Consider the following 143,842-nt stretch of genomic DNA (forward strand, 5'->3'; position numbering starts at 1 on the left):
ACTTACCCACTGGCTTGTTCTATGTAAGGTAAATTACAGTTTGTGGCAGAAAGATCCACCATACTAATGGATGCACACGGAGTCGTAATGTAACTCTAACGAAACACAAGTACGACAAACCACGGGCGACAGATTCAGAACAACCGCGCGCAGCGAGTGGAGCACTCAAGACAAGCGGCTGGCCCAGCCAGTGAGGATACTTCCACGCAAGATATTACACTTGCCAGTGACTTATCAAGCGAACTTCAGAAAGTTTGTACCTCAAACCATAATGAAAGAGAACGTGTGTCGCAGCCATGGGGTCTATATATAGGGGCGGACCCCAGCCGTGACAGAGGTGTAAACGAGAGTAAATCTGTAAATCCTCACCTCGGGTGTATCCCTCCGCCGCGGAGTGATACCAATATATTGGAGTGATGCAATATAGTGAAACATAACTGCACATTTTAGAGTGGCCTTTTATTGTCCCAAGCACATCGTGCACCTGTGTAATGATCATGCTGTTTAATAAGCTTATTGATATGCCACATGTCAGGTGGATGGATTATCTTGGCAAAGGAGACATGTTCACTAACAGGGATGTGACCAACGTTGTGCAAAAAATTTAGAGAAATAAGGTTTTTGTGCATTTGGAAAAATTCTGGGATCTTTTATTTCAACTCATGAAACATGGGACGAACACTTTACATTTTGCGTTTATATTTTTGTTCAGTATAGATACGTTCTATTATGGTTTTCGTGGTTGTAAATGAACTGTACGTATTGGAAACATGTTTATGGTAGGCTGGCATTGCTTAATTGATTACGTGGGTCCGAATTTGATCCGTGTTGCTGTACTCATGGTACGCATGGTTTTTCATGTTTGAAGCAGGCCTATGGGCCTATTTGTTTGACAAGACGGCTGTGCACTATAGAAGCCTGTTTTGGTTATTTTTATATTTTTACTGCGTTTGTTTACTGTTATTGTAACGGGCTTAAATACAGATTGTATTTAAAAGCTGGCTGCTTTGTTCTGTTCACATTCATTCGTTTCTTATTCACAGTCGTGTCAGTATTCTAAACCAAACTGCTATTCAGTATTTTTGTTTGCATGCATTAATTAATTACTAGGCTACTACTTTCAGCATTTAGTTTGCATTGTTTTGGTAAGACAGCTGTATTCACATAGGTTGTTTGTAATAGGTGAATAACACTATCTTGTGGCCTATATTCATTACCAACACAGCCTTGCTTTAAAGTGTAGGGCGCTGTTCATTGTGCTGATACAGCAGAGCGCAGATAGCCTACTGATTTCGCACCAACCTGTCACTTCAAAAGCACTTATGGTATAGCGTGAAATAAGCAGAATTCAATATAACTCCAATGCGAGAACCCACCAAAAAAGGTGCCGGCTCACCAATTTCAACCTCCCCCTTAGTCACTTTATCCTGGTGCCGGGTCTGCAACCGTTTGGCATTGGAAAGTATCCCATACCTACTGTAGAATATGGTGGTGGATCTTTGATGTTATGGGGCTATTTTGCTTCCACTGGTCCTATGGCCTTTGTTAAGGTCAACAGCATCATGAACTTTACCAAGTTCCCAGGACGTTTTCTGTCAGAAACCTAGATGCCTCTGCCAGGAGGCTGAAACTTGACCGCAAATGGATCTTCCAGCAAGACAATAACCCCAAGCACACAAGAAAATCCACACCAAAAAAAAAAGTGAATTGAAAACAAAACTCTGAGTCTCCGGACTTTAACCCTATGGAAAATCTGTCGTTGAATTGAAGAGAGCAGTCCATTAGCGCAGATGTAGCATATCAAGGATCTGGAACGATTCTTTATGGAGGAAAGGTTAAAGATCCCTCCCAATGTGTTCTCCAATCTCATAAAACATTTGAGGAAAAGGCTCAGTGCCGTTGTCCTCGCAAGGTGAGTACTGACAAAATCTCTTTCTCTGACCAATTGTAAAGTATAAAATGATTGCCCCCCCCCTTTTTTATGCATACAATATAGCACAGTATTTGTATTATATATTTTAGTCTTTTTTGCTCACCTTTATCAAGGGTGCCAATAAATTTGGACCTGACTATGTGATAACACCAAATGTCAATATCCTATAACCAAACATCACATCCAATTGAGAGGATAAGTATCTGATTCTTTAGTAAACAGAACAGTATAAGCACCTTTATACATTTGGAAAGAAATTCAAATGATTCAAATTCGTAATTTGTTTATTTCTTTCCCAAATAAAACGTCTTTGTTATGCAAATCATTTGAAACTCACAGAGAAACCAAAATATTCAAGCACCTAACACACATAACTTTCACAAAATTCACGCAGATTACTATCGATGGTTTGAAGTGATATCCATAAATGATCTTCCACAAAGCTGTAGCTATGTGTAGGCCTAATTTGCACAATATGCCACATTTGAGACTACTAGGTTTCTCACATGCTGCACAGTGCAACACAGAATCGATAGGTCAGTTGCAAGAGCTGAATAATAAGCTAAAGCTTATTGGCTAATAAGCTAATACGTTAGCTTCTTTTATGGGAGTCTTCTGAGCGCATCTTTGACCAATATTACTTCTAGAGATGCAGTCATTTTTGGAAGTCATTTTGTCGCCACACTTCGTGTGGTGTCTTCAAAGTACCAGTAATCCAAGAAGTTTCCCTTCAGTGCATCATCAAGTAAACTTCTGTTTTGCAGTCTTCCAATTCCTTGACTGAAGGTGGTTAACACTCACTGACATGTAAACCCCAGTGTTGGGTGCAGCTGTCCCTGTACCCCACTGCTTCTGCTGGATGGGGTGGGAAGTGTGTATGGCTTATGGTGAGGGGCGGAGCTAAATGTCCAGGCCTGGTGGGATGGTGAATTGTGGACGTGAAGGGTTCAGGATGGCTTGGGGAGCTGGTAGGGCAGCGTTCTCTTTCTTTTGCTCGCCCCCTCCCTCTCTCTTTCTCTAAATGATTCAATAAAGTGCTTTCAGAAGTCTCTCTGGAGTGGTGGTTGGCAGGGGCATGGGAGGTAAGACTAGAGGTCCATGACAGTGTGTATCAGCGTACCCAGGCAATGCTGCTGCTGCTGCTACTACTACTACTACTACTACTACTACTTGGCTGCAGCGTCCCCCTCCGGCCTCATGCCGAAGGGCTCCAGGCGTTCGCTCTCCGGCAGCAGGTTGTTGAGCCTCTCCATCAGAGGGATGGTCTGGTCGATGCCCATCTGGATACGCCGCAAGATCATGGACATCTCGTTCACCTTCTGGATCTGCTCAGCGTACTTGGCGTAGCGCTTCTGGCGGTCCTGCATGATGCTGAACAAAGTCTCCACCGATAGGTCCATCTGGGAGGAAGAGTGAGGAAAGAATATGCCTTTCTGGCTGTGGCACACAAGTGACAGACGTTCTTGGTGATATGGCATGTATTTCAATAGCCTAAAGTGCCTTCCTCTCCTCCTTTCCTACATCTGTGAGTTCAGTGCAGATGAAGGAAAAGAGACAAGGAGAGGAGGCCACTTTCGTCTATCTATAGTGATGCAGACAGTTAATTACGGCATTAGTTACCTCTTTGATCCTCTTGACCAGGGCGTTCTGGTCGAAGGCCACGGCCTCAGAACACTGGCGTAGGTGGTCCTGATAGCGGATGCAGAGCTGCAGCACCTGGGCATAGTCCAGCCGCTCCAGACACACACTGCTGGGGGATGTCTGGCCACTCAGCACACCTAGAGACATGGACAGACTGACCCTCAAAACACTGTACATTAGCAGTGTTTCTGTAGACTTCATGGTCATAAAGGAATGTCTAGACCTATTCATACTTTTGCACATTCTCACAATGTGATTTTCCTGGACTATTATGTAGCGTATTCAAACTTGTGTCTGCTTTCTCCTCCGAATCTCTGCAATACTGTAGAGGCAGAGAAGAAGTCTAGATCCCGGTTAGAGGCCGTTGAGCTTACCTTTCAACAATGGCTGAAAAGTTGGGATTTCCTGAAGCTTGATGACATCAGGGTCATTGTGGATGTTGCGCAATGACTGTGTCCCCTGGGCCACCACCACAATGTCATCCATTTTAGCCTTCTGCTTTGCTGGTGAGGGCACCACTGCAACAACAAAGCAATAAATTAAAAAATGCCCAACTATAAGTAATACAAATCAAATAAAAAAGTATTTGTCACATGCTCCAAATACAACAAGTACCGTGAAATGCTTACTTACGAGCCCTTTCCCAACAATGCAGAGTTAAAAAGTAAGAATACTTTGCAAATAAAAAAACGGAAATAGTAACACAATAAAATAACAATAACGGAGTTAGAAAGTTGGCTGTCAGAAGTTTTACAATGTAACTTAACTTTTAATCTACATACTGTATTTCAAAACACGGCATATCAGGGTGCGGTGAGATACAATGGGTTGGACCATACTTATCTCAGTCATAAAAAAAATATATATATATACTTAAAAAATTGATTCAAATGATCCTCCATCATTTAGACAGTGGATGAATCAAATACATTATTATTTAAACATTGAAAAAATGTTGGCTACAGAGAGAAACAACATAGTGCAATTTGTGTTACAAGCACTGGAGATATCCAAAAGATGAGAAAAGGAAAGGGATGTTATTGTGAGACGGACACGATGGGTATGAATACGGTGTGAGCATGTGGGTCTAAGCAAGTGTGATGTCATTAATGATTGTTGAAATTTATGTACGTCTGAGTTGGTGTTTTTTGTATTTTTTCTTTATGTTAAAGGTTGCGCATTAAGTCCCAGTCAACGTCATGTCTATTTAGTGGATCTGTTTGTGGAATGTTAAATTGTCTATGTACACTGAGTGTACAAAACATTAGGAGCCCTTGCTCTTTCCTTGACAGACTGACCAGGTGAAAGCTATGATTCCTTATTGATTTCACCTGTTAAATCCACTTCAATCAGTGTAGATGAAGGGGAGGAGACAGGTTAAAGAATCATTTTTAAGCCATGAGACAATTGAGACATGGATATTGTGTGTGCCATTCAGAGGGTGAACGGGCAAGACAAAAGATTTATGTGCCTTTGAATGGGGTATGGTAGCAGGTGTTAGTTTCACGCTCAATAGTTTCCCGTGTGTATCAAGAATGGTCCACCACCCAAAGGACATCCAGCCAACTTGACACAACCGTAGGAAACATTGGAGTCAACATGTGCCAGCATCCCTGTGGAACGCTTTCGACACCTTGTAGAGTCCATGCCCAGATGAATTGAGGCTGTTCTGAGGGCAAAAGGTGGTGCAACTCAATATTAGGAAGGTGTTCCTAATGTTTTATACACAGTGTATATTTGTGTATTGTCTAAAATCCAAAATAAATTACAGAAAAAAAACATTTAAAAAAGAACGAGGCTATATACAAGGAGTACCGGTACCGAGTCAACGTGCAGGGGTATGAGGTAGAATGTACATGTAGCTAGGAGTAAAAGTGACTAGGCAATAAGGATTGTTTTATTATCTGAGTAGCAGAGTGTAAAATAGTGTGAAAGTGTGTATACAGTGTGAGTGTGTGTTTGTGTGGCGTCAATATGCATGTGTGTGTGTGTATGGTGTGTTTGAGTGTATTTGTGTTGGGAGTGTCAGTGTAGTATGTGTGAGTGTGTGGGTAGAGTCCAGTGAGTGAACACAGAGCCAGTGCAAGAGGGGGTCAATGCAAATAGTCTGGCTAGCCATGTGATTAACTAGAGGACCGAGTGGCGCAGCGGTCTAAGGCACTGCATCGCAGTGCTAAAGGTGTCACTACAGACCCGGGTTCGATACCGGGCTGTATCACAACCGGCCGTGATCGGGAGTACCATAGGGCGACGCACAATTGGCCCAGGATCGTCCGGTTTAGGGGAGGGTTTGGCCGGTAGTAGGCCATCATTGTAAATAAGAATTTGTTCTTAATGGACTTGCCTAGTTAATTAAATGTTTTACTGTTCAGCAGTCTTATGGCTTGGGGGTAGAAGCCTTTTGGTCCCAGACTTGGCACTCCGGTCCAAACACACCAACACAGGTGTGAAGAGAGCTCGACAATTCCCTCTTCCCCCTCAGGAGACTGAAAATATTTGGCATGGGCTCTCAGATTGGGCACTTCAGTACCACTTGCTGTGCAGTAGCAGAGAGAACAGTCTAGGACTTGGGTCGCTGGAGTCTTTGACCATTTTTAGGGCCTTCCTCTGACACTGCCTGGTATAGAGGTCCTGGATGCCAGGGAGCTCAGCTCCTGTGATGCATTGGGCCATATGCACTACCCTCTGTAGCGCCTTGAGGTCAGATGCTAAGCAGTTGCCATACGAAGCGGTGCTGCAGGCAGTCAAGATACACTCAATTGTGCAGCTGTAGAACTTTGAGGATCTGAGGTGACATGCCAAATCTTTTCAGCCTCCTGAAGGGGAAGAGGCATTGTCGTGCCCTCTTCATGACTGTGTTGGTGTGTTTGGACCACGATAGGTCCTTAATGATGTGGACACAAAGGAACTTAAACTTGAAGCTCTCGACCCTCTCCACTACTGCCCCGTCGATGTGAATTAAGGTGTGCTCGGTCTTTCGTTTCCTGTAGTCCACGATCAGCTCCCTTGTCTCCTTTGTAATTGTTTTATATGTTGAAAGATTGCTAACTAGAGCTCCTAAACAATGACCTATCACTATGGGCCCTGGTCAAACGTAATGGTCTATATAGCAAAATAGGGTCATTTGGGACACATCATAGGTCACCCTGCTAATATGAAACACTGTCGTTTTGTAGTTTACATCCTGCAACCACCACTTTTTTCAGTATCCTATGTGTAAAAGAGGGCAAGGAATAATGTAGGGTAGGCACTTTGCGCGTCACCTACTAGACTGACGGATGCGTGTTCTCCCTTACCCGAGGTGCTGTAGTCAGAGTGCTTGTGCTCAGAATCACCACTTTGCTCGCCCCCCATCGTGTCGGTTATCCTATGGCTTCAATTCACCACCTCAGGAGACCTAAATCCAAACAGTTAGTTATCAAGCTAACGTTAGCTGTACCACGCAAACAGACGGTTGAATGATAAACAAGCTCCGCTAGCTAATTTAGCTAGCACATCTCTTAGCTTAGTTTGGTTTTTCTTGCTCTAATAGACCGCGTCTGATTTCTATGAAATCTTTACCATCATGATGCTATCATGATTTAGCAAAACGATATTTAAGTAAATTATGCTAACAAACTTAAAGACAGCTAGCATTTCCGAGCTAGCTACTTCTGTAAACAAACGTTCTCTTCTTCACTAGTAGTCTGCCAGCAGCACAAACGATGTTTCTTCTATGGGTTTTATGGCAGACTACAACCCAAAAAGGTGTATTGCCGCCACCATCTGGACGGGTTGAAACCAAAACAAGGTAAAAAGAAAATCCATAGGTGATAGGGAAACTAAAATAATCCGACAAAATAAAACTCCCACTTTTTCCAAGTGTCCATATCTCCCTTCTCAAGAGGGTGATACGGCTTGTGACAATATTCCATGTAACTCCGTCGCGAAAAATCTTTCAGCCCCAGGAACCGCTTCCACAACGATTTCTATCTTCCTGGACCTTCTCTCCACCTTGGCAGTGCCATTTATCACCATAGCTATAAAGGCCACCAAGTCCACCTTCCTAACCTTTAAAGTGTCACGATCCTGCTGGTGAAAGGCAACCCCTGCAGCCTGCAGTGAAGGCCTATCCACCACCATGGACTAGTCAAGTGCACCATTCAAACCCCCAACCCTTTAACAGCTGCTGCATATGATATGCTCTGGCTAGCCCTGACTTTGGCCACCTCATTCTCTTTCACCCATGTTTGGGAATCAAAACACGTAGCTTCATGGTTCCCACCACAATTGCAAAATGTCACATTTTCCTCACTTTTAAAAACACATTACATGATATTTTCCACAACTTGGACATCTCCTTTCTACAAACACTTGAAACATGACCAACAACTTTACAATGATCACACTGCATTGGTCTTGGGATAAATGCTCTGACTGTAGTTTATATACCCCAACTGCACTTGAGTAGAGACTCCATATCAAAAAACAAAAGAACAGATAACGTTACTCTTCACTTTTTCACCATTCACCACACGATTCATCCGACGTGCATCAATCGCAGAAATATTTTTAATCTCTTCAAAATAGACTTCCCACGAGACACCAGATATAACCCCCTTGAGGGGTACCCTGTTCCAAGGAGACACACACGACTCATCAAATCGGGGGAGACGCAACGCACGATCCTTCTGGTCCAAAACAATCTAAACATGCCCGCCTGTCGTGATCCTCACAGCCTTCACTTTACCCAGCACGCTCTCCTTCTTCTTTGGTGGGATTTATCGGCGGTTGGCATCCAACGTTTTGGTGCATTACCGCCCCCTACTGTACTGGCGTGCGGGCCAGAGACAGGGAGAAACGAAATCCTACCTGCTCTTTAAAAATATAAAATATTTGAGACTATATCTAATGACGTTCTACTCAATATACTTTTAAAACAAATTACCTGTGTCCCCTTCTCCCTCATACTGTATCTCAGCCTCTCTCTTGCCCTCTGATACAGCTTACACTGTAGCAATACAGTACATGCTCCATGGTCTGTTTCCTGGCAATAATCACACTTTCCTGTTGGATGCTTTCCTATCACATTTAAGGTCTTAATCAACTGGCCGTGTCCCACCCTTTATCTTGTAAAAAATACCCTCCTCTCTTCTGTCCCTTCCTACTGTCCTCCCCTCCCCGACTTTCCTCTGGACTTTAAATAAATGCCTGCCCTTAATATCTCTATTCCACTGCCATCTCTGTCCATATCAGGCTTTTTGCCTCTGCCTTGCTCATTGAAACTACAACGTCGCCACTACTAAGTGCTTGTTTAGCCAGTACATCAACTGCCTCGTTCCCCTCCACCAGCACTCTCTCCACCAGTTTGGATATCTCAAATGGTTTCTTCGAGATTGGTAATCTGCTCAACTGCTCCTCATTAACAAACCGTACTCCTATTAGATACGGAGGGACATTCTCATCACTGTACACTACTTTGCTCCATGTTCCATTATTTTGGACAATACTCAAATTCTCCTTGATTCTACCGCCATTAGATTCAGAATCCACTTCCTCGTCCGCTTCCGCCATCTTTTTCCTTTCACCGGTAAACACAACTCAGTTTCCCACAAATGAAAGAATACCATGTTAAGACTGGTATGTTGAGAATATTGGGCCGTAGAGAGAACTTTTCTACCTGTCTAAACTAAACTGGGGTTGAAAATACTCAGTAGGTTCTCTGCTAACCAAATATGTGTATTTTTGGAGGGGGAGTGTGTCGTACATACCCAGCAACACTTTGTTCTCCACCATCTCCATAGTCCCCAATGCAATACACTGTAATAGACTGTACATAGGACACATATTGGCTTGTAGACAGAAAACGTTACAACCTTTCTCAGCTAAAGTAGGATGGGAAATACTCAGGATGGTCTCCCGAGTGGCGCAGCGGTCTAAGGCACTGCATCTCAGTGCTAGAGGCATCACTACAGACCCCGGTTTGATTCCAGGCTGTATCACAACCGGCAGTGATTGGGAGTCCCATAGGGCGGTGCACAATTGGCCCAGCGTCGTCCGGGTTAGGGTTTGGCCAGGGTAGGCCGTCATTGTAAATAAGAATTTGTTGCACTGACATTTTTAAAACAAATATATGTGTAGTTTTGGAGGGGGACTGTGGCGCACATATCCAGCAACAAAGCTTTAAATGACTGGGTACTATCCATGGTCCTGAAATAAATACACAGTCATAAAAAAAAGAAATACAAAAGCTAACCTTTTTTTATCAAAACAAAATCAAATTTGAAATTCACCAGGCTATTTGGACACGGTATAATCACACTTTCTGAACAGCAACAGAGAAAATTACTCACAAGTTGTAGGCCGATATATGCTTCTTATCTATCAAGGTTTGCAGTACACAGTAAAGGCATAGGCCTTGTAACCTAGTTTGAAAGAATAATAACAGAGACGAGATTATTTACAAGCTATATTGTCATGATTTATCCAATCAAGGTCAGCAAAACACTTTTGTAGAGTTAGAAATGGCTTACAATAGGCAACAAAGCTACAAGGCTAACAGTACACAGCGTAATCAAGCTTTCAGAACAATAATGGAGAACATTATTTACAAGTTATAGGCCTCCGTGTGTTGCTTTTCTAACAAGGTTAGCAGTATACTGTGAAGTCATACTAACCAAGTTTTCAAAACCAATAACAGAGACGAGATTGAAAGATAATAAACACGTCTCTGTGTTATGTATTATCTATCAAGGTCAGCAAAGGCATTTTCTGTAGCGTTTCAAATGTATTACATAGTATTTTTCTCTCTGATCACTCATATAAAACCTAATCTCGCATGCCATTGTGTAAAAGCGTATTCACATTGCCCTCTAATAAGATTGCTTTTGAGAATAAGCACACACACACCTCAACTACTACCATCTGACTGTTTTCTAAAAATGAGGGCACCAATGAGAAAATTCATAGTTTAGTGTCACATCCACCACAAATCCATGAATTGCCAGATTCTGTCATGCCAGGTATTTCTTAAGTGGAAGTAGTGTATCCTTTAATTCTCTTTCATACTGACTTAAGGAATCCATAATTGTTAGATTTCATCTATAACTGTCCAATGTGACTTTAAGTTCACAGGAACTTTCACACGCTCAAAACCCCATCAATTGTGCACCGTTCCAGGCACATCTGGCATAACCTCTTTGTTTTGTCACAGCAGACTCTGTAATTCCTGACTCGCAAAAGACGCAGGAGACATTAACACATATTGTTCATTAAGATGCGACTTCAAAAGTGCATTATACCCGTCAATTATTCGGTCATTGAACCACTTGTTGCCATTGCTTAATATGTTATCATCTTAAGTAAGTGAAGATGCAAGAGTTTTGGTTGTCTTTAGAATTTGAAGTTTTGACCCAGACGAGTCATTCTTTGTGCATTTGTCAGTGCACAGATGGCTTTTGTCTTTCTGAAGAAAATGTAGTACCTTTTCACAGTATTTATTTTCGTATGATACCATATAGAACACAGCTTGATTCAATAATTACTGGACCTTCTCTAAGGTAAAGCCCACACTTGATTTTGATACTTGAGTGCAGTCGATAGAACAGAGCTCGCTATGTAGTGTGTACAATTTCACAAATACAGTGGGGAGAACAAGTATTTGATACACTGCCGATTTTGCAGGTTTTCCTACTTACAAAGCATGTAGAGGTCTGTAATTTTTATCATAGGTAGTACACTTCAACTGTGAGAGACGGAATCTAAAACAAAAATCCAGAAAATCACATTGTATGATTTTTAAGTAATTCATTTGCATTTTATTGCACAACATAAGTATTTGATCACCTACCAACCAGTAAGAATTCCGGCTCTCACAGACCTGTTAGTTTTTCTTTAAGAAGCCCTCCTGTTCTCCACTCATTACCTGTATTAACTGCACCTGTTTGAACTCGTTACCTGTATAAAAGACACCTGTCCACACACTCAATCAAACAGACTAAAATCTCTCCACAATGGCCAAGACCAGAGAGCTGTGTAAGGACATCAGGAATAAAATTGTAGACCTGCACAAGGCTGGGATGGGCTACAGGACAAAAGGCAAGCAGCTTGGTGAGAAGGCAACAACTGTTGGCGCAATTATTAGAAAATGGAAGAAGTTCAAGATGACGGTCAATCACCCTCGGTCTGGGGCTCCATGCAAGATCTCACCTCCTGGGGCATCAATGATCATAAGGAAGGTGAGACGATCAGCCCAGAACTACACGGCAGGACCTGGTCAATGACCTGAAGAGAGCTGCGACCACAGTCTCAAAGAAAACCATTAGTAACACACTACGCTGTCATGGATTAAAATCCTGCAGCGCACGCAAGGTCCCCCTGCTCAAGCCAGCGCATGTCCAGGCCCGTCTGAAGTTTGCCAATGACCATCTGGATGATCCAGAGGAGGAATGGGAGAAGGTCATGTGGTCTGATGAGACAAAAATAGAGCTTTTTGGTCTAAACTCCACTCGCCGTGTTTGGAGGAAGAAGAAGGATGAGTACAACCTCAAGAACACCATCCCAACCGTGAAGCATGGAGGTGGAAACATCATTCTTTGGGGATGCTTTTCTGCAAAGGGGACAGGACGACTGCACCGTATTGAGGGGAGGATGGATGGGGCCATGTATCGCGAGATCTTAGCCAACAACCTCCTTCCAACAGTAAGAGCATTGAAGATGGGTCGTGGCTGGGTCTTCCAGCATGACAACGACCCGAAATACACAGCCAGGGCAACTAAGGAGTGGCTCCGTAAGAAGCATCTCAAGGTCCTAGAGTGGCCTAGCCAGTCTCCAGACCTGAACCCAATAGAAAATCTTTGGAGGCAGCTGAAAGTCCGTATTGCCCAGCGACAGCCCCGGAACCTGAAGGATCTGGAGAAGGTCTGTATGGAGGAGTGGGGCCAAAATCCCTGCTGCAGTGTGTGCAAACCTTGTCAAGAACTACAGGAAACGTATGATCTCTATAATTGCAAACAAAGGTTTTTGTACCAAATATTAAGTTCTGCTTTTCTGATGTATCAAATACTTATGTCATGCAATAAAATGCAAATTAATTACTTAAAAATCATACAATGTGATTTTCTGGATTTTTGTTTTAGATTCCGTCTCTCACAGTTGAAGTGTACCTATGATAAAAAATTACAGACCTCTACATGCTTTGTAAGTAGGAAAACCTGCAAAATCGGCAGTGTATCAAATACTTCTTCTCCCCACTGTATATATACATGCATTATAAGGTTTAATATTGTTCCACAGTTCTTTTCTATTCTCTGCTTCTTTATAAGAAATGGTCTGAGAGATGTGTGAGTTATTGCAGTCAAAACAGATTGTCTGTGAGAAAGCGCCTCAAGGCTGAAATAGATTCATAGACTCTAGAAGTCGACCGATCAATCGGAATGGCCGATTTAATTAGGGCCGATTTCAAGTGTTCATAACAATCGGTTATCGGCATTTTTGGACACCAATCATGGCCGATTGCATTGCACTCCACGAGGAGACTGCGTGGCAGGCTGACTACCTGTTATGCGCGTGCAGCAAGGAGCCAAGGTAAGGTGCTAGCAAGCATTAAACGTATCTTATAAAAAACAACCAATCTTAACATAATCATTAGTTAACTACACATGGTTGATGATATTACTAGTTTATCTAGCTTGTCCTAAGTTGCATATAATCGATGCGGTGCCTGTTCATTTATCATTGAATCACAGCCTACTTCGCCAAATGGGTGATTTAACAAGCGCATTCGCGAAAAAAGCACTGACGTTGCACCAAGGTGTAGCTAACCATAAACATCAACGCCTTTCTTAAAATCAATACACAAAAGTATATATTTTTTAACCTGCATATTTAGTTAATATTGCCTGCTAACCTGGGTTTCTTTTAACCAGGGAAATTGTGTCACTTCTCTTGCGTTCTGTGCAACAGAGTCAGGGTATATGCAGCAGTTTGGGCCGCTTGGCTCGTTGCAAACTGTGTGAAGACTATTTCCTCCTAACAAAGACAGCCAACTTCGCCAAACGGGGGATGATTTAACAAAAGTGCATTTGCGAAAAAAGCACAATCGTTGCACAAATGTACCTAACCATAAACATCAATGCCTTTCTTAAAATCAATACACAGAAGTATATTTTTTATCCTGCATATTTAGTTAAAAGAAATTAATGTTAGCAGGCAATATTAAACTAGGAAAATTAAGTCACTTCTCTTGCGTTCATTGCACGCAGAGTCAGGGTATATTAAACAGTTTGGGCCGCCTGGCTCGTTGCGAACTAATTTGCCAGAATTTTACATAATTATGACATAACATTGAAGGTTGTGTAATGTAACAGCAATATTTAGAATTATGGACGCCACCCGTTAGATAAAATACGGAACGGTTCCGTATTTCAATGAAAGAATAAACGTTTTGTTTTCGAAATGATAGTTTCCAGATTTGACCGTATTAATGACCAAAGGCTCGTATTTCTGTGTGTTATTATATTATAATTAAGTCTATGATTTGATAGAGCAGTCTGACTGAGCGGTGGTAGGCAGCAGCAGGCTCGTAAGCATTCATTCAAACAGCACTTTTCTGCGTTTGCCAGCAGCTCTTCGCAATGCTTCAGGCATTGCGCTGTTTATGACTTCAAGCCTATCAACTCCCGAGATTAGGCTGGCAATACTAAAGTACCTATTAGAACTTCCAATAGTCAAAGGTATATGAAGTACAAATGGTATAGAGAAAAATAGTCCTATAAACTACAACCTAAAACTTCTTACCTGGGAATATTGAAGACTCATGTTAAAAGGAACCACCAGCTTTCATATGTTCTCATGTTCTGAGCAAGGAACTTAAACGTTAGCTTTTTTACATGGCACATATTGCACTTTTACTTTCTTCTCCAACACTCTGATTTTGCATTATTTAAAACAAATTGAACATGTTTCATTATTTATTTGAGACTAAATTGATTTTATTGATGTACATTTAAGTCATTTAGCAGACGCTCTTATCCAGAGCGACTTACAAATTGGTGCATTCACCTTATGTATTATATTAAGTTAAAATAGAAGTGTTCATTGTTCATTCAATATTGTTGTAATTGTCATTTTAACAAATATATATAAAAATCGGCAGATTAATTGGTATCGGCTTTTTTTGGTCCTCCAATAATCGGTATCGGCGTTGAAAAATCATAATCGGTCGACTTCTAATAGACACAGAATCCTGCAGGGGAGTGAAAGAGATACGAGACTAGTCAGGCATACAACTATAAAGCAACTTGGGGAGTGGAAAATTACTGCTGAGCCCTTAGAAAACACTGGAACCATTGTCTCTCCTGCAAGTTTGTATAACTGTATATGCATGGGATTGGTCTCATGAGTAGAAGGTGTTGACATAGGCAGTTACATCACTAGGGGTTGACTGCAAGCATATTAAAGCAACTTGAACCCTTTCCTATTTTGCAGAACTTACTCGGAAACATGCATGCTATGTTCTCGTTGTCAACTTCTGTCTGCAATTGCATTAATAAAGGTTTTTGATTGATTTACTTAAAGATATTGTCTGATAAGCAAATGATTGACAAGGAACAAGGAACCTACCCCAACATTTGCATGTTGGCTAATAGGATTGATGGTAGAGGGGGATTACTCACTCGCCGTCGGATCCTTACAAGGCACCCGAACTACGTCCCCAATATCTCCATCTCTTCTTCATGTGAATGACGGGGATTTGGGCCTTGTCGGGTGTCTGAAGTAAATCCTTTGCGTCCGACTCGTTAAATAAAAAATCTTCGTCCAGTACGAGGTGAGTAATCGCTGTCCTGATATCCAGAAGCTCTTTTCGGTCATAAGAGACTGTGGCAGAAACATTTCATACAAAGTAAGTTACAAATAACGTGAAAAAACCCACACAATGGCACAATTGGTTAGGAGCCCGTAAAACGGCACCCATCTCTTCCGGCGCCATCATCAGGACTCATCATGGATATAACCCATTTTTGCATGGACATTGCCATTGAGGGCTTCCACCATTTTAAAGTCGTCAACTGGGTGGGGATTCCTATAAGTTGGGAGCAATCAGCCAATGAAGAAGAAGAAAATAGCTGGAGAGGAATTTGTGGAATGGTATCAAATAATGGCTGGAACGGAGCTAATGGAATGGAACGCATGTGTTCAATGCCATTCCATTCAATCCGTTCCAGCCATTATAATGAGCCATCCTCCCCTCAGCGCCTCCACTGATCTCTATGTCCGTTGTGCACATGCATATCTGCCCTTTTATTGTCTAGAATGGTCCCACCTGATCTTGTTTCCTCCCGCCTGCCTTCTATTGTGAAGAACATGTATTTCCATTGTTAGAGCCGTCACTCGAACTTCTTGTCAATATAGTCTTTGAGAAAACACAGGCCGATAGAAAGTAAAACGGAAGCGCGTCACTGCTGAGCTTCTTCTTCTTCGGTGGGGTTCAACGACGGTTGGCATCCAATGTTAATGGTGCATTACTGCCACCAATTGGACGGGTTACTGCTGATCTGACCAATCGACAAGGAGTTATACATTTGGTAGCCAATCACACACGACAACACAGTGTCTTTAAAACATTGGCGGTCGAAGCAAACGACAGTGTAACGTTTGCTTTCAGAATTATCGTTATAACGTTTTGTTTTATGTCACATACATCAGTATGATGCAGGTAAGAGTTTAATTGTTAATTTATCAAGGTTCTTCCCACATTGCTTTTGTCTCTAGCTAATCGCTAGCTAAAGCGTTACTAGCTATCCAGCGTTGTTTGAAAATGGTTTTGGCTAGTTAAAATTAGCTCAATGGTGGAGCTAACTTGAAGTACTTGATAAACTATTCCATCTCTTTGCAGAATAAGGAGAATTGTGATCCTAAAGGGCTACATAGACCGGTAGGTTTTGCCACAAATATATTTTCTCTATTTTTGCTTCCATCATTTCCATCTGAAATTTGAACGCGTTGTGTCTAACGTTAACGTAACTAGCACATAACGTTGGCTAGTTAACGCTAGATGTCCGTTTTAGCTGTCTAGCTAGTTAGCTACCATTTGAATGAATTTATTACATTCAAATGACAATTCAGAACGTTGTACCAGTACTGGGGAGCTGGAGGCAATTGGGTTTAATCCAGGATATTGTTTTCTACACGACAGATGGCAACTCCAATGGATTCTTTGGGTCCTCAGCGAGTTCAGATGCCCTCTGCACCAGACGCTACAGACAAAAAGGCAATTACAGGTAACGTTACATTTCTGTAGGTACTATTTTTGCCTGCGGTGTTAATATAACTTTTCAGATGCCACATCACACCACCTCAATATAATACACTACCACTTCTGTTGCAAAATTCTGTATCCCTATCTCCTTAAGGTCCTGGGAGAGAGCTTGCCACATCTTCATCCAGTGCAGCTCTAGCAAAGTAAATATTCTATCACATAATACATCACCTGACACTAAATATGTTTAATCAAAAATACCAATTTTCGTATGTACAATATTTGTACATTCAAGTTGTGGCTTAGCAGCATCTGTGTCTTTTAAGCAGGAAATTCACCATCAATGACTTTGACATTGGGCGGCCACTCGGAAAAGGCAAGTTTGGGAACGTTTACCTGGCCCGGGATAAGAAGCTGGACTTCATCGTGGCGCTGAAGGTGCTCTTCAAGTCTCAGATGGAGAAAGAGGGTGTGGAGCACCAGCTCAGGAGGGAGATTGAGATTCAGTCCCACCTTAGGTCAATAGTTTTGATTTAGACTTTTATTCTGTTTTTAAAGGGGTGATTTCTCAGACACAGATTGAAACATAATATTGGAATGAAATGTATTTTCAATGGATATTTTGTGTCTGGGAAACCAGCCCTTTTGAATGTATGGGTTGATGTTGCCTTACTATTGTGTTTCTGCGGGCAATGTTGTGGCATGTTGATTAACACCAACATTATGTCTGGAACAATACCAGTATTGTGATACTCGTTAGTATTGTGGCAAGGAAACAAAACAAGGGGATTTAACTTCTTTAGGAAAACGGCCCTGATGTTGGAAACAAACATCATTATGTTGTCATCCAGAGTCACATTTATTTTCCGAGCTATAGCACACAATATTTTACATGTTGTGTGGTCTGCTTTGTGTTTTCATTTTTGCCATGGAAAAAAATAGTCCGTCCAAACCCTAACCAATATCATGCAATGTACTTAATTCGGTTCACTTTTGAAACTGACCATAAATTCCTTTAGTTCATTGTGTTAATTTTTCAGATTATGGAAAACTCTGAGATTAAATCCTTGCTCTCTCCTTTAGACACCCCAACATCCTGCACTTCTACAACTACTTTCATGACCGCACCAGGGTCTTCCTAATCCTGGAGTACGCACCGCGGGGGGAGATGTACAAAGAGCTGCAGAAATGTGGTCGCTTTGATGACCAGCGCACTGCTACGGTAAGACAGGAATCAGTGTTGCAGGCTATTTATTTATAATGGTCGACAAGATAATTCATCTATTCTTACTAATCCTTTGTTTTATTTCACTCTGTATTTGCCTAAGAACACCTCCAATCATAACATTGTGGGACTGAAAGGTGTTTTTTGGCTTATAGATGCGAAAATAATTAACTTGATATGAATATTCACACTATGGACTAGTTTTGGCAGGTAGATTCATGAGGCTGACATGACTTTCATAGCATTTTAAATGCATCACATTGTCGTAATTATCAAATATTTGTAAAATGTTCTTTGTCAGTACATGGAGGAGTTGTCTGATGCGCTGCTGTACTGCCATGAGAGAAAGGTGATCCATCGGGACATCAAGCCTGAGAACCTGCTGCTGGGATTCCGAGGGGAGCTGAAGATAGCAGACTTTGGCTGGTCTGTCCACGCACCATCCCTAAGGTGAGGGAACCCTGAACAGAACCCTCTCCAGCCTAGATGTTTGCCTTCACAGCATTTACTTTTGGTACAATGTGTGTTTATATTGCGCAGAATTGCTAATCTACAAATCACCTTGCGTTCCAAATACCTACTCATTATGTGATCAAGCGATTAGTGATGTGATTCTTAGCCTCGTCTTGCTCAAACGGATCCCAGCAAAACAAACTGAATGTGACCGTACTCAATATGGCTGTCCCCGACAAATCTTGGTCGACTGATAGTCGTCAGTTCTTCCGACCAATTGATTTGTCAATTTTAAAATGTGTATTTTTCCATAGAGAAACTGTTTTTAATAAGAATCAACTCAGCAACAAACAAAAAAAGTCCTCATCTTGACGGTCTATTTTGTACATATGGGTCAGTCTAAAAACCCTATCACACATGTATTTTTTGACTTGCCCCTCTAGGCGCCATACAATGTGTGGAACACTGGACTACCTGCCCCCAGAGATGATTGAGGGAAAGGCCCACGATGAGAATGTGGACCTGTGGTGCATCGGGGTGCTCTGCTATGAGTGCTTAGTTGGAAAACCCCCGTTTGAAACCGCCAGCAACTCTGAAACGTACAAGCGCATCACAAAGGTTTGCATTTTTAGATGGTCATTAACTTGTTGGCAGAGGCCGCGAATCTGCATTTTCTGGACCCCTCTTCCTAACAGCTAAAGATCCCGAAGCTTCTGTGCATGTGCGCGATTCTCTACTTTACACACAAACTCTGCTCTACCCTGTCAAGAACCTGCCTTCACATTTCTCACTGTCAATCGTGAATGCTAATTTAGGTTTTACCGGTGAATCGTCCATGCAGCATCTGCATACCAACCATTTGATCTTAATCAATTTTGTGGGGATATGCATTTAGATCTTGAGTTATAGTGTTTTTGAAGTAGCCTACAGTGTTTTGAATGATGTACAGCGAGCAACCATAGAGTAGCCTGTTCTCTACAAGTAGAGCAGAGACTGTGCGTAAAGAATCGTGCACAGAACTTCAGGGCCCATAGCTGTCTAGATTGCTGTGACCATATATTTTTCATTAACAAAAAATATAGTTTTTACTACTGTTTTTGAAGCTGGTGGACCAAAACCGAAAGTATCTTTTGGTTTGGTCCACCAGCTTCAAACAGTTGTAAAAATGATACTTCACAAAAGTTATGGGTCGAGTTAAAAAGTATTACAATATAAATGTACTTTTAATCTGTGCATATTTCAAGAATTGGCATATACTGTACATTGAGATACTTTTCTTGTATATCATCTTGCAAAAACGTATACTTAACTGGAAATCAACCAATCCTCCATCGTTAACATGATGGAAAGGTAAAATCTCCAAATGCAGGTGTGCCAAGAAGACTCAATGCTCTAATCGCTGCCAAAGGTGCTTCAACAAAGTACTGAGTAAAGGGTCAGAATTTTTTTACATTATTTAAAAAAAACATTTTACTACAATTTATAAACCTAGTTTTGCTTTGTCATTATGGGGTATTGTGTGTAGATTAATGAAGGGAAATTATTTAATCACGTTTAGAATAAGGCTGCAATGTAACAAGGTGTCAAGGGTTCTGAATAATATACAGTACTGTGCAAAAGTTTTAGGCAGGTGTGAAAAAATGCTGTAAAGTAAGAATGCTTTCAAAAATAGACATGGATGATATTAATCAATTAACTAAATGCAGTGAGTGAGCAAATCTAAATCAAATCCATATTTGGTGTGACCACCCTTTGCCTTAAACAGCATAAATTCTTCTAGGTACACTTGCACAAAGTCAGGGATTTTCTAGGCATATAGTCAGGTGTATGATTTAAACAATTATGCCAAACCGGTGCTAATGATCATGAATTCAATATGTAGGTTGAAACACAATCATTAACTGAAACAAACAGCTGTGTAGGAGGAATAAAACTGGTTGAGGAACAGCCAAACAAGGTGAGGTTGCTGTAGACAGTTTACTGTCAAAAGTCATACACCACGGCAAGACATGGTAGTTATACTGCATCAGCAAGGTCTCTCCCAGGCAGAAATTTCAAGGCAGACAAGGATTTCCAGATGTGCTGTCCAAGCTCTTTTGAAGAAGCACAAAGAAACGGGCAACGTTTAGGGCCGTCGACACAGTGGTCAGCCAAGGAAACTTACTGCAGCCGATGAGAGCCCATGCTTACTTCCCTTCGCAATCGGAAGATGTCCAGCATTGCCATTAGCTCAGAATTGACAGAAAACAGTGGGACCCTGGTACACCATCTACTGTCCAGAGAAGTCTGGTCAGAAGTGGCCTTCATGGAAGACATGCGGCCAAAAAGCCATACCTCCAATGTGGAAATGAGGCCAAGTGACTCAACTATGCACGAAAACACAGGAACTGGGATACAGAAAAATGGCAACAGGTGCTCTGGCCTGATGAGTCAATTTGAAACCGTTCAGTAAACAAACTGCCTTCTGCTACAGCCAAAGGGCTGGACAGCGGTACACAAATGAATGTCTGCAGACAATAGTGAAGCATGGTGGAGGTTCCTTGCAAGTTTGGGGCTGCATTTCTGTTTACATACACCTTAGCAAAATACATTTAAACTCAGTTTTTCACAATTCCTGACATTTAATCGAAGTAAAAAATCCCCTGTCTTAGGTCAGTTAGGATCACCACTTTATTTTAAGAATCTGAAATGTCAGAATAGGTGATTTATTTCAGCTTTTCTTTCTTTATCACATGCACTCGATTAGTATTTGGTAGCATTGCCTTTAAATTGTTTAACTTGGGTCAAATGTTTTGAGTAGCCTTCCACAAGCTTCCCACAATAAGTTGGGTGAATTTTGTCCCATTCCTCTTGACAGATATGGTGTAACTGAGTCAGGTTTGTAGGCCTCCTTGCTCGCACATGCTTTTTCAGTTCTGCCCACAAATGTTCTATGGGATTGAGGTCAGGGCTTTGTGGTGGCCACTCCAATACCTTGACTTTGTTGTCCTTAAGCCATTTTGCCACAACTTTGGAAGTATGCTTGGGGTCATTGTCCATTTGGAAGACCCATTTGCGACCAAGCTTTAACTTCCTGACTGATGTCTTAAGATGTTGCTAAAATATATCCACATAATTTTCCTGCATCATGATGCCATCTATTTTGTGAAGTGCACCAGTCCCTCCTGCAGCAAAGCACACCCACAACATGATGCTGCCACCCCCGTGCTTCACGGTTGGGATGGTGTTCGTCAGCTTGCAAGCCTCCCCCTTTTTCCTCCAAACATAATGGTCATTATGGCCAAACAGTTCTATTTTTGTTTCATCAGACCAGAGGACATTTCTCCAGAAAGTATGATCTTTGTCCCCATGTGCAGTTGCAAACCGTAGTCTTGCTTTTTTATGGTGGTTTTGAAGCATTGGCTTCTTCCTTGCTGAGCGTCCTTTCAGATTATGTCGATATAGGACTTGTTTTACTGTGGATCTAGATACTTTTGTACCCGTTTCCTCCAGCATCTTCACAAGGTCCTTTGCTGTTGTTCTGGGATTGATTTGCACCTTTCGCACCAAAGTACGTTCATCTCTAGGAGACAGAACGCGTCTCCTTCCTGAGCGGTATGACGGCTATGTGGTCCCATGGTGTTTATACTTGCGTACTATTGTTTGTACAGATGAGTGTGGTACCTTCAGTCGTTTGGAAATTCCTCCCAAGGATGAACCAGACTTTTGGAGGTCTACAATTGTTTTTCTGATGTCTTGGCTGATTTCTTTTGGTTTTCCCATGATGTCAAGCAAAGATGCACAGAGTTTAAAGGTAGGCCTTGTAATACATCCACAGGTACACCTCCAATTGACTCAAATTATGTAAATTAGTCTAACAGAAGCTTCTAAAGCCATGACATTTTTTGGGAATTTTACAAGCTGTTTAAAGGCACAATCAATTTAAGAGTATGTAAACTTTTGACCCACTGGAATTGTGATACAGTGAAATAATCTGTCTGTAAACAATTGTTGGAAAAATGACTTGTCATGCACAAAGTAGATGTCCTAACCGACTTGCCAAATCTATGGTTTGTTAACAAGAAATGTGTGGAGTGGTTGAAGAACGAGGATTAATGACTCCAACCTATGTAAACTTCCGACTTCAACTGTATGTATGAAAGATATTTAATGGTACAATGATTCATACACTAGCAATTTAGCAACCAGGAAATGACAGAGCAATTTCCACTAGGGGAAACAGCCACATAGTCAGAACAGCTTTCCCAGTTTGACAACCGATACCTTGAGAGAAATCAATAGGCAAATATCACCACCAGTCACAACACTGGAGGATAAGTTATACTAGGAAACACCATCATTCCACTATTAGTGCCAGAGATATTGACATTTTCTGAAATTACAACACAAAAAATGTGTAGCACCTTTTTAAAAAAAAATTTTTTTACTATCTGCTATATAGAAAATGTTTTTATGCAACCTAGTTGTAATTTATTCAGAGAATGATTGATCAATTCATCCAGTAACCAATGCATAGGTATGAACAGCGATTTAAGGACATCTCCTCCCTCCATGTGTCAGGTGGACCTGCAGTTCCCCAAAGTGGTGTCTGACGGGGCTCGGGACCTGATCTCTAAGCTGCTCCGCCACAGCCCCTCCAAGCGGCTGCCGCTGCGGAATGTAATTGACCACCCATGGGTGAAAAACAACTCACGGCGGGTCCTACCTCCTGCCTTTCCCCTCAAGAAACTCTAACGTCAGTTGTTCCAGCCTGTTACAAACTGCCAAGAAACCCTAAAAGCACCATAGAGACAAATATATGTACTGCTGATTGGGAGAGACTATGGTGATGGATATATATATATTTTTTTGGGGGTTGTCTTTTTTCCTTCACTTTCAAGGGTTTCACTTTTTGTTACCTGGACAATCTTCATCCACAAGGTTTAAAGGGGTCTTAACTTCTAATTTCTCTGATTTTATAAGATCTGAGAGGTTCGGGGGGAGAGTTTAGGAAAACCTGAACTAGATTACTGTCATTTATATTTCAATTTACTCCAAGAACAGGTTAAGGCTGCCCTCTACTGGTAGAAATGAGGAAGGCCATTGAGATTAAGGATGATTCCTTTATAAATCTTAAATGGCTTTCAAGAAGAGTATGTCTGTTTACTAACTAAAGTCTTTTCAGTTTTTGTACATCATGTATATAACGTCCTCTACAAGCAAAGTTTATGTATCTGTGAAATTTCCTTGTGCAACTGTTTTGAAATAAATCATACCAAATGTGAGGGAACCTTGGAACTCTCCTGCCTAATGTTTGCGCCACAAATAAATGCTGTGAAGTCAATGTGTGTTTGAGATGGTGCAAAAGTGTGGCAAGGATTAATTGAAGTTATGAATTTTAGCAGGTAAAATTGCATATCTTACCACCTTGGAAAGGCTGGTCATGGATCACATCAACAGCATCCTCCCGGATACACTAGACCCACTCCAATTTGCATACCGCCCCAACAAATCCAAAGATGACGCAATCGCACTCCACACTACCCTTTCCCACCTGGACAAAAGGAACACCTATGTGAGAACCTCCCTCTGCAACTGGGTCCTGGACTTCCTGACGGGACTGCCCCGAGGTGGTAAGGGTAGGCTTCAACACGTCTGCCACGCTTTAGTCCCTGTTCACCCACGACTGTGTGGCTAAACACATTTTTTTAATTTAACAAATATCAACAAACGAGGGATAGTCAAATGCATACAAACTATTTACATTGCCAGGAATCCTAAACAAACAAATCATATTCATTAATAAGTTTTAATTGCCTTTTTGTTTTTCATTTTAGTTAGTGGTGCCATATTGTTTAAACTAATTTATAAAGTGAAAAAGGCTAAACATGACTCAACACCATCATTACGTTTGCTGACGACACAATTATTTGCATTGCCCCCACGCTGCCGCTGCTCTTATCTATACATAGTCACTTTAATAACTACCTACATGGACATATGTCAATTACCTCGACACCGGTGCCCCCTGTAATATAGCCTCGTTATTGTTATTTTACTGCTGCTCTTCAATCATTTATCTTTAAAAATATATATATATAGGTATATTCTTAACTGCATAGTTGGATAAGGGCTTGTAAGTAAGCATTTCACTGTAAGGTCTGCACCTGTTGTATACAATTTGATATGATTTTTATAGTGAAAGGGAGCATTACATTGCAGTTTTTCAAAGCACCCATACGTATTGCGGACAAGTTTGATACTGGTGTGCAGATCAGTAGATTGACTGCAGTTTGTAGGAGGGTCAAGGAACCCCAGGATTTTGTGGGTCATGTTAGCAATAAACCTGAAGAGCAGCTCTGTCACTGCTTTCAATAAGCCTGTGGCCTCAAATCTCACATCTGTGCCATATGCACGAGAAGACTCGATTTCCCCGAGCATCTGTGATGTGACTTGATTTCATGACTGACAGTGGCGAGGTGGCCAGTCCATCAATAAGTATTTTCAGTTTTTCCCCAGTGTACTGTGCAGCCACCATGGGCTTCCTAAAGAAATTATACAGGGAGCTACACGCACTGAAAAAGTCCTCTATCGCCTTCTCAGTTCCTCAGACATAGCGTGCACCACAACCAAATGCAGACCTTCAACCAGGCGCTACAAAAGGCCTGCTTTCTCCCACTTAAAATGAGGCTCAGGTAAATGTCAAGACAAGCCTGCGCTGGCTCCTTCCTCCAACACCAACGTCGTCAGGTAACGGAGGTGCAGGTGCTTGTTGTGATGTTACCCTCATGGTTAGCCAACTATAATTATTCAGGGCTCCAGTACCAAAACTTAAAGAAGCTAGCTGTCTGCAAAAGTGAACAACCTTTTCTCCCCTCGGTGTGGAAAAAAAACAGTTTGACCCCGTCCTGGGATCCAATGAGCTTCCTAAATAAGGTAATGAGGACAGTACCTAATGAAATTGCATGGCTAGGTGCCCAATCAGAATGCCGTTTGGGATTTGAACCACTACATTTTACATTATTACATCACCCTTTCTCCCCACCCTTCAGATCATGAGCACACACCGGCATATAGCCTCTGTCCCGGTCTGCGCTACTGACAAACCCATTAGCCTCTGGGCATGGTAATTAATATACCAATTGTTATGTTTATGGGAAACAAAACTGGGGGTGGGCACAAATTCTAGCTGGTGATCCATACCCGGCTTTGCCACCCCGTAGAGCCGGTGTTGTGCCGAAAAGCTCCCCCATGCCAGAATCCCCCCCTTCGCGTGAACGCGCACGCACTCAATTCTTCATCGCTGCGACTTCCTTGCTAGTTTAACATTTAGTCCACTTTTTATGGAAAGTTTTCCAGGTGATACCGTTGCGTGGAACTCAAGCCTAACCTAGTCCTGACACGCAGCGCAGACATAATCCTCCAATGGTGGGATGGTTTTCATACAGGACTGGTAGGAACCATCGTGGGTAGCGGTCACAACCAATCTGAAATTTATGATGAAAAATGTTAAGATATTTAAAACATTAAATACATTTTCTTGAATTACAATTATTTCATTATCAGACAAAGCAGATGATACTACCTCTAGAAATATTACTGCTTATACAAATTCATACTCCTAAAAATGTGCTTTTAGTAGTGAACAAGCAATTACCCAGTTAGTGTCTTCCTCATTATTGTCCACCTCCCCACAGAAATGGCACAGTTGGCTCAGGTCATCTAGCAAAACATAATGTCAAGTAGTCTATACATCTTTACATGTATTTTTCAGAGCGAACAGGGAACAAGGGAATAGTATAGGTTTATTGTAACACAATTATTTAAATACATGTGTTTTAGTGGCCATCTAGTCAGAAGTTGGATCAAAGATAACCTTGAAAGATCCATATAAATGTGTTTTTTTTAATCTACAATTATATTAAATTAGAAATTGAGCATACCAGTGTTTTGAAGGAGAGTGACTGCTATTTCTTTTCTTATGATGTTAACATCTTTGTCTGTATTTGAAGAGACAATCGACTCCTCCTTCAGAACACATTCAGCAAACTGGGAAAAAATGTTGATGGGCATTTCAGTCTTCCCCAACAAAATTATGTTACACTTAAGATTCTAATTCGCAAGTATACAACGACACAGCTATAATATAATTTGACAGTTCTGTTTTGCCATTTAGTCAGTATACTTTCAGTAGGTTAATTGTGCATTACTTCTACTCTTCTACTCTACTCTACTGTTGGAATGGGTGAGGAAGGTACCACACGCCCATCTGAAGATATTACACCCCTTCTCTCTCAGGAATGATCTGAACATATATGTTAATAAAAGTACAGCATTTGAAACACTTTATTGATTACAATATCGAGATTAATAACAGTATAGCGTTTCAAAGACTTTATTGATTCCATTGTAAAAAATAATATTAAAAGCAGTTTTTACCTTGTCACCCCCTGGCATCCTTTTATCTTTCTGGCACTTTCCTCCATTGGGTCCAGGAACAGAGCCCTCTTTTGGGATGGCAGCATAACCTTTCAAGTTTAGACAGATAGACAGAGACACACATTACACACACATACACACACATAAATATACACATTTTACACACGTGTATGTGTTCACATGTATATTCCGTATTATGTATGTATTTGTTAGTTCTTAGTGCTGCCTTAGCGGCTCGTACCGTCACAGTCCAGTGGTTGTGTTCATTGATGATGCCAATCATGTACTTGTATATCATTGGATCAATCTGAATTTTAAAAGAGCATTTGCTTGAGTTCAAAATCTGTCAAATATAACATATAATATATAATATTATGAGAATAATCCAACCAACCTTAAATTGAGATTTTTTGCTCCGCCAAATGGCAGTCATTTCAAAGGTGTCAATGTAGAAAGCTTGCTCGGTTGACTGCCTGTTAAAATTCCGCACCAGATGGAACATGTAGGCATTGATGGTCTGACAGAAAAGAAAAAAGACAATGAAGGTAAATCTGGCACAAGTTATTCTTAGAATGTGATTTTTTTTATAACATTGCAATTGATGAACTCAAAACCACTACTGCCTGTTAAATATGTTATAACATCAGTCTACAGATGTTGCTTATACCTCTGTATTGTCCCGTTCATCCTTTCTACCAATCCATTCGTCTGAGGATGGTACGGTGAGCAGAGACTTCTTCGGATCGCCAGTCTTGCAGACATTTTTGTTGAGTTTTTATTATAAAAGGGGAAAAAACTTTTAGAAAGCTGAAGACATTTAAAACCTCTCTGGGGCAGGTGGGACGCAATCGTCCCACCTGGCCAATAGCCAGGGAAATACAGCGCGCCATATTCAAATAAAATGATATAAAAATCAAACTTTCATTAAATCACACATGTAAGATACCAAATTAAAGCTACACTCGTTGTGAATCCAGCCAACATGTCAGATTTCAAAAAGGCTTTTCGGCGAAAGCATAAGATGCTATTATCTGATGATAGCACAACAGTAAACAAAGAGTAGCATATTTCAACACTGCAGACACGAATTTGTGTAGCAAGAGATAGAAATCAATCCTAATTCTGGCAACTGACTGTATGCAATGTTCAATCAGTGAGCAGAACATTTTACATGGCTCTTCATAGCTTTCTGTTTGGAAATCAGACCCAGTTGTCATGTCAACACAGCTGTAAGTACTGCTGCAAACCACAACAAAAAAGACATGCCGAGGGCCAGGCTTCCAGTCTGGAAACACGGTTTTCTACGCTCGTTGGCTTAAAGATTTGATGACAGAAATCTGTGGAAAGCTTGATATCCTGCCATTAAATGTCCAATGTTTTCCTGCATGTGTATGCCACATCTTCCATTGGCCTTTTCAGAATATTGTATGGAATAGAAAAATAGCTTGTCAGATGTCTAAAATGTTGTGTCCTTTCGGCACTTTATCGTCTTGAGACATTACCGCAGATTGTATATTTATGTACACAAATGCAATTTATGTATATTTGCCTTTATTGTAACTTATGAGCTGAAGTTCTGAAATGCCTTAATATAAATGTACATCACTCAACATGTGATGCAGTGATGTGTTCAATCGAGCAAGAATAAAATGCAAAACGTATCCACATTAGGTAGTTTGTTAAAAAAACAACTTTATTGCCATTTCACTATCGATTATACACTTAAAACCCATAAGAGCAACAATTTAAGACTACTTCCATTTGAATTAAATACAAAAACAATGCATCAGAATTAGTGACGTTCTGCTACAGTATGCAAGATGGGAGTATTATTAAACCAATGACGTAAGCATATTTTAGTAATGCAAACTTTATTACAAAAACAATTACTTCATGCCATGCTCCTTTGCTTTACTTCGAGAACAGAATCAATCCTTCAAGTTTTACAAGTCTTAACTTCATAGATGGAAAAGCAAAATAGCAAGTTTAGCAAACAGTGGTATGAACTGACAGAGCCTGGAAACAGAGTTGGGGTCAATTCCAGAAGTAAACTGACATTCCCATTCCTACTCAGATTTTCCTAAATGCTTCTCTGAGGAAACATTCATTTTTTTTTGTTTACTTCCAGAAATAAGTTCATTAAAATGGAATTGACCCCAACCCTGCTTGGAGGCCCAGAGAAGAGACATGTTATGGTTTGACTATGAAATTCAAAACCTTAAAAAAAAAAAAGAGAAAAAAAGGCTAGATTAAGTTACACATATTACAGCATTCTGCACATGGAAACTGTACACTATAAACCTAACTTGACACTTAAAAGCGTTGAGTGGTTAGCATCCATGAGTATATACACACAAAATTGTGCCACGATACTCAACAAAAGAATTGTCCACTTACAGAATATTATACAATGAGACAGGTGCTTTTTGAATTTACACAGAAGAGGGGGTTACCCAGGATAAGAGCAGGGTTTTGGGGTGGGTAAAGCCAAGGCTTGGTGTGTATCTGGTCGAGGGTGGGGGCTGGCTAACACATTAGATAGACTGGGTATAGAGATGAGCTTGGGGGTCAGGGGTCGTTTATTGGCGGTTGCTCTTTATCCGTTCCAGCCTCTTCTTGAGGTCGTCGAGGTTGGCGGAGGGGGACGAGCAACGAGTGGGGCTGTGGGAGTGGGACTGCTCCTGCTGGAAGTGGGACTCGCGGGACTCTTTGAGCTGAGACAGTTTGCTTTGGAGCATGTCTGTGGAGGAGGCCACCGAGGGCTTGGACAGCAGGGAGGTGATGGGACGCATCAGTCCACTGTCCCCCTCCTCCTGCTGTAACAGCTGAGCCTGCTATTAGGATGGAGATGAGAGAGGGAGAGAGAGAGAGATGGGAAAGAGAAGGGAGGGGAAAGCAGGAAGGGAGTGGGAAGAGAACAGGTGATCAGCTTTCAAATTTAAAGTAAGCAAGCCAAGAAACAATGCTACATCACTGGGTATGACAAGCTATAATATAATGGGGACACTCAGTAATACAGCAAGTATTCAAATTCTACATCATAATATGAATGTTAAATTGTAAGCCAAGTGGCACCAATGTGATCAACATCAAACTAACCCTGGAGTTGTTCTCCAGTCCCTGTCTCTGTCTCAGAATCTTCAGTCTCTCGTAGTACACTGCGGGTTTCATCTCCTCTCCGTTCAGAGGCACTGAGCCAGAGTCTAGGCCATGTTGGGGAATCACTGGAACAGAGAAACATTTCACTTCAACAGAACTCGTCACAGCAACTGAAGCGCTTTTCAAGCAGTCCAGCACATGCAGATACAGTAATATCAATGAATGCATTCGTCCAGTATTCAAACCTCTCGACTTTTTCCACTTCAATCAAATAACATTTTATTGGTCACATACACATGGTTAGCAGATGTTAATGCGAGTGTAGTGAAATGCTTGTGCTTCTTGTTCCGACAGTGCAGTAACATTAACAAGTAATCTAACAATTTCCTAATACACACAAATCTAAAAAGGGGTGAATGAGAATATGTACATATAAGTATTTGGATGAGCGATGGCCGAGTGGCATAGGCAAGGTGCAATAGATGGTATAAAATACAGTATATACGTAAGATATGTAAACATTATTAAAGTGGCATTATTTAATGTGGCATTGCTTAACTTCTTATGGCTGGATGCTTGGATGAATAAGGTACCCAGAGTAAACTGCCTGCTACTCAGGCCCAGAAGCTAATATATGCGTATTATTATGGACAGAAAACACTCTGAAGTTTCTAAAACTGTTTGAATGATGTCTGTGAGAATAACAGAACTCATATGGAAGGCAAAAACCTGAGAAAAAAATCCAACCAGGAAGTGGGAAATCTGAGGTTTGTAGGTTTTCAAGTCTTTGCCTATCCAATATACAGTGTCATATTGCACTTCCTAAGGCTTCCACTAGATGTCAGTCTTTAGAACCTTGTTTCAGGTTTCTACTGTGAAGGGGGAGAGAATAAGAGCTGTTTGACTAAGGGGTCTGGCAGAAGGCCATGAGCTCAGTCAGGCGTGCGCCCGTGAGAGTTAGCTGCGTTCCTTTTCATTTCTAAAGACAAAGGAATTGTCCGGTTGGAATATTATTGAAGATTTATTATAAAAACATACTAAAGATTGATTCGATACATCATTTGACATGTTTCTACGAACTGTAATGGAATTTTTTGACTTTGTCTGGCCTGCGCCTCGTGAATTTGGATTTGTGAACTAAACGCGCGAACAAAAAGGAGATATTTGGACATAAATTATGGACTTTATCGAACAAAACAAACATTTATTGTGGAACTGGGATTCCTGGGAGTGCATTCTGATGAAGATCATCAAAGGTAAGTGAATATTTATAACGCTATTTCTGACTGACTGACTCCACAACATTGTTTTTGTGTCTGAGCGCTGTACTCAGATTATTGCATGGTGTGCTTTTTCCGTAAAGCTTTTTTGAAATCTGACACAGCGGTTGCATTAAGGAGAAGTATATCTTTAAAGTGACTAGTGATCCATATTTGTAATTTTTTTGTACCTTTTATTTAACGAGGCAAGTCAGTTAAGAACAAATTCTTATTTACAATGATGGCCTACTGGGGAACAGTGGGTTAACTGCCTTGTTCAGGGGCAGAACGACAGATTTTTACCTTATCAGCTCGGGATTCGATCCAGTAACCCTTCGGTTACTGGCCTAACGCTCTAACCACTAGGTTACCTGCCGCCCATATATTAAAGTGTCCAGTGATTGGGTCTCAATGTAGGCAGCAGCCTCTCTAAGTTAGTGATTGCTGTTTAGCAGTTTAGCAGGATAGGTGGGTGCTCTCTCTGCTCTTTCCTGAAGTCCACGGTCATCTCCTTTGTTTTGTTGACGTTGTGTGAGTTTCTTTTCCTGACACCACACTCCGAGTGCCCTCACCTCCTCCCTGTAGGCTGTCTCGTAGTCGTTGGTGATCAAGCCAACTACTGTTGTGTCGTCTGCAAACTTGATGATTGAGTTGCATGCCCATGCAGTTGTGGGTGAACAGGGAGTACAGGAGAGGGCTAAGCACACAGACTTGTGGTGCCCCCGTGTTGAGGATCAGCGAAGTAGAGATGTTGTTTCCTAACTTCACCACCTGAGGTGAAGGTTGATGATGAGCTTGGAGGGTACTATGGTGTTGAATGCTGAGCTGTAGTCAATGAACAGCATTCTTACATAGGTATTATTTTTGTCCAGATGGGATAGGGCAGTATGCAGTGTGATGGCGATTATGTCGTCTGTGGACCTGTTGGGGCGGTGGGAATAAATATCACTGAATGACAGTATGAGGACTGGTCTTTATAAATCAATCAGATTTTTATGTGGCAATGTAAGGATTATTTTGCTCTTCACTCGCAGTCAGTAGCCTAGGCCTCCTCCTGACCGGTCAGGTTGTACAGTGCCATATTTTCCTAACAGAAACCTTTAATTAAAATTGCTTTAGCCGTAATTGAAAAATTATTCAATGCTCCCTTTGTCATTTAGTTTTATAACTAAAATGCTTGACTGCATTTAAAGACTTGTATGCTGTGTGATGACGTGCACAAATTAGTTTATTGATGTACTGTATATTTAAGTAGGCCTTTATGCCAATAAGTAAGTTACACTAAAGCAGCTACAGTAACAAATGCATTTGAGTTTTCTTGGAATAGAAACACGCTGTACAGTGCCATATCGTCCTAACAGAAACCCTTAGGCCTACAGTACATTGGCTACAGTAAGAAATACTTTTTGTTTTTTTGGAAATAGAAAAACCATAATATTCATAAAATGTATTAAGCTACATTTTAAATTGTATAAAAGCCCCATAGATATTCATTTAGAATCCTTGTAGATCTAATCCTAGAATTAGACCTACAAGGACATTTTATTGATCTGCCAGTATTTTCATTTAGAGATTCCGGTAAACTCTTTGATGTTTCCTTTTATGTGTCCTAACAATTATTGGATTATTCACCATGGCAACCAACAAAATGTATTTCTTAGTTAGGCTGGCTTTTGTGGAGATCAGACCGTTTTCATTTGCAGGGATATTTGTGCTTTTTTTTAACCAAATGTAAGTCAGGACAAATACTTATTTCACTTTTATAATATTCCTGTTGCTATTGTTATATGTAAGTACAAGAAATGTGCATGTAGTGGGTTAACTTTCTTCACCAGTTCTCTTACCATTTTGTACAATTGTGTGATTAGCCTACCAGTTGGTCAAACTAATGTTAATTCCCTTGAGAGGAATTATGGTGTGTTATTTTTCTCTTATTGTCAATTGTGTATAGGGATGGTTGACATTAGTGTTTAATGTAATATTGTTTATTTGATTTACATTGTAGTAACGTTCTACGTTGCATTGTAGTAACGTTTCTTTTATTCCGTTTCTCTCTGTACACAGACCACATGTATACTCTGCTTCATCATTAAACACCTAGACTGGGCTTCTGTGTCTGTCATCACTCTTTGACCAGAGTGCAGTCTGGTATCTGTCTACTCCCAGTGGCCTATCCACACAGAGAGCACCAGACTCCGTTTTAATAATATACAGTGGCAAGAAAAGTATCTCAATCGGGTTGAGGTCAGGACTCTGACTGGGCCACTCCAGAAGGCGTCATTTCTTCTGTGGAAGCCATTCCGTTGATTTACTTCTGTATTTTGGGTTGTTGTCCTATTGCGTCACCAAACTTCGGTTGAGCTTCAATTGGCGGACAGATAGCCTAACATTCTCCTGCAAAATGTCTTGATGAACTCCGTAGATGATAGCAAGCTGTCCAGGCCTTGAGGAAGCAAAGCAGCCCCAAACCATGATGCTCCCTCCACTATACTTTACAGTTGGGATGAGGTTTTGATGTTGGTGTGCTGTGCCTTTTTTTCTCCACACACAGTGTTGTGTGTTCCTTCCAAACAACTCTGTAGTTGTAGTTTCATCTCTCTACAGAATATTTTGCCAGTAGCGCTGTGGAACATCCAGGTGCACTTTTTGCAAACTTCAGACATGTAGCAATGTTTTTTTTTGGACAGCAGTGGCTTCTTCCGTGGTGCCCTCCCATGAACACCATTCTTGTTTAGTGTTTTACGTATCGTAGACTTGTCAACAGAAACGCTAGCATGTTCCAGAGATTTCTGTAAGGCTTTAGCTGACACTCTAGGATTCTTCTTAACCTCATTGAGCATTCTGCGCTCTTGCAGACATCTTTGCAAGACAGCCACTCCTAGGGAGGGTAGAAACAGTGCTGAACTTTCTCCATTTATAGACAATTTGTCTTACTGTGGACTATTGAACATCAAGGCTTTTAGAGATACTTTTGTAACCCTTCCCAGCTTTATGCAAGTGAACAATTATTAATCTTAGGTCTTCTGAGATCTCTTTTGTTTGAGGCATGGTTCACATCAGGCAATGCTTCTTGTGAATAGCAGACTCAAATTTTGTACTAACCACTGTACATACAGTGGTTAGCTACTAGTAATCCTCAATAGTAATTCAAACAATACTAACACTGCTTATACCAAAGCACTAGAGCTGATGTCAGGATTGCATTTCCTATTACACTGCTACAGATTTGTACAATCTCTGGGTTAGACGCATGGTAGACAGTCTTATCAGATAAAATATTACAAGGCAAAGAACAAAACTTCACATTTAAACTTTTGAGTGGAATTCCCCTTTAATCTTTCAGGGTTAGTACCTGTGCTAGAAGGCTGGATCCTGCCTTTGCCCTCTCTCTCAGACTCGATCATGCGGAGGCCTCTCTCCACGTAGCTCTGGAAGAACTGAGACGTGTTCCTCAGGAAGGGCTCCAGGTCAGCGTCTGAGTAATTCTGTTTATACTCATACAGCTCCGTCAGGCCCTGGGGAAACAACAAACAGTTAACTCACTCACAATTCTGGATTGGTACTGTAAATTAATTTAGCCAGTCACTGAGAACACCATCTTTTACAATTACGACCTTAACAAGAGGGTGCAAATCGTAAAATCAAGGTATGAATACATGAACGACCAAGGAAATAAAGAAAAATAATCACCTCCTTTGTGTTTTCCTTGGAGCCAATTTTCTTGAATATCTCAGAGAGGATGTCGCTAACTTTAGCTTTCGACATCCTGTCATCCTGGAAGCAGCAAGAATACATTAGGCTATAATGGAAGTGGACTCAAGTTGCACTACAGAGATGTTGGTAAAAACTTTGTGTTATCCACAACTATTTTAAAAGCAGTGTATTCACTTGAATGACGTTAACTCAACGCACCTGGCCTTTCTCGGTGCCCCGGTCAGACTTCATGCCAGAGAAGTTTCCAGAGTGTTTGACCACTCGTCTCAGGTGGGCCTCCAGCTCAGAATCATTCTTGTTCTCTATCATGGACATGTGGTCCAGGATCTAGACACAGCAAAGCAACACGGTCAAAACAACAACAGCCTACACTATGGTCTACTTAATCAAAACCACAGACAACAAAATCACTCAACTATTGGATGTGAATGAGCTTTGGGTATGTATAGTACGTACCTTGGCTCCAGTGAGTTTACACAGTGTGTGCAGCAGGGTCTTGAGGGTCCTGTGGGGCACGTCAGACTTCAGCTGCTTCAGTTTCTCCTTGGGGAACACCTTCATAAAGTTGTGGACATCCAACAGGATGCGGTCCAGGTTGATGCTGTTGATGGTCTCTGGCAGGAACCGGATCATACGCCACAGGCACTAGAGAGACAGCGAGTACCAGAGGGTTAAATATATTACATTTCAAATTTGTTTATTGAGCCTCAAAATAATTATTCATAATGATTTGGAAATAGGTAATAATTTGTTTTAGAGCTAAAAAGGTAAAATGTCCCAAAGAACAGGGAATACACATCTGACTAGCTCATGTGCAAACACCATACATATCATGCCCAGACAAAAGTAAACACTCCCATAACAAATGAAATAGTAATACCTTCATGACCAGTTCAGAGCACATAGGAGACCCTGATGAGGTGGTAAGGCTGTCCTGTAGCAGCACCAGAAGAGCACTGGGAGAAGAGAAAAAGACAGACAGAAAATACTAGATACAATATTCTGGAAATGCCTTAATCTGTATCACCCTTAGCCAGGGTGCAATCTGCTGCTCAGAGGTTCTCTGAAGTACACGAGCCATCATCGCTAACATTTCTCAGGACAAGGCATTTCGAGTAATGTTACTTAATGTGCACCGTCCCCGTAAAACTAAATGCAATAAAGTCAAGGTTCTGAGTTCTGACCTGAGGATGTTGGTCTGGTCAGACTTCTCCAGTACTCTGACCACCAGCAGGTTGACGGAGCGAATGAGCTGCTGTCCGTCCTCGATGTCTTCCACCCGGGCATCCAGCATCAGGGTGATCAGACCGTGCATCAGGTCCTTTAGAACCCCCATAGACGCCTCTCGCGCCAGGCTCTCCATAGAGAACAACTACAGTACACAGGTGACACACAAACACAGCAGTGGCACAGATGTCCACACCAGTCTACTAAGCCTACTCCGGTGTGGTTTTAGATGTTAAAACAAAACCTCTTTAGAGAGACTGAGCCAACTCTTTGAAACAGACCAGTATCACCCCTTAGTGGTGTGAATGTGTAGTCACTACTCACTGAGAGCATGTTGCCGATGATACAGCTGTAGAGCTTGAAGATGTCCTTCTTGTCGAGGCGGTCGTCGGCCATGTGTGTGTTGTAGATGAGACGCAGCTGCATGAAGGTGGCGATGAGGAACTGGTCGATATGACCTGACATGGCCTCCGCCTTGTCCTCCTGCCTCAACACCTCATCAATCTTGGGGGAAGGGGAGAGAGAGGTTAATACACACAGAGACACTGTCCACTGCTTGCGCTCCTCGTTTATTACTAGAGCAGAGTACTGCAGGTAGATTGAACTTCGACCTATGTTCCCTCGTCTCCCATTTCCAGACTCCCAAGTACCCTTCACTCAACTATTGGAAGACGGAAATCGAGGTTTGATGTTCCCTAACCTCTTTTTCAATAAAAGACTCCGTACAGGAGAGCCTGCTATTGCACCATGGTGTACCTGAGCCTATACTACAGTGATGTACCAACCTGTGCCAGAGCCTGGATGCTGGTGTTGATGTCTCCACTGGCCACCTGGGAGATAACAAAGTTGATGGTGGAAGCGGTGCTGTTGTGAAGATCATCAAAGTGGGGCGAGACAGAGCGGATCCTGGGGAAACACACACAACTAATTACATAACCACTCACTGTCATTTGTCTTGGGATGCCACAACCGTCACAAGTCTCTTGGATCTTAGAAATTCTAAAAAACTTCTACAGTAGATCAATGCACATCCCTCCCAGCCAGTGTTGGTATAATGCTCAGACAGTTTAACCATGTATCCATACTTTAAAAGTTCATCCCTCTGCTATTTCAGAACTACAGTGAAAAAGACTGAAATGGAAGTTCAGGCCAGCGTTGGTCTAAGACTTGGGACGGGTTGGTATAAAGTTTGGGTCCGTTCAAACAGACACTTACTTGGGCTCTGGCATCGTGATGGGCTCCAGCAGTTCATCCAGTTTGTGTTGGACCAGGTCGGGCAGCTCACTGACCCGTGTGTGGTCGTTCTCAATCATGTCCAGGTCCAGCTGAAACTCCTTGGGGATGGACGGGTGCGAGTGTTCCCGTAGAGCGTTCTGAGCCCGCGCTTGGCTGGGGGAGAACAGAAGAGGATAATTCAGAACAATGTCATCGAAACCAACACAGACAGACAGGTCGGGTCACACATCTCCGTTCCAATATACCCGCACCAGCATACTATTTGGAATGGCTGTGTAATACATTGCTTCACCCTAAGTGGTTTGCTAGTATGGAAGGTTGCCATTAACACAGGACGAAGAGGGGGGGACGACACCAACTGAACTATTTAGTTTAGACTGGTGAGTGTTACGTTTAGATTCATCTACATTACATCCCCATTCTGAGTGCTTCTGGAGAGCAGAGTGCACACTGTCTGGGAAAGGCACGGCGGTACTCACATCCTATAAGTGCGATACATTATTCTGTCCATGGAGAGCAGAGCAGCGATAAGAGAAGAGCAATTATAAAGGAGAAGAGAGGCTGAGGATTAAGAGACCACACACACCATGCAATGAAACCAAACAGAATAGGAGAAGGAAAGACCACGCAAATACTCTTTTCACACCCTCGTGCCAACCCAAACCGTGCAAACCAATTTCCCTCTGGCGACAAAGTATGATATATTTTTTTTATCATCTCACTGTGCCGGCTCAGATATTTCTTCTTTCAAATTGTTGTTCAAGCACGTATGACGGATGCGTAACCTGGCCAGCGCAGTCGAGCTCGGCATGGTTCGGCTCATCTCGTCAGTGTGAAAAGAGTAAAAGACGGACATTGAGGAGGAGCATAGAAGAGGGCTTATCCTTACGAGGGTTTGTGGGTATGGTCTTAAGACATGGACAGAATGTTTTTTTGCCATGAATGTGAGTAAAGTACAGTGGCACTTGTAACTGCTAGATCACCAGACTAAAGTTTAAAAAACCCATAGATCCGTTAGAATAGAGAGCCATGCTTTGGTAGGTAGGTAGTTGAGGAGGCACCAGGTCAGGGATTTGACCCATCCCATACTTGAGCTTGTCGGGCACATCCTCCTGAGGTTGCTGAGCAGGCTTCCTCATGAAGGTGGCGTTGGGGTTGGAGGAGTGCTCTCTCTGGGGCCTCTCTCTCTCTGCAGCCTGTCTGGCGGGTGGTGGGGCTGCTGCAGGGGTCTTCTTAGCGGAGCGCTTGACCCTCTCCTCTAACATGCTCATCTCCTTCTCAGACAGCTGCAGAAGACAGACAGACAGACAGGATGTTTGAGCTAGACACCGGAGACGACATCTCCAGAGGCGTATACTCCAAAGCAGGATACTAAGTTAGACAACTTTAAGAAACATTCACATTTTCTGGTTCATTAATAAAAGTGAAAGTTGACTATGGGTTGTTGGTTGAAACAGTCCATGGCCATTTCAAGCATATAAAAAAAATATTCATTTCTGAACATTTAAGTTTGCTGGCTATCTCATTGATCCTGCTTTGTGACATAACCTCTATTGCAGTATATTGTAGTAGTAGGAGTATCTTACATTGCCAATGAGTTTGTAGACTTGGTCCCCACAGACATTGTACACAGCCAACACTGTGTTGAGGGCAGCGTTGCGTACTGAATTGTCCCTGTCTCCGATGTGAACAGCGATCTCTTTCAGGCATTTGGCCGGTGTTGGCTGACAGACGTTCATTCCATAGTTCTCTATCAGACAGCCCAGCTCCTCAAGACATTCTAGGGGAATACAGGGAGAGAATGGTTCGTTCGTGCCACAACGAGGATATTGAAGGTGGCACAATGTCTTGTCTTCTCAACCCCCCTTGTCATAAATACATAAGGCTCATACAGTGCATTCGGAAAGGATTCAGACTCCTTGAGTTTTTCCACATTTTGTTACGCAAAGGTATTAAATAATTAAACTGAAATATAGATTTACAGCCTAGGAACAGTGGGTTAACTGCCTTGTTCAGGGGCAGAACGACAGATTTGTACCTTGTCAGCTCGGGGATTCGATCTTGCAACCTTTCGGTTACTAGTCCAACGCTCGAACCACTAGGCTACGCTACCATGCCCTGTGGACGGCGCTTAATCGGAGCCAATTTCCTCCTACAACAGTACAATGACCCAAACCACAGCTCCAAACTATACAAGAACTTTTTAAAGAAGAAGCAGTCAGCTGGTATTCTGTCTATAATGGAATGGCCAGCACAAGTCACCGGATCTCAACCTTATTGAGCTGTTCTGGGAGCAGCTTGACCGTATGGTACGTAAGAAGTGCCCATCAAGCCAATCCAACTTGTTGGAAGTACTTCAGGAAGCATGGGGTGAAATCTCTTCAGATTGACAACTAGAATGCCAAAGGTCTGCAAGGTTGTAACTGCTGCAAATGGAGGATTCTTTGACGAAAGCAAAGTTTGAAGGACAATTATCTCAATTAGAAATCATTATTTATAACCTTGTCAACGTCTTGACTATATTCCTATTCATTTTGCAACTCATTTCATGTATGTCTTCATGAAAAACAAGGACATTTCTAAGTGACCCCAAACTTTTGAACGGCAGTGTACATTTCAAAAGTCAACAATTCAGCCTTACGCTTTAAATAAAACAATGAATTTGTCACAGTTCGCAGATTTGTGAATCATGCATTCACTGACAACGGAGCAGAGTGAAGCCTGCATCCAGCAACGTCACAAGTGACATGACCCGTTTTTGCAGCCTTCTCAGTTCTGCACTCCAGAGAGAAAGAGAGAGAGGGCAAACTCAACTGAACTAGTTTCGATGTATGGAATCACTTGTGAGTTTCTGGATTTTGGGTAAATTTAGCTTTTAACTATATGATTATATACATCGTTTGACATGTTTCTACGAACTGTAATATAACTTTTTTGACTTTGTCTGGACCTAGTGCCTGCGCGTTTGGATTACTGGACTAAACGTGCGAACAAAAAGGAGGTATTTGGACATAAATATGGACTTTATCGAACAAAACTAACATTTATTGTGGAACTGGGATTCCTGGGAGTGCATTCCGATGAAGATCATCAAAGGTAAGTGAATATTTATAATGCTATTTCTGACTTTTGTTGACTCCACAACATGGCGGGTATCTGTATGGCTTGTTTTGGTGCCTGAGCGCTCTACTCAGATTATTCCATGGTGTGCTTTCGCTGTAAAGCTTTTTTGAAATCTGACACAGCGGTTGCATTAAGGAGGAGTATATCTTTAAGAAACTTTGGGTCCTTGAAAAACACTATATAAGTATTACTATTATTACAATGAACATAACATAAATTTGACAATGCAATAAATTGTGTCTAGTTCTTTATTCTAGCCTTGGTCCACTTGGTCTTACCAGCTCTTTGTTTGGAGTTCTTGGACTTGGTCCCGTCCATGAGGAAAGGGAAGACTTTGCTTGCAGGGTAGACCTTACACAGCATGGTGAGGATGGCACGCACGTCTTTACGCACCACATCCTTTGATTCCCCAACCTGTCAGGGGAAAAAAGGATGTAAAAAAAGAAATGGTTAGTCACACAAACCAAAGCTTCTATAAACAGAGAACACACACACCACATGGAGAAACTGTGTGGTGGTCCCAGACCTAGGTTCAAATAGTATTTGAAGTATTTGTAATATTGTGAATATTTGCTTAAGTCTACCCTGAGTGCCAGATGTGTGGTATTCAAAATGTGGGACTATCCCACTGATCCTACTGCGCCAAGGGAGCTCAATCAAGCAGAGTTTAAGTATTTGAAAGATATAATTTTAACACTGGTCGGGGTGGTGGAAGAGGTGACTAACGTTGAGGTAGGGGATGAAGGATGAGGTGAACTTGAGAATGAGGTAGGAGATGAAGAATAAGGTGACTTAGTTTGAGGATGAGGTAGGGGATGGAGGTGACTTACACTATATATACAAAAAAGTGTATGTGGACACCACTTCAAATTTGTGGATTCGGCTATTTCAGCCACACCCGTTGCTGACATGCGTATAAAATCGAGCACACATCCATGCAGTCTCCATAGACAAACATTGGCAGTAGAATGTCCTTACTGAAGAGCTCAGTGACTTTCAACGTGGCACCGTCATAGGATGCCACCTTTCCAACAAGTCAGTTCGTCATATTTCTGCCATGGTCAACTGTAAGTGCTGTTATTGAAGTGTAAACGTCTAAGAGCAATAGCTCAGCCGCGAAGTGGTAGGCCACACAAGCTCACAGAACGAGACCGCCAATGGCTGAAGCGCGTGAAAACTGTCGGTCCTCGATTGCAACACTCACTACCGAGTTCCAAACTGCCTCTGGAAGCAACGTCAGCACAAGAACTGTTCGTAAGATCACCATGTGTAATGCCAAACGTCGGCTGGAGTGGTGTAAAGCTTGGAGCAGTGGAAACTCGTTCCTTGGAGTGATGTATCACGCTTCGCCATCTGGCAGTCCGACGGACGAATCTGGGTTTGGCGGATGCCAGGAGAACGCTACCTGCCCCAATGCATAGCGTCCACTGTAAAGTTTGGTGGAGGAAGAATAATGGTCTGGGGCTGTTTTTCATGGGTCGAGCAATGCTCCTTAGTCCAGTGAAGGGAAATCTTAATGCTACAGCATACAATGACATTCTAGACGATTCTGTACTTCCAACTTTGTGGCAACAGTTTGGGAAAGGACCTTTCCTGTTTCAGCATGACAATTCCCCCATGCACAAAGCGAGGTCCATACAGAAATGGTTTGTCAAGATCAGTATGGAAGAACTTGACTGGCCTGCGCAGAGCCATGACCTAAACCCCATCAAACACCTTTGGGATGAATTAGAACGCTGACTGCGAGCCAGGCCTAATCGCCCAACATCGGTGACCGACCTCACTAATGCTCGTGGCTGAACAGAAGCAAGTCCCCGCAGCAACATCTAGTGGAAAGAATAACATGTTCAATGAGCAGGTGTCCACATACTTTTGGTAATGTAGTGTACTTTGAGAACGAGGTAGGGGATGGAGGTGACTTACTTTGAGGATGAGGTAGGGAATGAAGGAGGAAGCCTCGTATTCGTTGAGGTGGTAGTTCTCTCTGCTCAGCGTGGGGAAGAGCAGCTTGAGGTACTCCAGAACCTTCATCAACACAGTGCTGTTGGTCTCAAAGAAACGCAGTGTGAACCACTTCAGGATCAGGTCCAAGCAGCTGAGTGTGCCCTCAAGCTCATCCTCCATTCGCTAATGAGTGGAAACATAACATTGTAGTCAGTCAAGTAAACAAACGCCCTTAGGTTTCAAAGAAACACTAATGGTTTTAGTCTAAAATAAACTTGTAGATAATAGGCAGAATCTACCACACGGCCTTGGCTGATTTGTGAAGGTGATGGAGGCAAAAAGGCAATACTGGAGTAACAGGAGACTTTTTCCTGTAACTCCCGTCAGAAATAAACTAAAAATAAGATTAGATATTTGAATCCTTTTCACTCTTAAGAATATAGTTCTGTTGCAAAAAAGATAATCTCAATAACACAAACCTGTATGAATAAGAAAGACTCAATCTAATAAAAAAATTTGTTTTGCTGTCTCCTGCGGGGTTCTTACCTCTCCCATGACCCCAATAGCCTTGACCTGGCGTTGGAAGTCAGAAGCGTGGAAGAGTTCATCCTGGAGCCATCTGGCGAAGCAGGTGGACATCTGAGTCTTCAACTGGTCCACATACTCATCTCGCGGGGTCTGGAAATTCCATTTCAACACCTGCATCACAAGTGAGATGATTATTCAGCGTTATTTACTCACATTACCGGGGGGTATAGGTTTTAAGATGGTCATGCCAAGGATCATTTAGATATTACATTTTTTACTTTTATAACCAAAATAAATAATCGTTGCTGAAACAAAGGAGTTTAAAAAAATGTATTATGCCAATTAGATTTTCCGCAAATTGACTCAGTTTAACTGACTCGCCAGGTTAAACAAAGGATAAAATAAAACAATATTTCTTCCTCAGCAAACAGTATTATCTTGGGCATCCAAAATGCCACAAAAAAAACTGTCAGGGAGCAGATGAAACACATGACATGACTCATTTCAATACTGTCCTTTTGATCAACCCCGAGTTTCCTTCAACACTGCACAACCTCCCCTGACAACAAAGAGACACCTCACCCACTCCTTTTATCAAAGTGAAAAGCTACAAGGTGACAAACTGAATAGCTAAAAAGGTGACGTGACTTCTCTGTAGCTCAGTTGGTAGAGCATGGAGCTTGCCACGCCAGGATATAGGTTTGATTCCCGGGACCACCCATAAATGAAATGCATGCATGATTAAGTCGCTTTGGGTAAAGGCGTCTGCTAAATGGCATATATTATTATATTCTATATTACGTGCCTTCAGCCCTTTTTCCTCCTTTATCCTCTGTTCCTTGCCGTTGGGTACCAGGATAAAGATAACACCAGACCTGTCCTCCTCATCCTTGGCAGTGGCCTTAGTGACCGGGGCCTTCTTCCCAAGCACACCCTGACGACGGGACAAAGGAGAGAAATGGGGAGGTTTACAAAACAGCACAGAGACATTATCAGAACAAGATAAAAAGCACAGAAACAACATCATTACAAAGCTACAGGTAACTGCCAAAATAAAGGAAACACCAACATAAAGTGTCTTAATAGGGCGTTGGGTCACCACGATCCAGAACAGCTTTAATGCACCTTGGTACAGACTCTACAAGTGTCTGAAACTCTATTGGAGGGATGTGGCTCAATTTGTCCACAATCCATTCCATCATTTGGTGTTTTGTTGATGGTGGTTTCAGGCGCCGCTACAGAATCTCCCATTAGTGGTCATTTGGGTTGATATCTGGTGACTGAGACGGCCATGGTTTATATCGTTTTCATGCTCATCAAATGATTCAGTGACAACTTGTGCCCTGTGGATGGGGGCATAGCCACGGTAACCAAAATAATGGCCTGCCCAGCATTTTTGTACATGACCTTAAGCATAATGGGATGTTAATTGCTTAATTATTATGAAAGCACTTGCTTTCATTTACTCAAGTGTTGCCATCATTTTGGCAATTTCCTGTATATAAAAGCTAGAGATATATATTGTGCTCAGAATATGTGGTGAAGAAACAGGGAGGTTTAAAAGACAGTTCAGAAACATAAGATATAAAAGCTATATACAAAAGTTGTAAAACTCATTTATAGCATGGTCAGACAAAGACAAAGGTTCAAAAGACTACATTTATAAACATATGTTTATAATGTAGAGAACTCGGATTTCAGCCTGTAAATGAGAATAAGTCAAGGGGTATGAGAAGCTAGACAAAATATTACTACAAGATAATACTAAATATAAAAGCAAAAACATACATCGTTTAGATATTGTGTTCAGCCTCACAGAGTGTGTGTGGGTGTGCGTTAATACCCACAAAACATGCAATTTTTTTTTGACCAACATAGTTTTAGAGACAGACACACGTGCAGTGTCTCAACACCCGGTGCAAGGCTCAGTCCACCCAGTTAGTAATACCTGAGTCACATATTAGTAACACAGTGGTGCTCGACTCCAACCATGTACCTGCTGGCTGCTAGGCTTCCCCTTTGCAAGTCTTTTAGAACTACTGACCCTATCTTTATCCAAGCTCACAACAGATTCCTGGGGGGTGTTCTATTAAATGCAGAATGAAATATCCAGTTCACAGAGAGAAAAGCTGGCACATAGTAGTAGCATGGTGTGCCAAGTGCTGAATGAGATTGTCATGAGAAATCTAATTCGGTACAGTAGCAAGTAAGATTCCCAAGGACTGGAGACAAACATTATCGGTCTAGCCACAGAGCCTTCAAAAAGCATTTACACCCCTTGACTTTTTCCACATCTTGTTGTGTTACAGCTTGAATTTAAAAATTGAGATTGTTTGTCACTGGCCTACACACAATACCCCATGTCAAAGGGGAATTATGTTTTTCAAAACTTCTACAAATTAAGAAGAAAAGCTGAAATGTCTTGAGTTAATAAGTATTCAACCCCTTTGTTATGGCAAACCTAAATAAGTTCAGGAGTAAACATGTGCTTAACAAGTCACATAAGTTGCATGGACTCACTGTGTGCAATAATAGTGTTTTTGAATGACTGCCTCATCTCTGTACCCCACTCACAATTATATGTACGGTCCCTCAGTCGCGCAGTGAATTTCAAACACAGATTCAACCACAAAGACCTGGGAGGTTTTCCAATGCCTAGCAAATAATGGCACCTATTGTTAGATGGGTAAAAATAAAAAAGCAGACATTGAATATCCCTTTGAGCATGGGGAAGTTATTAATTACACTTTGGATGGTGTATCAATATGTCCAGTCACTACAAAGACACACTTTGGATGTGTTTGAAATTCACTGTGCGACTGAGGGACCTTACATATAATTGTGAGTGGGGTACAGAGATGAGGCAGTCATTCAAAAACACTATTATTGCACACAGTGAGTCCATGCAACTTATGTGACTTGTTAAGCACATGTTTACTCCTGAACTTATTTAGGTGTTACACCATCTATTGATACACCATCCAAAGTTGCCGGAGAGGAAGGAAACCGCTCAGGGATTTCACCATGAGGCCAATGGTGACATTGAAACAGTTACAGATATTTGTAATGGCTGTGATAGGAGAAAACTGAGGATGGATCAACAGCATTCTAGTTACTCCACAATACCAAGTGCAAAGCAATTAACTTTTTGTCATGTTTGGGGCAAATCCAATACTCTACATATTTTCAAGCAGAGTGGTGGCTGCATCATGTTATGGGTATGCTTGTAATCCTTAAGGACTGGGGAGTTTTTCAGGATAAATAAAGAAATGAAATGGAGCTAAGCACAGGAAAACTTGTTTCATTCTGCTTTCCACTAGACACTGGGAGATGAATTCACCATTCATCAGGACAATAACCAAAAACTCAAGGCCAAATCTACACTGGAGTTGCTTACCAAGATGACAGTGAATGTTCCCGAGTGGCTGAGTTACAGTTTTGACTTCAATCTACGGCAAGACCTGAAAATGGTTGTCTAGCAATGATCAACAACCAATTTGACAGAGCTTGAATAATAAAAAAAATGCACAAATGTTGTACAATCCAAGTGTGGAAAGTTCTTAAACTTAACCAGAAAGACTCACAGCTGTAATCGCTGCCAAAAGGTGCTTCTACAAAGTATTGACTCAGGCGTGTGAATACTTAAGTAAATTAGATATTTTTTATTTCACTTTCAATACATTTGCTAACATTTCTAAAAACATGGTTTCACTTTGTCATTATGGGGTATTGCATGTAGACGAGTGAGAGAAAAAATCTAATACATTTTGAATTCAGGCTGTAACAACAAAATGTGGCATAAGTCAAGGGGTATGAATACTTTCTGAAGGCGCTGTATATCTGGAACAATGCATCAAATGTATGTTTTAATTGTACACGGTGCCAGACAAATAAACACTTAATAAATGAATAAATGCATACCTTTTTAGCAGCTCCAGGCTTAACCACTTTCTTAGTCTTAGTTTCGGGCTCAGGCTCGTCGTCATCATCATCATCGTCGACATCAATAACAGGTTTAGGTTTAGCTTTAGACGAAGCTGCACAACACCAACAACAGAGTGGTTAGGAAGTTCTGGGATGAACACGGCTTATATAAACAATACTCTATTATAGAAGACACTTTTATATAGATTTACAGTCAAAGTCGACATTTTACAAAACAGGCTACCTGTCCAAGGGAGCTAGAGAAATGTTTGCTTGCTCAAGATGTTGGGTTCTGAGAATATGAAATATACTTATTCATGTCACGGAGGGAGTGCTGAGGTTTAGAGGGTCTACACCAGAAGTGAATGGTAGGTATATAGTGTGTGCAATTAAGCTTGGAATGTATTGAGTGGAGGGGAAGTGATTACGTGGCAGGCATTGATAAGTGGAGAGAGCCATGGATTAGTGTTGGAGGGGGGTTGAGGTCAGGTTACCTTAAGGGAGAAATAAAAGTTGATGGCCCGTATCACTAGTGTCCTGCCTAGCAGTAAAGAACGATGTTTGAGGAGACTCAGCCTATGAGGAACCGTTAAATATCAGTGCTTGGGTGATATCAGTGCTTTTTGTCTAATGCAGCTGTATTGATCCTCTGGGCAGAATAAACTTGGTTAAGCTTTCATAGTGTCCGTAGAGTTTTTTTACTCTGAGAATTAGAACCTAACAAAGGTAAGAAAATTGGAAAAGATAGATCCCTCTCTTCAAACTCAATTGCTGATGCTACATTGCTGATATAGCCATATGAAAGGTGCATACTCCCCTATTTAGGGCTTCCCGCGGTTGCATTACGAACCAGTGTATCTTTCATTTGCTGTACAACATGTATTTTTTAGTAAAGTTTATGATGAGTTCTTTGATTAGATGACTGTCCAAAATATCTCCGGAGATTTTGGTGAATTGTTGCTACGTATTCACAATGTATAACCACGATTTGCAGCTCTAAATATGCACATTTTCGAACAAAACATAAATGTATTGTATAACATGATGGTATAAGACTGTCATCTGATGAAGTAGTCCAAAGGTTAGTGATTCATTTTATCTCTATTTGTCGGTTTTGTGAAAGCTATCTTTACGGTGAATAAATGGCGTTGTGTGTTTGGCTATTGTGGTGAGCTAATATAAATATATATTGTGTTTTCGCTGTAAAACACTTTTAAAAAAATCAGAAATATTGGCTGGATTCACAAGATGTTTATCTTTCATTTGCTGTACACCATGTATTTTTCATAAATGTTTTATGATGAGTATTTATGTATTTCACGTTGCTCTCTGTAATTATTCTGGCTGCTTTGGTGCTATTTGTGATGGTGGCTGCAATGTAAAACTACGATTTATACCTCAAATATGCACATTTTCGAACAAAACATAAATGTATTGTATAACATGATGTTATAAGACTGTCATCTGATGAAGTTGTTCAAGGTTAGTGATTAATTCTATCTCTATTTCTGGGTTTTGTGAAAGCTACCTATGCGGTGGAAACATGGTGAAAACATGCCGTTGTGTGTTTGGCTATTGTGGTTAGCTAATATAAACACATAGTGTTTTTGCTGTAAAACATTAAACAAATCGGAAATGATGGCTGGATTCACAAGATGTTTATCTTTCATTTGCTGTATTGGACTTGTGATTTCATGAAATTATATTATATCCCTGTCCCGCTAGGCTATGCTAGTCAGCTTTTTTGATGAGGAGGATCCCGGATCCGGGAGAGAGAAGCGGTAGAGGTTTTAAACAATGCAGAGTTAAGAAAATATTTACTAAATAAACTAAAAGTAACAAATGTAATAAAAAGTAACACAAAAAAAACAGTAACGAGGCTATATACAGAGTGTACCGGTACCAACTCAAAGTGCGGGGGTACAGGTTAGTCGAGGGGGGGCTCAATGTAAATCGTCCGGGTGACCATTTGATTAATTGTTCCGCAGTCTTATGGCTTATAAGACTGCTGAACAATTAATCAAATGGGAGCGACCATTTGTGTATTCGGCACATGTGACAAGTACAATATGATTTGATCACCTATCATTCAAACAGTAACTGAGAAGCAAGCCAACCTGACTTTGCAGCAGGGGCACCGCCGCTGATAGACTTGGCTGCGCCAGCTTTGCCAGGAGGTGGAGCAAGCTTGGCTGGCATCACTGCCCGGGCCTTCTCCAGCAGGGCAGACACAGGCTCCTTGGAGGCAGGCTACAGGGAGAGTGGGGGACAGAGTCACTACAGAACAACAATACAAGCCCATTGGCTTCCGAAAGATTGCGTCATTCTAACACGACAGCGTAGCCATGAACCGGACGTAAGACTCTAGCCTTGGAATCCAGACTGAAACCAGCTCCGTTTCACTTTCTTTCACTCCACTATCAATTAGTCATTCAGTCATCTTTTATAATCTTTAAATTTAGCCTGTCCAAGTCATCTTCTCCATGACAGGGCGTACCTTGAGTTTGCCAGTGGCCTTTAACATCTTCTCGTAGCCCAGGTGCATCATAAAGATGGGCAGGGCGTCCTGGGCCTTCTTCCTCACGTCTCCGTTGCGGTCCTCCAGACAGGAGTACAGGTAGGGCACACACAGCATCAGGTCAGAGGGCACCGTACGCATGGTGGGGAGCTTCTCTGCCAGCCAGCCCAGCACCTGGGGAGGGAAGGGGCATGCTATATGGGTCTTTCTCAATCAAATGCATTTATAAAGCCCTTTTTACATCAGCAGATGTCACAAAGTCCTTATACAGAAACCCAGCCTAAAACCCCAAACAGCAAGTAATGCAGAAGCACAGTGGCTAGGAAAAACTCCCTAGAAAGGCAGGAACCTAGGAAGAAACCTAGAGGAACCAGGCTCTGAGGGGTGGCCAGTCCTCTTCTGGCTGTGCCGGGGAGAGATTCTAAACGTACATGGCCATCCAACATGGCTGGGAGGTATTACGCTTCCCATTCTAGATGCCCCCAATGTTTCAACCTTGTGCTCAGATTCCACACAATACCCATGATACCAGCACCTAAACACATCTTTATTACATATTACTGCAAGCTACAAGAGGCAGGCTTTAAGAGATGACCTGAAGGGCTGTGTTTGTACCTCCTGCCTAAGAAAGGGGTTCTCTCTCTTGAGCTCTTCAGACATGTCCTCTCCCTCCAGCCAGTCCTTCATGCCGGTCTGTTCTACCCAGGCCTGCAGGGTTGTCATGGCAGCAGCACGCACGTTGGTCTACAGGGGAGAGGGGGATACACAGAGTCAGTCAACACCAATTATTCACTCAATACAATACTGAGAGACAACTGATACTGAGAACAACAAACAGTCACTCAGTCTATCACTTGTACTAGATCGTTATCCTCGTCATATGTGTGTACTATGCGTACAGTATAATATTCTCTATCGCACTAATCACAATAGCTACCTATGCCTTTGTGCAAGCATGTCAGAGTATGACAGTCTTTACCTTGCCGTCTCCCAGTACAGTGATGATGGGCATGCCCAGGCTCTTGACATGTTGCTTCAGAGCTGGGCCCATCGCTACGGCGATCTGCTGAAGAATGGTCAGGGTTTGCTGGACCTGGGGAGAGAAGAGATACTTTGGTGTCAGAAAAAGCTATACATTCTACTATCAGACAGAAGAAAATATAGCTTAGACTTAACATACTAAAGAGTGCCTGCAAAATGCTTGAAGACTTTGTCGTAAAATAACTGCCTTTAAAACAATCCATATGTCTTCATCATGCTTTATATTGAATTTGAAACTGAAAAAAATAATAATAATAATAATTAAAAACAGACAGGTAGCTCTTCAGTCAGAGCCCAGCACACTTCTTACCAGGATCTTGTTGGAGTCGTTGAGGCGTCCCTTCAGTGCCATGGGTAGCTCTCCGATGCTGGGCTGGATAAACTTGGCCTCAGAGATGACCGCTGCCACCTCGTCCAGACCCTCCTTACGAATCTTCCAATTCTTGTCACCTATCTTATCCACCATGTCTTGCGTGATCTTATCACTGCACAGGAGATGGAGGAATGGAGTGGATTAATGAGGTGGAATGGCTAAACCATTAAAAAAAAACATAGAACGGAACCACCATAATCAAAATAGTCAAAGTAGTATAGGGTTCTTCCCACTGCTGAGCTGAACAGAGCCAAACCGATCTAAGCAGTAATGAGCTGGCCTGATTACGCATCCACCATAGTTGCTGAAAATATGGAGCAGCGCCGACAAGGTAGTGTGAAAAAGGGTATGAGTGGAAAGTCTAACCTGATGTCAGTTCTAGGTAGCAGATCCATGACGTCAGGTGCTCCTCCTCCATCCTCCTCCTGCTCGTCCGCCTCCTCTCCATCCTCCTCCGCTCCTCCTTTCCTGGCTCCTCTGAACGCAGTCGGAGGAGACTGGCCTTGCATCTGAAGCAAGCAGTCTCATCAGTCACATTGAAAATATATACATGTACATACAATATATACATTTCTTATATGCCTTCCTGACAATCTTATGTAGAGCGAACAGATAGCAGATGAAATCAACCTGTAGCTAGCAACTTCAAAAGAGAGTCAGAGGCCATTCATTAGAAAATACATAATTATATACATACTATACATATTAGAAAATACAAATACACAATTGTATACATACTATAGATATTAGATAGTGCCATATTGTTGTGATCTTCAAAATCAACCTATTCCTCACCCATGTTTTTTCTTACCTTTTCAAACTCATCGTCTATCTGTTTCAGCAGAGCAGGTTTCTCGTCCTCGAAGAACATGCGTAGAGGAGCGCCCATGTACAGGTACATGACTCCTAGGAGGGTGATGGCCGCGGTCCTCACCGCAGGGTTGGTCGCTCCCAACGCCGTCTTGACATTGTTGATGAAACCCTTCACATTGATGCTGCAGGGGATAAACACGCACATTATCCTACATATTTAGAACAAGTTATAAAGCGTTATACTTGTGTTACCACAATGATCGTGTGAATTAGAACATCTTATCATAGGACACTGAATGCTTTGATATTGTTATTGGCAAATGAATACACCGACAATAACGGAAAGTAAGACACTTACCCAGCAAATCCAAATTCCTTCATGGCATTAGCCAACCAGTTGAGGGTTTCAGCTTGATTTTTAGGATTCTTCTGTGCAAAAACCATGGAAACCAACTGAGGGATGAAGCACACGAGTGAACAACTGACATTTCTTACCGGTGTTCTTTTTTTAAATTCAAAGACACGGGAGGGGAAAAAATCGTAAAAGCAGAACCGCAGTGTCAATTAGAAATGGAGTCAGAAAGACAACAGACCTGTTCAGCAGTCCAGGGTAGGGAGCAGGCCTCGGCGGTAGCAGTCAGGCCCTCCTTGGCTTTGCCTCCACACTTCACATCTCCTATTTTATCCACCAGGCCGTCCAACACCACGAAGGCTGACGTCTTGGAGAACGATCCCTTCTGGGCTATCAGACCCACAATGTGAAGCTTCATCTGCATCACCTGAACCATGAACAAACCCAAGAACCAAAAGTCAGTGATGACGACAGAGCAATGTGGATCCATCTAGTGAATAGAGTTTCTTATTTTACACATCCACAATAATGACAGGCGCTGGACAAATACAAGGGCCAATACATAGGTCTAAGCCGTAAAAAATAAAAAAAAATAAAAATAAAAAAAATAAAACTCAGGTGATATAATCAACATTTGTATCTATGCATCCATTTTTAGCTCTTGTTGTTGTGGTAAGTGTTTAAAAACTTTGGTATGCTGTACCTGGAAGTTGGTCTCTTTCCATCCTGGTTTCTTGGCAAGCATCCTAACCAGAGCCTGGCAAGGCATCTCACTCTTGTCCATCTGCTCCACAGCCTGGTGACAATCACATGATAAGAATATAACATAAAAGTACCTAACTTCAATAATTATTTACACATTGTTGTAAAGAGCAGGTTCACAGATGTGAAGCCTGGTTCCTCTCTAGGTTTCTTCCTAGGTTTTGGCCTTTCTAGGGAGTTTTTCCTAGCCACCGTGCTTCTACACCTACATTGCTTGCTGTTTGGGGTTTTAGGCTGGGTTTCTGTACAGCACTTTGAGATATCAGCTGATGTACGAAGGGCTATATAAATACATTTGATTTGATTTGTTACATTTGACGAGCTCTGAGTAAGACAACACTAAAGAAATCAGATTATACAGTGAAAACTAGTCACCTTCTGAAACTCCTCCATGCTGGCCAGTCTCTCCTTCCAGTTAGCAGAGTCCAGCAGCTGCATGCAGGAGGCAGGGAGCACCGCGGCGGATCTCTCCTCACACACCTCAATCTGGTAGACACAAACAGAAGGGAAATTAAAGAGTTAACTGCAGAAAAACTGGTTCTCGCTCATTCAGTCAGACCAATAAAGCACGAGTATTCCTACGGTTAAAAGGCTGACACATTGCAGTCCTCTTAAACAGTTGACTTACCGATAGCTCGGTCTCTACGAATTCCTTTGTTTCGGGACATTTCTTTCCTTTCGCACTCGGAGCGGAGGCAGGTTTCCCTTTCTTAGGAGGTCCACCCAACTGCAAAATAATGAACACAAATAATCATTTTTAGTAGTTTCTTTACATACGCCTACAATGGTTACAGTTTCACATCGGGGACAGTGTAGCGAGCCTGGTGAAGAAGACTGACATCCTGGGCTTCACCCCGTCTCAGGCTGAAGTGGCTTTATATGCATTTTAACCGCCAAATCAATTAAATCAATCAAACCTTAGCTGCTGGGGCCTTCTTGGGCGGTCCAGAGGATCTAGCTGGAGCCACAGCAGGCGGTGCTGCCTTTGCAGCAGGTGCCTTCTTCTCCGCCCCACCACCACCACCTCCTTTCTTTCCAGGCAGTTCCACTTTATCGGCACTTTCTTTAATCTGTTCATTTAGAGATGGATGGAGGCCAGGTCATTTCATTTGTCGTCTACTCTTCAAAATGGGTCAACTTTAAGGATACAATCTCATTTACTCATAATAATACAACCCTATATCCAATAAAGAACTCATCTACATTGGCATTAGTTCACCTTCAGTTTCAAGAGGTAAACTAGTTTTACACAGGATACACAATATAACACGGCACACAAGATCGACTGATGCCAACGATAAGGACATGCTGTATATTGACCATACTAACACACTGATATTAATGATAAGATCTACTGATAGCAATCCGCACCTTGTCAAGCTTGAGTTTGTCCAGATCAGCCAGAAATGGGTTGACAGCCTTCTCCCCCACCACCTTCATGGCTGTCCCCAAAGCTTCATACGCAGCGTCTCTCACCTCTGGGGCTGAATCATTCACTTGCTGAGAGGGTTAATCAAGAGATGGGGAGTAGGAGCATAATTCCACACACATTCACAAAATGGAGGACAAAACATTATCATTTGTGAACACAGAGGGACATTTTCCCAGGCACAGATTAAGCCTAGTCCTGGACTAAAAAGTACTTTCAATCTAGTCTCTCAACTAAGCATGCTTTTTAGTCCAGAACTAAGCTTAATCTGTGTCTGGGAAACCAGCCCTGAATTTGCCTGTTTATGAATATGAAATGTTTTCGGTACCTTGAGAAATGCAGGGCAGAAAGCTTTGAGCATGCTCTTTGGCAACGTGGCTTGGGTGCAGTGGCGGAAGCTTCTGGCCAGGAACAGAGAGGCCTGCTGTTTGATGGAAGGGTTCTTGTTGTCCATCACACCCAACACATCCTCACTGATATTCTGGAGAGATGTCTGCAAAACAATAAGACATGGAAAATATTATGTTAGGCACAGAAAATAAAATATAGGCAGTCCCTTGACTAAGTCAAACAGCAATGAATATCTCAAAACAAGAACAGTACAAACATCCCAGATCTCACAAAATCAGCTTGATATGAATCACATAGCAACAAAGCCCAAGCTATTACCAGTGAATCCACACAGTACAGTTCACTCACAGTAAGGAAGATTGCATCAATAGCCTCTTGCAAGGCCTGGACCACTTGGGGTTTCTTCTCTTTAAACTTTTCTAAAATTGTTGGCACCACCTTGAGAAACAGAGCATAATATAAGCACGGTATTTCTGGCACAGTAAATCAGGATGTACAAAGACATGTTGCCACTGCTCCCTACTGTTAACCCACTCAGCTTGTTCATGCATCAGCTCACCACATCCACTGCTCTTGGCTAGCATAACTGTTGTGAACACAATTCTATACCAATGCCTTGAAGGTAACTTACATGTCCTGCGTATGTTCCAAACTTCTTCCGAAGCCCAGCTGCTAGTCCAGCCACACATTTGGCTGCTAGGGTCACCAACATAACATTAGCATCTTTACCAATCACCTGGGAAACAAGAAATCATTATTTTCAGGACGTTGATCATTGGCCTACTTCCTGGAGACACATTCCATTACCCGGTATCCTCGTTAGTGGTTTCCCCGTGAAGCATAAAGGTTACAGTACCTTTCTTAGTGCTCTGACTAAGTCACCAAAGTCCCCGTTCTCCAATTTAGGGTTTTTAGCCAAGGTCTCCACTGCTTCCAGGGCCTCTTTCCTCTCCTGCCATTTTTTGGCCTCCTAAGGACAGATATAATGAGAGATGGTTTGTGTCTAATGACATGGATTCGGCCTTTTTAGTTTAAGGGTCATGTCCCTTAAACAGTGGTGCCCAAACTTACAATTTTGTCATAGAAGTCTTTAGGCAGTTTTGAGAGGATCTCCACTGCTTCCAGCAGCTCGTAAGGGTCTACCCGAGGTGCAGGTTCATCATCATTATCTCCTGAAAGAGAGTTTACAGTGTTAGACCTTCAATTTGATAATGTAGGCCGGCCTACCCATCTCATCAACAAAACGATTAAAGAAGAAAAAAAACAAGACGAGACTATACAGTACAGTACCAGTCAAATGTTTGGACACACCTACTCATTCAAGGGTTTTTCTTATTTTATTTTACTATTTTCTACATTGTAGAATATTAGTGAAGACATCAAAACTATGAAATAACACAACCAGCTTCATGAGGTAGTCACCTGGAACGCATTTCAAGTACCGGTAACAGGTGTGCCTTCTTAAAAGTTCATTTGTGGAATTTCTTTCCCTCCTAATGCGTTTGAGCTAATCCCTTGTGTTGCGACAAGGTAACACTAACACTTTTTTGGTTACTACATGATTCCATGTGTGTTATTTCACAGTTTTGATGTCTTCACTATTATTCTACAATGTAGAAAATAGTCCAAATAAAGAAAAATCCTTGTGTCCAAACTTTTGACTGGTACTGTATAGTCTCGTCTTGTTTTTTTTTCTATAATCGTGACTTTTTGATGACGACGCTTCAGCAAAGGTTTTTTCACAAGACCAGTTTCCATCAACAAGATAACATGGCACATTTACATACATCTTCCACAAAGACATAAAGCGTTGCACAAATTCTCTCTCAAAAGCCATTGATGAAGATCAATTGTTTCACAAATGGAAAGAAGCCGCTGGGGAGAAGCCTAGTCACAGATCTGTTTGTGCTATCTCGCCAACAACTCCATAAGGAGTTCCATAAGACAGCGCAAAGACTGCTATCCAAGGCTAGGAAAAAAGAGGAAAAGTGGCTTAAAATGTGGACTTCAAAACTATAGGCTAAATCTGATAAAGTATACCATCTGCCTCGTCTCCTCCAGCTGCCTGCTGCTGTTCAAACTTGGCCTTGAGGGCCTGCTGTGAGCGGAGGAAGCGGCTCTGTTTGGGGGCTGTAGTTGGCAGCTTCACCCACTCTTCCTCCAGTTCCTTCAACTGTGAAAGAAAGAAGAGGAAAGACCGCTGTTAGACATCCCATTCATCAGTTGTTCCAGCATTTATGGAGACCCATATTGCAGTTGAGCATAAACAAACTCTGGCTGCATCTCAATTGGTCTTTTCGAAGATTCCATGCATCAATCCTATTATTGAAGAAAGTCCCTCCCCTCAGACCTACTTCTCCAATGTGTTTTGAGAAGGAAGCGAGGATGTAAATGAACTGAGAAAGAGCCTCTGTATCAACGTTTTCAGAAGCCTTATCTCACCTGAACAGAGTTGATGCCCTGGAGAGGAGGTCGAAGAGCATCCCGGATCCATTTATAGATCTCTACTGCTAGTAGTTTGGCCTCATCTCGAACTGCCTTTTCTCTCGACTCAAACTGTTTGGGCAAAACTTTCACCACTGGCTTCAGAGTAATAATTTTGGAGCCAAACTCACTGGAAATGAAAAAAAAGTGTTACATTTCAGGATTTAGGCCTATGTAATGACATAATAGCTATGGTAATAGCTATGGCTGAATTAATTGGTTGGAGAAATCTTTAGGAAAACTATGAAGTAGAAAAACTCACCTAAGTGCTTTCCTTAAAGTTTCAATACAGGTGACAACAATCTTGGGGTTTTTGTTATCGAGGCCTTTGATGAGCTCGTCCTGAACCACCTCAGCCCTCTCAATCTCCATGTACATGAGGCAGATGTCTGAGCCCAGCTCTTTGGCCCGAGCTTTAGGCTGGTTGAACACTTTACTGACCACTCCCGACACCACCTCTCCTGATGTTCTGGAACACATGCAAAACACTTAAGCCGAAACCACACAGAGAGACACCGTCAAAATTTCCGTGCGAGAGTGAATTGTCAATTCACAGACACTGCGTAACGTATACCAGCTTAATTGTCATTAGAGTCCATAATAAACAGTCGAATGATATGTTTGCTACGTAGCCCTTGTGAATTATTGTTGTGTGCTCCTTTTGACTGACCTGATATGTCCTACGGGAGCCTCCTGTTATGTTAGCTCACAAACGTGAGGAGAGTTATAGCTAATACAACCTAGCCGTTTATAAAGAATTTCGCTAGTCTCGTTCTTTCTACATAACAGTATTCTCTCTTGAACGGAGTTTCCCCAGACGTAGCCTGCATAGGCTATATACGCCTGTGCTCGAAATCAACAAAGGCAGGCATAAAGTTATTGTTTTCAAATATGTATTATTGGCACTGGCAGCTACACTTAAACACTAAATAGACGCGTTTTAACTATACATGTCACAACTACAGACATAACAATCCACAAACTGTCTATTTTCTAGCTATTTATCCGCTCACTTTACCAGCATTGCTTCGGATAGACGCGAGGAAAAAACACTTGCTTTCCAATTTGAAACGCATGACGCCGTTGATGCTCGCGGCCCGTCTTCTCTCATTCACTACCGTGCATTCTAATTCCAGCATGGTCACAAACGTAAAAAATGCTTTTGGTTTGACTTCAAATATAGGTTAGGCTTTGATATCTTGTACAATTTGTAAATATCAACCCACACTAAACATCACATAGTAGACATCATCCGGGTGGAATCTTGAAGTGTAAACTCCGAGATAGACTCAAAGTCCCTACTAGTCATTCCTAGAATCATTCAGTGGTGTAATCCTTGCTTGATAGGCTGCACACAATATACAGATCTGATGTCAGACTGGCTCTCTCCATAAATAAATATCAGGCAGGCTTAAAATGTATCCTGTGGAAGCTCACTGGAGCTTCCACAACTAGCCCAGTTTCACACAGAGAGCAGCACTTAAAACAGACAAAGCTTTCATTGGGAGATGCAGATATATTCCTCCATCTAATTACAATGAGTCTCTTGTATTATAATTGTATGCATTCACCTAACCTGTAGACCAAGGCTATGAGTTAGGCCTTTTCACGACTTCTTTTCAACTATTCACGTAGCCTGAAGATCTAGGCAATGAGTTACTATTACCTCTTCTTGTATTTACAAAGTTCCGTTTGTGTCGTCAGATGAGATCTAGGTCTAATACTTACTTGCCAGCCACATGAGCATTCTCGACGTAGGCAAGTGCTGCCTCAAGGCCCTTAAGCTGGGCCACCGCGTTCGAGTCTGTCACAAACTTCTTAAGCAGGCCCAGGTATTTGCCCCATTCGGGGCTCTTCTCGTCCTCTATCCTGTTGAAGAGCTTCAGGGCTTCTTCATAGCCATTTAGTCTGGCTTTCCATACCTTGGTTGGGATGAAGGAGAATAGTGAGCCTTGTGATGAGAGGGAGTCAAGGTACATTTTAGTTCATAACTAAGGGATTTGATGTGACCCAGATTCTAGTTGTACAGCCAGAGTAAAAAACAAATTTTAAATGGGCTTTCTTTTGATGTTACGTACAGAGGGCAGTTGTTTGGCCTAGCATATCCTCCGTTGTGATTGAAGCAGTCAGTGAGTGTAAATCATTTGAGAGAGACTGAAGACAGGGATTAGAAACTTTAAATCATAAGCTTCACTGCATGTTAGGCTATCCTTTTGGAAAATCCATTTATCAGTGTTCAGTCTAGCTCTTTGCTGCGGGAAACAGTCTAAATTAGCTGTTTTTGTGGGGGAAACGGTGTTCAAGAAAAGCTGCTCCATAAATGAGCTTACCAGTGTTTTTCACAAGTACATAGACTAGCCACCAAAGAGAAACATTTGCCAGCCAGGCACCCCCGGGCCAGTAGTGTGAAATTATTGAATTGGCTACTTTATCGAGTTTACCTCCCAGATTGGAAAAATGTATTGTGTATGGACATGACAATTTAAATGACTGAAAATGTATGAATTCAGTGTATTTGGTAGTTGTTCTGGATTTTGTCTAGGTCTATATGATAAGGGCTATTTTCTAAGTATAAGAATATTAAACATTTCATATTTAACCTGTATTCTCGAGATGAAAGTCTTATTTACAGTTTTACTGCAAGATATGCATTGCCACGTATCTTTTTCAAATGACGTATTTTATTAGAATAGAAAAATTACGTAAATAGCCCACATTATCTTGAAAAATAAATGAAAAAGGTTCAATGGAAACCGTCAAAGGCTTACGTCAGTCTTAAGTATTATACTAAACACAAAATAAAAAAACTCAACATGTAAGGTGTTGGTCCTATGTTTTATACGCACAAAAAATATTTAGCTAAAAATGTCAATACATTCGTTACATTGTTGAATTCCATTTTAATGCCCAGATTCCGTAAGGGCCCTAACGATAATATTTGGACCAGAATGAGGCTCTCCACAACCTATTGTTCCTGCAGTGATGATTCTTCATCGAATGTTTTCGTTATTTATCTGCAGATAATCATCCAAAAAACCTTGGCCTACCTGGTCCACATGCAAATTAGAGAGTCAAATGAATGGCTCTCTCACCTACGCGATAGGCTACACTGACCAATGAGACAAGAGTCACTCACTTTAGCGTCACTGTCTGGCAAGCCCCGACATCCTAGGAAAGGAAACCCTTTGGTTTACTTGTCCCGATGCGATACCATGTACATAACCACGCTGCATGATTTATGAATGGCAAAGGGATATAGGACATCGACTTTATTCAGTCGGTCCGACACCTTTTATAACAGTCAGCACTTGCTTTTCAGTTGTCAAATAAAGCACAGTAAATAGCCTATGCGTCACGACTCTGCGTTGCTGGCTATGTGAAAGACGCGAAAGAAAATACATTGCCGCAGAAAATTATAGTTAGGCTAAGTGGATTTCGACTCATTGTTACAACTTACATTTGTGTATAATAGGCACATATCCTATCAATAGATTGCTAGAAACTGCATGTCATTCATTCTAGCGGGAGAGGGCTCGAGGGACTAGCCAATTTAATCTTTTAAATGAAAAGTAGCCTTGTTGTTAATAGGAAGTGGAAAAGGTAACCGGCTGAAAATGAGTCCGTAACCGGCTGATTAGCCAACGGCTGGCACTAATGGAAAAGACTGGCTTACAATGTGAGTTCAGGGTGTGCTATTGGATAACATTTTCTGAAACAAAACCACAGCTGCTGAAACACATCCAGCAAGAATTCAACACTGTGGAAAGTCAGGTTTGTCTTAAGTGTGTGTGTTAAGTGTGTGTGTGTGTAAGGGGTAATCACCTTGTGTTCACACTTCTGGTCGATGGGCAACTTCATCCACTCACTGTCATCACCCATGATGAACTCTGTTTTCGCCTTACAAATTCAACTGTAACGACAATATCAAAACAAAGTGGGAGTCACCAGTTTTGCTATCCATTCTCAGAACATCCAGTTGGAGTGAGTGCTGTTATGTCAATAGTAAAGTCATAACAGAAAATGACATCAGAAAGTAGCCACAACCCCTCGACTTATTCCACATTCTGTTGTTAGAAGCCTGAATTCAAATATTACGTCACACTGAGTGAGTCCATGCAACTTATGTGATTTGTAAAGCACATTTTTACTCCTGAACTTATTTAGGCTTGCCATAACAAAGGGGTTGAATACTTAAGACCTAAGACATTTCACCTTTTCATTTAATTCATTTGTAAAAATGTCTAAAAACCATATGGGCTATTGTGTGTAGACCAGTGACAAAATCTCAATTTTAATTCAGGCTGTAACAACAAAATGCAGAAAATGTCAAGGGGTGTGAATACTTTATGAAGGCACTGTACATTTCTGATTAAATTAAATGTTTATTTGGCTTCATTTCATCCATGACACATAACCTACTATGTATGCATCAAAAGATTGAGAAGATCATACCAAGAGTGAATTTAGAAAACAACATGGCACTCACAAAAGCATCAGTATGAGATGCTCTGGCCTGCACCAATAACACTTGTGTGGAGAGTGCCGACATAATTCAGTTAAACAATTTGCTTGTCAAATGCACTGTGAGTGGAGATCTGAAAACAAAACTAGCCGTTACAATATAGCCAGCTAGTTAAGTAGTTAAAAATGGCTGTAGTAGGTGCTACAACTCTATTTCAACGGACAAGCATGTCATTCTTTCCGAATGCATGTCAGATTTCATATTGACCAATGCACGTTGGGGGTAAACAGCTTTCAGAAATTACATTTACGGGTACAACTATCATGTCGTGGGTAACGGAATTCCTCAACATGTTAGCTATCCATCTATCTAGCTAGGCAAATTAATACTTGCAAATAGCTGAGCGATATGTAAAGATTTGCCAAAAAGCATGGCAACAGATTATGGCAAGCTACATCAAGTACATTACTGGGGCTGTGTTCCCACCCATCCAGGACATCTACTTGAAACGGTGCCTGAGGAAGTCCTGCAGCATAATCAAGGACCCCACACCCCAGCCATGAGCTGTTTACTCCCTTACCGTCTGGCAGACGTATCTGAGCATGAGGTCTGATACCAACAGGCTCAGAGACAGTTTATATCTACAAGCCATCAAGCTGCTCGACCCTTAAACTGGATTGACCACCTGCACTGACTCTCCACACCTTAGCACACACCCACACAATGTAAATACTTGGCCCCCAATTCGCTGATACATGTCTAACGTTAGCTAAATATTGTACTACAAATTGTGCCTTCCTGTATTATACTAAAATGTTTATTCTACTTCCATTTACTTGTTCCTATTGTTATATTTTATTGTTGTTGCATTGTCGAGGAGCATGCAAGTACGAATTTCGTTGTATCCTGTACATACGACTAATACAACTTGAAACGTATGTCTGACTGGCTGGGACGAGTTCAATATTTTGGCTGGGCAGAATGAACTAGCTAGCTACATTACAAGCTAACGTTAGGTTGCTAGTTACAGTAACATGAACATTGCTGGCAGAGCCCCACTCGCAACTAGTTAACGCGCTAATATTTCGGAAAAAAAGCTGTTAGTTAGAAAACTAGATTTTGCTGGAATCAAATAACGGTACAAATGTGTTGCACACGTCTTAAACATCAATGCAGTTAGCATGCTATGTTAAGCTAAAACTGATGCCGTTGCAAACGTCAGCTGACAACGTCAAGCTAACGTGGCTAGTAACAGTAACGTTAGCTAGTAACTTTGCTAGCTGGACCTGTCAGCACGACCAAAACCCAACAAACATGTTGACTATTTACAACGACGCTTTCTCACCAACCAGTGTAATGTGGAGCAAATATATAAGTTACGACATTGCATTAAGCTGGCATGTGTACAAAATAAGACTCTACCGTTACCTGACATTCAAAAAAAGCTATTTCATCTGCACCACAGCCAGGCCCAGACAACGCAGCAGTGAGCGAAATGAATGAAGTCTGTCTGAGTGAACTCTCCTTTCATTAGCTAGCTAAGAAGCAGAACAATGAATACTGTATTTTTTTAAATTACCTGTGGTCTATCTGGTAGGCAAAATTGTGTTAGCTATTTAGATGGAGCCGATATTCGATCATTTCTTTCTCCAGTCCAAGCTTTGAAAACGCCTCCAAGGGCGGGGAACCAGAGGGAGGGTCATAACTAGAGTAACGTACCACAACCACAAATGGCTAAACCCCGCCTTTTTCTACCGTTCTCTTCGTTCAAATATGATTTTAAACCTAAACCTAACCTTAACCCTAACCTTAACCACACTGCTAACATTATGCCCAAACCTTAAATTAAGCAGTCTTCCTAGGTAATTGTCAGTCAAAATATATTGACTTTTCGACCTCAACAATACATATATTCAGATGCCAAATCCTGCCAATATGGCAAACGCCATATGGCATATGGAATGAAAACATTTGTGAGCCCTGAAATGGTAAAGTTATAGTCAGCATGAGCATGGTCTCAACTCTCTTCTGTCTATTTCATCGCCAGTGTTTCCCTAACTGTCCCTACCTGCCCTGAGGTCAGCTTGGTGCTCTACTGTATCCAGTCCTCCCCTGCCCCATCCTTCCTTTTCTCTGCCTTCCACCCTTGCCCGCCTCCTGTTTCTTGCCCTGGCTTGCTCCAGCCTTCATCTTTGGCCCATGATGCCCTCTTTCTGGGGCTATACCTGACACAGGACATACTGCCTTGTCTTCACAATTTGGATTATTGTTTGACCTGGTTGGCCTACACTATTTATTATATTCATGTTAAAGGGATACTTCAGGATTTTGGAAATGCATGCTAGCAGTTACCATAGACGTCCAGACATTGCGCTAACGCTAGTTAGCAATTACGCTGACTCTAGTTAGCAACTTCTTTCAAACTGAACCTAAAATGGTACGGTATCCGCAAATTCATCTGACTGGGGAAGTAGATAAAGGGCTTCATTACCAAAATTATGAAGTATCCCTCTGCTCAAACCTTCTCCAACCTATCTCCTGATTCTGCCTCCTCAACCCTCCTCTCCTCCCTTTCTGCATCCTTTGACTCTCTATGTCCCCTATCCTCCAGGCCGGCTCGGTCCTCCCCTCCTGCTCCGTGGCTCGACGACTCATTGCGAGCTCACAGAACAGGGCTCCGGGCAGCCGAGCGGAAATGAAGGAAAACTCGCCTCCCTGCGGACCTGGCATCCTTTTACTCCCTCCTCTCTACATTCTCCTCTTCTGTCTCTGCTGCTAAAGCCACTTTCTACCACTCTAAATTCCAAGCATCTGCCTCTAACCCTAGGAAGCTCTTTGCCACCTTCTCCTCCCTCCTGAATCCTCCTCCCTCTCCCCCCCCCCTCCTCCCTCTCTGCGGATGACTTCGTCAACCATTTTGAAAAGAAGGTCGACGACATCCGATCCTCGTTTGCTAAGTCAAACGACACCGCTGGTTCTGCTCACACTGCCCTACCCTGTGCTTTGACCTCTTTCTCCCCTCTCTCTCTCCAGATGAAATCTCGCGTCTTGTGACGGCCGGCCGCCCAACAACCTGCCCGCTTGACCCTATCCCCTCCTCTCTTCTCCAGGCCATTTCCGGAGACCTTCTCCCTTACCTCACCTCGCTCATCAACTCATCCTTGACCGCTGGCTACGTCCCTTCCGCCTTCAAGAGAGCGAGAGTTGCACCCCTGCTGAAAAAACCTACACTCGATCCCTCCGATGTCAACAACTACAGACCAGTATCCCTTCTTTCTTTTCTCTCCAAAACTCTTGAACGTGCCGTCCTTGGCCAGCTCTCCTGCTATCTCTCTCAGAATGACCTTCTTGATCCAAATCAGTCAGGTTTCAAGACAAGTCATTCAACTGAGACTGCTCTTCTCTGTGTCACGGAGGCGCTCCGCACTGCTAAAGCTAACTCTCTCTCCTCTGCTCTCATCCTTCTAGACCTATCGGCTGCCTTTGATACAGTGAACCATCAGATCCTCCTCTCCACCCTCTCCGAGTTGGGCATCTCCTGCGCGGCCCACGCTTGGATTGCGTCCTACCTGACAGGTCGCTCCTACCAGGTGGCGTGGCGAGAATCTGTCTCCGCACCATGTGCTCTCACCACTGGTGTCCCCCAGGGCTCTGTTCTAGGCCCTCTCCTATTCTCGCTATACACCAAGTCACTTGGCTCTGTCATATCCTCACATGGTCTCTCCTATCATTGCTATGCAGATAACACACAATTAATCTTCTCCTTTCCCCCTTCTGATAACCAGGTGGCGAATCGCATCTCTGCATGTCTGGCAGACATATCAGTGTGGATGACGGATCACCACCTCAAGCTGAACCTCGGCAAGACGGAGCTGCTCTTCCTCCCGGGGAAGGACTGCCCGTTCCATGATCTCGCCATCACGGTTGACAACTCCATTGTGTCCTCCTCCCAGAGTGCTAAGAACCTTGGCGTGATCCTGGACAACACGCTGTCGTTCTCAACTAACATCAAGGCGGTGACCCGTTCCTGTAGGTTCATGCTCTACAACATTCGCAGAGTACGACCCTGCCTCACACAGGAAGCGGCGCAGGTCCTAATCCAGGCACTTGTCATCTCCCGTCTGGACTACTGCAACTCGCTGTTGGCTGGGCTCCCTGCCTGTGCCATTAAACCCCTACAACTCATCCAGAACGCCGCAGCCCGTCTGGTGTTCAACCTTCCCAAGTTCTCTCACGTCACCCCGCTTCTACGCTCTCTCCACTGGCTTCCAGTTGAAGCTCGCATCCGCTACAAGACCATGGTGCTTGCCTACGGAGCTGTGAGGGGAACGGCACCTCCGTACCTTCAGGCTCTGATCAGGCCCTACACCCAAACAAGGGCACTGCGTTCATCCACCTCTGGCCTGCTCGCCTCCCTACCTCTGAGGAAGTACAGCTCCCGCTCAGCCCAGTCAAAACTGTTCGCTGCTCTGGCACCCCAATGGTGGAACAAACTCCCCCACGACGCCAGGTCAGCGGAGTCAATCACCACCTTCCGGAAACACCTGAAACACCACCTCTTTAAGGAATACCTAGGATAGGATAAAGTAATCCTTCTAACCCCCCCCCCCTTAAAAGAGTTAGATGCACTATTGTAAAGTGGTTGTTCCACTGGATATCGTAAGGTGAATGCACCAACTTGTAAGTCGCTCTGGATAAGAGCGTCTGCTAAATGACTTAAATGTAAATGTAAATGTATCCCTTTAATGTATTTGACTAGGGACAGATACAATAAAAACATTTACACATTGAATAACAGTCAGATACCTTGCACCATTACACTTTAGGTTGAACTAATTTCCAGTGCAGTGCAGGGAGTAATATTCTAGTGATTATGCTATTTCCAAGGATGGTGATATTCTGAGTTATTTTAGGAATTCTGTGACAAATGAATTTAAATGTAGAAAGCATTACAGTACATTCAAAGTCAAGCATTCTACTGTTTGAAAAGCATTCTAGGACTACCTCATGAAGCTGGTTGAAAGAATGCCAAGAGTGTGCAAAGATGTTATCAAGGCAAAGAGTGACTACTTTGAAGAATCTCAAATCTAAAATATGTTTGGATTTATTTAACACTTTTTTGGTTACTGCATGATTCCATACGTGTTATTTCATAGTTTTGATGTCTTCACTATTATTCTACAATGTAGCAAATAGTAAAAATAAAGAAAAACCCTTGAATGAGTAAGTGTGTCCAAACGTGTGACTGGTACTGTATATATTTGTTAACTTTTTTGTATGTTATGCTTTATTTATACAGGTGAGTCACTGAGTTAAGAATCTATTTTCCATACCTGACAACTATTCACAGAACAGAGGAGTGGGTTTGTGACAGGGGGAGTGGGTTATCGATACAGTATTTGTTTCCCGTTGTTCTGACAACATGCAAAATGTATTTGTCTTTGATTTCTTTGAACTAATACAATAACCTCCATTGGTGAGGTCATCGCATTATATGTAAAGAAATCAAGACAAATACATTTTGCATGTGGTCAGAACAACGGGAATCAAATACTGTAGATGCAAAAGTGGAAACATCGTATCCATAAGGTACAACACGACAGACACATTGGGGCCAAAGAGAGAAAGAGTTGGGTGCCCTGAAGAGACAGAGAAGTAGTAGATATTCCTGATAAGTAACATCTTGATGCCACAGAATACTATTTTTATTTGATGTATTTGACATGTAAAGTTGGTTAAAGCACAACAAATAAATTCAAAATGGTGTAATTGTGTAATGTACTATAATATAATTGTATTATTAATAACCATTAATGAACCATTATATAATTATCCTAAAATGATCCTTAAATGTAATTGTTATTTTATTATAGGTGTCACCTTCCTTCTCCTCATTCACAGTGCCGAGACACGTAATATCATTTCTGCTTTCCTCTGTAAAACAGTTGGCCTAAAGACATAGCAATCGCTGGAATTTTTAAAATTTAGTTGATGATGAGCCAACATCATAAACACCCCCTCGGTTATGCAGGCATTCAAATAACTGAGTGCCTTACATTTTCCAAAGACCCACTCCTTTTTGGCTAATCTACCAGACATTTTGATTTAATATTTTCTAGAGAACGTGGCGTTGAGAGGAGTGGCCTCTCAGTCCTCTCTGTACGATAGTCAGGGTGAACCTGCTCATGCCATTGACCAGGACAATAACCAAGACTATCAAGCAAGGTCCTGTAGCAGCACTTCATGGCAAACTTTCCCAGATGTGTTGTCATCTCCCAAATCCGACCAGGAAAGACCGAAAATGTCCAGTGTAATTAGATGGAGGGTCGCTACATCATTGTGGTCATTCCTGGAAAGGACAACCTGCTCATGCTATGTGAGGTGGAGGTATATGCCACTCCTGCAGGTAATAGCCTATGACTGTCTTCACTGTTCATCTTCATCAGACAGTTGAACTCTTCCTGTATTTCATATTGACCGTTTCAATCTTTTTTAGATCGGAAATTAACTTTTCGACTACATCGGGCACATTTACAGAGATATGCATTGGCCCTGTCAAATACATTTAATAAAGTAAAGGAAACATTTTTGGTATTGTGGTAACATTCCCTGCATGCTGTGTCAGTGAGTGTACCCGTGTCAAGAGTGAAATATTGGAAACTCTCTCTCTGTTTCAGACACACCCACCTCTGTGTCCTCCACTCAACCTTCCAAAATCTTTTCTCCTCTCTTCCCCAATATCCACTCCTCTTCCTTCTTCTTCAACCAGTGCTTCAACTCCCCCATCTTCTCCCACACCCGCTCTCCTGCCCACCACCCCTCCTCCACTTCCTTCCTACTACAGTGTCCTCTTGAGGGGGAGGAAGGTGACAGTGGTGACGAGGAAGCTGTGTTTGTCTGACGCTCTGTTCTACTGTAGGGATTACTATGGGGACCTGCTCTATGTCCGCAGCAAGGATGAACAGAGAGCGGTGGAGGATCTGCTGCGGCGCAGCGACCTGCCCTCCCTCACCCCCCCACTGTGGCTGGGCTTCGCAGGTATTTACAGATGTGATGAGAACCTATTTGCCACACCCTGATGAAGGCTATTGGAAATGTTGGTAATAAATCCACAAGCAAGGAGAGATGAGTGTGCGACTTTTGTTTTTTCATTCTATGACCCTATGCAGGTACATCATGACAGACAGGTGGTGCTGGATGACCGGGGACCACATGGACTACAGACACTGGGAGGGAGTCACACCCCCTAAGAAGGACTTCTCGAATCCCTGTGGAGCGATGACCAACGGGGGAGCTGCGCGACGATGACCATCACAACTTCCTCTGCTACTCAGGTGAAGATGACAGAAATGCACTGCCTTACCGCAACATGGTCACTCAGTGAACCTCAACAAACCTCTTTTCATCCTGTGTTTCAAATGACTTACTGTACCTCCAATACTTTAACTATGTGTTATGATGCTGTGTCTGAATGTTTAGTACCAAGATACCACGATTCCAAAACCCCTGTCTCGTCTTCCTCCTGAGTAACATCTCTCCTTTTCACTCCCTCTCTCAGATGCAGCACATAAAGATGCCTCATACAGATGCTTCAAAATGTAGATAATAGAGAGATAATAATAGAGAGAGATCAATTCCAATGTATTTATAAAGCCCTTTTTACATCAGCAGATGTCACGAAGTGCTTATACAGAAACCCAGCCTAAAACCCCAAAGATCAAGGCTTTTTGGGAATCCTTTGTCTCTCTCTCCCTCAGGTGCTGAGGAAGGGGTTTAAAGAGTGTGGTTCTACAGCACCTACAGAGACAAACGGCCAGAGACAGGGTCTGTGGAAAGATAGTCCATCCATTGATTCAACCGGTAGTGGAGATGTTTTGTGTTGTCTTTAACTAAACGTGGCCCTTAATTTAAATGTTAATATGACAACAGCAAAGGACGGTTTTGTGGTTGAAATTAGACCATTGAGGCTACTCAGGCCAACATACTTCATATCTTGATGTATTGCATATACGGACTGCTTTAATAAATGTGTAATAAGCTATTTGAATTATTGTCCATTATATTAATAGTTCATCAATCACTTATTGTCCATTACATCAATAGACCCATGATTGTTGCATTCTGTTTGGGTGTTACACTAGGAACCTTTCAGTGAATACCGATGTTCCATGGGGGTTTAGTTGATAAAACCCCAAAACATCCGGTACTGTTTCCCATGGAAACGAAATCTGTGCCGAAACCTACCACGGCTAGATCGTCACAGTAACATGAACATGCAATGTCAGCTGTAAAATTCAAACAGTGAATACATTAAAATATCAACATATAACCTTAGAATTACGGACCCTGCAATGTGCACGAAAATGAATCCTGATCGTTTCAACCCTACCCTCTCAGTTGATGAGTACCTTGGTGAGTAGCTAACGTTAGCTAACCAGGCAGCAGAGCCGTCAGGCCTATGGGTAGAGATATGCTGCTCTGCGTTACAGTTCTTTGTTAGCTAGCAACACCTGCATAAAAGGACACCAATATTGCTTGACCCAATGCTAAATAATAGTTTGTAGCTACTCACCCTCTCTCCTCTGGCAGCTGAGAGCAACGTGCTTTTCTACCTGAACGATGCTGTGACCCAGCTTCTGGAACACAAGGAGGAATACACCCAGTTTGGCATCGTCCGTTACTTTGCAGAATAGTACGTTTCTATTCTATTCTACCAGTCTGTTTCTTCAGAGCAGATCATGAACAGTGGGGTGGAATACGTTTCCCTGCCACGTTCCTCAAATCAAGTAATCTTATATCAAAGTTTTTACATTGTAGCTACAGTGTAGGTGTGTAGGTAGATATACATTCTTACGTTAAACTACTTATAGCCATCTCCTGTTTATGGATTATTATTATGTTTTTGTCAAATAACTGGACCTTATGTTGTATTTCACTTCCTTTGTGATTGGTTGACAGCTTTAGCAGTGTGAAGAACGGCAACCATGTACTGTTCAGAGAGTTCGGCTACATCAAGGCCACAGCTCATAACAGGGCCTCCTTCATCCGCGTCCTCTGGAGGTGCTTCCGACAGATCGGGAAGAATGGAGGTAGGCGTAATGAGTGTGTGTGTGTGTCTGTATGTGTGATGAGGTAACACTGTCTTTGAACATTTGGAAAATGTGAAAACAATTGAGTGAAAAAGTGACGATTAAAAACACAATGCTGTTCAATTATACTCTAGCTTCAGCTTCCTGCAAGGACCTCCTGTGTGTGTGTCAAATCAAAATCTAATTTTATTTGTCACATGCGCCGAATACAACAGGTGTAGATCTTACAGTGAAATGCTTACTTACAAGCCCTTAACCAACAATGCAGTTTTAAGAAAAATAAGTGTTAAGTAAAAAATAAAATACAAAAAAATAAAAGCAGCAGTAAAGTAACAGTAGCGAGGCTATATACAGGGTTACCGGTACAGAGTCAATGTGAGGGGGCACCGGTTAGTTGAGGTAATTGAGGTAATACGTACATGTAGGTAGAATTAAAGTGACTATGCATAGATAATAAACAGAGAGTTGCAGTAGCCATTTCAAATCAAATCAAATTGTATTTGTCACATACACATGGTTAGCAGATGTTAATGCGAGTGTAGCGAAATGCTTGTGCTTCTAGACAATGCAGTAATAACCAACGAGTAATCTAACCTAACAATTCCACAACTAATACCGTATACACACAAGTGTAAAGGGATAAAGAATATGTACATAAAGATATATGAATGAGTGATGGTACAGAACGGCATAGGCAAGATGCAGTAGATGGTATAGAGTACAGTATATACATATGAGATGAGTAATGTAGGGTATGTAAACATTATATTAAGTGGCATTGTTTAAAGTGGCTAGTGATACATTTTTACATACATTTCCATCAATTCCCATTATTAAAGTGGCTGGAGTTGAGTCAGTATGTTGGCAGCAGCCACTAAATGTTAGGGGTGGCTGTTTAACAGTCTGATGACCTTGAGATAGAAGCTGTTTTTCAGTCTCTCGGTCCCTGCTTTGATGCACCTGTACTGACCTCGCCTTCTGGATGATAGCGGGGTGAACAGGCAGTGGCTCGGGTGGTTGTTGTCCTTGATGATCTTTATGGCCTTCCTGTGACATCGGGTGGTGTAGGTGTCCTGGAGGGCAGGTAGTTTGCCCCCGGTGATGCGTTGTGCAGACCTCACTACCCTCTGGAGAGCCTTGTGGGCGGAGCAGTTGCCGTACCAGGCAGTGATACAGCCCGACAGGATGCTCTCGATTGTGCATCTGTAGAAGTTTGTGAGTGCTTTTGGTGACAAGCCGAATTTCTTCAGCCTCCTGAGGTTGAAGAGGCGCTGCTGCGCCTTCTTCACAACGCTGTCTGTGTGGGTGGACCAATTCAGTTTGTCCGTGATGTATACGCCGAGGAACTTAAAACTTACTACCCTCTCCACTACTGTCCCGTCGATGTGGATAGGGGGGTGCTCCCTCTGCTGTTTCCTGAAGTCCACAATCATCTCCTTTGTTTTGTTGACGTTGAGTGTGAGGTTATTTTCCTGACACCACACTCCGAGGGCCCTCACCTCCTCCCTGTAGGCCGTCTCGTCGTTGTTGGTAATCAAGCCTACCACTGTAGTGTCGGAAACTTGTTGATTAGCTGTTCAGGAGTCTTATGGCTTAGGGGTAGAAGCTGTTAAGAAGTCTTTTGGACCAAGACTTGGAGCTCCGGTACCGCTTGCCGTGCGGTAGTAGAGAGAACAGTCTATGAATAGGGTGGCTGGAGTCTGACAATTTTTAGGGCCTTCCTCTGACACCACCTGGTATAGTGGTCCTGGATGGCAGGAATCTTGGCCCCAGTGATGTACAGAGCCGTACGCACTACCCTCTGTAGTGCCTTGCGGTCGTGCCTTGCCATACCAGGCAGTGATGCAACCAGTCAGGATGATCTTGATGGTGCAGCTGTAGAACTTTGGAACTCATGGATCTGAGGACCCATGACAAATCTTTTCAGTCTCCTGAGGGGGAATAGGTTTTGTCGTGCCCTCTTCACGACTGTCTTGCTGTGTTTGGACCATGATAGTTTGTTGGTGATGTGGACACCAAGGAACTTGAAGCTCTCAACCTGCTCCACTATAGCCCCGTCGATGAGAATGGGGGCGTGCTTGGTCCTCCTTTTCCTGTAGTCCACAATCATCTCCTTTGTCTTGATCACATTGAGGGAGAGGCTGTTATCCTGGCACGACACGGCCAGGTCGCTGACCTCCTCCCTATGGTAGCCTAGTGGTTAGAGCGTTGGGCCAGTAACCAAAACGGTTGCTGGATCAAATCCCTGAGCTGACAAGGTAAACATCAGTTGTTCTGCCACTGAGCAAGGCAGTTAACCCACTGTTCCCCAGGCGCCAAAGACGTGGATGTCGATTAAGGCAGCCTCCCGCACTTCTCTGATTCAGAGGGGTTGGGTTAAATGCGGAAGACACATTTCAGTTGAAGGCATTCAGTTGTACAACTGACTAGGTATCCCTCTTTCCCTTTAAATCGTTGTCGGTGATCAGGCCTACCACTGTTGTGTCGTCGGCAAACTTAATGATGGTGTTGGAGTCGTGCCTGGCCATGCAGTCATGAGTGAACAGGGAGTACAGGAGGGGACTGAGCACACACCCCTGAGGGGCCCCCGTGTTGAGGATCAGCGTGGTGGATTTGTTGTTACCTCCTCTTACCACCTGGGGGCGGCCCGTCAGGAAGTCCTGGATCCAGTTGCAGAGGGAGGTGTTTAGTCCCAGGGTCCTTAGCTTAGTGATTTGCTTTGAGGGTACTATGTTGTTGAATGCTGAGCTGTAGTCAATGAATAGCATTCTCACATAGGTGTTCCATTTGTTCAGGTGGGAAAGGGCAGTGTGGAGTGCAATAGAGATTACATAATCTGTGGATCTGTTGGGGCGGTATGCAAATTGGTGTGGGTCTAGGGTTTCTGAGATAATGTTGTTGATGTGAGCCATGACCAGCCTTTCAAAACACTTCATGGCTACAGATGTGAGTTCTACGGGTCGGTAGTCATTTAGGCAGGTTACCTTAGTGTTCTTGGGCACAGGGAAGCTTGAAGCATGTTGGTATTACAGACTCAGTCAGGGACAGGTGGAAAATGTAAGTGAAGACACTTGCCACTTGGTCAGCGCATGCTCGGAGTACATGTGAATGTTGACCTGTTTAAAGGTCTTACTCATTGGCTACAGAGAGCGTGATCACACAGTCTTCCGGAACAGCTGATGCTCTCATGCATGTCTCAGTGTTGCTTGCCTCGAAGCGAGCATAGAAGTAATTTAGGTGGTCTAGTAGGCTTGTGTCACTGGGCAGCTCGCGGCTGGGCTTCCCTTTGTAGTCTGTAATAGTTTGCAAGCCCTGCCACATCCGACGAGCTTTGATCTTAGTCCTGTATTGAAGCTTTGCCTGTTTGAGGGTATAGCGGGATTTCTAATAAGCTTCCGGGTTAGAGTCCCGCTCCTTGAAAGCGGGAGCTCTACCCTTTAACTCAGTGTGGATGTTGCCTGTAATACATTTAAGTCATTTTTTAATACATGGCTTTTGGTTGGGGTATGTACAGTCACTGTGGGGACGACGTCATCGATACACTTATTGATGAAGCCAGTGACTGATGTGGTGTACTCCTCAATGCCATTGGTAGAATCCCGGAACATATTCCAGTCTTTGCTAGCAAAACAGTCCTGTAGTTTAGCATCTGTTTCATCTGACCACTTTTTTATTGACCAAGTCACTGGTGCTTCCTGCTTCTGCTTGTAAGCAGGAATCAGGAGGATAGAATTTTGGTCAGATTTGCCAAATGGAGTAGGCGAGGGAGAGCTTTGTACGCGTCTCTGTTTAGAGTAAAGGTGGTCTAGTGTTTTTTTCCCTCTGGTTGCACATTTAACACGCTGGTAGAAGTTAGGTAAAACAGATTTAAGTTTCCCTGCATTAAAGTCCCCGGCCACTCTGGATGAGCTTTTTCCTATTTGCTTATGGGCGTATACAGCTCCTTGAGTGCGGTCTTAGTGCCAGCATCGGTTTGTGGTGGTAAATAGACAGCTATAAAGAATATAGATTAAAACTCTCTTGGTAAATAGTGTGGTCTACAGCTTATCATGAGATACTCTACCTCAGGTGAGCAAAACCTCGTCATTGAGTTATAGAGATTAATGAATACCTCTGGTGTTGCTTGTCAGTGTTTATATATTTGATGTGCTTTTGTATGCTTGCTATAGACCTCCTGGCCATGTTGGAGTACAGCTCACTTCTGCAGCTTCTCTGTCCAGACTTCCCAGTGGAGATGGTACAACATGCAGCAAGGTCTGATTTGGCATAATTTATTGATATTATACAATATTATGTTAATTTAGCTACATTACGTTCAGTGTGTTTTCATCTCTGTGAAATGGAATGCCAACACATGATTGTAAACATTTAAAGTATACACTATTTGTATTTATTATGGATCCCCATTAGCTGCTGCCAAGGCAGTTTATACAATTTTAAAAACATTACAGTACATTCACAGATTTCACAACGCACTGTGTGCCCTCAGGCCACTACTCCACTCCACATATCTACAGTACAAAATCCATGTGTACCTGTTGTGGTAAACCGTGGGGTGTTGGGTTGAGCGTGCAGAGATTGACACAGAGACAGGGAGACTTTAGTCCGAAAAACAACTTTACTTAAGACAGAAAATAAATATATCAAAGAAATAACTCAGGTTTGCTCGGTCTTCCGTCTCTCTCTTCTCTGGTGTCCGTCTCTCTCCCGCGGTGTGCCATCGTGCTCCTTTTATTTAGCCTCCACGGCTGGTTGGCACTTTCCTCTAATTACCTCCACTTAGCTGTCCGTGTCGGGGTGCCCAGCTCCCGTATTCCCAGCAGAGGGAGCCAACGTCGCCTCACGTACCTCCCCTTTATTACCATCCTCGTGGGATACCACAGTGTGTGTATAGTGCGTATGTTATCGTGTGTGTGTGTATGTGTGTGCATGTGTCTGTGCCTATGTTTGTGTTGCTTTACAGTCCCTGCTATTCCATAAGGCATTTCTTTTATCTGTTTTTTAAATCTAATTTTACTGCTTGAATCAGTTACTTGATGTGTAATAGAGTTCCATGTAGTCATGGCTCTATGTGGTACTGTGCGCCTCCCATAGTCTGTTCTGGACTTGGGGACTGTGAAGAGACGTCTTGTGGCATGTGTTGTGGGGTGTGCATGGGTGTCCGAGCTGTGCGCCAGTAGTTCAAACAGACAGCTCGGGTGCTTTCAACATGTCAATACCTCTCATAAATACAAGTAGTGATGAAGCCAATCTCTCCTCCACTTTGAGCCAGGAGAGATTGACATGCATATTATTAATATTAGCTCTCTGTGTACATCCAAGGGCCAGCCGTGCTGCCCTGTTCTGAGCCAATTGCAATTTTCCTAATTCCTTTTTTGTGGCACCTGACCACACAACTGAACAGTAGTCCAGGTGCGACAAAACTAAGGCCTGTAGGAGCTTAACTCTTTGTTAAGTGTTGTAGCTGACATGTATTGTTGAGTCATCCTCATACATAGACACGCTGGCTTTACTCAAAGCCAGTGGCATGTCATTAGTAAAGATTGAAAAAAGTAATGAGCCTAGACAGTTGCCCTGGGGAATTCCTGATTCTACCTGGATTATGTTGGAGAGGCTTCCATTAAAGAACACCCTCTGTGTTCTGTTTGGCAGGTAACTCTTTATCCACAATATAGCAGGGGGTGTAAATCCCTAACATATACGTTTTTCCAGCAGCAGACTATGATCGATAATGTCAAAAGCCGCACTGAAGTCGAACAAAACAGCCCCCACAATCATCTTTTTATCATCAACACTATGACTATATCCAACTGATATCTCTTTCAACATAGGATAGTGCTAATGGATGATGCCATGGACTGCCTCATGTCCTTCTCGGATTTCCTCTTCTCTTTCCAAATCCAGTTCTACTTCGAAGGTAAGTACATCTGTATAAACCCACGACGAGAGAACTTTTGGTTCACCACTATGTACCTGACATGATGATCAAATCAAACTTTATTTGTCACATGCGCCGAATACAACAGGTGTAGACCTTACCGTGAAATGCTTACTTACAAGTCCTTAACCAACAGTGCAGTTCATGAAAGAGTGACGAAAATATTTACCAAATAAACTAAACTTAAAAATAATAACAAAGGGGGCCTCCCGGGTGGCGCAGTGGTCTAGGGCACTGCATCGCAGCGCTAGCTGCGCCACCAGAGACTCTGGGTTCGCGCCCAGGCTCTGTCGCAGCCGGGAGGTCCGTGGGGCGACGCACAATTGGCCTAGCGTCGTCCGGGTTAGGGAGGGTTTGGCCGGTAGGGATATCCTTGTCTCATCGCGCACCAGCGACTCCTGTGGCGGGCCGGGTGCAGTGCGTGCTAACCAAGGGAGCCAGGTGCACGGTGTTTCCTCCGACTCATTGGTGTGGCTGGCTTCCGGGTTGGCTCTCCCGAGCCCGTATGGGAGTTGTAGCGATGAGACAAGATAGTAATTACTAGCAATTGGATACCACGAAAATTGGGGAGAAAAGGGGGTAAAATTTAAAAATATATATATAATAATAATAACAAGTAACGCAATGTATATAGTCCGTTGGCCATTTTATTAATTGTTCAGCAGTCTTATGGCTTGGGGGTAGAAGCTGTTAAGGAGCCTTTTGGTCCTAGACTTGGCGCTCCGGTACCGCTTGCCGTGCGGTAGCAGAGAGAACAGTCTTATGACTTCGGTGACTGGAGTCTTTGACAATTTTTGGGGCTTTCCTCTGACACCGCCTAGTATATAGGTCCTGGATGGCAGGAATCTTGGCCCCAGTGATGTACTGGGCCGTACGCACTACCCTCTGCAGCACCTTATGGTCAGATGCAGAGAGCAGTTGCCATACCAGGCGGTGCTGTTACATAAACTCTAATGCTAGAGCACTAGATACTTTTCAGCCTCTGACTGGGTAGACTCTAGGTTGCACAGTGTCACCTGAAATCCTGTATTCCTTTTACTTTCCACTAACAGAGTTCCTGGAGAGTATTGCTGTGATCTACCAGGACCTGCTGTCAGGGAAAAGCCCCAACACTGTGATCGTCCCAACCTCTACCTCAGTGGAACAGCTCCCCCAGGTGGCCACAGAGGAAACTGAGGCCCAGGAAGGAGTGGACTCCTCTGTCTTTGGAGAGTGCATCGAGGTGCTTTGTGAAAGGTTCAAACACAAGTAAGAAATAGTTCCACGATTACAATACATCTAAATAAATATTGTGACTAGCCTACAATGACAATATGAACAAACATTCAATGATTCTCAGGTAACACCAGCACTCGGGAGAAGATTATACGGGGGGTCAAATTAAGTTGTATTGAACCAATAGGGTACATATGATTGAACCAATAGGGTACATATGATTCATATGACTGATTAAAGATGCTCTATGTTGAAATTGCTCCACCATTTCCTGGTTGCTAAAATTCAAATAGTTTGCCTAATATCAGTTTATGTGACAAAACAAGCAAGTATAGTGTAGAGAATCATTGTACCATCTAAACAGCTTTTAAATATATTTTTCCAAACCCAAAAATTTTGTAATTTCAGCTGTTTGAAGCTGGTGTACAACACCGAAAGTAAAGGACGCAAAAACTAAGCTTAAAAACAGGAAGTATAGAAATAGTGCCCATAGAACAGATCTACTGCATCTTATACTTGCTTTCAATGGGAATGACAGATCTATAACACACATTTCTATGTGAATTTGGTCAGGTCCCTGAAAAAGTTACATATTGCCGCTTCAAGTTAGAGTGATTTATTGATCTTGTGTGTTTCTCCATAGCCATCCTTCTACATCTGCCATTAGAGAGGTTCTGGAGCTAACACAGAGAGTGACATTCTATGGCTTTGTGATGGCTCTGGTCAGACATGAGGGCGTCAACCAGGACATTGGTGAGAACTAGCCTACTGTGTTGTTATCTATTGATAACAAAGACTATTGTTCCAATAATGAAATAGAACTACAATGCATTACAATAAATGTTCCCTACTAGGCTTTTCATTTAATCACTGTTTATCTAGTGTTTATAATTGTGAGTTGACCTTGCTAGGTGCCCTACCAAACAAGTCAGAGCTTCTCATTGACCCTGAGATGGACCAGGAAGTGGAGAAACTGTGAGTAAACTGGAGCACATAATGTACCATAATCAAAACCTAAATTTGCCCATGTTTCTACTCCACTGTTAAAAATGGCTAATAGATCATGTTGCATGCCTTCATTGCCTTGACACAACTTGACTATGAACCTTCAGTCACCCTCTGGTTGGAAGCTCAGTCAGTTCCGTAGTACTGTGTGTCCTCTCCTCTCAACAGGATGAAATAGTATTATATCGTAATGTGTTATTATATCTCTATGCTCTCTACAGCATTGCCCAGATCGCTATCAGTCCTACGTCCAACAGCAGCAGCAGTGTACCAGGACACAAGGAGCCCCCTAGGAAGGCCTCCCCACGCAAGTCCCTTCACCACCGCAAGAGGATCGAGATGGAGAGTGACGGATCCACCGAGGAGACAGACTCCTCAGAGAACTGAGCCTGGACTGAGGCTGACCTCCCAATGGCCCCCTTGGTCTCCCATTAACACACTTGTACACCCACTGACGGACTAAACTTGTCATTAACCCTGTTACAGCTATAGTGTCTGTGTTATAACTGTGTACTCTAGGCGAATTTCTGTAGAACTGTTATATATTTAGTACTATGAGAACCTGTCTGATGATTGCATTCCCTGTCTGAAAAGTGTGAAAGTTTTATTTTACAATAACGTCTCTTCAGGTTGGAGCTGTAATTCAGTGTTCCCTATCTGGTAACACGCATTCTTTCATGTAGTTATTTATGGTGTGATAAGGTGAATGCACCAATTTGTAAGTCGCTCTGGATAAGAGCGTATGCTAAATGACTTAAATATATCTGTATGTAATTTATGATTACCAACCCTGTATCAACTAATATAAAGATTGTTGATGGGTGTCACAATGTCGCCCATGGCAATAATGTCTCACTGCATGGCCAGGAAGATTTTTACACCTCAGGTTACCTCTTAGAGGGTTGTTTAGAGATGGAATCATCAAGAAAAATATAAATCAGTAAGTTCAGAGAGGATGTAAACACCTTCACATTTAATGACAAGAATTGACATCCTGTGTTTTTTTTCTCTACATTGTTTTGTTTGACATTGATATCATGCAATACACACTGGGTTTGATCAAACTTACTGTAGTACATTTCATTTACAAACAGCATATTTATATTGTACAGGTATTACATCTGTCCCACAGTGCCAGGATAACCTTCTCAAATAAAAAGGAAATACATAATGTATACAGTAATCACAATAATTAGAAAATAGGCACTACTTGTGGTTTGAAAACATGATTTTAGAACACATGCCTTCTGGGTGACTTTTAAAGTGGAAAGACCACAGTGATTCCAAGATCATATTTATTAAAGTGTTTTCCTTATACAGTAATCCCACCTTACAATTTGGGCCAAAAATATTGTTTCCAAGTTACAGTAGGAGTATGGGCTCTATTAAATCATATCCGCTTTGGCCGACATCCGCATTGCAGTTGTTTTGGAGGTGTCAGAGGTGGAACTGTGCTAAGAGCTGTCAAATCTACAAGCCTAAAGCGGACATTGCCATTGGCTGTACGGAGTCACATGAATAAGAGAAAAAGAAAAGTGAATTCACCTTTTTGGTATTGGAAGATAGATGACAGGCCCTAGTCAAAGTTCATTGGTGAGAATGATGAACTGGACTTCATTTAAAACCTGTTATGATGTGATGGGGACCATTAATCCATTAATCCACTTTCCCATCCAACATACATACTAACTGATTCTGAAATCAAACACAGTGTGATTTTAAAAACAGTCCAGGGACACATACAGACAGATTGAAATCACTGCCTCTCTGTCTTCCTCTGTACAAAGACAAGGTTTCCAGGTGACTTGATATAGTGATCTCATATCATTTGGAATTGCTCGTAAAGCCACACATATAGAAACATATTCTATCTTGATTTTGAGTGTGATATTAAATTAGATCTGAAATCTGTAACTACTTTTGGGAATTTCTGTACTGTAGTGCCGGTCCTTACATTTGGCTGCACACGTTACATTTTAAAAGTACTGTATTTTTGGCCAATTACCTTTTTTTTTAAAGAAAGATACATGTATGCTCTTTTGGATAGGATTGGTAATGCTTTAGTTTGGGTATTTCTGTAGACATGTTTGTGCTGTGGAAACATGACAGTGAATAGGAAGCCGCACCAAGTAGACCTGTGTGACAGATCAACATTGCTAAAAGCCTTACCATTCAATGCAGTAATCCACCATGCGAGTTGTTTCATCATGACACAACATTGGAGAAATGTACTATAGCGAGAAGAAAGCTACTCAATGAAGATGTCCTCTGTCGGGCATGAGTAGCCCACCGTTTCCTTGTAGTACAGCTGGAAGGCTCTCCTATAGGTAGGAACAACGCAAGAGAGGTTAGGTACAAATAGTGAGCAGTAGTTTGTGAATAGAAAGATGTATCATTATAAACAGTATGATGTTCATAATCATTAGCATATTTGGATAGTAAAGAAGAGATGAGTGGCAGAGAGAAAGGAGGAGAGAGAAACGTTAGAGAGCTTACCCAACCGACTGAGCCAGAGGCATCATGGAGTCGTCTGACATAAACACATGGCAAGCAAACCTCTGGTGATCAGGATGTTTGGTGATGAATCCAAAATACCTGGAATCAATGGGAGAGGCGTGGTACAACATGCTCCAGATACAGTAGCTGCTACTTGCTAGTCTTTTTGCCCTTGAGATACAGCTCTTGAAGTTTCGTTAAATAAGTTGCCCACTGGGCACAGACGTCAGTTTTGATTTACATTTGGTTGAGTGGTCAACGGACATGGATTCAACATGGAATCAACAAAAAACTGGAACCGTGTCATTGGATTTAGGTTCAAAGTTTAAAGTGAAAAAGACGAAATTCCCTTTCATTGATGACTGTGCAAATCCAATCAGTTTCCCACGTTGATTCAACGTCATCACCTAATTTTTGGGGGGGTTGAAATGACATGGAAAGTTGATTGAACCAGTTTTTGCCAAGTGGGTGAGGTGGCCATCAATCTGATTTGGTATTTACAGGCCTGTAGCCTGGAGTTGAATGACTTCCTTAGTTAAGTATGTGTCATTTACTCACTTGTTATGTTTTGGGTGACAGCCGCAAAAGGAGATGTTCTTAAGCTGGAAAAAGTGAAAGCACTTATCCCCCTGTGAAAATATACATAGAGATGAGAGATCGTCACGGTGAGTTCCTGCACTAGCATGTGATGTCATAGAATTAGAGAGTACTTATAGAATGTGCTAGTTCTATTTCTATGGGTACAGTGGCTGTTGGGCCTGAGTGGGTGCATTATACTAGCGTAGCCTGGGTTCCAGTCTGTTTCCGCTCATGTTTGCCATGGCAATTCAATAAAGAGTTGTCAAGAGAGCAGAAACAGACTGACTCTCAGGCCACACCACACCATACACCACACCTCGGTAAGAACAGAACATAATGTTAGGCTCAGACCCTATGGTCTGTGTCTGAGAGTTTACTCATACAGTAAGCCAGTCCAATGGGACACACTGGTGGAACCACGAGTGAGGAGGATTAAAAAGTCTTAAGACTAAGTGGTCATTATGCAAGAGGGGTTATGTCACCGACCACAGGACCACAGTATCCCAGGAGGGAAATGTCCACCCTGCTAAAGGACTGCTGCTTTCCACCCAAGACTGTTTTGAAAAGATCTAGTCATACTTAACCTTGTCTTGAACCTTGCTTGAACCCTGTTTTGAAAAGGTCTAGTTATACTGTATTTTCCATGCCTACAGAAATACTCCAGACTTGTATTTTCCAATGTATGACAAACGTATGAGGGACTAGGACTAATGTATGACTACAAATTACTTACAGGATTAACTTTGGTCTGACTGGAACATTCCTTATCACAACATGTGTCTAGCTAATCGAAATGAAAAATGTGTACATTTACATGGGCCTTGAACACTGATGCATAAACTAATAACAGTGAGGCATTGTGAACACAGATATCAATAAAAAAGGGCATTTCAGTGTATAAGAGAGGACATACTCTTTCCGAGGTCCTACATTCATCTTGCACAATGATTTTCACCCCCTTCATGTTGATTTCCAGAATACATGCAGAGGGAGGCTGCATGGTCATCCGGCGGTTGTTAGCGATCTGTTGACGAACACAATAGCGCAGCTTGATTGTTTACATGTGCACGCCAGCATATCCACTCAGGTTTTAAATAAGCCAATCCGTTCTCAGACTGTAAGTACAATAGGCTGCCTAATCACGTTCTGTCTGTATTGTTCTTCCAATTGAGGATTGTGAAATTATGGTTGAGATTACAAACCCCAACACACCACCAGGGGGGCGGATACTGTACCTTTTGCATAGCAGCACAAAGCACATCGTTGCCTTTGTGGTAGGGTACGTTAACAGAACCCAGGAACTTCACTCGGAACCTGTCTACCCAGTCCTCTTTGTCATCTAACGGAGATAGGGTAAGACAAAGGCAAGGGCAAAGACACACTTAGAGTTCTATTTGTCAGCATATTATGCATTAGAGGTTCATTCAGAGCCAAATCAGGCTATTTAAAGATCCTATCCATCCTATGCTGTTTGTGCTCTCTTGCCAAAATGCCAACTCCTATGTGCAAACATATTTGGCATGACAATAAGGGACAAGGAGTTGGCAAGAGGGCACAGACTTGCACTCAGGCTAATGAACTGAATGCATTTCATAGAACGTCTATATTGATCCTATAACCAAACACTGATGCCCAAAGTGTATTGATGACAGTACCTTTGCTGTGTCCAAAGCCTGTCTAATGGATTAAATAAACCATCATAAACAGTATAAACCATATTTGATACCTTTGATGGGTTCCTGGGTGACCTTGGCAGCGTAGTAGGCAGGGAAGATGCCGCAGGCCCCAGTTCTCATGTTGTAGGCCTTACACCACAGATCATCAGCCTGAACCTCCATAAGCAGAGGGTCGTCCACTTCTAGCTCCAGCTCATCGCCATGGCGAGGGACAAACCTGTCAATCACACAGACGGCATGGTTAATCATTCAATCAATAAATCAATCAAATGTATTTACAAAGTGTTTTTTGGATTATCTTGCTAATGAGGTGTTAATCACACTGACCACTATGATGTTATGTTTGATATTAATCCATGTAATGAATCTCTAATGTGTTTGTCGGTACCTGAAGGAGGACCCTGTGTAAGATTGCTTCAAGCATTTATAAATATTTCTATCACAGCATTGTTGAGTACTCGTCTCTGATTGGCTAGAAGTCCATTCTAGGGCTTGAGCCGGTGTTTGGAGGGGATATATTGGCACGGTATTGTTAGGCCCGAGACAAAGTAATTCTAATCATTTTATACCATAGCATTGTTGAATAGTCGTTTATGATTGGCTGGAAGGGCATTCTAGAGTGGACATTGAAACCAGATTGGACAGTTGGAAAATATATCGGGACAGTTGGAAAAGATGTTGGGACACCTTGCAATCATGACACAATAAGCGCAGACACATGCAGACTGTACTTGCGACAAACAACCACCCAAACTGAAGTTGGATACATTGTAAACGCGGGTCCAACGAGGAAAAAACGTAGCTAGCTAGCATTGATTTGTTTTTGCAGAGACACATTTTTTGGGGGAACATCTCATGACCTAACGTGGTGAGTGATAAACATGAATTTCTCTAGTCCCGGCTACTGTTGCACGCAAGTGCTGTCAAATCCTCCCACGTTTCAAGTTTGACCAGCTGTTTTCAACAACTGATATTTTTATAATTCGGTTGTCATATTGGCAGGTTTGCTAGCAACAAACTAGCAAGCTTCTAGCTTAGTGTTTGATATGCAATCCGATCTCCTTGTAATGAACAGTGTCGAGTGTCCTGACGAGAAGGCAAACTTTTCTAGCTATGCCAGGCAAAATTGGACATTATCAGCTCATTGTCATGGATGTATCCAAATGAATGCCAATAGAAAAAAGCTACTTTGCTGTTCTTCTGGCTGCAGAGGTTGTGACTGTGTTAGCCGTAGCTAGCTGGCTAGGTAGCGAGGGATAAGAACGCTGCCAGCAGCAGGATGGCAACGGTACATAAAGAATGAATGACTGGGTCACATCCACAAATATCGAACTAATCTAATGAACGACTGGATGGCGTCTCTAGCAACCAGAAAATTAGAAAGTACTAGTTTGCTTATATAAATGAAGATATCAACGGAAAAATGTATTTACTTGTTACTCCCAAACTTTGGGATATCTAATTGGAAGTTACAGTCTTGTCCCATTGCTGCAACTTCCGTATGGACTCGGAAGAGGCAAAGGTCGAGAGCCATGCGTCCTCGAAAAACAAAACCCTGCCAAGCACCCAACCCGGAAGCCCGTTACCCAACCCGGAAGCCAGCCGCACCAATGTGTCGGAGGAAACACCGTACAACAGGCGACCATGTCAACATGCATGCGCCCAGCCAACCACAGGAGTCGCTAGAGCGCGATGGGACAAGGACATCCCTGCCGGCCAAACCCTCCCCTAACCCGGAAACAACTGTGCACCGCCCTATGGGTCTCCCGGTCGTGGCCGGCTGTGACAGAGCCTGGACTCGAACTCAGAATCTCTAGTGGTACAGCTAGCACTGCAGTGCAGTGCCTTAGACCACTGCACCACTCGGGAGGCCTCTGGCAACATTCTTATCCCTTGCTTGCTAGCTAGCTACAGCTAACACAGTCACGACCTCTGCAGACAGAATAACAGCAAAGTAGCTGTTTTCTATTGACATTCATTTGGATACATCCATGACAATGAGCTGATAACGCTCGATTTTGCCTGGCATAGCTAGAAAAGTTTGCCTTCTTCTCAGGACACGGGTCATGACAAGGAGATCTCAATACATATCAAACACTAGGCTAGAAGCTAGCTAAATAGTTTGTTGCTACAAACCTGCCAATATGACAACCAAAGAAAAAAATATCAGTTGCTGAAAACAACTGGTCAAACTAGTCTAGAACTGTGGGAGGATTTGACAGCCTACAGTTGAAGTCGGAAGTTTACATACACTTAGGTTGGAGTCATTAAAACTCGTTTTTCAAACACTCCACAAATTTCTTGTTAGCAAACTATAGTTTTGGCAAGTTGGTTAGGACATCTGCTTTGTGCATAACACAAGTCATTTTTCCAACAATTGTTTACAGACAGATTATTTCACTTATAATTCACTGTATCACAATTCCAGTGGGTCAAAAGTGTACACACACTAAGTTGACTGTGCCTTTAAATAGCTTGGAAAATTCCAGAAAATGATGTCATGGCTTTAGAAGCTTCTGATAGGTTAATTGATATAATTTGAGTCAATTGGAGTTGTACCTGTGGTAGTATTTCAAGGCTTACCTTCAAACTCATTGCCTCTTTGCTTGACATCATGGGAAAATCTAAAGAAATCAGCCAAGACCTCATAAAAAAATGGTAGACCTCCACAAGTCTGGTTCATCCTTGGGAGCAATTTCCAAACGCCTGAAGATACCACGTTCATCTGTACAAACAATAGTACCAAGTATAAACACCATGGGACCACGCAGTCATCATACCGCTCAGGAAGGAGATGCGTTCTGTCTCCTAGAGATGATCATACTTTGGTGCGAAAAGTGCAAATCAATCCCAGAACAACAGCAAAGGCCCTTGTGAAGATGCTGGAGGAAACAGGTACAGAAGTATCTACACTGCTCAAAAAAATAAAGGGAACACTTAAACAACACAATGTAACTCCAAGTCAATCACACTTCTGTGAAATCAAACTGTCCACTCAGGAAGCAACACTGATTGACAATAAATTGCACATGCTGTTGTGCAAATGGAATAGACAAAAGGTGGAAATTATAGGCAATTAGCAAGACACCCCCAATAAAGGAGTGATTCTGCAGGTGGTGACCACAGACCACTTCTCAGTTCCTATGCTTCCTGGCTGATGTTTTGGTCACTTTTGAATGCTGGCGGTGCTCTCACTCTAGTGGTAACATGAGACTGAGTCTACAACCCACACAAGTGGCTCAGGTAGTGCAGCTCATCCAGGATGGCACATCAATGCGAGCTGTGGCAAGAAGGTTTGCTGTGTCTGTCAGCGTAGTGTCCAGAGCATGGAGGCGCTACCAGGAGACAGGCCAGTACATCAGGAGACGTGGAGGAGGCCGTAGGAGGGCAACAACCCAGCAGCAGGACCGCTACCTCCGCCTTTGTGCAAGGAGGTGCACTGCCAGAACCCTGCAAAATGACCTCCAGCAGGCCACAAATGTGCATGTGTCAGCATATGGTCTCACAAGGGCTCTGAGGATCTCATCTCGGTACCTAATGGCAGTCAGGCTGCCTCTGGCGAGCACATGGAGGGCTGTGCGGCCCCACAAAGAAATGCCACCCCACACCATGACTGACCCACCGCCAAACCGGTCATGCTGGAGGATGTTGCAGGCAGCAGAACGTTCTCCATGGCGTCTCCAGACTCTGTCACCTCTGTCACATGTGCTCATGTGCTCAGTGTGAACCTGCTTTCATCTGTGAAGAGCACAGGGCGCCAGTGGCGAATTTGCCAATATTGGTGTTCTCTGGCAAATGCCAAACGTCCTGCACGGTGTTGGGCTGTAAGCACAACCCCCACCTGTGGACGTCGGGCCCTCATACCACCCTCATGGAGTCTGTTTCTGACTGTTTGAGCAGACACATGCACATTTGTGGCCTGCTGGAGGTCATTTTGCAAGGCTCTGGCAGTGCTACTCCTTGCACAAAGAGCGGAGGTAGCGGTCCTGCTGCTGGGTTGTTGCCCTCCTATGGCCTCCTCCACGTCTCCTGATGTACTGGCCTGTCTCCTGGTAGCGCCTCCATGCTCTGGACACTACGCTGACAGACACAGCAAACCTTCTTGCCACAGCTCGCATTGATGTGCCATCCTGGATGAGCTGCACTACCTGAGCCACTTGTGTGGGTTGTAGACTCCGTCTCATGTTACCACTAGAGTGAGAGCACCGCCAGCATTCAAAAGTGACCAAAACATCAGCCAGGAAGCATAGGAACTGAGAAGTGGTCTGTGGTCACCACCTGCAGAATCACTCCTTTATTGGGGGTGTCTTGCTAATTGCCTATAATTTCCACCTTTTGTCTATTCCATTTGCACAACAGCATGTGCAATTTATTGTCAATCAGTGTTGCTTCCTAAGTGGACAGTTTGATTTCACAGAAGTGTGATTGACTTGGAGTTACATTGTGTTGTTTAAGTGTTCCCTTTATTTTTTTGAGCAGTGTATATCCACAGTAAAACTAGTCCTATATCGACATAACCTGAAAGGCCACTCAGCAAGGAAGAAGCCACTGCTCAAAAACCGCCATAAAAAAGCCAGACTACGGTTTGGGGACAAATATCATACTTTTTGGAGAAATGTTCTCTAGTCTGATGAAACAAAAATAGAACTGTTTGGCCATAATGACCATCGTTATGTTTGGAGGAAAAAGGGGGAGGCTTGCAAGCCGAAGAACACTATCCCAACCATGAAGCACGGGGGTGGCAGCATCATGTTGTGGGGTTGCTTTGCTGCAGGAGGGACTTGTGCACTTCACAAAATAGATGGCATCATGAGGCAGGAAAATGATGTGGATATATTGAAGCAACATCTCAAGACATCAGTCAGGAAGTTAAAGCTTGGTCGCAAATGGGTCTTCCAAATGGACAATGACCCCAAGCATACTTCCAAAGTTGTGGCAAAATGGCTTAAGGACAACAAAGTCAAGGTATTGGAGTGGCCACCACAAAGCCCTGACCTCAATCGCATAGAACATTTGTGGGCAGAACTGAAAAAGCGTGTGCGAGCAAGAAAGCCTACAAACCTGACTCGGTTACACCAGCTCTGTCAGGAGGAATGGGCCAAAAATCACCCAACTTACTGTGGGAAGCTTGTGGAAGGATACCCAAAACATTTCACCCAAGTTAAACAATTGAAAGGCAATGCTACCAAATACTAATATAACGTATTAGCCACACGGTCCCGTGTGGCTCAGTTGGTAGAGCATGGCGCTTGCAACGCAGGGTTGTGGGTTCATTCCCCACGGGGGGACCAGGATGAATATGTATGAACTTTCCAATTTGTAAGTCGCTCTGGATAAGAGCGTCTGCTAAATGACTTAAATGTAAATTTAAATGTAAACTTCTGACCCACTGGGAATGTGATGAAAGAAATAATAAAAGCTGAAATAAATTATTATCTCTACTATTATTCTGACATTTCACATTCTTAAAATAAGGTGGTGATGCTAACTGACCTAAGACAGGGAATGTTTACTAGGATTAAATGTCAGGAATTGTGAAAAACTGAGTTTAAATGTATTTGGCTAAGGTGTATGTAAACTTCCGACTTCAACTGTAGCTCCACATGCATCAAGACTGCAACAGTAGGATTCATGTTCATCACTCACGACATTTTTTCCTTGTTGGACCTGCGTTTACATTTTATCCAATTTCGGTTTGAGTGGTTGTTGGTTTAGCTTTCTGTAACGTTGTATGGTTTGCATGTGTAGGTGCTTATTGTGTCGTGATTGCAAGGTGTCCCGATATCTTTTCTAACTGTCCCGGTATATGGTTAATATGCTTTTATTGTCCATTCTAGAATGCTAACCAATCAGAACCAGTATTCATCAACGCTGTGGTATAAATATATATACATGTCATTTAGCAGACGGTCTTATCGTAAACGACTTGCAGGAGCAATTAGGGTTATATGCCTTGCTCAAGGGCACATCAATAGATTTTTCACGTAGTCAGCTTGGGGATTCAAATCAGTGAACTTTCAGTTACTGGTCCAATGCTCTTAACCACTAGCCTAGCTGCCGTGGCTCTATGCGCTCTCTGGCAAATAATGTAACTTTTTCCATAGAACGCTCGTCGTTGATTATCACTTACGGATAACTCATTTATAATGGCTCATTCATGAGTTTTTATATAAACCAAGTTTTTATGAAGAGTAAAACCATACAATGTCTCACCTGAACACAGCTCTGTGGCTCTGCTCTTGCTCTACTCCATCTAACACACAGGAGAACAGGCCAAATGACTCCGCACCTGGAGGACACAAGGCAGGAGAGGAGCTTTAGGTCATTGTGATAAAAATGGAATAACAAAGTGCCAAAACAAGAGTACTATACAGGAGTAACTTTGCTGAATTTGGTGTCTTTTAATCATGTTAAATAGGGCATTCTAACTTCTGTAATTCCTTTGAAGTAAGAAAGTAAGTTCAGCTCTTTGTCTTCAGAAATATAAACATGGTTTCAATGAATTTACAATACAATTGAGTATGAGCATTATCCTGAGCCTGGTCTGCCTCGGGGGAAAAAAAGGATAATTGGCAGCAGCCAGTCACACAAAACTCACCAGAAGAGTGTAAATGTCTGTTCACGAACACATTGCGGAACTTGCGTGTTCGAGGTCCCCCGCCAACTCCTGCCTCAGAGGACGAAGAAGCCCTCGACAGACGTGATGACTTCCTTTCTCTCTTCAGCTCGCTGTGATCCACCTCATAGTCCTCTTCCTCGTTGGCTGACTCATATACCGTCTCTGTGTCGCTTTCATCACTGTAGCTCTGGTAGCACTGCTTCAAGCTCACCAGTTCTAACTTGGCGTGCTCGTCCACCACTAGGGTGTACTTAACAGAGTCATAGGAGAGGCCATCGGCCTCGGAGCTCTGAGCGTGTGCAGTCCGCAGGGCCCCCGACCCCCCCGACTCACCCTTAGACTTAGACTTAGAGCCCCTGTCCCACAACTCCCTTTCCCGCTCCCCTCCCTCACTGTCAGATGGCCTAAAGCATGAGGAGATGGAGGAGGAACGCGGAGGAGGTGCAGGGGGTTGCAGGTAGACCTCGTCCTCCTCGCTGATGGAGAGGTTTGTTCGGTTGGGGAGGGCAGTGTTTGTGTACGCTGGGGGTCCCTCCGCGTCGGAGCTGATCGACATGCGATTGCCCTCGCTGCTCTGAGACAGGAAGAGTCGGTCAGAGTCTGGACGGTCAGTGTCTGCGTTCTTCTGGTGTACCGGTGTCAGGTAGATCTCCTCCGTGGCTTCTGGCTGGCGCTTCTCCTCGCGGCAGCACCCCCGCCCTTGCCCCTGTCCTCCTCGCCCCCTGCTCCCATCCCTATCCCCATCCACAGCTTTGTCTCTCATACTGCCTGCTTTTGGCTTTGCTGCTGTAGTCTGGTTGTGTGGAGCAGTGGAGGCCTTCTTATCCCGCTGCTTTGCGCCACGCTGCCTGCCCCGTGATTCTGTAGGTCCATGTGAGATGAACGTGGAGTAGTCCTTGCTGTATGCCTTGACTGCCTTCTCTGGTACTGTACCTCTGTGTTGGGGTTGTTTGGCCACAGAGCCATCGTTGTGCTGCTGGACTTTAGACTCATCGTTGACCTGCTCATTAGTGGGTGTCAGATCGCCTTTAACACACACAAGCAAAACAACAACACAAGCAAAAACGAAAGATTATTAATTAGGCCTCAAACTGCTGAAGGATTATAAGGGATGTAGCTACAGTAGCAGTATCCGTGCTGCATGGTAAAGAGTTACAGGATGAGAGCCATTGTCGGGTTTCCTGGCCAACATGTTCTTATTGTATGTATCATACTGAAGTATGAGAACACTGAAGATGTTGGGCTTTTAATATTTTCTATCTCTTGAAAATGTTAAGGATTATGACTGTGAGTGTTCATGTCGGGGTCGCCTTTATGAGGGGATTAGCGGATTGGAGTGGAATAAAATACTGTACTGTGGTGTTGACATATGTGCAATTACTTTGTGCTCATTGACACAAATGAAATAAAAATGTCTAGAAAAACGCCACGGGAAGTTGTCGTTTTCGAAATGCGTCCACTTCTGCGAACAGAAACGTTGCTGCCTTGTTCAAAGTTAATGTTGGTATATTACTCTCACAAGAAAGTACTGTATACATGCACGGTATGTGGTTTATACCAGTGAATATCCCATTCTCACCTGTTATGTGGGGAGAGGAGGAGTTGGAGTTTGACAGATTCTCCTTCCACGTGTCCTTCTTTCCAAATGAGTTGTTGTTAATTGTATCCTTGTCCTACAATGATATTACAGACAGAGAGAGGTAAAGATCGAGAGACAGGAAGAGAGAGAGGAGAGAAAGATAGTTAGATGTAACTTTTATTTGATAAACATTACATCACCCTTTAAGAGTGTGCATACTCACACAGTATTGTACAGCTAACCTTGTAGGGACACACAATTCAGTCACATTCAATTCAGTCACATTTCCCTAACCCCTAACCCTAAACCTAACCTGTACTCTCACCCTTACCTTAACCCTAAAATTAACCCTAGCTCCTAACCCTTAACATAATTATAACCCCAATTATAACCTTAACCCTAAACCCCATATAAATAGCCTTCTGGTCCCCACAAGAATAGTTACACACACACACACACACACACACACACACACACACACACACACACACACACACACACACACACACAAGGGAGTGGCTGTTAAAAAGCATGAGTGGTTGTTCTGCCTAAGAAGACGGCTGTTCTCTATTATTACCACACAGTCCAGCCCAGTCAGTCCACAGCCCTTTTCTAGCCAAGCAGCTCTATGATCAATGACTTGTCTCAGCTGTCAATCACATCTATTCAGTCCTAGCCTCTGTTCCAGGCTTCCTGCAGCCGAGTGATGAACGAGGCTTTGGAGCACGGTAATGCGAGATCACAGCCATCTAAATATATGGCGCTGGCTTGGGGCGAGACTCACCAAGCCCTGATGACATCATCTCACATACCATCACAATCTGATCCGGCTGCCAGGAAGAGGAATCAGGAGCTAGCCAATAAAGAGGAAGTCAAGACTGTTACACTAACAGCAGCACCCTGTCATAGAGATCATTCACAGTGATGATGCTGACTCACAGTCGTGATGCAGCTGCTGCTGGGCACTGGAACTGGCTCTGTTACCATGGTTACCATGGCCAGGAACTGGAGGAGAGAGAAACTGTGTGTAGGTGTGTGTGTGTGTGTTTCTTTGGTGTGTCGGGTTTGTGTTGATAGAACGGTTTGATGTTGAAATGCTCCAAGTTCTATTTATGAAATGAAAATAAGACATTTTGGAATTCATGGGACTGACTGTTTATCAAGACTGTGTTATCATTTTGGTAGCTGTTATCCCTTTGGTTGAAGTCTTCGGGTCTCAGGTAAGGTTACTCTTCACGTAGCTTCACAAACTTTGGTACACTTCACCCTCCCCCTTGGCCTCCTGTCCTCCTGTCCACAGTAACCAACCCCGGCAACTGATAACCATCCACTGTGTAATCCGATTCATGACACCACCATAATCAGTCATATTGCTCTGAGAGATTCAGGTCTCTTCAGGTCTCAGACAACATGGCAATGGCATAGTTTAGAGTAGTATCATCATGTCTAATAGCCTAATTGTCAGAAAAGTGTTCAGCCCAAATAACTGTGATGACTGTAATGATAATTGAACTGCCGTGTGCTCCATAAGCTGCATTGGCCACACATTGCATTGTCCAATGCAGCTTACATACGTACTCACGCACACGCACGGCTCAACCCATCCATCACAACAGTGTGATGTAACAAGGTGGGACACATAGTGACGGCAACAGCCATGGTGACATATGGCTGGCAGATGTTGTTCACAATCAAAGTAATCTGGTTTTTAGTCTCAACAAAGGGGCTAAAGTTTCTAAGTAATCGTTCACCTTGATCACATTAGAAACCTGAGTGGTTGTGATATAGTATAGAGCAGGGCTCTACAACCCTGTTGCTGGAGAGCTAGCCTCCTGTTGGTTTTCACTCCACCCCAGTTGTAACTAACCTGATTCAGCTTATCAACCAGCTAACTATTACTAGAATCAGGGGCGCTAGACTAGGTTTGGAGCTAAAACCTACAGAAACAGGGTTGATCTTGAGGGGGATGTAATCTCAAGGACTGTGAAAATAGGCAGTGAACACCACCATTCAGATAGCCTGGTCCCAGATCGGTTTGTGCTGCCTTGCTAAAGCACAAACAGATCTGGGACCAGGCTATCTGAATCAAGCTTTCACTACCTGTTTCCCCAGGCCTTGAGCTCAAGTGTCTCTGTCATTGTACCAGGCTACCACTCAGACAGAGTAGGAGTGAGACATAAAACATGGTTCGCCTAATCCTTCCCAACACAGCGTGAGACCACGAGCAGCAGCAGGACTCTGAGGTCAGGTCGTACACAGAGACGATAGTCACGTGACCAGGTCTGACAGGGCTAGAATTAGGAATTACACCTAGAGGAGAAAACATCCTCCCCATGCCAGACCTGGGTTCAAAATAAATACTTTCGAAATCTTTTGAATACTTTTTAGCATTTGCTTTAGTCTGCCGAGAGTGCCAGACAGAGTCTGAGTCTAAAGTGGATGTGATGTTAAGTTATTTGATGGGAAGGAACCTTGACAGGGTAAGGATTAACCAGTCAGTGTAGCAGGTTATCCAAACCTACATCTGGTCACGCACCTTATCCTGGTTTTCCTGATCTTCTTTGAATTTTATCTGCCATAAAGACATTGTGCTCATCATTCATGAATATCCTTGTGAAACAGATTTTCTGAAACATTTTCTTTTTAGCATCTTAATGTTTTGGTTATAACTGATTATAACCGGTTGTATCTGAATATCACTGGTTTCAACTGGTTATACCTGATTTTAACTAGTTATAACTGGGTGGAGATGTTTGGGTAGGTACATATATCATACACTACAATAATCCTACTAATGTCTTAGGTTAAAAGATGAAACTGTCAAACATTCAACCTGCAGTCTGCACTCTACTACTAGAGACTGTAGAGTATTTGGTCGTGCTGAGCATTGTGGGCAATTACTGAGATCATTCCAAATCTCCTCCAGAGAAATGACAGCCCTCTCCTCGTCGTATACTTCTTCAATGAAGACAGGTCTGAAGCTCACTGGACTATATCAAAGCATCCAAGCAATAATAAACACATTTTGTCACGACAAATGCTAACCTACAAAATCTAATTCTGGCAAGAGGTCTATTCTGAGGGAAAGATCAAAGATATTTTATAAAGATCAACATGAGATGCAATGGATGAAAGATGAGGGAGCAGATCCTCACTCGTTTAGTCACTCTACATAGGATTGTCATTGTAAACGGCCCTATCCTTGGACTGACACTGATGGACTCTGACCTGTCCTTTCCATCGCTATCCCTAGTCAGCAGAGCACACCCTTCCTTCCCTGTCTGATGCCACTCAGCTGGCGGTGGAAGCTGACAGACTCACAGAAGGACGGAAGGGTGCGCTATTTACAGACAGCAAAGATCAAGGACAGCAGTCGAACGGAGCACATGCTACAAACACCGTCGTAGGCACGGGCTCCGTCGAGAGAGAACGAGCACATTCGTTGTCACACGAAATAGCATTTCCTCTACTGTTACAATGCTTCGATCGAGAACCACGACCGTCCCAGCATGATGATTTTTCTGGTATACAGTGGCTGTCAATGTGAAATGAAAATATTTCCATTTAACGACGTTAACAAATACACACTGTAGATATATTGCTTACATTACATTAAAAGGAAATCCGTATTGATAATTGGTGCCTGGGTAAGGTATGCTGCCTCGATACAGATTCAATTCTATCTCATCTCCCATTAATTATTTAAACCAAACAGACGATCTGTAATCACAGAGGAGAAAATAAGCAGGATCTCTACTGTAAATTGGTGCTGGGTGTAAGCTACCAGCTTCTATACTGCTCTCATACAGATCCCATCCTATCGAATCTCATATTTCAAACAAACCTAATATGATCTATGATACAGTATATGATCTGCCTGTCATCCCAGGGAAGATATAGAAACAGCCCCTTTAATGCCTCTTTACAGATTCCGTTCTATGGCTAATCCAACATTATATGAACCAAACAGATGATGTGATGATGCCGTGTCATCACAGAGGGTAGAAATAAACAGTCCCCACCTGAGTCCTGGGAGGCTGAGGCTGCACCTGTGGAAACAGCGCTAGTGTGGTGGGTCTCTTGGGCCTGTACGTATCCATAGCGACTGGATGTTCAGCAGATTTGAATTCTATCACATTGGGCTGTTTCTGTCTGACAGGAGTTAGAACGACGGCCCCTCTCTCTTCCTGGTTGAGTCTGTGGTCGTCGAGGGAACCATGGATCAGGCCCCAGTGCTCCTCTTCCTCCTGGATCTCCTCCTCAGCATCGATCAGGTCCAAGTGGAGCACCTCCGCCTGCACTTCCCTGAACCCCCGCCCGTCTGCCTTCCCCGCCTCGCTACTGGCTGGCCACGTCACATGGTCCTGGGAAGAGCCAGGCAGCAGTGTTGCAGCAGATAGAGAGAGAATAATTCAGTGAGGTGGAGGGGGAGAGGGAGGGAGGCGGAGAAAGCAAGAATGAGAGCGAGTGGAGAGAGAGAGAGAAAAGGATTCAGTGAGGAGAAAGGGAAGGGAGGGGAAGAGGAGGAGGAGAGCAGAGAGGGAGCCAGTCAATCACGGCCTGGCAATGACATCAGCAGCCTGAGCCTGTGGCTCGTTCTCTGCTCATGCTCACTGTAATGCCATTCTAATTCAATCATACTGTCGTAGGATAAACCTCCCTGAAAACAAACACAGGCGAAGCTAGGCTACTCTTCTGTTCTGTGAGGTATACAACAGCAGCGTGTAACATCCTTACCGTCTTTACACGGACGTCAAATCTAAAGATAATGTAAATACGGAATCATTTCCTTAACCACAAAATATTAAGATGCCCACAGACCTGCTGTACTGTGCATCAACGTCACACAACCTTCCCCTAAGCTAACGTATGGTCTGGCGTCTCCATTTGACTGGTACTAAAATGACAGTTCACCCTAGCAGCTAGTTTAGTAGACTATCTGCAGGGCTAAAGGCGGAGGCCAGTGATGTGATGGCCAGGCGTTAACGACGTGTGGCATGTTAGTTCTACTCGGCTCTGGAACACATGTGTACCAAGACCATCCCCGCCTGCAGTCGTTAATCTGATTAGTGACTTTGGACTACTTACTCTGGATTCTACTACCGCTTGTGCTTTTGCTGCGGCTACTATCTCACAGTGACAGCCCCAAAATAACAGCAAGCACACAATGGGAGCGACATTTATCTCAATATCTCAACCTTCCGTTATGAATATTCATATTCTGAAAAAGAAGACCGCAACAGAGTGAAGTCAGACGGTGTGTTGTGGGAGACGGGAGGGAGGAGTTTGTTGAAGGAAACTGGTGCAGAGGAGCTTACTTGGTCATCCAGGTTGTCTTATTTGAGGCTGGCACCACACTGTGCGTACCAGACCTGGGTTCATATACGATTCAAAATCCTTTCAAATACTTGATCTGTGCTTGATTGAGCTTGCCTGGCTGAATGGACCAATAGAAAAGTCGCAAAATTGCAATCCGAGCACATTAGACACTTTGAAAGTGTTTTTGAACCCAGGTCTGGTGTGTGTACATGTAGATTAGCTTACTTGAGAGTCAAGGTCGTCGTAGTTAAGGCTGGCTCCAGCCTCATCAGTGATCTCTGTGACCTGAGAGAGGTCCTCGTCCTCAAACTCCTCCAGGCTGATGTCATGGGTCAGCCTGAGGACACGACACATACACACACCGCGTCACACCACACTACAGAAAACAAACCACGCCGTCACTCAACATCTCTGAGAGCTGAGGGCAGAGCACACTGTTTTTACACACATCAATGAGAGAGTCAACACAGGGGTGTCGCTCTCTGCAGACAAACGACTTAGTCACACTTTCACCTTAGTGAGGTAGTGCTTGATACGCCTGATGGTAGGTGGCAGTTGTACAACCAGGTGGACAACCATCTGTGCTGACATCAAAAAGCTCTAAACCCTTTAATAAAAAGGCTTCCATTGGGGTTCGCATGAAGGCCCGAGAAAGACAGGAAAAAAGTGTGGTCTCTATGTCTTATATTAGCATTACTGCACGGCACTGCCAAGAAGTCTAGACCTTTATGGCAAATAAAGTGCTTGTCTGGTAAACACTTGTTTTAGTTATCCATTGGAAAAACATTTTGTTACTTTTTACCCTAATGAATGTGACCCTGGTTTAACTCTACAGTATATAAATACTACTGTACCATTTCTCCCACTGGTCCTCCATCCACTTCTCTCCATTCTCCTCCTCCCTCCAATTCTCCCCATCCTCGTTGGACTCCATGGCCAGACTGAGGTAGAGCAACATCAGCTGGGCTGGGCAGGGTAGGCAGATGGACCAGGAACTGATCGATTCAACAGGCAATTACAGCACTTCCGCCTTTCAACAGAGCATCATTCACAATCCTGACTTTTCAATCTCCGTCCGCACTGGCCCACACATCAGCATCAGCAACAGCAACAACAACAACAACAACAACAACAACACACCACTGATAGAGAGGGACTCTGAAGATAAAGACAGCTTATTTTCCTTTTCCCCACACACAGTATAGAGCTCTCTTCTCTTCACCACCGGCTCCACCCAGGCACTTATCTCCTCTCTGTGTATTTGTACTCCCCCTCTGGTTCAGAATAATGACTGGAGGAGGACGGGAGGATGGGGGAGGAGCAGGCTGCAGGTGGACAGTAAAGAGACTGGAGATCGGGGGACTCAATCACCCGCTTAAGCGCCAGCCCATCAGCCCTGGCTGGGTAGGTTCTCCTTCTGTAAGTCCATGCCTCCTGTATGATAGACGGCTTGAATCGATGCAGCTCTACTCAGGTTGCCTGCCTCCTCCTCCGCAGGCCAGGCTGCCATATACAGGGAGGGCCAGACTGAGGGAAGGGAAGTGGTGACGGCTAGGATCGATGGAGCTGCTGTAGCGCTGAAATAGAATCTTCTTCCCTTTTATCCCTGATCTGAGGGAGGGAGGATTTGGAAGGTCCTTGGCCCTGCTTAGAACATCATGGCTTCCGTTGTGTTGTCGTGTAGGTTGGTTCTCACGCCATGGAGTGACCCACGCCTTCTTCTCCTCACTCCTCACAAACTGTGACGTGATGTGTGAGCCGGTGCAGCAGAGAGAATTAACAGCTTACGTATGTCGGGGGTATAATTTTTAAAATGGCGGCGGAGGGCAAGTGGGCTAAGCGGTCATTACATTATTACCTCTAATGTGATTTGCTGTCCCTGTGGACATGTCCACACATTACACACTAAAATACTGTTTAAGACATGACATGCACACACATTTTACACACTACAACCCTGGCCACTAATACGTATACCACGCCAGGGGTGTGTACTTTACAGTTCCTTTATAACTGAATACAGCAAAAAGAAAGGAGGGCAAAATCACAGTAAAAAGTTTGACAACCTGGGCCTGTGTACATTCATAGACACAATATCCTATTCTTCGTATCCTAATCCTGTCCTCACTTTATCAAGTTACAAACCTGGATAATTATACTGTACAGGAAAGCTAAAATGTCACTTTCACTGGGCCATGTCTGTATCAGATATCCGAACGGTGCTTAAAGACAGCCTTTAGCTCATTTGTCCCACCTCATCCTTTTATTCTTTATTGTTCACCGTAACAGAGGGATCGTCAGAGGAGGTTACACAACCATTCAGGAATTTGTTTCTATCAGAGTTGATATCAGGGAGCTAGGCGAGAGAGAGAGAGAGAGACAGAGACAGAGACACAGAGAGAGAGAGAGAGAGAGAGAGAGAGAGAGAGAGAGAGAGAGAGAGAGAGAGAGAGAGAGAGAGAGAGAGAGAGAGAGAGAAGAGAGAAATAGATAAGAGAGAGGGAGAGAGAGGACTCAGGCCATTAGTAGTGATCCCTGAGGAGATCACATAAGCGTTACTGCTGGTCAACAAAGCACTGTTAAACCTCATCCTTCACATCCTCCTCCCAGACTACAACTGACCTGTACAGTATCACATAACAAGCCTCTATTGCTATAACTGACCTGAGACTACCACTTCAATGAACCAAAGTTTGGCCCTAAAGTGTTGATGGATTGTTGATTAATTGATACATCTATTAATGATACATAACTATTGACGAGCCACAACTATTTTCAGAAAACAAGGGTTGTTCGAGTGAAGTGCAGATGACCCGTGGTCCAAGTTCAGTTCCAGATCTAGACTTTATACAGTCTTGTCGACCAGTCTTGTTTACCTCCAGCACTGCACATAGCTTTCAGCACATTCTGTGCTAAGAACCTACTGCATGTGGCCCTCCAGTGGCGAAACGTAGTACTGAAGAAGTGGTACTGTAACTACCTACTACCAACTATAAACTGGGTGGTTCGAGCCCTGAATGTTGATTGGCTGACAGCTGTGGTATATCAGACCATGGGTATGACAAAACAGTTATTTTTACTTCTCTAATTACGTTGGTAAACAGTTTATAATAGCATTAAGGCACCTCAGAGGTTTGTGAAATATGGCCAATATATCACGGCTAAGGGCTGTATCCAGGCACTCTGCGTTGCGTCGTGTGTAAGAATAGCCCTTAGCCGTGGTATATTGGACATATATCATACCTCCTCGGGCCTTATTGCTTAAATATACAATGCTATGAATGAACTATATTTATTACCATCGACAGTGAATTCCAGCATCAGGTATAGATTTTCATACACAGATAAAATCACGAAGACTGAGTGGCTCGCTATTCTATCAGCGCTTTAATGAAAATAAAACTATTTTGTACAATACAAAACAAATAAATACAACTAAATACACGTTTCACAAAGCTCATCATGGGAATTTTTTTTTAATAGTGAATGTACTCTTTTTGCATGGAATGTACAATATTTGGTGACTGACAAATAATGACAAGCTTTAGATGTTAATGGGAAATATAAATGAAGTGTACCTCTTTTAGTATATTCTAAAGGCTTATTTATAGTCAATGTAAGTATGCAACGCAAGAATGCAAAATGGCTGTCCTGAGTACTTAAGTAGACTATAAATTAGGCAAAACTCATCCCCTTCTGGGCAGATCCACAGACAGAACAATGCAAACAAAGAAAACGTGTTTTATGGTAATATATACAGTATAATATATACACAGGGTTGATGGATGTGCAAATATAAACAGAATATAGCGGGAATTAATACAAATATTTTATACACATGGTACTTAGCGGAAGTAGTTATTATTGTATTAGTATAGACACTATTATCATTATGGGATCTTTTTCAATCAATTTAGGTTGCGGCAAGACAGATTTAGTATCAGTCAAAAAATGTATTGAGGCACAGGATTTTTCTATGGGAGTCATAGGTTGAGGACAACAAAAATGATAAATGTCTATGCACAGCTTGATCCGTATTTTTTATTTTTTTAAGTTAGCAACTCATATGTGAAAAGGTGAAACGAGTTGAATGGACAGCGAAAAATGCATATAAATTTTTCATACGTTTTCATCCATCTGTGTGGCCACAGACTCCCTTCTCACTACCCATAGTGGTTGAGAACAGCTGTCTGTTTGACAGTAAGCACAATGACAGTTCATGATGTTTCATAACTTACACGAAGGGCACTAAATCATATGAAAACATTAATTCTAGGTTCTTTCACTGGTTGATATATCTTCTCTGGCAATGGCAAAATATTTGTTTCTAAACCAGTGACATCGTTGTGATCAAAGTGAAAATATCATACAGAGGACAAACAGATGAATGACAGTAGAACCTCAGATGAAGAATGGAGGTCGTTGGGAACACTGAAATAACTTTGACATACACCTTTATAGAAAATATGAATTGCATATTTTACATTAATGTTTATTGTTTTAATGCGTTTTTTGGGGGGGATAACAAAAAAAACATCCAGGTTAATATTGCCTGCTCGCTTGACCGGTCAGTTCGTAAATCTAAGGTTTGTATCTTTGAGGTTCTACTGTAGTCCTAAGGCAGTTATTCACTCACTAATAAAAGTGTGTGGTGGTGCAAAAAAACGATAACAAAAAACAGTTTAGGAAAGCTGAAAGGAACGGTGTAAGCACTAACTTGCTATATAATACACTGTTTGTAACCTTTCTGTATGCAAATTATTATTGGCAATTACGAAGGTGTTCTTGCTGCTCTTATACCTTATAAACCGGTTATTGTATGTAAAACTCTGTGTATGTTTGTGTGTGTGTGACTAGGAAAGGGGTGAGCACAAGACATCAGAAGTCTTCGGCCATGTCTCTCTGGCATACACCATCACACATGGCAAGCTCTGAAAAACACAGAAACCAAATGACACAGTTGGTTAAATGTCTGCAAATAGCCTACAGCAGGCTTCCCCAACTGGCAGCCTGCGGGCCGACTTTGGCCCGTGGGTGGTTTTATTTGGCCCCCCAGTTTTGCAGAGCAAAGGAAAATAAAACAATACGATCACGTGTCTCTCTATTATGCGTGGGAATACTTGGGAACAGATACCTTAAATAAAAATCAATTGGAGTTGATTTCCTGGTGTTTTTCCAGTCTTTTACACTACCGGTCAAAAGTTTTAGAACACCTACTCATTCAAGGGTTTTTCTTTATTTAACTATTTTCTACATTGTAGAATAATAGTGAAGATATCAAAGCCATGAAATAACACATATGGAATCATGTAGTAACCAAGAAAGTGGTAAACAACATATTTTAACAAATTATTTTATATTTGAGATTCTTTAAATAGCCACCCTTAGCCTTGATGACAGTTTTGCACACTCTTGGCATGGAAAGACTGGAAAAACACCAGGAAATAAACTCCAATTAATTTTTATTTAAGATATCTGTTCCCAAGTATACCCACGCATAATAGAGAGACACGTGATTGTATACAAATGTAAGCAAGGTTAGAAATGATTATGTTTTAGGCTAACATTATACAGTGCCTTGCAAAAGTATTCTTCCCCCTTGGAGTTTTTCCCATTTTGTTGCATTACATCCTGTAATTTAAATGGATTTTATTTGGATTTTGTGTAATGGACATGCACATAATAGTCCAAATTGGTGAAGTGAAATGAAAAAAAATACTTTTTTCAAATAATTCTAAAAATAAAAAATGGAAAAGTGGTGCATGCATATGTATTCACCCCTTTTGCTATGAAGTCCCGAAATAAGATCTGGTGCAAACAATTACCTTCAGAAGTCACATAATTAGTTAATTGCACACAGGTGGACTTTATTTAAGTGTCACATGATCTGTCACATGATCTCAGTATATATACACCTGTTCTGAAAGGCCCCACCACTAAGCAAGGGGCACCACCAATTAAGCTGCAACATGAAGACCAAGGAGCTCTCCAAACAGGTCAGGGACAAAGTTGTGGAGAAGTACAGATCAGGGTTGGGTTATGAAATAATATCCAAAACTTTGAACATCCCACGGAGCACCATTAAATCCATTCTTAAAAAATTTAAAGAATATGCACCACAACAAACCTGCAGAGAGGGCCGCCCACCAAAACTCACGGACCAGGCAAGGGGATTAATCAGAGAGGCAACAAAGAGACCGAAGATAACCCTGAAGGAGCTGCAAAGCTCCACAGCGGAGATTGTAGTATCTGTCCATAGGACCACTTTAAGCCTTACACTCCACAGAGCTGGGCTTTACGGAAGAGTGGCCAGAAAAAAGACATTGCTTAAAGAAAAAAATAAGCAAACACGTTTGGTGTTTGCCAAGAGGCATGTGGGAGACTCCCCAAACATATGGAAGAAGGTATTCTGGTCAGATGAGACTAAAATTGAGCTTTTTGGCCATCAAGGAAAACGCTATGTCTGGTACAAACCCAACACCTCTCATCACCCGAGAACACCATCCCCACAGTGAATCATGGTGTTGGCAGCATCATGCTGTGGGGATGTTTTTCATCGGCAGGGACTGGGAAACTGGTCAGAATTGAAGGAATGATGGATGGCGCTAAATACAGGGAAATTCATTAAGGAAACCTGTTTCAGTCTTCCAGAGATTTGAGACTGGAATGGAGGTTCACCTTCCAGCAGGACAATGACCCTAAGCATACTGCTAAAGCAATACTCAAGTGGTTTAAGGGTAAACATTTAAATGGTTTGGAATGGCCTAGTCAAAGCCCAGACCTCAATCCAATTGAGAATCTGTGGTATGACTTAAAGATTGCTGTACACCAGCGACACCCATCCAACTTGAAGGAGCTGGAACAGTTTTGCCTTGAAGAATGGGCAAAAATCCCAGTGACTAGATGTGCCAAGCTTATAGAGACATACCCCAAGAGACTTGCAGCTGTAATTGCTGCAAAAGGTGGCTCTACAAAGTATTGACTTTGGGGGGTGAATAGTTATGCATGCTCAAGTTTCAGTTTTTTTGTCTTATTTCTTGTTTGTGAAAGAAATAAGACAAAAAAACTGAAACTTGAGCATGAAAAAAAAATATTTTGCATCTTCAAAGTGGTAGGCATGTTGTGTAAATCAAATGATACAAACCCCCCAAAATCCATTTTAATTCCAGGTTGTAAGGCAGCAAAATAGGAAAAATGCCAAGGGGGGTGAATACTTTCGCAAGCCACTGTATCTGTTTGGGCTTTTTGCGGTCAATTTGCAGTCTACAAATGATTTGTAATTATGTTCCGGCCCCCCAACCCTCCACTCAAGAGGGTTGGGGGGCCGGAAATTGGCACATGGCTGAATCTAGTTGACGATCCCTGGCCTACAGAAAGAGTATTGACATTTTTTATTTGACTGAAATTTGATGACTTCCGAAGAGGTTCCAGTGAAATGCCTCACATTTCAGAATACAGAACAACCCAGTGTCTTATTACCGTGTGCCACTGCAGATCCATTGGCTGTTCTACAGCCTGCTGCTCTGACTGTTCCTCCCACTGCTCCTGTTGCTGTTCCTGTTGTTGCCGCTTGTCTCCTTGGGCAGTGACGGTGTGCTGGTGTTTCGAGTGGGTGCACTTCTGGGTGCTCTATGGTTCGGAGGGCCTGCCTCTCTTCCAGAGTGTTGGACCGGGCAGACAACGTGTGTGTGGGTGACTGCATTAAATAGAGTTTAGATTGGTCATGTCTTTTCCTGTACATGTATCCTTCACTTTCTGTTAGACGACATTTATTTGTTAAGCTGATACATTGAAACTTTGAGAAAAGAAAACGCATGCATTCAATTTCAAATCATAGCTTGTTTTTTATATTAATCTAAAGCAGCAACTAAAACCTGGAAAATGCTGCTTTCTTAACCAGGACTTTCCTGGTTAATTAAATGATAAATAAAAAAAACTACACCTCTCAACATACCACAGGTGCAGCTGCTGATCTAAAAGTCGTCTGTCGGGGGAGGCACTGCCTCTTCCTGGATGGTGGGCACAGAGGCCAGGAGACCTGATGGACACACACACACACACACACACACACACACACACACACACACACACACACACACACACACACACACACACACACACACACACACACACACACACACACACACACACACACGTTACATCACTGTTACCATGGCAGCCACTGACTGGTAATAGCCTACATAACGGCTGATGGCAGAATGAAAACATAACACGGAGAAAATGGTAATGCAGGACATCCAATGAAAAAAACAACAGCATTTAACCACTAGGTGGCACTCTCTACGTCCATAGAATAAGCCAGGAGAAGTGCTTTGTAAAAACAGGATGCAAAAAGAGTCAAATGACTAGCTAGAGGATTGTGGTGGAGTTGTGGGCCGAATCAAGAGCCACACTGCTTCAGTTCTCAATAGGAACTGTGAGAGAGAACCATGATGTGGAATCAGAAGAGAACGAGTGGGAGAGTTGCTGGAAGACCTTCTTCATCTTTTCTATGTTGAGCCTGCTGCCCTCTGCGTGGTTGATCATGTGCTTAGGGTAGTCCACTCATGATGCAGTTAGCCGCTTCCTGGACAGGCTCTGGGGCTCTCCACGGCTCATAGATGTAGTAGTTGGGCTCGTCCTTTAGAGTAAGGATGTAGCGCCTGTGAGATAGACAATCACAGACATGTTAGGGACATGCATTGTTATTATGGATGTGCATCTCTCCCTCCTTACAAGCACGATTTGATACACATCTAGATACATGGGCTCTGATACGATACAGGAACGATACTTTTAGTTTGAAGCGATTCGGTGCGATTCAATTCGATTAGTGGAACGAATCGATGCGATTCGGTTCGATGTACTAACAATTGTTGCATGAACCTATTCATTTTCTATTCAAAATGTTTATACGGTACTGATGGGGCTCAGGAGCTGAGCTGGATCTATCTGAATTGACTTCTCTGAGCGGCTCTGTGTGTTTGTGTGTGTGTGTACATCTACCACTATCAGATTAGGGGGGGGCAATTTCATTTTTTTTGTGCCCCCACTTGTTATCCAACATCCTCATCACCCACTGGTTAACTTGTCATATAGCAGATTCAAATGCTTTGAGCTAGTAATATGTCAAAATCTATTTTTAGAAATGAGCTATGACATAAATAGGGAATTAATATAACACAGTTTTGGATTTGATCCCCATCTCAAAAGCAAATGGTTGTGACCATTTGGAAGTTTACGGAGGAGAGCTGCTCTCTCCCAAAAATGGTTGCTGTCCTTGTTATGAAATTACACCTTTACCCTGATCATGTAAAAATTACCAAATGCACTGACTGTCTAAAGCAGACAAAACCCCACATTTTTTACAATGAACCTGGCAATCAAAAAGCCCCAATCAGCAGTAAGATGACAGCTCCGTTTTCTACACCGCATTTGGTGACAATGACCCAGAAAATTACGTTGGTTGTCACTCAATGAACAAAGACTATGATTTAGTATTGCGAAAGCCATTTTACAAACATCTAAATGCTGAAGGTGCCACGCAGATGAAGCCTACGAATGTTAGAACAGGGAAAGGGTCTCGTTGGCGCAAGCAGCTGCATCAATTATTCTGCCAAAGCACAAACATTGTGGTAATCACGGACCAATCACCGTCTTTTGTCTGAAGCCCAGGAGGGCAGTAAGTGAGTGTCTGTGTTTGTGTGTAGTGTGGGTGTCCATGTGAGTACCTGATGTAGTGTGCGTGTAGTGTGTACCTGATTTAGTGTGTATGTCTGTGTGTCTACGTATGTGTCTATGTGTGTCTATGTGTCTATGTGTCTACGTGTGTCTACGTGTATGTGTATGTGTGTGTGGTGTGTACCCTGCTTTAGTGTGTGTGTGTGTGTGTGTGTGTACCTGATGTAGTCTCCGCTCGGGTCTTTCCTTCGTCCGAAGCCTACAGGACAGTAGCAGTGGAAGAACTGCTGGAAGAAAGACACTGCAGGAGAGCCACATTCAGTGCCTGAGTTTACACTCCAGTCTGCATCCAGGAGCACCTATTCAAATACCTGACAGGATAAACCAACCAGCACAGAATACAGAATATAGTCTAGATTATAGTGAAGCTGCACCACTACTGTCTCTCTTAAAGCGTCTATCATAGTCCAAAACGTGTATGTGTATGCACAGCAGTGTTCGAGTATATTGGACTGTTGGCTTTCGTACTTTTTCAAATTCTCAGAGCAGCTCAAGCTATTTCTCCAACGTCACCACATTAAAATGAATAGAGGATGTGTAGCGGAGCCGCGTTGGTTGGGAATCGTGGGGAGGTGAGCGTTTGTGATTTGCATCCCCCTCAGATGGTGGTCTCAAAGCAGTTTAGCTATGTATCATTGCGTCTTATCGTCTGTGGACTATGATTTACGCTCAATGTCTTTATGCCATGCTTTGTATATTAAGTAAATCCCCATGTCCCCCAATGCTTTTATGTGTGTGTAAATGTCTTGAATTTGTGAGAACCATATTGGACTGTTATGTGGAAGTAATAGGCTCAGGTAAAGGAAACACTGTGTTGACATTCTGTATTCGGTAAAAGCTCTTCAAACTTATGGACAAGGGGAAAACACCCCAATAGGGAAAAGCCCCAATAGGGAAAAGCCCCAATAGGGAAAAGCCCCAATAGGGAAAAGCCCCAATGTTACATGCTCTAAGACACTGACAACATGCTTTGTGGCTTAGCCCAGATATATTTGCACTGGGCTTATGACAAGCTTTACAGGTTACTTTTATATGTCCTCCTAACAAATGTAAGGTTTGAAATTATTACGTTTTAGTCAAACCATATCTGTTTGGGCTTCTTGCATTCAGTTTGCAGTCTACAAATGATTTGTAATTATGTTGACATTTTACATATTTAGTAGACGCTCTTATTCAGGCTTGAATCAGTGCCTGTTTTGCCCCTCCCCCCCCGACCATCCACTCAAGGAAAAATTGGTTGTGTGAGAAAAATCACATACTTACCTGATTTGTTTAATATTAATAGTTAACAATTAATATGCTTAAACAATTGTATAGACATTTCTTTAGTGCTAATGCTGTGCTTCTGAGAAAGGATGGTTTATTTCTTCCACATTCACTCCCCGCAGCTGGTCTGGGCGTGTAGTCAGGGACATGGGGTAGAGGTCAGCTGGTCTGGGCGTGTAGTCAGGGACATGGGGTAGAGGTCAGCTGGTCTGGGCGTGTAGTCAGGGACATGGGGTAGAGGTCAGCTGGTCTGGGCGTGTAGTCAGGGACATGGGGTAGAGGTCAGCTGGTCTGGGCGTGTAGTCAGGGACATGGGGTAGAGGTCAGCTGGTCTGGGCGTGTAGTCAGGGACATGGGATAGAGGTCAGCTGGTCTGGGCGTGTAGTCAGGGACATGGGACAGAGGTCAGCTGGTCTGGGCGTGTAGTCAGGGACATGGGATAGAGATAGGCTGGTCTGGGCGTGTAGTCAGGGACATGGGACAGAGATCAGCTGGTCTGGGCGTGTAGTCAGGGACATGGGACAGAGATCAGCTGGTCTGGACGTGTAGTCAGGGATATAGGATAGAGATCAGCTGGTCTGGGCGTGTAGTCAGGGACATAGGATAGAGATCAGCTGGTCTGGGCGTGAAGTCAGGGACATGGGACAGAGATCAGCTGGTCTGGGCGTGTAGTCAGGGACATGGGTTAGAGATCAGCTGGTCTGGGTGTGTAGTCAGGGACATGGGATAGAGATCAGCTGGTCTAGGCGTGTAGTCAGGGACATGGGATAGAGATCAGCTGGTCTGGGCGTGTAGTCAGGGACATGGGACAGAGATCAGCTGGTCTGGGCGTGTAGTCAGGGACATGGGATAGAGATCAGCTGGTCTGGGCGTGTAGTCAGGGACATGGGACAGAGATCAGCTGGTCTAGGCATGTAGTCAGGGACATGGGACAGAGATCAGCTGGTCTGGGCGTGTAGTCAGGGACATGGGATAGAGATCAGCTGGTCTGGGCGTGTAGTCAGGGACATGGGACAGAGATCAGCTGGTCTGGGCGTGTAGTCAGGGACATGGGATAGAGATCAGCTGGTCTGGGCGTGTAGTCAGGGACATGGGATAGAGATCAGCTGGTCTGGGCGTGTAGTCAGGGACATGGGATAGAGATCAGCTGGTCTAGGCGTGTAGTCAGGGACATGGGATAGAGATCAGCTGGTCTGGGCGTGTAGTCAGGGACATGGGACAGAGATCAGCTGGTCTGGGCGTGTAGTCAGGGACATGGGATAGAGATCAGCTGGTCTGGGCGTGTAGTCAGGGACATGGGACAGAGATCAGCTGGTCTAGGCATGTAGTCAGGGACATGGGACAGAGATCAGCTGGTCTGGGCGTGTAGTCAGGGACATGGGATAGAGATCAGCTGGTCTGGGCGTGTAGTCAGGGACATGGGACAGAGATCAGCTGGTCTGGGCGTGTAGTCAGGGACATGGGATAGAGATCAGCTGGTCTGGGCGTGTAGTCAGGGACATGGGATAGAGATCAGCTGGTCTGGGCGTGTAGTCAGGGACATGGGACAGAGATCAGCTGGTCTGGGCGTCTAGTCAGGGACATGGGATAGAGATCAGCTGGTCTGGGCGTGTAGTCAGGGACATGGGATAGAGATCAGCTGATCTGGGCGTGTAGTCAGGGACATGGGATAGAGATCAGCTGATCTGGGCGTGTAGTCTGGGACATGGGATAGAGATCAGCTGATCTGGGCGTGTAGTCAGGGACATGGGATAGAGATCAGCTGGTCTGGGCGTCTAGTCAGGGACATGGGACAGAGATCACCTGGCCTGGGCGTGTAGTCAGGGACATGGGATAGAGGTCAGCTGGTCTGGGCATGTAGTCAGGGACATGGGACAGAGATCAGCTGGTCTGGGCATGTAGTCAGGGACATGGGATAGAGATCAGCTGGTCTGGGCGTGTAGTCAGGGACATGGGACAGAGATCAGCTGGTCTAGGTGTGTAGTCAGGGACATGGGACAGAGATCAGCTGGTCTGGGCGTGTAGTCATGGACATGGGACAGAGATCAGCTGGTCTGGGCGTGTAGTCAGGGACATGGGATAGAGATCAGCTGGTCTAGGCATGTAGTCAGGGACATGGGACAGAGATCAGCTGGTCTAGGCATGTAGTCAGGGACATGTGACAGAGATCAGCTGGTCTGGGCGTGTAGTCAGGGACATGGGATAGAGGTCAGCTGGTCTGGGCGTGTAGTCAGGGACATGGGACAGAGGTCAGCTGGTCTGGGCGTGTAGTCAGGGACATGGGATAGAGGTCAGCTGGTCTGGGCGTGTAGTCAGGGACATGGGATAGAGATCAGCTGGTCACACGCCATAAGACATAGAGCCTCTGAGAAGTGACCTCTGTACTTCAGCCCATCCTGTTCGTTTACTATCTTCCAAGGGCACAGCCGTGGGAAGAGAGAAGAGAACGGAGGCTAGCTTGGTAGAGAAGGGGAGTAAACGGAGCTAACGTCTGCTATGACCCGAGACACATAGCCACAAGATGAAAACAAGGTAGCTTATATTGCCCTGATCTGCCAGGGAGGGTGGAACCAACCATGACTAAGCAGTTTTGTGTTTCAATAGAAACCCTTTGCTTCTCTGTATTGTTAGAGCACTCAATCGATTCACCTTGTATGTGTGTGTTGTATTGACCTGCTCCCTTACTAATAAGTGAATAAAGAAGTATAACTCTGACTTGTGTGATAAGCTTGTCTTTCCTCATTTGATAATACAGAAATAACCACTACACGGTCCACGGCTGACTCGAGTGGATGATCCCTGCTGTATAGGCTACTTGCTCAGCCCACTAATGAAATATAAAATCACCTGCTATTGAAATGATGCACGCATCATTCACTTTCCTGTCAGATCGACTTGGGGCAGTATTTGTTTCATTCGGGCCAGTAGCTTTCGGTTGAATGTTGAGCCCTGCTGTGTGCCCCAAGAGAATGTTGCAGGAATGGTAATCTTATCGGTTTCTAACAGAAACGACATCAGAACAATCTGAGATGATGTATGTCAAAATTCTCTTTTTTTTGCTTTTGTAGGTGGAACAACCCAAATCCAATTCTGTTGTTTCAATATATTTTTAAAGTGTGATTTTGAGAGCAAAAACCTGACAAAATGCGTTAAAATCACTGCCTTTCTCCCCTCTGTTTTTTGTTTGTTTGTTGCCTTGGTATCATTTTGGTATCAAGTATAGTTTTTTCAAATTCTATTATTTTACATGAATATTACATGGCGATCAGCGAACACGTGTTGATCCTGGTCCACTCAAAGTTAGCCACCCAGGCTTTTCTGTCTAAGTGTTTGTGGAGTCTCTAGTGTGTTCAGACTCCTCGCCCTTCCACGTCGCTGGGTCCAGTCCTTGAGTCTTGAATCCTGGGAAAACGGAGTACAAGTATAGCACAGTCAGACAACAAGCACCAAATGTACATGGACACTGTGACTCTCTATTTCTCCTTGTCAACAGACAGTCCTGCAAACAGTACTGCACACAGTACGTGAGGAATAACAGGATGTAACAGTTCTGGATATCACAGTGGGTGGAAATGTGTCAAGCACTATATTATACTGTACATTCACACTGTTGCTCCACCAGGTGTTAATGAAACAAAAAGAGTAGATTTAGGTCAAAGTTAAAATGACCTTCCATAGAACAAAAGACTTCCATATGGTCGGAGTCCCGTCTCTCTAGTCTGGATTACCCTTTCTGACAACTGCTGACGTAAAAGGGGATTTATACAGGGCCTTCAGAAAGTCTTGCCTTTTACTACATTTTGTTGTGTTACAAAGTGGGATTAAAATAGATTTAACGCTGTCGGTGTGATCGAGGCGAAAGAGCTTTGCACACCTAGATTGTACAATATTTGGGCATTATTCTTCAAAAAATTCTTTAAGCTCTGCCAAGTTGGTTGTTGATCATTACTAGACAACCATTTTCAGATCTTGCAATATATTTTCAAGCAAATTTGAGTCAACACGGTAACTCGGCCACTCAGGAACATTCCCTGTCATTCTTGGTAAGCAACTCCAGTGTAGATTTGGCCTTGTGTCTTAGATTATTGTCCCACTGAAAGGTGAATTCATCTCCCAGTCTCTGGTGGAAAGCAGACTGAACCAGGTTTTCCCAAGGATTTTGGCTGTGCTTAGCTCCATTCCGTTTCTTTTTTATCCTGGAAAAACTCCCCAGTCCTTAACAATTACAAGCATACCCATAACATGATGCAGCCACCACTATGCTTGAACATTTGGAGTGTGGTACTCAGTAATGTGTTATATTGGATTTGCCCAAAACATTCAAATGTATTCAGGACAAAAAGGTAATTGCTTTGCCACATTTCTTGCAGTATTACTTTAGTGCCTTGTTGTAAACAGGATGCATGTTTTGGAATATTTGTATTCTGTACAGGCTTCCTTCTTTTCACTCTGTCAATTAGGTTAGTTTTGTGGAGTAACTATAATCTTGTTGATTCATCCTCAGTTTTCTCCTATCACAGCCATTAAACTCTGTAACGGTTTTAAAGTCACCACTGGCCTCATTGTGAAATCCCTGAGCGATTTCCAGAAACTGAGTTAGGAAGGACGCCTGTATCTTTGTAGTAACTGGGTGTATTGATACACCATCCAAAGTATAATGCATGCACAAAGGGTTAACCCCCTAGATTCAATGTCTGAGCCCCACACAAAAACAAAACAAAATCCACATCAAAATCAGTTTAAGCCACAGATATCCACCGCATCCAACAATGGCGGCCTTCCACATCTGCGGAACATGAGACATCCCAAAAATCGATCTTCTCACCAAAAACTCTGTAGCGTTCAAACTAATATGAAAAGAATGGAAAGATGAAGCTCTCACGAACACGATGGTGTTCTCCGTTTTGCTCTACCACCCCCACAAGCGTCACGGGAATCATCTGAAGCTAGCCCGGTACGGGTTTAAAATGTTTTATTCAATGCGTTTCTATGGGCTAATAGCAGTAAGGTCAAATTCAATGTTTCATCAAATGATTGTTTTGATACCTAAAAGGGTCCTGAAATTCAAAATCAAATGCCTTAAATGATCCTTGCTATGACCATCTTGGTCTTCTCAATTATCCTGATAACAGCAGAAACATGAAGGACAGTGAGATTAAAACATTGACATCTGGGCCAATATTTATGAAGCTAATCAGAGTAAGTGATGATCTAAGATCAGGTCCTTTAGGTAAGGTCTACACTTGTTGTGACAAATAACGTTTGATTTGATTTGATTATATGTGACAAGAAAAAGTTTGATTTGATTATCCTGTTCTTGTAATCTTACTCATTATTTATCTCAAAGGCATAACTGATCCTAGATTAGCACTTCTACTCTGAGACAGTTTCTGAATACTTGGCCCGAGGTAACTTTGTAGAAATGTCAATAATAATGCTGTTGGTGTGGTGAAATGATGCTGTTAATAAAAACGTCTTCTTGCGGATTACGCTACAAGCTTTGGCACAACTGTATTTGGGGAGTTTCTCACCTTCTTCTCTGCAGATCCTCTCAAGCTCTGTCAGGTTGGATGGGGAGCGTTGCTGCACACCTATTTTCAGGTCTCTCCAGAGATGTTCGATCGTGTTCAAGTCTGTGTGTTGTCTGTGTGCTTAGGGTCGTTGTCCTGTTGGAAGGTGAACCTTCACCCAAGTCTGAGGTCCTGAGCGCTCCGGAGCAGGTTTTCATCGAGGATCTCTCTGTACTTTGACTAGTCTCCCAGTCCCTGCCACTGAAAAACATCCCCACAGCATGATGCTGCCACCACCAAGCTTCACCATAGGGATGGTGCCAGGTTTCCTCCAGAGGTGACGCTTGGCATTCAGGCCAAAGAGTTCAATCTTGATTTCATCATACCAGAGAATCTTGTTTCTCATGGTCTGAGAGTCTTTAGGTGCCTTTTGTCAAACTCCAAGCGGGCTGTCATGTGCCTTTTACTGATGAGTGGCTTCCGTCTGGCCACTCTACCATATAGGCCTGATTGGTAGAGTGCTGCAGAGATGGTTGTCTTTCTGGAAGGTTCTCCCATCTCCACAGAGGAACTCTAGAACTCTGTCAGAGTGACCATCGGATTCTTGGTCACCTTCCTGACGAAGGCCCTTCTCCCCCGATTGCTCAGTTTGGTCGGGCGGCCAACTCGAGGAAGAGCTTGATGGTTTCAAACTTCTTCCATTTAAGAATGATGGAGGCCACTGTGTTCTTGGGGACCTTCAAAGCTGCATAATTCATTTGGTACCCATCCCCAGATCTGTGCCTCAACACAATCCTGTCTTGGAGCTCTACGGACAATTCCTTCGACCTCATGGCTTGGTTTTTGCACTGACATGCACTGTCAACTGTGGGACCTTATGTAGACATGTGTGTGCCTTTCCAAATCATGTACAATCAATTGGACTCCAATCAATGTAATGTATCAAAATGTGGAAAAAGTCTAGGGGTCTGAATACTTTTCGAAGGCACTGTAAATGTAGAGTTAGAAATGATTAAAACACAATTTCAAGATTAAAACAGAGCATCACTTTTTGAAATGCCAATTGATACTGATCTGGCAATCTTTTCACAACAAAAGATCAACAAACTGGTTGTTTCAAGTTAAACTACACAGTACATCATTTCTCGGCACAATTCAAAACATCATAATACCAATACAGTTTTACTTTTCAGTCTTTGAAATTCTGTAGTTTTTACATTTAGTAAAATCTAAAATCCTACTGTATAAATGATTTATAGTCAACTTGTAAAGTAAACATAGTCATGGTACTTGATTTGATCATAGTTATCAAGTTGTTATTCATCTTCTCCATTACTCATATACAGGATGTACAACAAAGTACATATAAAATATATATTTAACAAATTAGAATATAATGGCTGCATCATGACTCATTATAGAACAGCGGGCAGTATCTACATAGCCATTCCCTAACCATGCCCTGATGAAGTTACAGCACGTCATCTATATCAGCGTTGGCTGGAGCCTTTCAGACCTTCCTATTGGATCCTTCCCTGTTGTGGGCCGGGCCAAACAGGCGTATCAAGAGCCCCCATGAGTCTCCAGCAGAAGCATGGTTGTAATGGCTGAGCGCTGCCACCCCACCAGGACGCCACTCGCAAGTCTGCCACGGTGACTGCCTCCCTGCTTAGCTATTTCATCTTCTCACTGCTTGGAGCCCGCACATGTCGTGTGGTGTGACAGCACTGAGCTACGGGAATCTCTGCTGCAGGAAGTAAAACATCAAAACTCTTTCAGTTGGTTCTACATCAGCGAGAGCTTTTCCCCTTTGACCTCTGGAGCTTTGCTCGCGGCATGTGTGCCTTTTGAGCGTCAATCACATTTATGTAACCCACTGTGCTCTAGGTTAGTTACAGTAGCATACTGACGTCAGTTAGCCTACTGGATAGAAAGAAATAGGCTGAATGGAAGCTACTATGCTGACAATAGAAGTTGTGGAAATGTGAATGTAGAAATTATAATCTTATTGATCCCTCCCAGGCAAAATACCCCACCAATGCTGGTATTTTACACTGTCCTGGGGTTCCGGATTTTCTGCTCAGTGCTCCCACTGCTCTGCTGCCGCTTCCCTTTCATTGACATGGAGGGAGAAATGTCATGTTGTAGACTAAAGATATGGTTGACATGTTCAAACTATGAATTCCATAGTTTGAACACGTCCTCCTCTCCGAAAACTCAGTTTTCACGGCCTATAATTGAACGTGTTCTTAGATGTGCCATTTCCCTACCCGCTAGCATTTTCTCAATTTACACTCTTATTTTCCAGTTGGCTCTTCTCTATCCAGCAAGCAACAGTGTTGAATATGCCACCGGAAACAGTTTGAGCTCAAAATTCAAATACTATTCAAATCACTATTGAATGTACTGTTATCGGACTAATCAGAAATGGGAGACATAACTTCAAATGATATGGGTAGCACTAGCCTGGTCTCAGATCTGTTTATGTCGTCTTACTAACTCCTATGGTCATTGTCCTCTGGCTACAGAGCACAAACAGATTTGTGACTAGATTTTTAAAATTATTTTTTATTTTTTTATTTCACCTTTATTTAACCAGGTAAGCTAGTTGAGAACAAGTTCTCATTTACAACTGCGACCTGGCCTAGATAAAGCAAAGCAGTGCGACACAAACAACAACACAGAACATGTGTGAACAAGCGTACAGTCAATAACACAATAGAAAAAAGAAAGTCTATATACAGTGTGTGCAAATGGCGTGAGGAGGTAAGGCAATAAATAGGCCGTAGTAGCAAGTAATTACAATTTAGCAAATGAACACTGGAGAGATAGATGTGCATTTGATGATGTGCAAATAGAAATACTGTTGTGCAAAAGAGCAGAAAAGTAAATAAAAACAATATGGGGATGAGGTAGGCTATGTACATCTGCAGCGATCGGTTAGCTGCTCGGATAGCTGATGTTTAAAGTTAGTGAGGGAAATATAAGTTTCCAGCTTCAGAGATTTTTGCAGGTAAGCACTATCATGGAGAAAAGCATTTCACTTATTGGACCCTTCCTACTGTGTGTGACAGTGAGTGACTAACCTGTCCAAGTTGTAGAGTGTGTGAGAATTCCCCACTATTGTCTCCACTACAAACTCCTGGGCCATTTTAATGATGGATTCATCTCTCTCCTTCCCAAAGGTCAACCGGGTGATGTTCCACTCCTACAGACAATACAAAGACAGGAGGAGGGATAGAGACAGGTATAGAGGTGGAAATGAGAGAGGATGAGAAATGATAACAAGACATACAGTATGTACTGGGGTTGAGATCATTATTCTGTGAGGTTTTTGGGACTATCTGTTGACAGATATGCCAGACTAGCCATATCTCCCAGACATACAGATCAGAGCCTAACAATACTGTTTGCGCCTGCATGATATTGACACAATTATGTACCTACTAGGGCAGAGAAATCAATCTTAATGCATGTTCAGGAAAACACATTTTGTATTCACCTATTAGGCCTATATCTACTGTGTGCCCTGGCAGCATGACAGGTTGCCAGAGTGTACACTTAAGTCAATGTTTTCATTAAGATGAGGGAAGACAACAGAGTATTCTCCATCAGTGGTTTCTTACTAGTCACAGCACCTTCTAAACATCCTCCAGGGATTGTTCTGCCATCGAAATCCTTGGGATTTCAAAATTCTGGAATGAACAAACGCTAAAACCTGATATAAGGTATGTAGAAAAGATAATGTACCTATATGTTTAAAATATATATATATATATAATCTTAGAAAACTATGTTCGAGCAAAAGAACACAGCATTAACCAAAATGTTCTCTCAGCTCCATGGCAAAATGTGTAGAATTGCAAGACATTTGCCGACAGCACCCATTGCCTCGCCCCGTGCCACGCCCACCACCTAAGCCACCTTTTTGATCCAATAAAACCCTGCTTATCTGTTGAAGCAGTGGCTGAATAGATGCAGCAATCTCCTATAGCGATCACATCTCTGTGCAGAGCAATTTCATCACGATAACTGCATTCGCTATCAAAATAAGCAGCGGTGTGCATTGCATCTGTACTTCTGAAGAGGGGCTGTTATTGGACTTTTATAGACATCTGATGTTGATGGCTATTCAACCATCTAGGCCCTGCTGCTATACACACAATGGTGATAAGAGCTTACAGCTGAATGTGAAATGTGCTGACTGCTCTCAGACCTGAAGGACTCTTGCATAAGCAACCCTTTTCTCTAACCGGCTGGTCGGTGCGTCACCCACTACACGTTCACAACATGTAATCTAGCGCTGTATATTGGACATCTCAAAGTTTGGCAAAGTGGCTGTTCAGAAGGAAATAACTTCTGAATTACTGTATTATGACAATCAGCCTAAAAGTCTGTGAGACAATCTTTGCCCAACTGTCAAAAGAGTGATGTTTTCTCTCTCCTCTTAGTTATCAACCTTTCAGAGATGAATTGAGACATACAAAAGTGCCATTTCTTAGAACAGGTGAAAACAGGTGACTGGGATCAGATCCCTTTGTTCTTTACAGGTTGTTCAGTGTGGCTTGATTTACTTAAAGGTGGAAAACATTTTCTTCTCATAGGCATCTCACAAGACTAATGGTGATTCATCATCTTGTCTCATGCATGAACAAACTCATTGCATGGTAGAAAATATGGGTACTTAAGCAGGTTGATGCAAATTCTCAGTGTCCAGTTTATTTCTTTGTGTCTGAGTTGTAGGCTGTGTTGTGTTAGGCCAGGCATAGTCATTGCGCGGCTCGCAGAGCCTTGATTGGTGGCTCGCGGTAATATTTTGATTTTACATGTACAGACTACCAAATACAGCACAATTTCAAATAGTTATCCGAGCAGTCAGATTCCACAAACTCCCAACAGGTGGCAGTATAAGATAGATGTTGAGCTTTTGCATTAACATGTGCAGTCGAATTACCTTGCAATTAACATTTAAAATGTAGCGATTTGTAGTACTCAAGCAGAAGCAAAAAATGCAATAATGAGAAACTTGTTACCAGTAGCAGTGTGTGGATAAAATCACTGGGGAAGTCAATGCCCCCCCCCCCCCATAAAACAAATCCATATTACAACCTATATGTTGTGGTAATCACGTTATTTGCTCTATAACCTGTTAATTCATATGCCTTGCGACGTGATATATAAATATATATATATATATATAGATATATATATATATATATATATATATATATATATATATGTACTTTAGGCCTAAAGGCCGAGACAATAAGAAGACACAGTGGCAGAATAAATTCAACCACACCTTTTGTTTTAGCACAAAACCGGATAGCAAGCTCTGGCCAGTGAAGTCCACAAAGCATATTGCATGTAGAGTAACAGACAGATACATACAGCAGGGTCAACCATGTTAATGTTTCCGACACTTTCGGACCACTAAACAACTATTGATTTAGACCCTTACGAAAAAAGATTGCAGTTTTGAAACTGCAGTAAAAGTGCAGTAACTGCAGTCGACTGTGGTATTTTGAACGCAGTGATTGCAGAATAACTCCAGTGTACTGTAACTGCAGTTACACTGCAACATTACTGCAGTAAAAAACATTTTTTATTTTGGACGCAGTATTTATAGCCTGCTGCAGTTATACTGTATTCTAACTACAGTTAGATTACAGTGTACTGCAGTTATACTGTATTCTAACTACAGTTAGATTACAGTGTACTGCAGTTATACTGCACTCTGACTGCAATCTTCTATTCCACAGAAAAAAAACAGGAGCTACCTCCACTATTCCAGCACCATTTCAACTTCAACATCATCAAATCACCTCTGCTTAGTCTAATACATTGACAACTAAAAGATACCAAAAACAATCAACGTGAGCTAAATATGATGTGGCTGTCCATGGTTCTGATTTCTGTCTGCGTGTGTATGTGTGCGCATTCGTGCAAGTAGAAAAACATGTTGACTCTACTTGAAGAGAAACGCCAATGCCATCCTCCTCTCTTTCATGTTGACAAAATGGTCTATACCTCCTGACTAAAATACCTGCTCGCTAGCCTAACTTCCACTTATGGGCAATGTTAGCTAGTTAACATTAGCCTTCTACGTCTAGCTACATATTGAACTTCCACCCTCTCAGACCAGGGGTACAACAATGTAAGATAGATCAATACCAATGCCTCAATACCACATATAGGCTACAATGAGAAATACCCACCTGGCAGTGACCTATGGAAAACAAATATCAGCAACTTACTGCTTTGCTGAAAGTACAGTAAGAGCTGATGAACAGAACAACTTCTGCTGCAGAGAAATTGACGGAGGCAACATATGAGAATGTGTGGATCTTGGCCAGTAGCGATTTTAGTATGTACGTCGTGGTGGGGCAAACATATATATATTTTTTTCAGATGCATGCCAGCAAAGCCACTACACAACACAACACTAAACAATACATTAATTGCACTATAAAGGTGACAAACGGTGCTCTCAAACTGTTAGGGCCTACATAAAGCTGTCCCAACTACAGAGTCCCAACAACAGTCCTAACACCTGACTAATGCTACACCTTGCTATCAGTGGAACCTTGTCTGGCAGCGAAACAGTTCACTCAGCCTCATTAACTGCCATTTTCTAAAGCATAGCTGATATGGCTGACTTGCTTAAACAAACGTGGTTTCTACTGACAATTGAGACGTACAAACGATGGCATAAGTGGATGACGAGCGGATAAGAGGCAATCCGTAATTTCGATTTAGACATTAATGAGCGAGCTAGGATGGACGTAGCCAATATAACTATTTGTTTAGCACTTTTGAAATGTACATCGACATAATTCAGAACATGGGCCGTTCTTACAGTAGTCTCCCTGTACACCAAGTCAGAACCGTAGGATAAATATAGGGGGCATATAAGCAGACAATGAAAACTCTTACAATATTCGATGATGACATTTCTCTAAACAGACTACAGGCTAAATGTGCACCACCAAGTCAGAATAGTAGGCTAAGTTATGAGGGGAAAAGATACCAAATTATTAGAGTGAGGCACATGGGCTACTAACAGCTTACTACACAATATACACTTAGTATTACTTTCTTAGCTAGAGTATACATATCTCCCTGGCATATTACATCATTTATGCAGCACCAAACAAGACATTTTTGGACTCTTTTGGACTCTCAGGAAAGTGCACGACAGTCCTTCATGGGCAAATTTTGTCATCAAAGTCTGTCATTCTCTGGATTTATGGTGCTTTCAATACAACTGTGAACTTTAAAAAAAAACAAGGTTGAATTATGACGTCAGTAATCTTCAGGTCGGAGCTCCAGAAAGAGGCCAGATTTCCCAACTTGGAATTCTGAGTTGGATGACGGTTCAAAACGGATTTTCCCAGTCGAGTTCCCAATTGTCTTGAACTCACTGAAGTCTGAGATTTCCCAGTTCCGAGTTTCCAGTTTCCAGTGAACAGGGCGGAAGTCATGCTGGATTGACAGCATGGCCAATGTTGAATGTTTATAATTTTAAACTTGGAAAAGATACATTTAAACCCAGACTTGGACCACACACACGCACTCCACTGAATAGCAGGCTAGTGATTGCTTTCCATACCACTCATTGTTGTATTTGCGATTTCCAACTTGTTGTGTAATGTTTATGTCCAATGGGTGTTGTGTAATGTTTATGTCCAAAGCACCGATACGTTTTATCTATCATTTTTCTTCATATGACAACAATTGAAAAGGATTTGCCAGAAGATTGTTGACTTGATTCATGATGATGACTGCTAGCTTGCTAGCTAAGATTTTGAAAGTATGATTTTGACATAATCAGTCCAATCAACGCTACTGTAGATATAACTTGATTTGACGTCCTTTTATCTGTGGCCAATGACCTTGAGCCTTCTTGGATGGGCACTGCTAATCAAACACTCCCCGTAGATTTTGCGGTGACATAGTGTCCCCATGAGTGACAGAACACTAGGCCAATCACGGCGCAACTAGAGAACATTACCAACCCCTACGCTCCGTATTTGCTGCTGGCTACCCCACGACCACAGAAAGCACTGAGCTAGGCTGAAACACCTACATTTTGGAGCTGCCTTACTCAAGAAAGCAAAAAAGAGACCAAGTTTGTATCGGATGCTGCCTGAACCAAAAGAGTATAACATGTTGTCTCCGTAGCATTTGATTGATCAATGCCAGCAAGCATTTGCTCAACTGTGGGTTGTACTGGTGCAGCAAAATGTCCCCCAAGGGAGGCCAGTTTGGATTTGGCTTCAGACCAATCAAATAATTTCCTAAGCAAAACCACATTTTCTGTTTCTGGACTGCTTGTGTTGATGTCCTGCATAGATGATGGGGATGTGGATTTGTGGTTTTGACTTAATTCTCTGTACAGGTCAATGATTATGATGGCGAATCCGATCTAACCATAAATGAATATGTTGTGCCACTGGCCTGACACGATTGAAGTTAAATATGTAGCCTAGATGTAGCCTAGTAGGCTCACCTTAGCTAGCTAGACAACTTAGCTGGTTGATTGTTGCCCATGCCAGGAAGTTTGGCTTACAAGCCCCTAACCAACAATGGAGTTTAAAAAATATGAATAAGAATAAGAAATAAAAGGATCAAGTAATTAAAGAGCAGCAATAAAATATCAATAGCGAGTCTATATACAGGGGGGTACCGGTACAGAGTAAATGTGCCGCGGCACCTGTTGGTCGAGGTAATTGAGGTAATATGTACATGTAGCTATAGTAATTAAAGTGATTATGCATAGATAATAACAGAGAGTAGCAGTGGCGTAAAAGAGGGGGTGGGGGGGCAATGCAAATGGTCTGGGTAGCCATTGATTAGATGTTCAGGAGTCTTATGGCTTGGGGGTAGAAGCTGTTTAGAAGCCTCGTGGACCTCGACTTGGCAATCTGGTACCGCTTTCCATGTGGTAGCAGAGAGAACAGTCTATGACTAGGGTGGCTGGAGTCTTTGACAATTTTTAGGGCCTTCCTCTGACATCGCCTGGTATAGAGGTCCTGGATGACTGTCTTGGTGTGCTTGGACCATGTTAGTTTGTTGATGTAGACCCCAAGGAACTTGAAGCTCTCAACCTGCTCCACTACAGTTGATGAGAATGGGGGCGTGCTCGGTCCTCCTTTTCCTGTAGTCCACAATCATCTCCTTTGTCATGATCACGTTGAGGGAGCGGTTGTTGTCCTGGCACAAGATGTCCAGGTCTCTGACCTCCTCCCTATAGGCTGTCTCGTCGTTGTCGGTGATCAGGCATTCCGGCAAACTTGTCCCAGGCAAACTTAATGATGGTTGGAGTCGGGCCTGGCCGTGCAGTCATGCGTGAACAGGGAGTACAGGAGGGGACTGAGCACAATCCCCTGAGGGGCCCCTGTGTTGAGGATCAGTGTGGCTGATGTGTAGTTACCTGCAGAGGGAGGTGTTTAGTCCCAGGGTCCTTAGCTTATTGAGCTGGTGCTCTCATGCATGTTTCAGTGTTATTTGCCTCGAAGCGAAGATAGAAGTAGTTTAGCTCGTCTGGTAGGATTGTGTCACTGGGCAGCTCTCAACTGTGCTTCCCTTTGTAGTCTGTAATGGTTTGCAAGCCCTGGCACATCCGATGAGCGTCGGAGCCGGTGTAGTGCGAGTCAATCTTAGTCCTGTATTGATGCTTTGCCTGTTTGATGGTTCGTCGGAGGGCATAGCAGGATTTCTTATCAGCTTCCGGGTTAGAGTCCCGCTCCTTGAAAGCGGCAGCTCTAGCATTTAGCTCAGTGCGGATATTGCCTGTAATCCATGGCTTCTGGTTGGGGTATGTACGTACTATCACTGTCGGGACTGTCACGCCCTGACCTTAGAGATCCTTTTTATGTCTCTATTTTGGTTGGTCAGGGCCCGTTGGACATTAATCTTCCTCATAGGTCGTCAATTAATCTTCCTCATATGTCGTCAATGATTGCATGTTAGCTAGTAGAACGGAAGGCAGTGGGGGTTTATTCGATCGCCTATGAATTCTTAGAAGGCAGCCTGACCTCCGTCCTCTTTTTCTCCATGTTCTCTCCACGCAAATTACGGGGATTTGGGCCTGTTCCCAGGAAAGCAGTATGTCCTTCACATCGGGCTCGTCGGACTCATTAAAGGGAAAAAAAGCTTCTGCCAGTTTGTGGTGAGTAATCGCTGTTCTGATGATCAGAAGTATTTTTTTGGTCATGAGAGATGGTAGCAGCAACACAGACCCTTAGTTCCAGTGAAGGGAAAGCTTAACCCTACAGCATGCAACGACATTCTAGACGATTCTGTGTTTCAAGCTTTGTTGCAACATTTTGGGGAAGGCACTTTCCTGTTTCAGCATGACAATGCCCCAGTGCACAAAGCGACGTCCATACAGAAATGGTTTGTCGAGGTGTGGAAGAACTTGACGGACCTGCACAGAGCCCTGACCTCAACCACATCGAACACCTTTGGGATGAATTGGAACACCGACTGCAAGCCAGAACTAATCTCCCAACATCAGTGCCCGACCTCACTAATGCTCTTGTGGCTGAATGGAAGCAAGTCCCCGCAACAATGTTCCAACATCTAGTGGAAAGCCTTCCCAGAAGAGTGGAGGCTGTTATAGCAGCTACGGGGGGACCAACTCTATATTGATGCCTACGATTTTGGAATGAGATGTTCAATCAGTAGGTGTCCACATTCTTTTGGTCATGTAGTGTATGTACAGTTGAAGTCGGAAGTTTACATACACCTTAGCCAAATACATTTAAACTCAGTTTTTCACAATTCCTGACATTTAATACTAGTAAACATTCCCTGTCTTAGGTCAGTTAGGCTCACCACTTTATTTTATGAATGTGAAATGTCAGAATAATAGTAGAGAGAATGATTTGTTTCAGATTTGATCTCTTTCATCACATTCCCAGTAGGTCAGAAGTTACACTCAATTAGTATTTGGTAGCATTGCCTTTAAATTGTTTAACTTGGGTCAAACGTGTCGGGTAGCTTTCCACAAGCTTCCCACAATAAGTTGGGTGAATTTTGGCCCATTCCTCCTGACAGAGCTGGTGTAACTGAATCAGGTTTGTAGGCCTCCTTGCTCGCACACACTTTTTCAGTTCTGCCCACAAATTTTCTATGGGATTGAGGTCAGGGCTTTGTGATGGACACTCCAATACCTTGACTTTGTTGTCCTTAAGCCATTTTGCCACAACTTTGGAAGTATGCATGGGGTCATTGTCCATTTGGAAGACCCATTTGAGACCAAGCTTTAACTTCCTGACTGATGTCTTGAGATGTTACTTCAATATATACATAATTTTCCTGCCTCATGATGCCATCAATTTTGTGAAGTGGATGTGAAGTGTATTTTTTCACCATAATTTGCAAATAAATTCATTAAAAATCCTACAATGTGATTTTCTGGATTGTTTTTTCTCATTTTGCCTGTCATATTTGAAGTGTACCTATGATGAAAATTACAGGCCTCTCTCATCTTTTTAAGTGGGAGAACTTGCACAATTGGTGGCTGACTAAATACTTTTTTGCCCCATACACACAGGATAGATCATACATTGATTACTGGTCATGTCAGGAAAAGTCCCTAGTGGACTAACCCGATATGATGGCTGGTTACACAAAGGAAGGGGATTGGGTTTGAATGAAAGAGTGGGAAGTCTGAGGGACAAAGGAATTGGGTCTCTATTGGACCTTGAGAAGCTATGCTACCGTAAATACAGAATCTTATGCATTCTAATAACTGAAAATGCAAGATATACAATATTTACTCTGAGTTACGCTTTGATAGATGGGTTGAAGATGGAAGACTGGTTTGCCCAGCAGAGATCGCCATTGTCCTTTGAAGAATCTTTCTGATCGTAGTGATGTAGAGCGAAATTCACCATTCCAGCATGGTGATTGTCGCCTCCACGTTGAAATTCGCCCTTCTAAACGTTAGGACAGCAGTCCTCATATTTATGGAACTAAGGATGACTTCCGTCAACAGGCTTTTGGTACCAGGGGAGAGAAGGGCGTGTTTCATAGTTCTCAACCAATGTCTGTTCACTTAGGTGTGGCCACTGACTGGGCCTAAATTCTACTATGAAACAATTCTCTTATTTAAAACTACATTTCATCTTTTCACAAATAGTTTCATTTTAAACATTTCAATTGCACAACAATTCCATGTGAATCTGATAACTAGAATGTGTAAACTTTCCAAGATACAATTTATGTCATCCTATAATCAGATATAATGTCCCAGACAACAACTGATCTGACATCATATTCTTTAAGTACCAACGGACACTTTCAACTAGAGGTCGACCGATTATGATTTTTCAACGCCGATACCAATACCGATTATTGGAGGACCAAAAAAATCCGATACCGATTAGTCGGACGATTTTTATATATATATACAGTGGGGAGAACAAGTATTTGATACACTGCCGATTTTGCAGGTTTTCCTACTTACAAAGCATGTAGAGGTCTGTAATTTTTATCATAGGTACACTTCAACTGTGAGAGACGGAATCTAAAACAAAAATCCAGAAAATCACATTGTATGATTTTTAAGTAATTCATTTGCATTTTATTGCATGACATAAGTATTTGATCACCTACCAACCAGTAAGAATTCCGGCTCTCACAGACCTGTTAGTTTTTCTTTAAGAAGCCCTCCTGTTCTCCACTCATTACCTGTATTAACTGCACCTGTTTGAACTCGTTACCTGTATAAAAGACACCTGTCCACACACTCAATCAAACAGACTCCAACCTCTCCACAATGGCCAAGACCAGAGAGCTGTGTAAGGACATCAGGGATAAAATTGTAGACCTGCACAAGGCTGGGATGGGCTACAGGACAATAGGCAAGCAGCTTGGTGAGAAGGCAACAACTGTTGGCGCAATTATTAGAAAATAGAAGAAAATAGAAGAAGTTCAAGATGATGGTCAATCACCCTCGGTCTGGGGCTCCATGCAAGATCTCACCTCGTGGGGCATCAATGATCATGAGGAAGGTGAGGGATCAGCCCAGAACTACACGGCAGGACCTGGTCAATGACCTGAAGAGAGCTGGGACCACAGTCTCAAAGAAAACCATTAATAACACACTACGCCGTCATGGATTAAAATCCTGCAGCGCACACAAGGTCCCCCTGCTCAAGCAGGCGCATGTCCAGGCCCGTCTGAAGTTTGCCAATGACCATCTGGATGATCCAGAGGAGGAATGGGAGAAGGTCATGTGGTCTGATGATTCAAAAATAGAGCTTTTTGGTCTAAACTCCACTCGCCTTGTTTGGAGGAAGAAGAAGGATGAGTACAACCCCAAGAACACCATCCCAACCGTGAAGCATGGAGGTGGAAACATCATTCTTTGGGGATGCTTTTCTGCAAAGGGGACAGGACGACTGCACCGTATTGAGGGGAGGGTGGATGGGGCCATGTATTGCGAGATCTTAGCCAACAACCTCCTTCCCTCAGTAAGAGCATTGATGATGGGTCGTGGCTGGGTCTTCCAGCATGACAACGACCCGAAACACACAGCCAGGGCAACTAAGGAGTGGCTCCGTAAGAAGTATCTCAAGGTCCTGGAGTGGCCTAGCCAGTCTCCAGACCTGAACCCAATAGAAAATCTTTGGAGGGAGCTGAAAGTCCGTATTGCCCAGCGACAGCCCCGAAACCTGAAGGATCTGGAGAAGGTCTGTATGGAGGAGTGGGCCAAAATCCCTGCTGCAGTGTGTGCAAACCTGGTCAAGAACTACAGGAAACGTATGATCTCTGTAATTGCAAACAAAGGATTCTGTACCAAATATTAAGTTCTGCTTTTCTGATGTATCAAATACTTATGTCATGCAATAAAATGCGAATTAATTACTTAAAAATCATACAATGTGATTTTCGGGATTTTTGTTTTAGATTCCGTCTCTCACAGTTGAAGTGTACCTATGATAAAAATTACAGACCTCTACATGCTTTGTAAGTAGGAAAATCGGCAAAATCGGCAGTGTATCAAATACTTGTTCTCCCCACTGTATATATTTGTAATATTGACAATTACAACAATACTGAATGAACAATGAACACTTATTTTAACTTAATATAATACATCAATAAAATCAATTCAGTCTCAAATAAATAATGAAACATGTTCAATTTGGTTTAAATAATGCAAAAACAAAGTGTTGGAGAAGAAAGTAAAAGTGCAATATGTGCCATGTAGAAAAGCTAACGTTTAAGTTCCTTGCTCAGAACATGAGAACATATGAAAGCTGGTGGTTCCTTTTAACATGAGTCTTCAATATTCCCAGGTAAGAAGTTTTAGGTTGTAGTTATTATAGGACTATTTTTCTCTATACCATTTGTACTTCATATACCTTTGACTATTGGATGTTCTAATAGGTACTTTAGTATTGCCAGCCTAATCTCGGGAGTTGATAGGCTTGAAGTCATAAACAGCGCAATGCTTGAAGCATTGCGAAGAGCTGCTGGCAAACACAGTAAAGTGCTGTTTGAATGAATGCTTACGAGCCTGCTGCTGCCTACCACCGCTCAGTCAGACTGCTCTATCAAATCATAGACTTAATTATAATATAATAACACACAGAAATATGAGCCATAGGTCATTAATATGGTCAAATCCGGAAACTATCTTTTCGAAAACAAAACGTGAAATATGGAACTGTTCCGTATTTTATCTAACAGGTGGCATCCATAATTCTAAATATTGCTGTTACATTGCACAAACTTCAATGTTATGTCATAATTACATAAAATTCTGGCAAATTAGTTAACAACGAGCCAGGCGGCCCAAACTGTTGCATATACCCTGACTCTGCATGCAATGAACGCAAGAGAAGTGACACAATTTCCCTAGTTTAATATTGCCTGCTATCATGAATTTCTTTTAACTAAATATGCAGGTTTAAAAATATATACTTCTGTGTATTGATTTTAAGAAAGGCATTGATGTTTATGGTTTGGTACACTCGTGCAACGATTGTGCTTTTTCGCAAATGCGCTTTTGTTAAATCATCCCCCGTTTGGTCAAGTTGGATGTCTTTGTTAGGAAGAAATGGTCTTCACACAGTTCGCAACGAGCCAGGCGGCCCAAACTGCTGCATATACCCTGACTCTGTTGCACAGAACGCAAGAGAAGAAACACAATTTCCCTAGTTAAAAGAAATTAATGTTAGCAGGCAATATTAACTAAATATGCATGTTTAAAAATATATACTTGTGTATTGATTTTAAGAAAGGCGTTGAGGTTTATGGTTAGGTACACATTGGTGAAACGACAGTGCTTTTTCGCGAATGCGCTTCTTAAATCACCCGTTTGGCGAAGTAGGCTGTGATTCAATGATAAATTAACAGGCACCGCATCGATTATATGCAACGCAGGACAAGCTAGATAAACTAGTAATATCGTCAACCATGTGTAGTTAACTAGTGATTATGTTAAGATTGGTTGTTTTTTATAAGATACGTTTAATGCTAGCTCGCACCTTAACTTGGGTCCTTGTTGCACTCGCATAACAGGTAGTCAGCCTGCCACGCAGTCTCCTCGTGGAGTGCAATGCAATCGGCCATGATCGGTGTCCCAAAATGCCGATTACCGATTGTTATGAAAACTTGAAATCGGCCCTAATTAATCGTCCATTCCGATTAATCGGCCGACCTCTACTTTCAACTGGTTGAGAAAGGGAAATATTGTTCCATTCCCCAATCTTTTCCCTCAATACTTTCTCTGTGGTAACAAAGGGCTTTCCAAGAGTCCATTCTGTAGAGTGGAGAGAGAAGGGGGAAAGGCATTTATGGGGGGGGGTCCATAAACCTCACCCAACAGGGCAACGTCATGACAATGCCTTCTGGCCAAAGTGGCTGTTGTGCCCTTGGGCTGAAGATAATCATTATAATTTCCTCTCCCGGTGATTGTGCTCTGAAGCACCTCTCACTCACATGGCTCCGTCAGATATCTTAATTCTTATTAGTCAATGCCAGTCACGTATTCGGGTCCCTCTCACAGGCATCACAGCTCCAAAATACAAGTGAAGACAGACACATTGGGGATGCAACTGCATGCTTCTTATCGAATTCTGATGCGCACATTGAGGATGTTAGAAGAACTGTCCACATTTACTTTTTGTCAGCCAGCAAGATGAGCAACGAACAGCAAAAGCACTAACCTATGTCAATCTACTATCCCCCATAGTACCAACGTTTATTTTATTTTTTGAATATTTTATTTGAGCATTTTCCAATTAAGAACATTCAAAACAAAAGTGAAAAGATATTAGACAACTGTAACGGTCGTTTTCCTCCCCGTCTGAAGAGGAGCATGGATCGGACCAATATGCAGCGTGGGTTGAATACATAATGATTTATTTAAAGACGAACACGAAGAACACTTGACAAAATACAAAATAACAAAACGACGTTAACAGACCTGTACTTGAGAACATAAAACAAGAACGCACGAACAGGAAAGATCACACGAACGAACGAAAACAGTCCCGTGTGGCACAAACACTGACACAGGAACAATCACCCACAAACAAACAGTGTGAACAGCCTACCTAAATATGGTTCTCAATCAGAGGAAACGTAAAACACCTGCCCCTGATTGAGAACCATATCAGGCTAATTGAACATGAACCCAACATAGAAACACATAACATAGAATGCCCACCCAGCTCACGTCCTGACCAACTAAACAAAGACAAAACAAAGGAAATAAGGTCAGGAACGTGACAGTACCCCCCCCCCCAAGGTGCGGACTCCGGCCGCAAAACCTGAACCTATAGTGGAGGGTTTGGGTAGGCATCTGTCCACGGTGGCGGCTCTGGCTCTGGACGTGGTCCCCACCCCACCATAGTTTTAATGTCGACCCTCCATATAAACCCCACTGGATTAAGGAGCAGCACCGGACTAAGGGGCAACACCGGACTGAGGGGCGGCACCGGACTGAGGGGCGGCACCGGACTGAGGGGCGGCACCGGACTGAGGGGCGGCACCGGACTGAGGGGCGGCTCCGGACTGAGGGGCGGCTCCGGACTGAGGGGCGGCTCCGGACTGAGGGGCGGCTCCGGACTGAGTGACGGCTCTGGCAGGTCATGGCTGGCTGACGGCTCTGGCAGGTCATGGCTGGCTGACGGCACTAGCAGGTCATGGCTGGCTGACGGCACTGGCAGGTCATAGCTGGCGGGCGGCTCTCGCTGCTCCTGTCTGGCGGGCGGCTCTGGCTGCTCCTGTCTGGCGGACGGCTCCGGCTGCTCCTGTCTGGCGGACGGCTCTGGCTGCTCCTGTCTGGCGGACGGCTCTGGCTGCTCCTGTCTGGCGGACGGCTCTGGCTGTTCCTGTCTGGCGGACGGCTCTAGCGGCTCCTGTCTGGCGGACGGCTCTAGCGGCTCCTGACTGACGGACGGCTCTAGCGGCTCCTGACTGACGGGCGGCTCTGAAGGCTCAGGACAGACGGGCGGCTTTGAAGGCTCAGGACAGACGGATAGCGCAGGCGGCACTGGGGAGACGGATAGCGCAGGCGGCTCTGGGCAGACGGATAGCGCAGGCGGCTCTGGGCAGACGGATAGCGCAGGCGGCTCTGGGCAGACGGATAGTGCAGGCGGCTCTGGGCAGACGGATAGTGCAGGTGGCACTAGGCAGACGGGCAGTGCAGGCGGCACTGGTCAGACGGGCACACCTGTAGGGAGGAGACGGAGAGACAGCCTGGTGCGTGGGGCTGCCACAGGACCCACCAGGCTGGAGAGACCTACAGGAGGCTTGGTGTTAAGAGGAGGCACCTGAAGGACCGGGCTGTGGGGGAGCACTGGAGCTCTGGTGCGCAGCCTTGGCACCACTCCCCCAGGCTGGAATACTACTCCAGCCCGGACCCTCCAGAGTGCAGGCACAGGTTGAACCGGGCTGTGGGTGAGCACTGGAGATCTAGTGCCTACTACGCGCACCTCTCCCTTAGGCTCCACTCCCACATTTGCCCGGTACGAGCGGAGCGTATGCATAGGACGCACTGCACCCTCCCAGCGCCCCGGAGACACAGCACGCAGAGCCGGCGCAGGATACCCTAGACCGAAACTGCGTACCGGAGACCAGACGCGCTGAGCAGGCACAATACGCCCTGGCTGGATGCCCACACTCACATGACACTTTCGGGGGGCTGCCCTATAGCGCACCGGGCTATGGGCACGCACTGGCGACACCGTGCGCTTAACCGCATAACACGGTGCCTGACCAGTAACGCGCTGCTTATGATAAGCACGAGGAGTGCGCTCAGGTCTGCTACCTGGCTTAGCCACACTCCTCTTTAGCCGCCCCCCAAACATTTTCTGGGGCTGCCTCTCGTACCTGTCGCGCTGCCGTGCTGCCTCCTCATATCGCCGCCGCTCAGCTTTCGCTTCCTCCAGCTCAGCTTTGGGGCGGCGATATTCCCCAGCCTGTGCCCAGGGTCCTTCTCCATTCAAAATCTCCTCCCATGTCCAGGAGTCCTGAGATTTCTGCCGCTGCTTTCTCCCACGCTGCTTGGTCCTTGGTTGGTGGGTGATTCTGTAACGGTCGTTTTCCTCCTCGTCTGAAGAGGAGCATGGATCGGACCAATATGCAGCGTGGGTTGAATACATAATGATTTATTTAAAGACGAACACGAAGAACACTTGACAAAATACAAAAACGACGTGAACAGACCTGTACTTGAGAACATAAAACAAGAACGCACGAACAGGAAAGAACACACGAACGAACGAACGAACGAACGAAAGCAGTCCCGTGTGGCACAAACACTGACACAGGGACAATCACCCACAAACAAACAGTGTGAACAGCCTACCTAAATATGGTTCTCAATCAGAGGAAACGTAAAACACCTGCCTCTGATTGAGAACCATATCAGGCTAATTGAACATGAACCCAACATAGAAACACATAACATAGAATGCCCACCTAGCTCACGTCCTGACCAACTAAACAAAGACAAAACAAAGGAAATAAGGTCAGGAACGTGACAACAACAATAGGACAAAGTGACAGTAACAGACGAGCGTAACAAAAACATTTAAATAATAATTATAATAATTGTATATAGAAACATACAATAAATAAGTCATAATAAGGAGTAAAATAAAAAATAATAATAATGAGACATTGGATCATATGGTCACCTGCCGTAAGCTACATATTATACATTACGTGTGAAACATTATATAAGGATTATATAGAGATTCAATCAATGTGTTGTGAGGGGAGATTCTCCATATAGTCAATAAAAGGTTGCCAAATTCTGTAAAATGTCTCTAACATATTCCTCAAGCAGTAAGTGATTTTCTCCAGTGGGATACAACTATTAACTTCCGATAGCCTGTCAGGGAGGAATCCGATTTCCTTTTCAAGGCAATACATTTCTTGGCAATCGCTAGCGATATTTCTGTTAGCTTTATAGTATGGCTTTGCCTAAGATTGAAGTTAGTAAAGTTACCCAGTAGACAGACCTCCGGGTCTAAAGGGAATGCAACCCCGTGAATTAAGGATATGGTATCGCATACCCCCTGCCAGAAACCGTGTAGTTTTGAACACTGCCAAGTGGAATGGAGGAATGTTCCTTCATCTGAGCCACATCTAAAACATAGGGAGGAGATATCAGGGTTGAACTTGTGCAGTCTAGATGGGGTGATATAGAGCTGATGGAGGAAATTAAACTGGATCAGTCTGTATCTGGAGTTCAGTGTGGATGTAACACCATCCCTGCATAGGTCACTCCATAGACCCTCATCAAGATCAATACCCAGATCTTTTTCCCATCTAAGTCGGGGTTTATCTAGCTCAGGCAGTGTTAGTCCTGACATAAGAGCATCGTAAACACGGGAAATGGTCTTAAACTGTGGTTGGTCAGCGTGGCAGAGTTGTTCAATAGGTGACATCTTAGAGTCACCCTAATAAAGTGTTGTAGTTGTAGGTAGCTAAAGAAGTCCCTGTTAGGCAAGTGGTATTTCTGTTTCAGCTGATCAAAAGACATAAGAACTCCCTCCTCATACCAATATTCCAGAAGAGTGATCCCCTTATCAGACCATGGTCTAAAGTTACTATTCTGGAAAAACATAGGGATCAATCTATTGTTCCATAATAGGGTTTTAGGGGAAAGGAATCTCCCTCGTCTGAACAGCTCATGCAGTTTGCACCATGCCAGGACAGAATGTATGATTAAAGGGTTGTCTGTGATGGTTTTTATAGATTGTCTGTCCCATTTGTAAAACAATTCTGCCCCAGTGTCATCATTTACCTCAAGCTTTTCAATGTTCAACCATGAGGGAGAGGGACCATTGTTGTCACGTTCGTCGTATTGATGAGACAAAGGCGCAGCGTCATATGAATACATTCTTCTTTTAATGAAGAAAAAACACTAAACAAACTAACAAAGTAACAAAACGAACGTGAAGCTATATAACACGAGTGCTGACAGGCAACTACACATAGACAAGAACCCATAAATACCAAAGGGAAAATGGCAACCTAAATATGATCCCCAATCAGAGACAATGATAAACAGCTGCCTCTGATTGGGAACCAATTCAGGCCACCATAGACCTACATATGCCTAGACTTACAAACACACCTAGACATACAAAAACCCTAGACAATACAAAATAAGCATACCCACCCCCGTCACACCCTGACCTGACCAAAATAATAAAGAAAACATAGAATACTAAGGTCAGGGTGTGACAATTGTCAAACCTCTGAGCGAGAAACCTAGACTGTGCAGCCCAGTAGTACATTCTAAAATTGGGGAGGTTTAAGCCTCCTTGACCGTAATCAAGGGTCAGTTTATCCAGGCCAACCCTAGGGGTTTTGCCGTGCCAGATAAACCGCCTGGTCAGCTTGTCGAGAGAGGAAAAGAATGCTGTGGGAAAAGGGATAGGGAGAGATTGAAACAGATATAGAAATCTGGGCAAGACATTCATTTTAATTACATTGATTCTACCCAGTAGAGTGCAAAGTTTAGTTTATTAGTTTAGTTTAAAGTTGGTCACACTATAAAAAAAATGTTGGTGCCCAGAAGGTTTTGTCAACAAAAATATATATACAGTATATGTATACTCATTAAAGTCTTTCTATATCTGTGCAGTGATGATTTATGTTAATTTAATAAAAACATTAAGACTAAATCCTACTTCAAATCTATGCAGATATTATAAGTCATTCCAAAAAGATAAGAATCTACTCAATTGGAGCCATTAGGATCTAGTATTCTACCTGTCTGTGTCACATGAGTTGACGCTGGAGAGATGAAGCAGGTAAGGGGAGTCAAACATTTAATGTAGAACGGACATGGAACGAGACAGGAACAGCGTCAGCATACAAGAAAACAAAGACAAAAAACAATCAATGCAGCAGCAGGGAACAGAGCAGGGAAACTGACAAATATAGGGGATGATAAGTGAGTCCAGGTGAGTCCAATATTGCTGAAGCGCGTGACGAGGGAAGGCAGGTGTGCGTAATTGATGGCAGGAGTGCGTGATGCAGGGCAGCCTGGCGCCCTTAAAGGCCAGGGGAGGGAAGAGCAGGAGCAGATGTGACAGTACCCACCCTCCCCTAGGGGCGCCACACGGCGTCCCACCTGGGCGAACCGGCCGACACATGGGCGCTGGGCAAGCCGGTTGGGGCGTGGGAGCCCAATGAACCGGCAGGAGTGTGAGAGCCTGGTAAGCCGGCTGAGGCATGGAAGCCAGACAATCCGACTGAAGCAAGACGCCTGTCGATGCTGCAGCGAGGGAGCCCGGTGATCCGGTGGAGAGTGACGTGGGATGGAAAGCCGCCGAGCCAAACGAGGCAAGGAAACCTCTCGAACCAGCCAGGGCGTGAAAACCCTCAGTTCCATCGGCGGCGGAATCCACCCTGACGTCACCAACAAAACATAAAACAAACAAAAAAAATCCTGGGCCGGCTGGGCGAACAAGAAATGATGATCCGGCTGAGGCCCGACGTGGGATGGGTGCCATCCGATCCAAACGGTGCAAGGAAACCTCTCAAGCCAGCTAGGGCGTGAAAGCCCGACGACCTGGCTAGGCACCCCCCGGTTCCATCGGTGGCGACCCAGAGCCAATACCGCCATACCAACCAGAACGCAAGTACTCCCCGATGCTTTGTGTGATGGCTGATCCGTTATGTCACATGAGTTGACGCTGGCGAGACGAAGCAGGTACTGGGAGTCAAACATTTAATGTAGAACGGACATGGAACGAGACAGGAACAGCGTCAGCATACAAGAAAACAAAGACAAAAAAACGATCAATGCATCAGCAGGGAACAGAGCAGGGAAACTGACAAATATAGGGGAGGTAATAAACAGATGATAAGTGAGTCCAGGTGAGTCCAATATCGCTGAAGCGCATGACAAGGGAAAGCATGTGTGCGTTATTGATGGCGGGAGTGTGTGATGCAGGGCAGCCTGGCGCCCTCAAGGGCCAAGGGAGGGAAGAGCGGGAGAAGTTGTGACAGTCTGTTTCAAATTGCTCTGTTCTGTCAGCTCTGCCTTCCACCTGCGCTTATTCTGCTGGTATGCTCTCAGGTAAGGTTATTTTCTTCAGTTGCTAATAAGTAAGCATTGAAAATATTTAGCTAACAGCAATATGCAGTGCATTCGGAATGTATTCAAACCCCTCGACTTTTCCACATTTTGTTACGTTACAGCCTTATTCTAAAATGGATTAAATAGTTTTGTTTCTTCATCAATCTACACACAATACATCATAATGACAAAGCAAAAACAGGTTTTTGGACATTTTTGCAAATGTATTAAAAATTTAAAATATCACATTTACATAAGTATTCAAACCCTTTACTCAGTACTTTGTTGAAGCACCTGTGGCAGCGATTACAGCCTTGAGTCTTCTCCCATTCTTCTCTGCAGATCCTCTCAAGCTCTGTGAGGTTGGATGGGGAGCGTCACTGCACAGTTATTTTCAGGTCTCTCCAGAGATGTTCGATTGGGTTCAATTCTGGGCTCTGGCTGGGCCACTCAAAGACATTCAGAGACTTGTCCCGAAGCCACTCCTGCATTGTCTTGACTGTGTGCTTAGGGTCGTTGTCCTGGTGGAAGGTAATTCTGAGGTCCTGAGAGCTCTGGAGCATGTTTTCATCTAGGACCTCTCTGTACTTTGCTGTGTTCATCTTTCCCTCGATCCTGACTAGTCATCCAGTCCCTGGCTCTGAAAAACATACCAACAGCACGATTCTGCCACCACTATGCTTCACCATAGGCATGATGCCAGGTTTCCTCCAGACTTGACGCTTGGCATTCAGCCTTCATCAGTCCAGAGAATGATGGTCTGAGAGTCTTTAGGTGACTTTTGGCAAACTCCAAGCGGGCTGTCATGTGCCTTTTACTGAGGAGTGGATTCCGTCTGGCCACTACCATAAAGGCCTAATTGGTGGAGTGCTGCGGAGATGGTTTTCCTTCTGAAAGGTTTACCCATCTCCACAGAGGAACTCTGGAGCTCTGTCAGAGTGACCATCGGGTTCTTGGTCACCTCCCTGACCAAGGCCCTTCTCCCTCGATTGCTCAGTTTGGCAGGGTGGCCAGCTCTTGGGAAGAGTCTTAGTGCTTTCAAACTTCTTCCATTTAATTAAGAATGATGGAAACCACTGTGTTCTTTGGGACCTTCAATGCTGCAGAAATGTTTTGGTACCCTTCCCCAGATCTGTGCCTCGACACAATCCTTTCTCGGAGCTCTACGGACAGTTCCTTCGACTTCATGGCTTGTTTTTTGCTCTGACATGCGCTGTCAACTGTGGGACCTTACATAGACAGGTGTGAGCCTTTCAAAATCAAGTCCAATCAATTGAAGTTGAAAAAAACATCTCGGGGATGATCAATGGAAACAGGATGCACCTGAGCTCAATTTTGAGTCTTATAGCAATCGGTCTGAATACTTATGTAAATCAGGTTTTTCTGCGAGCTAACATAAGATAGCTAGCACTACCTAGATAACTTTCTAAGCTAGGCTAACGTTAGCTCATTTAGGTTTGTCGGCCCGTGTGTATTATAGCGAGCAAGCTAGTAGTGTATCAATGTCCACAACTCTGAACTGGTGGGGTGTGGTCGTGTGTCAGCCATTGATTGCTAACTTACATTGGCTAATAACTAGCTAAAGGATAAAGTTTTCATTTATTTTCTCTCGTTTGCGCTCGGTTCTCGCTCTGGCAGAAGACCAATGTGGTGGTCTGGCTTTTTAAAATTCAGCTTTGCTTTCTTTTCTATGTCTACATTTCAGTCTTTGGTATAGATCTAGCTAGATAGCGTATAAAACCAATGATGTAGCGAAATGGGGAATGCTTGTTATGTGAGATCCATGTAGCCGAGTCTTTGGCATGGATGAAAATGGAAATAATCAATACATCAATAGCTACTTGTTGTAGTTGCAGGATCTTGAGAAAATGTGTTAATGGTTAATGGTTATGGTTAATCGTCTATATTCTTCTTTTAACCTCTTAACAGATGTGCCTTGTGGCTGATTCATATTATCTCTAAATATAAAGTTATGTAGGTATTTCGCAACAAAGCATCCTTCACTCACACTGCCAAACATACCCTCAAAACTGACTATCCTACCGATCCTTGACTTCGGCGATGTAATTTACAAAATAGCCTCCAACACTCTACTCAGCAAATTGGATGCAGTCTATCACAGTGCCATCCGTTTCGTCACCAAAGCCCCATATACTACCCACTACTGCGACCTGTGTGCTCTCGTTGGCTGGTCCTCGCTTCATATTCGTCGTCAAACCCACTTGCTCCAGGTCGTCTATAAGTCTTTGCTAGGTAAAGCCCCGCCTTATCTCAGCTCACTGGTCACCATAGCAGCACCCACCCGTAGCACGCGCTCCAGCAGGTATATTTCACTGGTCACCCCAAAGCCAATTCCTCCTTTGGCTGCCTTTCCTTCCAGTTCTCTGCTGCCAATTACTGGAACGAATTGCAAAAATCACTGAAGCTGGAGACTCATATCTCCCTCACCAACTTTAAGCATCAGCTATCAGAGTAGCTTACAGATCATTGCACCTGTACATAGCCCATCTGTAAATACCCCATCCAACTACCTCACCCCCATATTGTTATTTATTTTATTTTAGTTTTTGCTTCTTTGCACCCCAGTATCTCTACTTGCACACTCATCTTCTGCACATCTATCACTCCAGTGTTTATTAGCTAAATTGTAATTATTTCGCCACTACAGCCTATTTATTGCTTCACCTCCTTAATCTTACCTCATTTGCACACACTGTATATAGACTTTTCTATTGGGTTATTGACTGTACATCTGGTTATTCCATGTGTAACTCTGTGTTGTTTGTGTCGCACTGCTTTGATTTTGTCACGCCCTGACCGTAGAGAGCTTTTTATGTCTCTATTTTGGTTTGGTCAGGGTGTGATTTGGGTGGGCATTCTATGTTCCTTATTCTATGATTTGTATTTCTGTGTGTTTTGGCCGGGTGTGTTTCTCAATCAGAGGCAGCTGTCTATCGTTGTCTCTGATTGAGAACCATACTTAGGTTGCCTTTTCCCACCTGTATTTGTGGGTAGTTTGTCTATGTGTAGTTGCCTGGCAGCACTCATTTTTGTATAGCTTCGTTTGTTATTTTGTTAGTTTGTTTAGTGTTCGTTCTTTGTAATAAAGAAGAATGTATGCATCCCACGATGCGCCTTGGTCTCCCTTCTTTGTGGGAGGATAAATTACAGATTTATCTTGGCCAGGTCGCAGTTGTAAATGAGAAATTGTTCTCAACTGGCCTACCTGGTTAAATAAAGGTGAAATAAAATAAATAAAGGTATGTACAGTACATCTCCGCATTCAATAATTGCACTTGTGTGGGCTACTTAGCAAACATGTGATGACATATCCCATCTAACTGTAGGATCATGATTATGAAAGGGATTTAGAAATCTATGATGTCTAAACTGTCAGCAACATAAGCCATAATTACCCTTAATATTAAAGATGCCGACCGCAATGTTGGTGACTAAATATTTTTGAAAGCTCTCGCTTTGGCCTGGAATTCGTCAATAAGCATTCAATACATGCATAATTAATGTCTTACATCAATTAGATACAATCTTTCGTTGAATCCATATCATTATGTGGTCAACCATTTTGGATACAAGGGACACTGATTTCCTGTTATATGAGCCAGGCTAACTAGAATAATGCACTGCCCAGCATTACCAGAGCCGACAGCAGAAGTGTGTCGGGTTGGCATTTGCCCAGCACTTTTCAATAAGGTGGGGAACCACTCAGTTTGCAAGGCAGGCTCAATGGCTCCGAGGGAGAGCAAAAAGAGAGCGATAGCAAAGACGTGGTGCACAAATGTGCACATGTGTGATGTAGTACGCAATTTTCGGGTACCACATTTGACTTGTGAGTGCCACTTTCTCAACCAGTGGCCAAACTTCGCACACAGCATCTGTAAAAGTAGCTTTTTGACTAATTGGACTAGCTACCATCTAAGACTGCTAGATTGTTGACCAAGACATTGTACACCGAAGACAGGACTTCCTCGACCAGTGTCCCAGTGTTAAAGACATGAAAGACAGATGGCCTGCTCTGTTTGAAGCCTCTCAGGGGAGTCAGCAGCCAAAAAATACAATACCAAATGAAATATCTTTACCATTACAAACCTCTTAATTGATGATACTTGAGTATTTGTCTTTCAGATAATTGAAGAATTCCAGAGGGTCACCACAAAGCAGGTTTATGGCCATGTTGGACCAGTACACCCCTAAGCCGCTGTCCTTATTCCATTCCAAGGGAGGAGCACTTGGACACAGATTGTGGGTCATGCTGGATGTGCTACTCCAGGTAAAGTATTCTCAGGAAAAATTCCCTGTTTTATATTTAGCTGGCTGATGTTTGGTGCTGCAATTTAAGCCATAGCCCCTGCTTTGCCACCCAAGCACTGTACACCTTTTAGTAATACGGGATACTTGGATCAGTGGATGCACAGATTCAATCCAATGAAAACAGTGATTTTATTCTATATCAGGGTCATGATGTGAGTTCAGTGAGGAATTTTTATTCAGTGTTACTGAGCAATGAGCAATGCATGGTATGTGGTTTGTGTTGAATAACTCATTTCAGGACCAAAACAGTACCCCCATTTGAGAAGACAAGAGAAGTGGTTTTACGTTGCTTAGTTGACTACCTGGCTGAAGATGGAGGTGACCTCATTAAAGACTACCGTGTGAGGGTGTCACGCCCTGGCCTTAGTTATCTTTGTTTTCTGTATTATTTTAGTTAGGTCAGGGTGTGACAGGGGGGATGTTTGTGTGTATTTGTCTCGTCTTGGGTGGTTGTATTGTATAGGGGGTTTTGTAGAGTTTATGGGGTTGTGTTCAGTGTAGGTGTCTAGGTATGTCTATGGTTGCCTGAGTGGTTTTCAATCAGAGACAGCTGTCTTTCATTGTCTCTGATTGGGAGCCATATTTAAGGCAGCCATAGGCATTAGGCTGTTGTGGGTAATTGTCTATGTCTAATGTTAGTAGTGTGTGTATGCACTTTCGTTTGTAGCTTCACGGTTGTTTAGTATTTTTTTTATCACGCTGCGCCTTGGTCCACTCTTCCTCATCAAGACGATCGTGACAGAGGGCAATAAAGTATTTTCTGACCTGTATATTCTATCACCTGTGTGTGTGTGTGTGTGTGTGTGTGTGTGTGTGTGTGTGTGTGTGTGTGTGTGTGTGTGTGTGTGTGTGTGTGTGTGTGTGTGTGTGTGTGTGTGTGTGTGTGTGTGTGTGTGTGTGTGTGTGTGTGTGTGAGAATGTTCACTGCATTTTGATAAAAATAAGGGCATCTCGTAATCCGGTTTGATTTAATGGCAAATTGCATGGAAAATTTGATCCCAACATTGAAAGAATAAGTCTGTATTTTTGTTTTATTTTTTTACAGGAAGCTGAAGGGGGTGATGTCATGCAGGACCTTGCACAACGTGTAATGAAAATCTACAGTACCAGTGAAAAGTTTGGATACACCTACTCATTCCAGGGTTTTTCTACTTAAATGTTTTTACTATTTTCTACATTTGTATAATAATAGTGAAGACATCAAAACTATGAAATAACACATATGGAATCATGTAGTAACCCAAAAAATGTTGAACAAATTCTTCAAAGTAGCCACCCTTTGCCTTGATGACAGCTTTGCACACTCTTGAAAAACCCTGGAATGAGTAGGTGTGTCCAAACTTTTTACTGGTAATGTATATACATATTTTTCCTGTTTTGCATGTTATTTTGGCATTAGTACGTGTCACATATCAGTTTGCAAACAATGTAAAAAATATCGAGTTAATAAAGCCGCATACAAACATGGTTTCTTTTCTCTTTTTTGCTTTCTTGAGTAAGGCAGCTCCAAAATGCAGGTGTTTCAGCCTACTGTAGCTCAGTGCTTTCTTTTGTGGTGGGGCAGCCAGCGGAAAATACGGAGCGTAGGGGTTGGTAATGTTCTCTAGTTGAGCCATAATTGGCTCAGTGTTCTGTTACTCATGGGGACACTACGGCACCACAAAATCTACAGGGAGAGCTCGACAATTCAAGCCCTTTGGATGCTGCCATAGAGTTTGGCCCCCGGTCTTGGTGATTTCATGGGCATGTACCTCAAGTGCTTGGTTCGTCCCAAATATCAACCACCAATCTTCAAACTATACTTCAGAAGAGAACATTTCCATTTTGGAGCGCTTTCACAATTATCCTTTCGGATTGCACTAGCAGTCAAGATAACATAATTCTAATTCATTTGTAGATATTCATGTAGAAAATCCTCGAACAGATAATGCTTCAGTCCCACATGTCCCTTTTCATAACAATGATTGTCACAGAGTGCTTCACAACAACCCTTCCTAGACACCCTAAGAATAAGCAGCAGCTGTGTGGCAAAGGAAAATAAAGAAAAGTGGTAACACTATGATATTTTCCATGCCAATGCCAATATGATGAACTAATACTTTTAAGTCTACCTTTCGTTTCAGGGCTGGATTTTATTTTCCCTAAACGCTTATGACAAATCCAGCTCCAGAACCAGCCTAACCTAGCCAGCTGGCTAATCTTTTGAATATGATTTAGCAACAACAGATAAATCAAATCAAAGTTTATTTGTCACGTGCGCTGAATACAACAGGTGTAGACCTTACAGTGAAATGCTTACTTACAGGCTCTAACCAATAGTGCAAAAAAGGTGTTAGGTGAACAATAGGTAAGTAAAGAAATAAAACAACAGTAAAAAGACAGGCTATATACAGTAGCGAGGCTATAAAAGTAGCGAGGCTACATACAGACACCGGTTAATCAGGCTGATTGAGGTAGTATGTACATGTAGATATGGTTAAAATGACTATGCATATGTGATGAACAGAGAGTAGCAGTAGCGTAAAAGAGGGGTTGGCGGGTGGTGGGTGGCGGGACACGATGCAGATAGCCCGGTTAGCCAATGTGCGGGAGCACTGGTTGGTTGGCCCAATTGAGGTAGTATGTACATGAATGTATAGTTAAAGTGACTATTCATATATGATAAACAGAGAGTAGGGGTGGGGGGGGCCACACAATGCAAAATAGTCCGGGTAGCCATTTGATTACCTGTTCAGGAGTCTTATGGCTTGGGGGTAAAAACTGTTTTGTCCTAGACTTGGCACTCTGGCACTGCTTGCCATGCGGTAGTAGAGAGAACAGTCTATGACTGGGGTGGCTGGGGTCTTTGACAATTTTTAGGGCCTTCCTCTGACACCGCCTGGTGTAGAGGTCCTGGATGGCAGGCAGCGTAGCCCCAGTGATGTACTGGGCCGTACACACTACCCTCTGTAGTGCCTTGCGGTCAGAGGCCGAGCAATTGCCGTACCAGGCAGTGATGCAACCAGTCAGGATGCTCTCGATGTTGCAGCTGTAGAACCTTTTGAGGTTCTCAGGACCCATGCCAAATCTTTTTAGTTTCCTGAGGGGGAATAGGCTTTATCGTGCCCTCTTCACAACTGTCTTGGTGTGCTTGGACCATTCTAGTTTGTTGTTGATGTGGAGACCAAGGAACTTGAAGCTCTCAACCTGCTCCACTACAGCCCAGTCAATGAGAATGGGGGCATGCTCGGTCCTCCTTTTCCTGTAGTCCACGATCATCTCCTTAGTCTTGATTACGTTGAGGGATAGGTTGTTATTCTGGGACCACCCGGCCAGGTCTCTGACCTCCTCCCTATAGGCTGTCTCGTCGTTGTCGGTGATCA

At 43.1% G+C, this 143,842-nt stretch overlaps 5 protein-coding genes and 1 long non-coding RNA gene across 17 annotated transcripts; 2 read left to right on the forward strand and 4 right to left on the reverse strand.

Moving 5' to 3' along the window:
* Window positions 1-2,199: 2,199 nt before the first annotated feature.
* LOC139540321 (BLOC-1-related complex subunit 5-like) lies at window positions 2,200-15,978 on the reverse strand. Of its 8 annotated transcripts, none has more exons than XM_071344069.1 (5): window positions 15,229-15,339; window positions 6,871-6,971; window positions 3,949-4,092; window positions 3,554-3,711; window positions 2,200-3,333 (listed from the first exon to the last, which is right to left on the reverse strand). In XM_071344069.1, exons 2-5 carry the CDS (start codon window positions 6,926-6,928, stop codon window positions 3,100-3,102), a joined length of 594 nt encoding a protein of 197 aa, XP_071200170.1. In that variant the 5' UTR covers window positions 6,929-6,971; window positions 15,229-15,339; the 3' UTR covers window positions 2,200-3,099. The 8 variants fall into 8 exon arrangements, with proteins under 8 accessions (XP_071200170.1, XP_071200168.1, XP_071200167.1 ...); XM_071344067.1 differs by lacking the exon at window positions 15,229-15,339 and adding an exon at window positions 8,185-8,308; XM_071344066.1 differs by lacking the exon at window positions 15,229-15,339 and adding an exon at window positions 8,071-8,280.
* A 77-nt stretch (window positions 15,979-16,055) lies between these two features.
* On the forward strand, window positions 16,056-23,758 carry LOC139540320 (aurora kinase B-like). 2 transcript variants are annotated; one of them, XM_071344063.1, is made up of 9 exons: window positions 16,056-16,268; window positions 16,449-16,487; window positions 16,749-16,833; window positions 16,966-17,014; window positions 17,141-17,329; window positions 17,895-18,033; window positions 18,338-18,486; window positions 18,933-19,107; window positions 23,050-23,758. In XM_071344063.1, the coding sequence occupies exons 1-9, from the start codon at window positions 16,260-16,262 to the stop codon at window positions 23,221-23,223; spliced, it is 1,008 nt and encodes a 335-aa protein (XP_071200164.1). In that variant the 5' UTR covers window positions 16,056-16,259; the 3' UTR covers window positions 23,224-23,758. The 2 variants fall into 2 exon arrangements, with proteins under 2 accessions (XP_071200164.1, XP_071200163.1); XM_071344062.1 differs by having other exon boundaries at window positions 16,153-16,268; window positions 17,138-17,329.
* Window positions 23,759-28,579: 4,821 nt separating this feature from the next.
* Window positions 28,580-63,265, reverse strand: LOC139540323 (cytoskeleton-associated protein 5-A-like). Of its 3 annotated transcripts, none has more exons than XM_071344072.1 (44): window positions 63,126-63,265; window positions 60,907-60,994; window positions 58,813-59,006; window positions 57,347-57,553; window positions 57,043-57,214; window positions 56,641-56,773; window positions 55,672-55,772; window positions 55,457-55,570; window positions 55,232-55,336; window positions 54,949-55,038; window positions 54,578-54,742; window positions 54,192-54,320; window positions 53,738-53,890; window positions 53,449-53,547; window positions 53,196-53,306; window positions 52,762-52,854; window positions 52,300-52,485; window positions 52,065-52,159; window positions 51,705-51,888; window positions 51,260-51,402; window positions 50,831-51,005; window positions 50,459-50,572; window positions 50,095-50,223; window positions 49,459-49,653; window positions 49,079-49,211; window positions 46,959-47,074; window positions 43,843-43,971; window positions 43,056-43,208; window positions 42,489-42,692; window positions 40,844-40,979; window positions 39,029-39,222; window positions 38,532-38,728; window positions 37,922-37,945; window positions 37,422-37,595; window positions 36,992-37,112; window positions 36,531-36,710; window positions 36,164-36,351; window positions 35,860-35,935; window positions 35,436-35,624; window positions 35,178-35,306; window positions 34,956-35,039; window positions 34,618-34,780; window positions 30,007-30,131; window positions 28,580-29,741 (listed from the first exon to the last, which is right to left on the reverse strand). In XM_071344072.1, exons 2-44 carry the CDS (start codon window positions 60,961-60,963, stop codon window positions 29,487-29,489), a joined length of 6,114 nt encoding a protein of 2,037 aa, XP_071200173.1. In that variant the 5' UTR covers window positions 60,964-60,994; window positions 63,126-63,265; the 3' UTR covers window positions 28,580-29,486. The 3 variants fall into 3 exon arrangements, with proteins under 3 accessions (XP_071200173.1, XP_071200174.1, XP_071200175.1); XM_071344073.1 differs by lacking the exon at window positions 63,126-63,265 and adding an exon at window positions 62,975-63,119; XM_071344074.1 differs by lacking the exon at window positions 37,922-37,945.
* A 6,478-nt stretch (window positions 63,266-69,743) lies between these two features.
* cstpp1 (centriolar satellite-associated tubulin polyglutamylase complex regulator 1) lies at window positions 69,744-79,648 on the forward strand. Its single transcript, XM_071344077.1, has 9 exons — window positions 69,744-69,958; window positions 70,136-70,238; window positions 70,505-70,635; window positions 74,805-74,889; window positions 76,467-76,552; window positions 77,626-77,821; window positions 78,432-78,541; window positions 78,700-78,763; window positions 79,015-79,648. The coding sequence occupies exons 1-9, from the start codon at window positions 69,898-69,900 to the stop codon at window positions 79,178-79,180; spliced, it is 1,002 nt and encodes a 333-aa protein (XP_071200178.1). The 5' UTR covers window positions 69,744-69,897; the 3' UTR covers window positions 79,181-79,648.
* A 103-nt stretch (window positions 79,649-79,751) lies between these two features.
* mapk8ip1a (mitogen-activated protein kinase 8 interacting protein 1a) lies at window positions 79,752-98,481 on the reverse strand. Of its 2 annotated transcripts, XM_071344075.1 has the most exons (12): window positions 97,916-98,481; window positions 97,287-97,398; window positions 95,765-96,106; window positions 91,743-91,836; window positions 90,143-91,189; window positions 89,758-89,833; window positions 83,595-83,761; window positions 83,104-83,207; window positions 82,782-82,892; window positions 81,848-81,918; window positions 81,290-81,388; window positions 79,752-81,114 (listed from the first exon to the last, which is right to left on the reverse strand). In XM_071344075.1, the coding sequence occupies exons 1-12, from the start codon at window positions 98,017-98,019 to the stop codon at window positions 81,042-81,044; spliced, it is 2,400 nt and encodes a 799-aa protein (XP_071200176.1). In that variant the 5' UTR covers window positions 98,020-98,481; the 3' UTR covers window positions 79,752-81,041. The 2 variants fall into 2 exon arrangements, with proteins under 2 accessions (XP_071200176.1, XP_071200177.1); XM_071344076.1 differs by lacking the exons at window positions 95,765-96,106; window positions 97,287-97,398; window positions 97,916-98,481 and adding exons at window positions 92,555-92,595; window positions 92,682-93,328.
* Window positions 98,482-100,429: 1,948 nt separating this feature from the next.
* Window positions 100,430-107,461, reverse strand: LOC139540327 (uncharacterized). The gene is made up of 5 exons (XR_011668164.1): window positions 106,962-107,461; window positions 105,558-105,724; window positions 105,016-105,099; window positions 104,541-104,757; window positions 100,430-101,992 (listed from the first exon to the last, which is right to left on the reverse strand). It is a non-coding gene; the product is annotated as an uncharacterized lncRNA (long non-coding RNA).
* Window positions 107,462-143,842: the final 36,381 nt, after the last annotated feature.

Source organism: Salvelinus alpinus, chromosome 15 (assembly GCF_045679555.1).
Source record: "Salvelinus alpinus chromosome 15, SLU_Salpinus.1, whole genome shotgun sequence".
Taxonomy (NCBI): domain Eukaryota; kingdom Metazoa; phylum Chordata; class Actinopteri; order Salmoniformes; family Salmonidae; genus Salvelinus; species Salvelinus alpinus.

What these genes read in the sequence shown, in the direction of transcription:
- LOC139540321 (XM_071344069.1), bottom strand. Translation starts at nt 6,928, where the DNA reads ATGGGGGGCGAGCAAAGTGGTGATTCTGAGCACAAGCACTCTGACTAC. An exon ending in CTCTGACTACAGCACCTCGG is followed by an intron (nt 4,093 to 6,870) that starts GTAAGGGAGAAC and finishes TTGTTGTTGCAG; the next exon opens with TGGTGCCCTCACCAGCAAAG. An exon ending in TTTTCAGCCATTGTTGAAAG is followed by an intron (nt 3,712 to 3,948) that starts GTAAGCTCAACG and finishes CCATGTCTCTAG; the next exon opens with GTGTGCTGAGTGGCCAGACA.
- LOC139540320 (XM_071344062.1), top strand. An exon ending in CTAAAGGGCTACATAGACCG is followed by an intron (nt 16,488 to 16,748) that starts GTAGGTTTTGCC and finishes TCTACACGACAG; the next exon opens with ATGGCAACTCCAATGGATTC. An exon ending in AGACAAAAAGGCAATTACAG is followed by an intron (nt 16,834 to 16,965) that starts GTAACGTTACAT and finishes TATCTCCTTAAG; the next exon opens with GTCCTGGGAGAGAGCTTGCC.
- LOC139540323 (XM_071344072.1), bottom strand. Translation starts at nt 60,963, where the DNA reads ATGGGTGATGACAGTGAGTGGATGAAGTTGCCCATCGACCAGAAGTGT. An exon ending in TACCCTGGACTGCTGAACAG is followed by an intron (nt 52,160 to 52,299) that starts GTCTGTTGTCTT and finishes TTCATCCCTCAG; the next exon opens with TTGGTTTCCATGGTTTTTGC. An exon ending in GATCCAGCCTTCTAGCACAG is followed by an intron (nt 30,132 to 34,617) that starts GTACTAACCCTG and finishes TCTCTGTTCCAG; the next exon opens with TGATTCCCCAACATGGCCTA.
- cstpp1 (XM_071344077.1), top strand. Translation starts at nt 69,898, where the DNA reads ATGTGCACGAAAATGAATCCTGATCGTTTCAACCCTACCCTCTCAGTT. An exon ending in CTCAGTTGATGAGTACCTTG is followed by an intron (nt 69,959 to 70,135) that starts GTGAGTAGCTAA and finishes CTCCTCTGGCAG; the next exon opens with CTGAGAGCAACGTGCTTTTC. An exon ending in GTCCGTTACTTTGCAGAATA is followed by an intron (nt 70,239 to 70,504) that starts GTACGTTTCTAT and finishes ATTGGTTGACAG; the next exon opens with CTTTAGCAGTGTGAAGAACG.
- mapk8ip1a (XM_071344075.1), bottom strand. Translation starts at nt 98,019, where the DNA reads ATGTTGCTCTACCTCAGTCTGGCCATGGAGTCCAACGAGGATGGGGAG. An exon ending in AGCCACAGAGCTGTGTTCAG is followed by an intron (nt 83,762 to 89,757) that starts GTGAGACATTGT and finishes TGTGATTGACAG; the next exon opens with GTTTGTCCCTCGCCATGGCG. An exon ending in CCTCTGGCTCAGTCGGTTGG is followed by an intron (nt 81,115 to 81,289) that starts GTAAGCTCTCTA and finishes TCCTACCTATAG; the next exon opens with GAGAGCCTTCCAGCTGTACT.